The 144,179-nt window shown below is 43.1% G+C and overlaps 4 protein-coding genes and 1 long non-coding RNA gene across 5 annotated transcripts; 3 read left to right on the forward strand and 2 right to left on the reverse strand.

Moving 5' to 3' along the window:
• Positions 1-7,489: 7,489 nt before the first annotated feature.
• LOC148003005 (uncharacterized) lies at positions 7,490-62,096 on the reverse strand. Its single transcript, XR_015631882.1, has 2 exons — positions 61,695-62,096; positions 7,490-7,833 (listed from the first exon to the last, which is right to left on the reverse strand). It is a non-coding gene; the product is annotated as an uncharacterized LOC148003005 (long non-coding RNA).
• On the forward strand, positions 7,952-9,802 carry Ccl7 (C-C motif chemokine ligand 7). Its single transcript, NM_001007612.1, has 3 exons — positions 7,952-8,115; positions 8,810-8,921; positions 9,272-9,802. The coding sequence occupies exons 1-3, from the start codon at positions 8,040-8,042 to the stop codon at positions 9,375-9,377; spliced, it is 294 nt and encodes a 97-aa protein (NP_001007613.1). The 5' UTR covers positions 7,952-8,039; the 3' UTR covers positions 9,378-9,802.
• On the forward strand, positions 19,824-24,425 carry Ccl11 (C-C motif chemokine ligand 11). Its single transcript, NM_019205.2, has 3 exons — positions 19,824-19,933; positions 23,166-23,277; positions 23,670-24,425. The coding sequence occupies exons 1-3, from the start codon at positions 19,858-19,860 to the stop codon at positions 23,773-23,775; spliced, it is 294 nt and encodes a 97-aa protein (NP_062078.1). The 5' UTR covers positions 19,824-19,857; the 3' UTR covers positions 23,776-24,425.
• Positions 61,775-63,325, forward strand: Ccl12 (C-C motif chemokine ligand 12). Its single transcript, NM_001105822.1, has 3 exons — positions 61,775-61,898; positions 62,527-62,644; positions 63,028-63,325. The coding sequence occupies exons 1-3, from the start codon at positions 61,826-61,828 to the stop codon at positions 63,131-63,133; spliced, it is 297 nt and encodes a 98-aa protein (NP_001099292.1). The 5' UTR covers positions 61,775-61,825; the 3' UTR covers positions 63,134-63,325.
• A 56,306-nt stretch (positions 63,326-119,631) lies between these two features.
• On the reverse strand, positions 119,632-122,364 carry Ccl1 (C-C motif chemokine ligand 1). The gene is given in 3 exon segments (NM_001191092.1): positions 119,632-119,892; positions 121,140-121,254; positions 122,289-122,364. Coding segments are annotated over 3 exon segments (279 nt in total). The 3' UTR covers positions 119,632-119,804.
• Positions 122,365-144,179: the final 21,815 nt, after the last annotated feature.

The raw sequence follows: 144,179 nt of genomic DNA on the forward strand, positions 1-144,179 counted from the left end.
TCAATTCAGAGAGGGAAGAGAGGTGTTGCAGAGATCAACAGGGGCCAGTGTTGCCCTTCCTGATTTAGGAGCATGTCTCCTGGACATTTTCCACAGCTGCAGCTCAGAGTTGGAGCAATCCTGAGGCAGACCAGGCTCTCTGGCTGAAGCTGAGCATTTCCTTCAGAGCTCCAAGGGCCCCGTTACATCAGACAGCAAATAATTTGTAGGTAGCTGTGTGAGGAATTCACTGACTCTACATCCCAGGGCCAGTGGTCCTCAGTGCTGGTTACAGGTCAGGAAAGAAATCTTAAATCATAAAGTATGCCAAGATGCAAAGAGCAAATGAATTAGAAATGAGTTGATCTCTGCTTTGCAGCTTATAGAACAGGAGGCCTCTGATGCCAGACTGATGGGCTGCTGCAAAGGACCTGGAAGGAAGAAAGAGAAAGGAGGGGGGCAGGTACAAGTACTTAACCCTGCAGATAGTCTGCCCTCACTCGTCTGCAAGTCCCATCTGCTCATTCTTGTGAAATATTGACTAGGTTTCTTTTTCTCGAAGTGAGCATGGATTCCTCAATCCTTGCACAAGGGAGCTGAACAAAAGCCCTGGCAGCACTTAGGCGCCCAAGGAGGCCAAGTTGAATACATTCATTTTTCCCGTTGCTGCCAACACTATTCCAGAATGTCTCATCGTTTCCTATAATTCTCAGGCTTCCAGCCTCTGTTTATTGCTCAATTCGAAAGCCATTTCTATGATTTATTGCAACAGTGCCCTGCCCCAGGTACCACACTCTGTATTAGTCCCCGATTGCCACTAACAAACCACCATAAACCTAATGGCTTAAAACAACCAAATACATTAGCATACAGTTGGATTGTTAAGGCTGCAAGTCTACTCTGAGGCAATCTAGCTACAATCCCTTAAAAGAATTTGCTCCCACAATCCTTTTCCCCATCTGCCTTTCCTTCTTCTCTAAGTGGGTGGGAGTTCATCCCCCTACAAATCCCCCTGAGTATTCTCCCACCCTGGCACATTAAGTTTCTAGCTGGACCAGACAAGGCAGCCTAGCTAGGAGAACATTTCACTAGAACAAAACACAAACAAACGAAAACCAAAACTTGCCCTTTGAAATATCTAGAAACTACTTTTATATTCATTCTCATTCTCTCTCTCTCTCTCTCTCTCTCTCTCTCTCTCTCTCTCTCTCTCTCTCTCTTTCTCTGTGCATGTGTGTATGTTTGCATGTGTTTGCATGTGTGTGTGTTTCCTTCTCTCCTTCTGTGTGCATGTTCTCTGCTTCTCTAACTGCTGCTGCTGCTACTGTTGTTGTTGTTGGCTTTTTGAGATGGGGTCTCACAGTGTGGCCTTGAATCTACCACTGTAGCACAGGTTAACATTGAACTTGTGGCAATCCTCCTGCCTCAGACTCTCCAGTGCTAGGGTTGTAGGCCTACACCATAACACACAGCTATAGTCACATCTTTTCTCTAATTTGACTGTCCTGCTTTTATAGGTAGGAAACTTTGTGATTGTTCTGAACACATTTTCACAGCTAAGATGATGTCCTGTCTCAGGGTCTTCATGTCAATTTCATCCTCAAACCCTTCTGCAAAGTCAGGTAGGACACACACAGGTTCCAGGTGTTAGGTTAGTGTAGCGGCATTTGAGAGACAGAGCTGCCCTTCAGACTGCAAGCCTAGAGACCAGGCAAGGTTTATACTCAACAGCTGAGCACAGTCTGGTTTGCTGAGAAGACAGCCAAATAAAAGTGTGGATTTCACCTTTTGTCTGGTATTGTGTAGGTAAAGGCCTTATTTTGTGCCACAGGCACTTTCTAAGTGACCTTCACAAGATGGTTTATCTTGATTGTCCGTGTGTTGTGATTGAGTGATGCTTAGGACATTAGCAAAGCACACTTCTGGCTTTGCCCATGAATGTGCAGAGATGACTGGAACATGGGTCAGCAGATAGTAGAGATCTACCCTAATACAGTGGCAGCATTCGAGTAGCCAGGGGTCCAGACAGAAAGAAGTAGAAGCAAAACAAACAAACGGGGGGGGGGGTGCACACGCAAGCTCCACTCTTGTGGACCTTGACTCTACCCTCTCCACCCTCTCCAGCCTTTCAAATCAGGCTCACTCCAGTGAACCTTGGCTCCATCCTCCCCAGCCTTTCAATAAAATCTCACACCAGGGACTCTCCACAGAGCTTGCTGGCCTTGAGCCTCAAACTGAAGCGACATCATTGGCCCCTGTTTTCCTGAGTTGTCCAGCTTCATGGACTCAATAGCTACTGGATTGCTGGCTTTCCAGATGCTCAATGAGGAATTACTCAGCCAACAGTCATGGAACTCAGTATAAGCAACTATCTTTTAAAATTACACACACACACATATGTATATATACCTGTGTGGGTATATGACTAATATATATAAAATATGCATGGAAAGAACCCTAACTAATACACTGTACTAATATGCCTGAGTTGCTTATACAGTGAGAGCACATGGGCCAGCCAGATGCTTCAGTAGGTAAAGCCACTTACCACCAGGACTTACAACCTCAGTTCAATCCCTGAGACCCATATGGTAGAGAGAGAGAATCTATTCCTACAAGTTGATCTCTGACCCCCAACCACAAGCCTTGGTATAAATAAGCAAATAGAGTTTTAAATTTGTTTTATTTTCTTTTTAATCGTGTTTCCGTCTGTCTTCGTGTGAATTTATGCACAGGAGTGCAGGTGCCTGAGGTGCCCGCAGGCATGAGATCTTCCCTGGATCTGGAGTCATCGCCAGGTGTAAACTATGTGACATAGGCGCTGACAACCAAACTTCAATCCTCTGTGGTTTGTGCACTTAACCACTGAACCCTCTCTCTAGCCACTAAGTAAATGTAAATTTACTAGCCCTCTCTCTAGCCACTAAATGTAAAAAAAAAAAGATATAAATATAAAACATTCCAAAAGCTTCTGACGTGAGGTGTTGAAATGTGGGAAGCTCTCCCTCCTGCTGGTAGGTCTTCAGAGTTTCCCAGAAGGCCCTGGTGGCACACGGTAACTGGGACGTGTGCTTCTTGATCCTCTTAGTCAGGTTACTGGACTCTTGGTGCTGCAGCCTCTGGCATAGGTTTTCATGGTCTGTTTTGTTCTGATCTGAACTTGGCCAACTTCCAATTAGGGTGAAAAGGAGTAAAAATTCAAGAAAGAAATTCAGGGTCTTATGGAATCTGGTGGCACAGCTGGTGTTCCAAATCAAGCCCTGACATAGACTTTTAGAGTTTTTTAAAATTATAACCATGCAGAAAAGCCATATATATATATATATATATTTCTAAAACCACCATCACCTCTCTCTCTCTCTCTCTCTCTCTCTCTCTCTCTGTGTGTGTGTGTGTGTGTGTGTGTGTGTGTGTGTGTGTGTGTGTGTGTAGGCACATGCTAGCCACAGAGCATGTACTGAGGTCAGAGGACAACTTTTGAAATTGGCTCTCTCCTATCTTGTTGATGAAGCATCTCTCTTGCTTTTGCCACTGTAGTGTATACTCTGTGCTAGATGACCTATGATTTTCTGGGTGGTTCTGTCTCCACTTCCCCTCTCGCCATAAGAATGCCCAGATTACAAATGACTGATACCATATCTTCCATCTATCCTTAGAATCATAGATTTCAGGCTTTTCAATATATAAAACAAATACTTTTACCCACTGAGCCCTTCTTCCAGCCTCTTATGTAATGTTCCGGTACATACATACATTGTATAATATTCAAATAACAGTAAACATACAAGTGTGTGTGTGTGTGTGTGTGTGTGTGTGTGTTTGCTATGAAAAAATTACCATCTTTAAATTGAAAACCCTCAGAATTCTTTCTTCTGGCCCTTTAAATATAAATTATAAACCAATAGCATGTAAGACAACCACCAGGACTCCTTTCTCCAATCCATCTGTAACTCGGTGTCTATTGCTTGACTTTATTCAGTCTGTCCATCCCCCGGCCCCACCCAATCTTTAGTAACTACTGTTCTACACTCAACTTTCGTGAGGTCAACCTTCACAGCTCTCACATGAGGAAGATCACATGGGACTGGTTTTCCTGTGTCTGGTTTATTTTCTGATGATATCAGTTTCAGCCATGTTGTCAAAAGTGACATGGTTCCATCCTTTGGTGGCTGATATTCCACTCTCCACTGTTACCAATTCATCTGTATCTACTTCTCACCTAGAACTAGGCTTCTATTTCCTAGCTGTTGTGGACTGCGGCACAAGCATGGAGAACACATGTCTCTTGAGATACTGGTTCCGACGTTGTTGGCTGCAAGCCCAGAAGCAGGATTGCAAGATTGCCAATTCCAGTTTTTAATGTTTTGAGGAACTACCATACTGTTCCTGACAATGACTGCACTAATTTCCATTTCCATTAACAGTTTCTAGGAGCCCCTTTTTTCCACATCTTTGCCAGCATTATTTAATTTTTGACACTTTTCAGCAATAGCCCTTCCAACTGGAGGGAGGTTTCACTGAGGTTTTGCCTTGCCTTTCCCTGGTGTATTCATTTCTTTTAATGCTGTTATGAAAAAAATACTCTTATTCTAAGAGAAATAATTTCTTCTTAGTTTCATCATGGCAGGGAAATCATGAGAGCAAAAACTTGAAGTGGCTTATCATGCCCCATCCAAAACAGGAAAGCAGAGAGTGATAAAGGCAGACTGCAGATCAGCTCCCTTTCTCTACTTATACAGTCTAAGATACCAGCCAGGGAATGGTGCCACCCACAGTGGGCAAGCCTTTCCATGTCAATTAATCTAACACAGTCAAGATAATTCCCAGAGGCACAAACAGGCCCTCCTCCCAGGTAGTTCTGGATTCTGTTTAAATGACAACTGACCTCATGTTCAGTAAAATTGAGGCTTCTTTTACTTATCTATGCCTTCATTGAGGACATACTGTTTTTGATACACTGTTTATTCATTTTGTGGTGATAAAATATGATTGGCTGATTCTTGCTTTTGTAGTCTATGTTTTGGGCTCTTATCCATAAACTTTGTGCTTATTCCCACACCACAAAACATCTCCTCTATGTTTTCTTACAGTCACTTCATGACTTCAGGCCTTACATTTTATATCTTTAACCCGTTTGAGTTGATTTTTGTGTGCTGTGAAAGCTGGAGTCTACTTTTATTCCTCTGAAGGTAGATCTCTGGCGTTTGTTGAAGGCTATCTTTTCTGGAGTGCATGCCCTCCAAAATTCTACTGAAAATCATTTGACCATAAAAGCATGGGGATGGATTTTTTTAAAAAAGGTTTCAAACAATAAATCATCTCTAGAGGCTTTCAGATGGATAAAGTGATTTAAAGAAAGGAATTGGCTACAAATCTCGAGCTCTCATTTAAGCCTGAGGGTTTTAGCTTAAAAGAGTTGTGAATCAGGTATGGATGAAGCAAGGAAAACAACCAGAAAAGCACATAGGGAGATGTGGTTGTGCCTGTACCAGTAGCCTAGCCCAGCAACATCAGGGTTTCTTTAAATCTTGTTGCCAAGATAATCAGGAGCCCAAGGTCTATACCAGCTATTGATAACTACTAAAGCCAGGCATGTTCACCCAGCCTGTATATCCCACGGTTGGAAATGGACATTCCAGAAGCCCATGGATGATGGATCTCGAAGCCATGGTCAAGGGTGCCCATCCTGAGAACAAGAGCAAAGCATCTTTCCTGGCCCCTATCTAGAAGCACAAAACCACTGAGAACCATCTCTCATTGCTGGGTTTCATGGGCACATCTGTGTGGAGGCCAGAGGTCCAGATAGTGTCCTTCAGCCACTGAAACGAGATCTCTCACTGAACCCAGAACTCACTCATTGGGTCAAGCTGACTGGCAAGAGGGCCCCAGAGATCTTTCTGTCCTTTCCCCAACACTGGGATTATAGGTTTGTACCACTCTTCTCAACCTTTACGTAGGTTCAGGGGATCGAACTGAGGTCTTTGTGCTTACCTTGCAAGTGTTCTGCCAACTGAGCCCTCCCCACAGCCCCACTGCCTAGGTTTCTCCGGGTTTGCTTTCCCAGTAAGTATGTACCAAGTCATGTTCCCAGTCCCTGTTGCATACAGTGAGTCGGGAACAGACTAGTGAGTCATTTTTTTTTAGGAACAACCACCAGTTTTTCCTGGGAACTATAAAATTCACTTTTTGAAGACCTTCATTCTCTTTTAAATGTTTAAGATGGTGGCAAAACCATAAACCACAAAATTCACCATCCTTTTTTTTTATCTCTAAAAAGATGGCATTAATGTTGACATACCTGACATCATTGAACAAGAGACCTCTAGGCCATTTTCACCTTGTAAAAGCCAAACTACATATTCACTAAACAAGTTCCTATTTTGTTCTTTGTCAGCTACTTTTTACAGTGCTAAGATTGGCACCCAGAGCCTTACATATGCTAGATAAATACTCTAGTACTGGCATTGTAAGCACCAGTCCTTATTTTGATATTTTGATGTAAGTACTACAATGGGGCAAAGTAATGACGTTGCATGGTAGTTTTGATTTGAATTTTCCTTCTCATTCTTATTTATTTATATATAAGGACTTGACATTGAACTCAGTGTCTCAAACAAGGTTCCAATGGCTAACAGTGTGGAATGTCTTTTTCAATGTTTGTTATCTATCACCCTTAAGAAACACCCATTAATTTTCTTTGTCCATTTCCAATTCAGTTGTTTGGTTTCATTTTGCTACTGAGTTGTGGGAGTCCTTTATATGATCTGGATGATAATTCCCAGCCAGTTGTCAGTGACACAATATGTCTCAGGGTTGACTGAATAGTGTCTAGGTTTGCATCTTTGTCATGAAGCCTGGGCAGGTGCTCATACATAGCATGTTCTACATCCCCAGACTCTGGAGCTTTTGACATGATCTCTCACCATGGAATGTAGATTAGCCCCAAGAGCACACTCCTCCTGCCCTAGCCTCTCACATGCTGAGACCTGACATTAAAAATATGTCACTGCATTCAGCTTGACTTCCCTCTCTGTTCTTTAACTTAAAAAAGGTACTTTCATAGCCAATCAGATATTTGGAAAATTGCAAGATCCGAACTCTTCTGGACAATATTTCTGGGAACAAAAATTGGGCCCCTGCCCTTGCCTAATACTGCTACCAAGTTTCAGACATGTTTCTATACAGTCGTTTAAAAACATCTGCATGTTTCTTTACACTCGCTTGCTAAGAGGTTTTTGCCTATGCTCCTGGAGACTTCAAGGCATCATGTGAAATATATGGTATGGCCTTCACAGTGGGATGCAGAGAAAGAGGGAGAGGAAGTAAGCCGAAGAGCCACATCTGGTCCAAACTACAGCTTTTAAAGTTCCTCCAGAAACTGGACCTGGAGAGAACACTCTGGATGGTCTTCAACCTCAGCCATTATCTACCTACAACCAAGTACTGGCTAGCTGAAGCCAGTCAACCTTCCCATCGGAAACCCAAATAAAGAGTTGTCTTGTTCTAAGTCACACAGTAATTAAAAACTGTATTAGACACAGGGGTTGGAACTGTTTTGTGGTTTTTGTTTGTTTGCTAACATCTTTTCCTCTGAGATTTGAAAAGTTACCAGGACTTCCCATCTTCAGGTGTCTTTTTAAATCCAGCCGAAATTGTAGTGCCTGTTTCTGGACTTGGGGCTCCTTAGGATGTTGCTTGAAGGGGGAAATCGGAATCCCTTGACTCTGCCATCTTTGTTTCCTTCCTCATTCTACAAAAAGCTTTTCTTTCCAACAGGAGCTGAGCTGGTAGGAACAGCCAGAATTCACAGTGCAGTGCTCTATCTGGACAGGGTCATCACCTCCTTCTCCATTCCTGGTGTTAAATGGAAATAGGCCAGCGTCAAATTACACCCTCCTGTGATTCATTCCAAAGGAAGATCCCGCCCTAACTGCTGCCTATAAAAGAGAAGGCAGAGCTGCCAGAAGAGCAGAGAGGCAAGGCCAGCACCGAGTCTGCCAACTTTCACTGAAGCCAGCTTCAACTTTCACTGAAGCCAGCCTTCTCTCTCTCTCTCCACCATGCAGATCTCTGCCGCGCTTCTGTGTGTGCTGCTCACAGCTGCTGCTTTCACCGTGCACGTGTGGGCCCAACCAGGTGAGACTTGCCCTGCTGTCTTTTTCCCAGAACATGCTGTACCTTCTCTGGGACGTTTTGTGGACCTTTACAGAACAAGGCTTACCCATAGTCTCACCTTCCTGGCTTTGCCAAAGTAAGGCAATTAAAAGAACAAGCCAGTCCAAATGACAGAGCCAAAACTTGAATCTGATTCTCTTAGGGATCCCTTAGGTTTCATTTTTGGAGACAAGATAGTTCCTGCCACAGCTGCTTCTGTGGTGTTCCCCATGATCCTGGGTCATCAAATAGGGGCCTGGGATGAAGGTGTTCTCAGGTAGAAGAGAAAGGGGGAAAGAGGTCCAAGATCTAGTGGGAGTTTATCCAGCTCAATTTCCATAGTCAGTGGTTCTATAGAGGCCGTGTCACAACTAGACACCATTTCTTTTATCCAAAAAGGGGACTCATAACCAGTGTCTCCTTATTCTAAGGAACTGGGGCATTATACTAGTGTTCTCCAGTGACACCCATGGTTGTCATCAGCTCTTCTTGCCTCTATTGACTGGCATTCAAGTGAGAAAGAATTGAGGACATATTAAAGAGTAGAGACATTAATCTAGGGTGGGCAAGTCCTCCCTTCATCTTGTCTCCTTGACGGCTTCTAACCATTCCTTTAATCATCAACGAAAGACCCAGAATCAACCACAAAGAACCTTTTCTTGTTCTTTCTTTGTAGATGGGACCAATTCATCCACTTGCTGCTATGTCAAGAAACAAAAGATTCCCAAGAGGAATCTCAAGAGTTACAGAAAGATCACCAGTAGTCGGTGTCCCTGGGAAGCTGTTATGTAAGTACCCAACTCCTGCCTTCACCCCCTCAGTGATAAGTCATCCCTGAGGCAGTGAATAGAATTATATACTCAATGAGTAGAGAGTATATCTCTAACACAAACTCACATGGGAAAACTGAAGCCTGTCACTCTCTTCAGAGCCACCAGTTTAGAACTTCCCTCTCCCTCTAAGAGCCAAGGGGCCTTCTCTTTGGCCAGTGAGAACTGCATCTTACCATTAGGCCCTTCCTTTTTCTCACCTTCTTCCTCCTCCATCCCGGGGGTAATGTCATCAACTTGCAGTAATACACCAAGCAGGGACTCACAGAATAAGTTATATGCTCTCTAACTGAGCCCTTTTCCTTCAGCTTCAAGACCAAAAAGGGCATGGAAGTCTGTGCTGAAGCCCATCAGAAGTGGGTTGAGGAGGCCATAGCATACTTAGACATGAAAACTTCAACTCCAAAGCCCTGAAGACAGATGCCTGAACAGAAACCAACCCTGAAGTCAAGAAGCAAAATTCCTCACCCTTGTCCTTTCTGAGAACTGTGCTGAAATGGGTGGACTACGGTCCTAAGGGGTAGGAACGGTCTGTAGGAATGTGAAATAGTCGCTCCTAAGGAATGGTCTTTAAGTTATTAATATTTTTATTTAATTTGCCATGTACTTTGGTGTGATTTGAATGTAAAGCCCTGGAGACCTCATGTCACTTTAATGTTGTGTTACCTGCAGAATTCTTCCCCCGCCCCATTGACTTTGTTCCTGTATTATGTAGGGACATTGCAAGAATCAGTGCAAATATTTTATTTAAAAATGTTTAGGACAAAATCATAATGTTATGATACTGTGGGATGTTTAAATGTATGACTACTGAAGTTTCATATAAAATGTATTTTTGCACAAAAGTTTCTCTTTGATGCTGTCTTTTAAAGGAATAAAAGAAAGTTGGGGGGCTGGACAGGGTGGCAAGAAGCAGGGTGTGGGTGCAGAAGGAGGGGTGGGGGTCAAACATGGTAACCCTGGATCTGAATTTAGTTGTGAAAGCCAGACAGGCTGAAGCTAAGAAAAGCCAGGTCCACCGTTTTGCCTCTGACAACTGACATAAGCTTTAGTCACGTTACCAGGCACTGACTTTGGTTCCCAAAGCCACAGCTTTTCACACAATCTCTTATTGCAACAGACTCCTATCTGTCTGGTCTCCTCATAGAAACCCAAGCCCTCTAGTCCAGAATATTAAAATACATCTTTGGCTTTGGCAATGGAGAGGCCAGGCCAACGAGACCTTCCACAAAAATTCCCTTCCACATCTGGGTGCCACAGCAGTCTTCAAACAGTTCTATCTCTGTTAATCAGAAAGGGCAGGGAAGGTGAAGATTGTGGGCCCAGGACAAGATTCTAAGAGATCCCTGTACCTTCCAGCTGAGCCTCCATTAAAGCCCCAGGTAGAAACATAAGGTGTCAGAAGAGAGCAGACACCTTAGTAGCAAACAAACAGCACACCAATGACCATAATCTGATGCTCCAGCCGGATCTAATCGAGCTTTCTGACTCTCCGGGAGCCTCCAGTCAGGCCTTATCTCAAGTCGGCAACAAGCAGCCGTCCCAATCCTAAAAGAGCCACCAGGAGGCAGACTAGCATCACCCAAACCACCATCTTCCTGCAGGTTTCCTCTTACAGCCGTGAAAGTGGTGTCGGAGAGAAAGGAATATGTGTCGATGTTAAGCAGAGAATCCCTGAGTTCACAGTTCAGAGAGGAGGAGCTTCCTGTGCCCAAGGCCAAAAAAACTCCTCCTCTTCCTTTTCTTCTTTCTCTTCTAGTGTTTCTTTCTTTTTTTTTTCCTTTCTAGTCTTTTGTTTTAACCAAGTGCCCAGGTTGTCCTTAAATTCAACATGCAAAGAATGATCTTGAATTGCCATCCTCCATCCTCTACCTCCAGAGGGAGGGAACAGGTGTGTGCCCTTACACACAGTTTCTGACATGCTGGGGACCAAATCAAAGACACTGTGCATGCTTGATGATCACTCTACCCGCCTAGTGAATACACTACCAACCCCATTCCTCATCTTAAGGAATTTAAATCTTGTTTGTCTTCATCTATGTCCAGGGCCCTTTAGGGAAAATAATTAAAGAGAAATCCAAAACTATGACCAGAAACAGAGGGTAGCTGAACAGAAACATAGCTGAGTATCAATGCTCAATGGGATTCAGAGACCAGATGAGTTATACCACTAATGTATGAGTTGTAGCACTAGTAGTCTTGGGTAGTCACTATCCTGACACGTTTCTTAAAGTGAGAGGGAAAAGTAGAGCCATGGTCCCCATGCGGGCACCAGCATCATGTAGACACTAAAAATGAGCACATTTTCACATCTGGGAGCACATCCATCAAAGATGCCCAAGTATGGCCACCAAATATATTAGTCGGGAGTGGTGGGTGGCAAACATGTTCCTTTGCCTTTTAAGGAGTTATCCTACAGGTCTAGGGATTACTGATAGGAAAAAAAAATGAGGGTTCCTCGTATTATTTTCTATATTACAGGACTTCGTCTGTAATCTCTGGCCTAGACATAAAGGGTGTCATTTGCTTGGTTAACAGACAGACAGCTGTGATGATTATGTGTCCCCATTAAAAACCCAAAGGAGTGCATCATGATGATGTACCACTATAACCCAGCATTTAAGAGGCTGATGCAGAAGGACTGTTGTAAGTCCACAGCCAGTTGGGCTACACAGTGAGTTCAATCTAAGCATTGGGATACATAGCCAACCCCTGCCCCTCCCAAAGTACAATAACTAAAATGTAAAACCGCAGCAAGTAGCGTTTAGCAGGCTGCTGGCAGCAGGTGGAACGAGCTGGGGCCTCGGGTTGGAAAGACAGAGCTCCATGCTCCAAAGCACCAAAGCTGTCAGGTCTTGTCTACAGAAATCTTAGCTCCAATGGGAAACTACAAAAATGTGCATTGATACTGTGCTGGTTGCTTCTGTCTGCATCTGTCAAGTTATCACTGTAAGGAAAACAGTTTAGGAAAGAACTGGCTGTCCTTGAGCATAAGAATAAAGACCACAAATTCAAGACTTATACTGCAGGAAATACAATCTCTCTCTCTCTCTCTCTCTCTCTCTCTCTCTCTCTCTCTCTCTCTCTCTCTCTGTCTGTCTTTCTGTGTGTGTGTCTGTCTGTCTCTGTCTCTCTGTCTCTCTGTCTCTCTCTCTGTCTCTCTCTCTCTCTCTTTCACTTTCTCACTCTCTCTCCCTCTCTCTCATGGAAAAGCATCTTAGTTAGATAATGTGACAGGGAAAAAAATAGATGTAGCTTTAATATGCAAGCATAATGTCTCACTAAAAAGTGGGTGATGAGACCTTGCCTGAATGCCAAAAGGAGAAACCCCCACAGTTATTGATAAAATTGATTAAATTATCAATAAAACCATTAATGAACTCAGACCTGCTAAAGGACAGAGCCAATTCAAAATGACCATGGTCCCCGAGTCTTTAGAGCAGCCCCAGAATAGCTAGTATTCATCTATTAATGTGAATGAATGCTAACCAGTAGGGTGAGGGACCAAATGGTATAAGCCACATTCGCCCAGTCCCTAAAAATACCCCATACTTCAAGTTTCCCTCCTATCGTGGTGATTTTAAGGGTAATGGAACTCAAAGGTTAACTCTGCCTAATCTCCCTGAGCATCTACAAATGGAGATTTCTAGAATATGAATAGCTCTCTCACATTAGCATCAGCATTGCTTAGACACTTATAAACAAAGCACAGGAAAGAAGACTCCAGCAACAAAGATTCAAACAGGGAGTGTGGGGCATAGATGCTGCCATTGCCTGAGTGGAGACACATGAACTTAGAATTTCTTTAAGAAAAAGAAAAACCGGAAGGACTAGGGTTTGATAAGGAGCACGGGGGCTGGTTCTTTAGGGGCTGTGTACAAGTTATCTTCAACACTATATTCAGAAATGGACAAGGAGAAGGAAAGGCAATGAAAGACCTCACCAAGGCAACCAGAAACAAAGATCACAAACATGGAAAAGTATTCCCAGAGGGGAGAGCCAAGTCTTGAAGGGCTGTGAAATTGCTGCTGAGCCCTGCCAATGAGAGAGCTGGATACAACCATGCCTTCCTTCTAAAACCTGATGTGGCATACTGTGTATACATGACTTGTCTTTTTGGCATACAGGGTACTGGACAAGGTAGATCCAAATCTTCTTCTGAGAGAGAGAATTAGCCATTACCAAGGGACCTTGCACATTCAAGACTATCCCATGTTGCCATAGGAACTGGGCCGTCTCTCTTAGGGATGTTTTAATTGTGGTAATGGTTGATATTGTCAGCTTGACAGGGTCTAAAACCACCTAGAAGACAAACTTCTGCAGGTGTTTGTGAGGAAACTGTAGATTAGGTTAACTGAGGAGATAGGAAGGCTCACCCCAAATATTGGAGGTACTGTCACGTGGGCTGGGGTTCTGGATTGATTAAAGGAAAAATGCGAATTGAGCACCCGTATTCATCTCTCTCTACATGCTGACCACGGATGCAGTGTGATCAACTGTCTCTCATTCCTCCCGCCATGGCTTAGCCACCATGATGGTTTGGACCCTTACACTATGATCCAAAATAAACCCTTCCTCGTTATTAGGTACTTTGTCCCATCAATGAGAAAAAAAAGTGCCTACTACAGCTATGTTCTGTCTATGAGATATGAGGGAAGGACAGACTGCTAAAAACTTACTCTTCAACAGGTATTCATGTGCTCCTCTTACTTCCTTAGTCTAGAGACACACCAGGGTCACATGTGGAGCCAACGTCTATGGCATGCAGACAGAGTGTTGCAAACTGCACCCATGCCTGGTTCATGTAAACATGTCTAGAGGCTATCTAGACCAGGTGACTGCTGTGGTTTTTATCCGTCCTAAACCACTGAAGTACTTGCTATTTTGCAGAAAGTAAGTTGATTGAGCATCATCTGGCTGCAATGCAACCCAAAAAAAAGTGTTGAGATCGGGCTGGCATTGGTACTGAAGGATGACTAGTATTGCTGTGACCAATGGGTCCAGGGATATAGCTGCTGTGCACCTCAATGTCTCACCGTTGTGTAACAGGAGAGTTGACAGCCCCTTAAGGGACATGTGAAATAACAGAACAGTGGGAGCATTTCAAATAAAAACATTTGGGGATGAGTAGATGGCTAAGTGGTTAAAGTAATTCATGCAGTCGTGAGGACAGGGTTTGGATCCCAACAACAGAATAACTAGCCAGGCATCGATGCCTGTACCCACAGCTTCGTAATGTGGGGGTGCAGAGACAGGACACGAGATTAGGAAATCACAGCAGAGAAAACATGGATGTCTTGTTCAAGGAGAGACTCTGACTCAAAGAAATAGGTGAGGGGTGATAGAGGACACGTGACACCATCTTTTGATCTCTGTAGTCCCATAAATGCACAAAGCACACACACACACACACACACACACACACACACACACACACACACACACCAAAACAAACCCTGAGAACCATTGTAAAAGGGCCTCCCTTTCATAAATGGTTTTACAGGAGAAGAAGATAATTTTATTTCTCTAAGTCTCTATTTTCCTCTTTAACAGGTGATATCAACTAGAAGACCTACTACCTGGGTCACTTTGGACTTTACATGTTAGTGTCATAACAGCTTTCTACTCCCTAGAGACCGTTGAGAACAGAGGTCCTTCTTTGGTCCTGTTTTGTGCCTGGTTAAACTGAACATTTCTGCTTTGTTTTCTGATAAACACCATGCCCCCCCAAAAAAACAAAAACAAAAACCTTAAAGAAGGGAATGTTTAAATAGGCTTATACTTCAGGGTCACAATTCATCACTGAGGGAATTCAGAGCAGAAACTCAAGCAGGACCTGAAGCAGAGAGCATGGAGGAATTGTGGTTGCTGATTTTATTGTTCATTTTGCTATCTTTCTTACACAGGTCAGGACCCCTTACACAGGCAAGGGGTGGGAAAGTGGGCAGAGCTCTCCTATGTCAATCATCACTCAAGACAATTCCTCACACGTGACCATAGGCCCATCTTACAAAGACAAGTTTTCAGTTGGGAGTCCGTCTTCCCTGGTGGCTCTGGCTTCTACTAAGTTGGCAATAAAACTAACGAGCACACAAAGGCAAGCAATTACAGTAGAGGCTTCACGATATAGGAAAACAATCAAGAGAGGGGCACATAGGGTCATCTACCCCTCAAGTGCATAGCAGAACCTTTGAGTTTTCATCTCTGGTCCCAGCTCTGAATTCTCTCTCTCTTTTGTTTTCTTTTAAAGAAAGGAATAAAATAAAACATGCCTTTGTTTCTTTCAAGGCTCTCATGGGACAGACTATGATCTTGCTTCCTTTTGTTGGTTGGGGATTAAATCCATGGCCCTGTGTGTGCTAAACATGCATTCTATTGCTGAGCTGCAAACCACGCCATGACTTGGACACAGTAGACAGTCTGTAATTGAGAAAAACCAAAGCCAAGAGCCCCAATTCCAGTGACCCTTCCCTGCTCTGATCTCAGCATTCCTCAGAAAAGCACAAAAGAATCCAAGATTGTGTTTTCTCACTGAGGGACCCACTTGCCTGTGCTTCTCTGATGAACCCCCCTCCCCCATTGTTCACCAGACATGGAGTCACGTCACAGGTGAGTGGAATGTCTTTCTTGATTGCTGCTGGGAAGCAGAGAAAAGAAAGGCGGGGTGGGGGGCTGTGGGAGATGGAGCTCCACATTTTATTCTAGCACTTGCCAGGAACAGCCAGGAACTTAGATGGAACATCTGTGGAACTTGGAAGCCTCTGTGTTTATTTTCCTTATTCCCATTGAGGTTTCTGGATTACTGTCAAAATTCAGAGCTCAATAAGAAAGGGAAGTAAGCAATCCACTCTATAGCACCCACAACAGAACTATAAAAGTATTCCTGCTAAGTGCAATATCACTTAATGATGTCATCCAGGCACCTCTGATGTCAGGAACATTCTAAATATCTTACATGACCACGATTTCTGGAACTCCAGACCTCCCCAGTTTGAAACATGGGAATTTCTAAAACCATCTCTAGGGTATGCTGTCTTCCTTGGAAGTAGTGGGAAGTCTGGAAGGCAAGCAGCGGAAACCATTTGCCTAGGCACGGTCTCCTTCTAGTCCCCTCCTTGGCACACGAAATTCACTCTACTTCCTAATACTGAATGCTGAACTGCCAGGCACTGAGAACCTATAGAGATCTGGCTACTCTTTCAAGTACTGTCTCTATTAATGAGTTTAATCCCCATAGCCACCAGCTGAGGTAGGCTTGATTAACCTTCCCATCTTAGCCTGATAGAGGAAGCATAGATAAGCTACCCCAAAGTTTGAAGCTTATCAGCAGAGTCATAATCCAATTCCGGCATCCTGGATCCATTGTCCTCACGATGCTAGGTCACCTGGAACTGATTAGCAAGGAAGGAAAGATTGAGTGTTCTGTCTTCTATGTGGTCCACTTTTAGGTAGTTGCTAATTAATTGCAGATAGAGCTCATAGGCCAGCAAGAGCACTGCTTAGGACAGACATCACTAGTTGACCACAGAACTGCCCTCTTTCTAACCCCAATCCTTTTAAACACATCTTCCCATGTAACCTTTATGCATCAATCAATTTGGTGTGGGACTGTCCCCATGTGGCACCCTTGTGCTCACCTTCAACAGTCATTTGCTGCAGCTGCTGTATTTGAAGCGTTGCCTCTCCTCACAGCTGCTAGAATGTGGGAGCCAAGGGCTTTGCACAGATGAACATAGTGGTCCCTACATTCCTTGTACTTAATGCTTTGAGGCCACTTGTCTGCTGTGTGTTCTGAGAATGGGGCTAAACTAGAAAGCTGTCTTGCTCTGTGCTCCTTGAATCCTTAGGGTATAAAGACATTGGGTACCTGCTCTGTTGCTTGCAGACCAGTTCCAGGGAAATTTATTTTGATATACAGGAGTTTGGTTTGATTTGATTTAGTAAAGTGCTTGAACAGCTAAGTAAATCACTTTAAAATGCTGGAAAATCAAAGTCAAAGGTGGGAGGAAGGAGGTGGATATAACCAGAATCCACTGTGTGTATGTGTGTGTGTGTGTGTGTGTGTGTGTATGTATGTATGTATGTATATGTATATGTATATGTATATGTATATGTATATGTATATGTATGTGTATGTGTATGTGTATGTGTATGTGTATGTGTATGTGTATGTGTATATGTATATGTATATGTATATGTATATGTATATGTATATGTATATGTATATGTATATGTATATGTATATGTATGTATGAATGGATGGATGCATGAAATTTTGAAAGGAAAAAGGAAAATGCTTCACAAAATGAGCTTTCTTTTGATTTGATGACTGTGGTGGCTCGAATTAAGAATGGCACCCATAGGTCCATATATTTGAATACTTAGCCATCAGGAACACTTCTTGAGAAGGACTGGTAGAGGTAACCTCTGTTAGGGTAAGTGTAGCCTTGTTGAAGAAGGTGTGAGATGGGGATGGGCTTTGAGGTTTCAAAAGCTCAAGTCAGGCTCAGTGTCCCGCTCTTTCTGATTCCTGCAGACCCACATACAGAAGTCTCAGCTACCTCCCCAGCACTGTGTCGGACTGCGTGCCGCCATGCTTCCCAGCATAATGAGAATGGCCTAAACCTCTGAAACTGTAACCCAGTCCCAATTAAAGGCTTTCTTGTTATGAGCTGCCACGGCTGTGATATCTCTTCACAGCACAGAGCTCTAAGACCATAACCTAAATAAACATTTTTCATAAGAAGACAATATCACTAAGTTAAAAACTTATACTGGTCTAGAATGTGTTGTTGTTGTTGTTGTTGTTGTTGTTTTCTGAAAACCTCTTCTATGGTAATTTTGTCATTTTTCTCATTTATGAATCATATATGGTTCTTGAAAATCAAAATGCTTGTTAATTTTTATTTTAAATGTTCTCTTATTTCCAAACTCGTTTCTTATCCTCATTTAGTCTAGTTTAACTGAGTCACCTGTCCACTTTTTTGTTGCTAATACTGAATGCTAAATCTGAAATAGAATAAGTGTCAAGATGTTTTCTGCAGCTAATAACCTTTTTAAAAAATATTTTCAGAGGCCCTTGGACAGCAACAAAAAACTTGCCACTTTACTTATCAAAAGAGTTTCTTGGAATGACTGTATCCAACTGATTCTCCTGCTGGTGATGGCACAGCAAGTGGCAAATCAAAAAGGTGGTCATTGTTGTCCTCATTAACTGTGTACACATCTTTCTAAAATTGTATTCTTTTGCAAAGCATGTAGAGGTATAGAGGCATCTTGCTCTCTTTGCTTTCCCGATGTTTCCATTCATTTTGAGTATTAGAGGTGCTTTGCCTGAGGACACCAAGCAATCATACCAGGTTGCTATCAGCTGGTATTTTGGTTTGAAATATTTTAAATATTTGCTCAGTCTTGACTTTTTCCTTCATTTTAATCTACCATCTTCTAGATCAGTAGTTTTCAGGTAGATATCAACATCAAATTCACTTAAGATGTTTTTACTGAAATGAAGATTTGAGAGGTCATGCTTTGACCAGGGGGGTCAAAGGACAGTAGGAATTAGCTTATTTTTTTTTTCTTTCTGAATAGTTCCTTGTTGGTGGTAGTTGTTGTCTAGTCAGGGATGTTGGGATTCTTGAAATGCTGCACCCGGGGTTGAGAAGGAGCAGAACAGCAAGAGGCTTCATACAGAAGCACAAAATTGATACGGTGCAGATGCACTACAAAGATAGCAGTGTATTCTGAGTGGGATCGCTCCAGAGTTTCATGCTATCATATTTCCTGGGTTTCCTTCAGAAGGTCTAGCAAATGGAGTTAGCCAATAGGGCAGGGGAGGTGTTGGGTAGATTTCTGTTTTGATTGAAAGGGTACCTAAGCCTTTGTTTGCTACATACTGTCCTTCCCCACAATGCACCCCAATTTCATCATGCATAGGATGGCAGAGAGAGTTTTCCCTAAATGTTCATTCTAGGAACATAGCTTGCCCATCCAAGCAAGATGCACTACTCCTCCTAATTCCAGGATGCCTATTGAAATGTCTTTGAATAATTTCTAACCAGCAAAAGTGGGGTAGGGTGCAAAGGAATTGCCAGAGATTACCAGGGCAGAGAAGCCAGTCGTTTTCTTTGGACAAGGATGTATATGTAGCTTGGTACAGGTGGTGGTCCTGAATTGCTAACTACTGTGTGTGTGTGTGTATGTGTGTGTGTGTGTGTGTGTGTGAGAGAGAGAGAGAGAGAGAGAGACAGAGACAGAGACAGAGACAGAAAGAGAGAAAGAGAGAGAGATTGCTAACTACTTGGTATGTGTATGTGTGTGTGCGCATGTGTGTATGTATGTATGTATGTATGTATGTATGTATGTATGTATGTGGATGTGTAGCTCAAGACAAGTGTGATCCTAGTTTTCTACGCTTGCTGCTTCCCATGATGCTAAGTTCCTGGATGCTAAAATTGTATGACCACTGAAGTACATAAAAAGGGCAAACACAACTATCATGCCCTATTTTCTGAGGAGGGATATTGTAGGGTTCCAAATTCTTCAGAGAGCCAGGTGAACACAGACCAGCACTGGCTTCCCTGTGCCATCCCCTGGCTTTTTTGTCCTGCTGCATAATGATTAGTTACATTTCATAATCACACAATCTTTTCAGTTTTCACTCCCATCCCCTAACAGATGCCAAGTCCCACCCACGGTTTATGTTTCTTCTATCTCTGCTGACAGGCCAGGAGCTGGCCCATGTTCCACTGCTCAAGACCCCTCCTTCATGACCTTGTACAGGCAGAGTCTTCTCTGGAAGCTTCCACCCACTCTGCTCCCTATAAAGGTGTCAGGAGAGCCTGCAGAGCCCAGAGGCTGAGATCAACGTAGTAACTTCCATCTGTCCCCCCCCACCATGCAGCTCTCCACAGCACTTCTATTCCTGCTGCTCACGGCCACTTCCTTCACCTCCCAGGTGCTGGCTCACCCAGGTAAGTCCCCTCCAACCTTCCCTAGGGAAGCCAGGCATTTCTCAAGCCATATAGCGAGACTCTTCAGAGACTTGCTGTTAACCCCACCATTCAAAGATGGGATAAGAAACCCCAACCAGTGAAACAGCCAGAACTGATATTGGTCCCCATTCATATTTTTCTTTCTGTCTCTGTCTCTCTCTCTGTATGTCTCTGTCCATCTCCTTATGTCTCTCTGTGTGTGTGTGTCTCTCTCTCTCTGTCTCCCTAACCCTCTTCCTCTCCTGTCCTCCCTCCTCCTGACTATTGAGGCAGGTGCCAAGTGCATCCACACAGTCAGCTCCCCTTACAGCGTCTGGGTATGGCACAGTGAGCATGTGGATAGTGGTGAAATGGAAGGTCCTATTTTTGGTGAAGAGTTTCTACAGAACTCAAGATAGCAACAGTAGCAAAGCAGGAGATCCTGGGATATGCTCTCAAATGGGTGCATCTTTACTATGTTTCAGAACCTGCTGTAGGTGTTTGTAAACTAATGCATGCTGCAGTGACAGCTAATCCAACTTCTTGCCCATAGCAAACAATAATAATGCATGGGCTTAGTAAACTCAGGTTCCCAGATGGCTTAGGAGAGCAAAGGAAAGAGTGTCTGCTCCACAGGCAACGTGTTCAAGCTTAGAAGTATCACATGCCATCTCATCTTCTCCCTTGCTGACCAGACTGGTTAAAACCTCCAGCCAACAAAAAAGACCAAAGGTACAACCTGACTTGTGCCCAGAAAGCAGACAGTGGAGAGTGTTGGATGACTGGTTCTGAGACTATTGCATTGTTATATGCTCCTCTTAGTGGCAGCAAAAGGGTATCAGAGTGGTGGGGTCTTTTCTATTCCCTTTCTTCTGTCCAGGAGAAAACAATCTTTGATGGTCATGTTCATGGTTTTGAATGAGTGAGTTTATTAAGTACATAGCAAGCCAATGGCGGGGGGGGGGAGAGCAAGTGAGAGCAAGTGAGAGCAAGCACAAAATATAAGTTCTAGTGCTCAAAATCTTTAGTCAAAATTGATTGGGGAAGCCCCTTTAGAGAAGCCATCTGGTGTCCCCAGTGGATAGGGTCCCTCACGTGAGGCTGGAGCTCAACATATCCATCTGAAACTGGCTGGGAAGTTGGGCAGGGAACCCCCTTTGACTTTTCTTCATGGATACACTTCCCATGGCTGGACTGCTGACTTCTCTTTCCCAAGGCAAGCCCTTTTATATTGTGGGACAAATGATAATAACCTCTTTTGGTAATAGCTCACATTTTAACTATTTTTAGGGGCATAGTACTTTTACTCTTCGGTGTCTGTCCCCTCTTGCTTGTTGCAGAGTTATGGGGGGAGAGCTAGCTCACCCCCCAAATTAGAGCTCTTGAAGAACTCTGTGAGACAGATGTTTTGGTCTGAAGTTGAGTATGGGAGCCAGCCTCTAAGTGAGCCCAAACAACACAACCATTTGGTAATATAATGTACATTGTTTCTACCCTTAAATTTTCTGCATGTTGACATATGTCATTGCTTAGAGTCCAGTCTCTGGAGATTCTGTGGCCTCTCCCATCAAGGGGATTGGTGACTTAGAGGAATTCCAATATCCAAGTCCTGGCTTAATTTAGAGGCCAAAGGCTAAAATACTGACTCTAGTTTCCAGCCCCTTTGTCTTTGTTTTCGAGCTGTGGTTGCTGGACACCCTGGAGGGCAGCCTTATCATTCCTATAATGTTAACTTTTGTGTATCATTTAGGTAATGCTTAGATAAAGAAAATTTTAAGGAAATCCTGGTTTTGCTAAAATATAGTTTTCCCAAGTATAACAAAGTTTATAGCAAAGTTAGCAAATCACAAACATCTACTTGATTAGACATACATTTTTTGGCTTTTGAATCAATTTTTGTAAATGTTGCCATGAGCAGAGCAATATCTGTAGAAATTTTAATAACCTTCAGTTATCAAACATACATGAATCTTTCAATTCCATCCTTCAAACACCTTGCACCCTACATATTATTAAACTATTGAGTTTTGGGAGGTAGACTTGATTTTTGTTTGTTTGTTTGTTTGTTTCTGTTTCTCAGACAAACTTTCTTAGCACTTGAATTTTACTTTTCTCCTTTCGGTCTTACAGTCTTGAGAAAGTTCTTGCACTATTTCAAGAGCCTGCAGGGAAATCAATGACTTTGATCAATGAACACTCTGTAAACAAGAAAAGGCCAAAGGAAAAGTTCACAAAGAGAAAAAAATCTTTACATGTTTATCCTGTAATTGTAGTTTTTGGGTATAGGAGATGGCTTTTCCCTTGTTCTAGTGGTGGGCAACTGGGATCCAGGTATCTGTGAGTGTGTCCTTACTTGGTCCATCACTGGTCTGTCCTTGTGTGTGTGTGTGTGTGTGCACACATACACACTTTACTTTGTATAGTTTTGAATGAGTGAGTGTATTTTTTAAATACATAGCAAGCCAATGTAATAACAAAAATAAAAGAATAACAGAGAGAGAGAGAGAGAGAGAGAGAGAGAGAGAGAGAGAGAGAGAGAGAGAATGCCACCAGATCCAGGGCTCAAAACACCCAGTGAAAATTGACTGGGGGATCCCTGTTGAAGTTGTTGATTGAATTTCCTAGTCCAAGGAGTCCTGGACAGAGTAACATGTCATTCTGGGAGAGCAAATTAATAAGAGACAAGTAATATCATCACATTGAGAGCTTAAAACCAGCAGAAACTGGCTGAGGCAGCCCTTGAGGCAGTCAGCCACAAAGTATTTCTCCATTGTTAAAGCTTCTCCATGTCCTGTCAGTAAGTTTTCCGTCTAGCTGTTCTCTGGGTCACAGTAGTGTTCTTTATGGTCTGTTCTCCTGTTTTCTCCTCTCTATGTCATAGAGTCATATATCATCCCCTTACCAGACAAATCTTGGGGGAAACTTGACATAAACATTCTTAAGTCTGAAAAGGGTAAACCTGCTTCCAGAGCCAGCTTCTCAGAGCTAACAATATATCACAGATCACCAGTATAATATACAATACCCCTGTCAGAGATGATGGATCCTCACTGTGCAGAGGACCATGGGGAGGGGCACACACCACCTCAAAGGATTTTACCTCCACCTTTGATGCGCCCCCTTGATGTACCCCTACCTTCTCCTGGCTTCCTTCCTACAGCGTCTTGATTGAAAATACTCTCTGACCCAGATGAATCTTTCTTCCTGTCCATTTCCTTCCCCCAACATTTAGGTTCCATCCCAACTTCCTGCTGCTTTACCATGACCAGTAAGAAGATCCCCAACACACTACTGAAGAGCTACAAAAGAATCACCAACAACAGATGCACGCTGAAAGCCATAGTGTGAGTAAACACCACACACACACACACACACACACACACACACACACACCCTTCAGGCCCCCAAACTAATTTCCCAGGCACACAGTCAAGAACTATGTCCCCAGTTAAAGAATTGGTTTGAGAATTGTAACCCAATCCATGAGTAAAACATGTTTATTCCCAGATCTCTCATGAGAGCTGGTTCCTAGCCATATTAGTTCTTTTAGGTCAAGAGAAAAAATCTCTCTACTGGACCATCAAGAGCAGGAAATAAGCCTGGAGTCCCATCCTTCCTTTCACCATCATTTTATACCACAATGACTTCTGCACTCCACAGTAAATTATCCTGGGGGTTGAGGAAGAAAAGGGAGAGTTTCTAGGGTATCCTTATGACTGCTTTTTCTCTTCTACAGCTTCAAGACCAAGCTTGGCAAAGAGATCTGTGCTGACCCCAAGAAAAAGTGGGTCCAGGATGCCACAAAGCACCTGGACCAAAAACTCCAAACTCCAAAACCATAAACAACCTCCTCTTTTGACACTAACCCAGAGCCTAAGAAATGCTTGATTCCTTCTCTTTTCTAAGATATGCTATGGGAGAATATCGGCACCCATCCCCCAAGGACTTGGCTTCATGTAGTTACAGATGGGACTGGAAGTCATGATGTTTGATGAGATAAGCCAGACTCAAAAGGTTGTGTGATTTCTTGCATATGCAACATCTTAAAAGGAGAGAGCATGGAAGGAGATGTAGGATTATTGAGGAATAGAAAGGAATGAGTTAGGGGTAACTGAGGATGATAGGAGGACTAAATACTATCAAAGCACCTTATACACATATGAAAATGTCATAACATGACCCATTGTTTTTCAAAATTAATATACACTGATTAAAATGCTAATATTTAAGGACATGTTACATTTAAGAAATTGGAATTTTAAAGCATATTTTAATGGATCTTGGTTCTTTTTGTTGTTTTGCTGTTTGCTTGTTTGAAATAGGGTCTCACTGTATCACCCTGATTGACCTGCAACTTACTATGTAGACCAGGCTGACCTCAAACTCACAGAGATTTACCTATTTCTGCCTTTAACGTGCCATCATGCCAAGCCAGAATGGTTTTAGTATTAGTATGTACTAATTATGTATAATAAAAAATTTTACTACCACATTTTCTTAGCCTTTTCATTTTTATGATCTAAAGCTTTGAGGTGATTCCGGTCTGTCTGTCAGTCTTGATTAAGTCCTCTTGTAACCTTCTCCCCACTTACAGTGTAAAGGTCACCATGTGGAAGTGTTTTATATTTCCAGGAGGATATTGTTATAGTGAGTATAAGCTGTATGGTATTAGGCAAAAGTGAATTCGTGTGAGTGTTTAGAAAATTCATGCATTTTTAATTACCACTGCAGGTGTGTGTGTGTGAGTGTGTGTGTGTGTGTGTGTGTGTGTGTGTGTGTGTGTATGTTCTCCTGTTCAAATGGGGTGGGGTAAAGATGAAAGTTGGGAAGAACTGTTCATGAGGTAGGGCTGCATTCCTTACAAAATGACTCTTTGGTTTGGCTAGTGTTTATTAAAATCCAGATATTCTAGTCTGTTCCTAGGATTCTTGCTCTCAGCAAGGTCCCAACATGCACGCACACACACACACACACACACACACACACACACACACACCTGAGCCAGTCACTCTGTAAAAGAACTCCACTACACCTATGCTCAATTCTAGGATTCCCACTCCTATGAGCAAGGTTCCAACCCCACAGTCCTCAGTCTTCTGCTGGAGCCCTCCACTGCGTTCTAATGCTATTCTTTTTCCAAGTCTCCCCTGTGACCTTTTGCAACCTCTGGGATAGTTTCCCCTTTTGACTACTGCTTTGTCTTGCAAGACAGAGCACAAAGACACTGCAGACGCTGGAAAGCACAGGAAGCCAGGTAACCCTGGACAACAGGTTTAGATTAAAGGCTTCAAGGGTATATCACCTGACAAAAGCCATCTTAAGGAGGAAAGGATCTATTTTGGAAGATGCAATCCACTGTGGTGGGAAGGGTGGCAAGAGCGCATTTATCTGTAGTAACAGAAGCATGAGGCAGCTGGTCTCAATGGCTCTGCAGTCAGGATGCAAGACTGACACGGAGTGGCCTTACACTCACGTCCTGTTTGTGCATGCTGGCCCAGGATAGTATTACCATCTTCCTTCTTCATTTTAACCTTTCTGGAAACCCCTTCACAGACAAGACCAGAGGCATCCTTTCTAGGTGATTACTGATTTTCTCTATTATTAAAAGATGAGCTATCCCAAGATTAAGGTATGTGTAGATGGGTAGGCAGTGGGGACTCAAGGAGGGATCTAAGTCCAGGCAGATAAGAGCTATTACTTCAACCAGTGCCTAGAAGTGAGGATGAATGATGTCTGTCAAGTTAACTGGGCACCTCTCCTAGGTGTACATGTCTGACATGGTGGGAAAACCTGGTAGGAGCATGGAGGCAAGGTTTTCAAGGGAAGGAGTTCAAATGGTAATAAATGAATTTTCAGAACAAATGGAAGCTATGGCTAATTTCCCCTAGAAAATGCATATGAGTTATTAAGCCATCACCCTGGTCATAACATCATTAACATCCATTGTTTCCAGGTAGGGAGAAGAGAAAGTTCATGGCCAGAGAAACTTCAGAAAAACAAGTGACTATGGGCAGGATTGTTGAGAGAAAAGGGAGAAGCAGTTAACAGTATGTTAAATTAGGTAGACAAAAAGCTCTGTGGGGGGGATCTCTGGTTGATAAATAGGGAAAGAGTAAGCACAAGAGTAGTTCAGTGACAGATGAAATCCTGTATGTTGAGAAACTGCTGTCAGAAACTTCCCAAGCTGCAATTAAAGCCACTCTCTAACAGCAGCCTAAAGAGAACAGCATTAGACTTCAACTTTACACACTTGTGAGAACCCATCTGTAAGGAGACAGGGTTGTTGTTCCTGTATGAACCACTCAAATCTACATTCTCCTTCAGTATCTTAAAATAGACCAGCCTCTTTGTATTCCTAACTACAGAGACCAGTGTTGTCCCCAAGAGTTGAAAAGTTCATGTCTGCTTGCTTGTATAACTATATCATCTGAAGCTGCCAGCCCTGGGGCCTGAAACTGCCTGGATTAGGTTCTGTACACTAGGGTCACACTAAGCTCTCCTAGGACCATTGTCACCACTGGAACAAGATGTTAAAAAGAGGGCAACATAAGGCACTCAGAAGAATGTTGCTAAGACCAGTCTCTTCTATATCTCGATCTCTACTCATAGAGGCAAGAAAGGCTGGCAGAGGACTCTATACACCGAGTAACTGGAATCCCACACTGACCTTACTGAACCTTCTTACACTGAACCTTTCTGGAAGTTTCTCTATCAGACAGCATTTGCGACATAATGGATCCTATTCAGGAATGTCATGGCTCTGACTTCAAGTAGAAGTCATTTATATCCTCTATAACCTAGCAGACTAGCTCTGATCACCAACCAGGATGACACACATGCCCAGGAGGTACATACTAGCCATGAAGTGGCCATACATCATCCTACTGAGAACAATATACCAACAGACCATCCAGTGTCAGTCAAATACCATGTAGACATCAGAAAAGAGTAGCAAAGGAGAGAGATCCCCTCTTGGTGTGACGAACTGAATAGAATTTACCTACATCCCCTATGCCAAGCTTTCTCTCCTATCTTTTGAATTATCTTGAATCCAGTTTACCTTCAGCAGATGATAGCCAAACTTTCCCTTGGAATACAAAGTTTGGTGTTCAAAGCGCCATGCATGTTGAAGCCTTTTACAGCTACATAGACTCTAACAAAGACCTGGAAACTCACTGGTCTCTCTGGAACAGGAACTCCTAAATGATAATATTTAGGTAGAGTGCTGGGATGTGAGGAAAATAGAGAACTTTTGTCATGATATTATCATCACAGCCAGCTAATCCTACAGAGAGTACCAGAATGAAGGCTTTAGGGGAAGGTTCTATGGTGGAAGAGACGTAGCTCGGAATTCTTGGAAGCTCATAGTCTGAAGGAGAGCTTCAGTTCTGGGGAAGGGAAATTTCTGGGCAGAACACCAGAGTCCTTTAGGGCCTCTCCTTAATTCTGGACTCCATTAGGGCCCTCCCTTTTTTCTGTTGAAATTCATGTGCTCACATGAGATCTAGAAATTTCAAGAAGTCTTTCGAGCATCTTTCCCTCCAGAAAACTTGCAAGAGAAAGCTTGATAGGGTAAACTTTAACCTCCTTCCAAATGCCATGGAAGCTCTTGAGACTGTAAATGGTGGCTTGTGTTCCTTGAATCCCCACTCTACCATTCCCTGATCTCAGCTCAGCGGGACCAGGCAGCTAGACTGCACTATTGACTAAGATTTCTGGTCACCTTGTTCTTCTGAAGCCCAGCGTGTGTCAGCTGCTCTTATCTACCTGCCAGCCTTGGGTGAAGAAACATCAAGAAATAGATAAAAAGGCCACCCAGATGCCAAAAATGTTCAATGAGGAGGAGCAGTGGCTCCATCTCCCATTGATGACTAGGGCCCACCCTTTGCCCAGGTGGGGATACCTTCTACCTTCTTCTCCTTGCCTTTGGGTCTGTTGACCTGCAAGTGACAAGTGAGAGCACACCCATAGCTTGATAGTTCTATCTAGCTATATCTAGATTGCTATATCTCTAGAATATATGAATATATCCTTCTCCTATAACTCAAGATATTTCAACCATACCACATCGACAGTAACAGAAACTACAAATACCAGTAGTGAGTCATAAGAAAAGATGAAAAGTGAGGTCACTATTATTTCTATCTTTGATTCTTGGATTGTGGATTTTACTTACCAGGGATACAACATCACTGTCATGGCTTTGAAGGTGTGCATTATTCTCAAAGATGGATTCCATCTTTAAAGGCATTCTCTCCAAGCCAGCAGCTCAACTATACTTCAGCAGGCCATCCACTACATTCTCTTGCTGGGAACCTCTAGGGAAACAGAGGTGCTCAATAGGATTCATGGCTCCCAGGGGTACAGCCCAGTGATTCGCCTCATTGCTGCAGTGTGCCTGGAATTCTACAATGATGGGAAGAACACTGTGTTGAGGACAGGCCCTCTATGCCATCTCAGGAAATGGCACCGACTGAGGTATGGGAGTCAAAAAATATCAAGCTCCCACCTGGAAAGTGTTTGCTCCAGTTTAAATGAATCATTGCCATTTTGAGGGTAGGACCTGTAGACATTAATCAGATGCATACTTTCTGCAATCGCTGGTTATGTTCCTGGATGGATGGTCCCATAGTAGAACTCAGCATTAGCCTCTGTTACTAGCCTGCTGGACTGTCAGCTACATCAATCTTGGTGGCCAGGAGCCCTGGCCATGGGGCCCATGCATTATATAAACCCATTCCTATGACTAATTTAATCATGTTCTCACTTTCCCAGCACTGTGTTAACAAATACCAGAGGTTGGTCAGTGTCAGTGACCTGCCCATTCTGTTTCTCTGTGGTCAGCATTTCTTCCTGGGCCATGTGCTGTCTCATCGATACATCCACTATGCCTTGTACTCCAGTTGAGGTTTTGCTTCTCTTTTATCATATCCCTTACAAACTATCCAGACCAGTAAGTGTTATCTATTAGTTCATGTATAGTCACATGCCATACGTGAATTGCAGACAACACACAGGCTAGGAAGGCCCAGAGGATCCTGCACAGTGAGACACACCTAGAGCTGCATCATAGTTCCTTGAAATGAATACTCTTCCAGTGCAGATGCTGTGAACATTGTTGAAATGATGATAGAGGAAGCTTTGGGAATACACATAAATTTAGTTGATAATCTGGTGCAGGCTTTATAAGGGTTTCATTTTGAAATACTTTTAAAGAAATTCTGCTGTATAACAGAACATTGAGCAGCATCACCCCACTGCAGATAAATCCTCCATGAAAGAAAAAGTCAACACAGGCAATTCTATTGCTGGCTCGGACAGGCTAAAGAGATGGCTCAGTGGTAGACTACTAGCCACTCTTCCAGAGGACTCAGGTTCAGTTTCTAGAACCCACATGATGTTTCACAACTGCCTGTAACTCCTATCCCAAAGGATATGATAGCCTCATCTGGTCTCTGATAGCACTGTTTGTATTTTTTGTGCAGACACACATATAGGCAAAATGCCCATATGCATCAAATAAAATAAATAAATCTTTTAAAAAGTACTTGTCCAAGTCATTCCAATATTCAGTGACCAGTCTAATTACTCAGCCACCACTGATATCCAGCCAAGACCCTCCACCAGCAAGAAAAGGTTATGACTCATTGAAGGCCAAATAATCAAAAGCATTTGTTAAGCAATAAGATATTAATAACCAAAGTATGTGCACTGATTCCCACCATAATTCCAGTGCACATTTAATAGACTACAGCAGCCTCTAAAGCTAACTTTTATATGCATTGAGGAATAACAACGAAATTCATATGGCTCTCTTCTCTGGGATATCATTTTATTGCAAGGGTTTGGAAATGGATCCTCAGTGTCTCAGGCATGCACATTATATCATATTTCACAATGACAATAAATCACCATTTGCTAGATCATGCGTTTATTTACTGTAGAGTATGCTACTTCCAGTAACACTTCTTTTAAAAAAAATGAATTGTAAGGCAGTACGCTATGCTCCACCATTAGCAACCTCAGGCATCTCGGATTTACCCTACTGCTACTGCTGACTCAGCTTCATACCGTCCTGTTATCTGTGGCCTGTTAGCCTATCAGATGGTCTCAGTTAATGGCCCCCTCAAATGACCGACCTGAAAATGAAATTAAAAGTGATTAAGGATTACAAAGGTAGAAAACCAGAGGCTGTTATCACTCTCCAAACACATCCTATTTTATCATGGTGGCCCTCTTGAAGAACCAAAGCAAAGCAAAGGAGGATGTTAAAGTGTCTGCTTCATTAAAGGCCATGACACTAAGGTAAGTTTAAGAATGGCCTACGTCAGAGAAAATTCTGCTGACCTGGATTGGAGGTACACAGAAGCATGCCCCACACGCAAAGGAGGATGTTAAAGTGCTTCATTAAAGGCCATAAGACTAAGGTACGTTTAAGAACAGCCTGCGTCAGAGAAAATTCTGCTGACCTGGATTGGAGGCACACAGAAGCATGCCCCACAATGTTCCATTGGGGATCTTGGCTAAAGCATGACAGCTTCCAATGTTGACAGAAAAGGCTAGGCCTGAGTATGATGTTGGATTTTTTTGCTAGCTCTAGGTGAATCTCACATAGTTTAGTATTGGTATTCCTGATGATATACAGAAATAAGTAGTAAACCTCTGAATGCTTCTAGGAAGACAACTGAAGAGAGCCAGCCATGAGGAAAATGGTTCGTCACAGGAACTCTCATAGAACTGTATCCACACCACACAACCTGGGTGTGCATGGGCAGTGCAAATAGGTTCATTTTGAGTACCTTATAGGGTCCACACAGTGATCAAATCTAATGACACACATCTCAGAACACCCTCTCTGTCCTTAAGCGTCCTTCAGCAATTATTCTAACCTCAGACCTCCTCTCTTTCTATACAAGTGAGTGAGCAGAAAATCTCCCCAAATGATATCCACATGGGGGATGGGGTGCCCTGCTACTTCTGTCTTCTGTGGCCACGCTTAGATGGGCAGAGTGACCAATACCCATGTTTGCCTTGTGTCTAAGACCCAAGCTCAACCTTGCCTTTCTCTCACTTTTCATAAATGACTGGCCAGGCAGCCATGGGGAGAACAGAGGAAGTGTCCTGGCTGAGTGGCTGGTGTGGATATCTGAGCCACCCATTCATCTGGCTTACTGTGTGTTCTTTGTGTTCATCCCAGTAGACCAACAGCTTCCTCCTCCAGGGGACTGCTGGTGCACCAAGGCCTCCCTGCATCATGATTTAGTGGATTTCCTAAACCCAGTTCATGACGGGCAGTGCTGGCTACAAAGTCATTCTGTTTCCCACAGTCAATGACAATTCGTAAAGAGACACACAGTAGAGACCCATAGGCCACTGGTGTCACAAAGCTAGGGGATGTCTCCCCTGATCCTGGTGGAACTCTAGGCAGAGCAACAGGGCATCCAAGACAAGAAGTAGCTCAGACCTGAGGCAAGGCTGGCTAGTCATAGCATTGTTCTGTAGTTCACATTTTCTCTTTAGTTCTCCCCACCACGAATGGGGTATAAGTTTAGGAACTATATTTCTAGCTTCTATGTATCTGTGTATTAAATGGCTAGGAATATGTGTGCAAACGTGTGTGTGTGTGTGTGTGTGCGCGCATACCTACACTTCCCAATACATGTGTACATATGCCATGGCTATGTGAAGAGGTCAGAGGACAACAAACAGAAATCATTTCTCCCCTGACACCATGTAGGATGCAAGGACCAATCTTAGGCTATCAGGCTTGCACACAAGTATCCCTGTCCCCTGAGCTGTCTCACCAACCCAAGCATCAATTCTAAAGCACCTTCCCCCAAAGACTCCCCTCTAGTGTACCTCAGCAGAGTTTTGTTTCATCTCCTGGGCTTTCTGCAGCTTTGACACCCCACACTTAATCATACCAGAAAAGAAGGGATAAAGATGTCTGCTACCAAAGGACTTCATGAATAATGAACAAGATAGTCTGTATGTTTAGGTATATGAGCATGTGTTCAGCAGGGACAAAGGGCACAGCCACAGGCCTTGTCTCCTGTGAGAAAAGCACACAGCTTCCCTAAGCCTTGGTACTAAGAGCTTTAGAATGACCACAAGAGAAGCAGTATTTACACCAGAGATTTATCCAGAGGATTAAACTAGTTTACCCATAAACTCTAAAGTTCTGGCGTGAAAACATTTAACAAGAGTAGCTATCAATATTTATTAAATATCTGTTGTATACAAAGTGGGTTTGTGGGAATATTTATTCTATAGGGTGCTAAGCATATTTGGCCAACTCTACTAGCAAATTCCAATGAGGTAGGTAGCTGAACTGAATCCCAGGCTGTATTAGGGAATGTAGACAAGCTCAGAGGATAGATATAGGACAACTGTGTGAGACATGCGGACTACTGATGCCTTAAGCATATTGCTTCTATCCTAATCTTTCCTCTCTGAGGAAGGACAATATGGAACAGCGTTAGGCCTGAGGTCCTAGTCAATTCTTCCTCTAATTGTATGGGGCTGGGAGGGGAGAGTCTGAGACACTTACAGAGCAAAACTAGGAGTCAGCTCTCCAATGCTGTGCCTGTCATCACCTGTAACCAGGTAGAAAGCCAGGGAACCTCGTCATCAGGTGACTTGGTTCCAGCTCCCATCAAGGTTATTTCAGGCCACATGCTTTCTTCCCATTCTCCAGTGATGGAAAAGTTAACTTCATTCACATTAAACAGCCACTTCACAAAGTCAACACAGAAGAGAAATACACAAAGAAGCCAGGCAGTCACCCACTCCCCACTTGAGGGCAACAGAGTTGGACAGAATAGCTGCCAGAGGCAAGACTAAAGTGTTGGCCTGACACTACTGACTATGGGTGGCAGTGAGCTGCAGTGTGGGTGAAAAGTCTGGAATGACGAAAGCAATCCAACTTTCTGACATCACTGACCTCAGCCAGTCACCCAGACTGCCTTGCTCTGGGCCACATTGGCCACACTTCTCAGATCCAGAGTGTTCTAACCTTTGGCAAGAGACCTTGGGCCTCTTCGCTCTATCTGGCATTCCTTCTCTATCTTTTCTGGAACACAGGCATTCCTTGGAAAATCAAGCCCACCACCATGCCTAGTTTAAAAGCATGAATCACGCTTTGGGAGAAAATTTGAGAATTTCTCTCCCAGCATTCCAGGTTTTCCTCTCACATTTCTAACCCCAGTGACTATTCAATTTACTGAGAACTGTGCTAGTCACTGGTAAAACACTTCAGGGCTGAGGAAGATGGCTCAGTCAATAAAATTCCCTTTTAAGCATAAGAACTTGAATTCAGATTCCAAGCATTCCCGTGAAAGGCTGGCCAGAGCCATGTGCACCTGAGATTCCAGCACTGTATGGGCAGAGATGGGAGGATCCTTGGGGCTGGTCTGGTTGAATCAACAAGCTGCAAGTTCCAGGAAAGACCTTATCTGAAATAAAAATATGGTAGAGAAGAAATAGGGAAAAGATACCTAAACTCACACCTCCAACCTTCACAAACATGAGTACACATGGGTGCACATTCACACACACACACACACACACACACACACACACACACACACACACACACAATGATAAGCACTTTTCATGGGGCAGCTCACTTAACCTTTTTGGCAATACTACCCACTGGTTCTAGAAGTAGAAGTTGAGTTATAGTTTCACCCATTCCCATACCCCATGGCTGGTAAGCATAAGGCATCTACCCAGTAGACACATGTGAGCATCCTGCCTGGTCTTAGAACAGCAAATGCTCTAAGGTAAGTGCAGGTCACAGTCCTTACAGTATTGATCCAACATCCTTGAATGGTACCATGTGCCCTGTGGTTGGGGCCCCTGTGACCTTTATGAAAAGTATTACAATTTGTCATTGGTGGTTCTCTGTGGGACCACAGGATGACTGTGAAAGTCCCCCCCAAATATAAAAGGAAACGAGGTGGCCTGCAACACATACCACCAAAATGCTGTTGTGTAATTGAAATCTGAGCAGCGCTGGGTGACAAATGACAGAGGAATAACAAGCCACAAACCCTTCTCTGGAATTTGGAGTGGTAGAGGGAAAAGACACCTGAAGTAGTTGATGGCGAGGGCCAGGAGAGCAGACAGTAGAGGGACACATGGAGCACAGACCAAGCTGGACAGAAAGCTATTCCATGGTAGACAATGCTCATCTCTGTGCTGTATGGTGTAGAATTTACCACACTATGATTGTCCACGGGAGGGAGCCAGTCTTCATTAGAAGCCATATTTGAGCTCTTCACCCATTGTCTATGTAGCAACTGATACCTTGCTATATGCATGTGCATACAGCAAGGCATGGCAGTGGGGATGCCTTACTTTCCCATGTATTATATAATGCACTGCTCCATGGACCTGGGAATTAGCACCAGGCAACTCCAGATCCTGCATCATTCAGTCTACTTCTCTTGTCCACACTTTGGGATCCCTGCCGCCATTCGCTTTAGGAAGACTCTGACAACTTAAAACAGGCTTGAAAAAACAGCACTCTACAATCCCCCAATGCCTCCAGCTTTGATATCTTTTGATATCCAAACCCGAGAACTTTCTCCCGGTGAGACCCTAAAGTCCTCCACTTAGCCAATGTCTTCATTTAACAATGATTAGATACTAGAAGACTGGTGGGGCCAATGCTCTCTGAGAACCACAGTGTCCTTCTCTCCTCTCCTTTCCACAGAAGATATTTCAAGGGAGAGGAAGTAGAGCCAGCAGGATGATCCAAGTCAGAGCACTTCCTGTTCTTGGACTGAACCTGGTAGCTCTTCCTTTCCCTCCCTCACCCTGTGAGCCTCAGCAGTGATTGGGTGGAGGAGTCTGGGCAGCACCAGCCACTACTTCCCTTTTTCACTCCCTGGAAATTTCCCCAAGACTCAGTGCCTACTCTGCAGATTGGAGATTTCATTTCATCATACCCTAGTCCATGACCTGCTAAGGGGTTCCGTCCATCTCCTGGACTTCCATGTAATATCAAGGAACAGAATACAAGTCTATAAAAACCAGGTAAAGCACTCAGAGTAGAAAGGCCAAGAGAAAACTGGACTCCTCTGACGTGAAGCTATCCAGGACATGATGCTCACAGCATAGGAGGAAGCAGAAGCAATATTAAGTACCTCTGGGACCATCAGACTACTAATAGATTGTGCGTGAGAGAGGAAGGGGTGGGGAACCCCGGATATCATTCTTCAATTACTGTCTCCCTTGATTTTTGATGCAGGGTCCCATCTTGTGTGCTATGTTTGTGTGAAAGCCAGAGAACAAGCTCAGACATTGCTCCTTAGGCTCTCTCCACCTGGCTTTTTGGCAAAGAATTTCTTCCTGGTGTAGAACTTACCAAGTAGGTTAAGTAGCTGGCAGAAGCCACCATAATCTGCCAGTCTCCACCTTCCCAGCTCTATGATGGCAAGCATGTGCCAACACACCTAACTTTCATGTGGGTTCGTGGCTCCAACTCAAATTATCATGCTTTGAAGGCAAGCACTCCACTGACTAAACCATCATGCTAGTCCACAGCCCCGCCTTTTGTAAGTGAGAACTGTTTCAAGGGGGATGAGGAATGGCCTCACTGTCTGTGGCATGAGTCAGAACTACAAGTTGGAATACCAGAGTCAGAGCCTGGCTGCTTCCTTGATATCAGCTCTGAGCACAGACCTACTCTGTATCCTGTGACTCTGGGATAATCTAGAATTGTTTTTGTGGATTTTCCCCATTTGTTTGTTTGTTTTTTCATTCGTTCGTTCATTCATTCATTTACTTTACATCCCAATCAGAGCCCCAACACTCCTCCCAGTCCCTATTCACAGGACCCCTCCCCCAAGCCCTCCCCTTCACATTGAAGAAAGGGGAGGTCCCACCCTGGGTATCAACCTACTCTGGTACCTCAAGTCATTGCAGCACTAGGCACATCCTCTCTCACTGAGACCAGACAAAGCAGAGCAGTTAGGTGAACAGGATCCACAGACAGGCGACAGAGTCAGGCTAAGCCCCCATTCCAGTTGTTGGGGGACACAATATCTGGATGATGAAGCATATGATAGCTATGTAGCAGTTGAAGACTGAGCAGCACATTTGCTACGAACGTATGGGGCAGGGGAAAGGCTGGGTCCAGTCCTTGCATGCTCTTTGGTTGGTGGTTCAGTCGCTGGGATCCCCCAAGGGGCTAAGTGGATTAATTAGGTAGCAGTTATATTTTCTTTTGTAGTCACATGAAACTAGCATGTAAAGCTGAGGGTGGGAGTAGAGACGGCCCACCATCTTAGTGCATGTCTTTTTGACATGGTCAGTCAATATGCAGGCTCACAAGTGACAAGGCTGCTCTGACATGGTGGTTCTAATGCCCAGTATCAACTTCCAGGAAGCCAAGACTACAGTTGCTGGCCAGCTCTAGCCTGTAGCTACTCCTTTCTTCTCCTACTCACCCAACTCTCCTCCACCACTGGGGGAAGGGCCTCCCCCAATCCATTGCAATTCATTCTAGAACATTCTCCCCCATACCCTGCTTTGTCATCCCCAACTAATCTATTCTTAGTTTGGAGAATGACTCATTATCTGTGGAAAGGGTGTACAGGGAAAGAGTCAGCAGTGGCCATAGCAGTCATGTTTCCCTTTCCAGTGAACAGGATGGAGTAAGATAAAAGAGGATCTAATTAGAGCAGACAAGGAAAGGGCAGACAAGAGATAGAAATCCTAACTGGCTAGCCTTGGATGTTATTCTATGTGAAAAAAAAAAGCAGAAATTTCAAGACGCCAAACATGGAACTATATTTATTTGGGAAGACCTTAAGGTGCCAAAATGTGCAACCTAGGTTCACTCCAAAGGTGACAAAGTATCTATCACTAAAGATGTTTGAAGTAGCCAGAAAGAGAGGAAGCCTAATAAGTGGTATGCTTCTGGTCTCTATAGTAACCTAGGGAGGAAAAGTAGAGGAGAACCAGCAGCTCGTAGTAATAACAAACTATGCTGTGACTTGTAGAAGATACATAGTCCTAAGGACAGACTAGGGGAGCTGGGGCCCCAAGTCCTACAACCAGCTCCCCAAATATCACACAATGCTAATTACTCTCTAACCACCCTACGAAGCCCCAGTGTAGAGGTACATAGTATGTGCTCAGAGGTAGGGCTTCCTTTCCTGAAAGTCTCTCCAAACGTCCTGTGCAGTACACAAACTTGGCCAACTTTCCTTTTCCAAATTGGGACTCACTGTGGAAATCAACCTTCTTCCTGCAGTGGAGACCAACTGAGACTGCACGTCTGAACAAGGATGGCTTCTGCAGGAAGCACTGTCTGGAGCATGAAGCACCAGAAGTGTGCTGACCAGGGAAAGAGAATGAACTGATTCGTACCAGAGGAGGCACGAATCCCCTGTGAAAAGAAATATGTCAAGTTTGCCCTCTTGGCCTCAGTTTTTCACTCTATCCAATGGGGGATAGTCAGGCATCCCAGGCAAGAGAGGAAGGGATCTGGTATACAAGTTTACAGATTCCTACAGCTCTAGGAGTCTTGCTACTGAGCAGCCTGATTCCATGTACATAGCCTCATGTGTACACAGAGTAGGGAAGAATTAGAAAAACCATTTTGAATGTGTACTAAAGTGTACTCATGGCAGGGCTAACAGTCTTTTCACAGCATAGGCACTGCCTAAAATAGTTACTCAAAGTCCTAGGGACAGTATCAACTAAGCAGGCTCGCTCATCCTCTCACCAGATCCCGTGGCTCTGGGAGTCTCTTTTGCCACCAAGATTTCACCTTCAAGCACCAATCAGGGCTAATGCTCTGGTCCACTCGAGGAACACACGCAGCTGTGGGGAAAAGATGGTAGAGAGGTCCCCTCAGAGTCTGTCAATAGGAGAAGCCTGTGATCTTGACAGATGGCAGGGAATACGGACAGGCAGTGTGGTGGTATAGCTTCAGAAAGATGTTCCTCATACATCTTTTGTGATGTTCCACCTCTTTACGCTGTAGTGGCACTTACCCATCATTCCCCACGGAGGCGTTACACACCACTGAGTGTGGCGGTCTCTTCAGGCTGTGACTCTGCACTGAACTGCCAGGGGAACCTGTGCCTACCTTGTTCACATTTGCGCTAGATTGCTGGTTTCTAGTTTAGATGCTGGCAAAAAAATCACTGAAACTGCTCTTGAAAACATGGGTATCTGGGTGTTGTCAAGCAGTTTCCTTACAATTAAAAACATTACCTTCGGGAGGGAGACAGGAAGAACATGAGACTTAGGAGGTAAATAAACATGTCTGGGAGAGTTGAAACTTGCAAGCGTCTCAAAGGCCCCTCTTTGCTGTTGAGCAAGAGTGAACAACAGCTGGGGAAGGGACTCTGACCAGCCCAGCTCTGAAGAGATTTCTCACATGTCCATCTGCCTGAGAATTGGGAAGAGATCTCTCATGAGTCTCTAGGGTGGACATTTGGGTGGCATGGCTGCTTTTGAGGGGTGCTTGCCCATGTAAATAACCCCTCACCCAGAGTTCTGTTATTAGTCCTAATAAAACTCTTTGTTTTTATAAGTTGGACTTCAGAGCAGTTGACACATTGGTCTGTTTTGTGTTCCCTTTCTGGGGTTGAGTAGACATGTATATTATGTCTCCACCAGACAGTCTCTGAGACAACACCAGACCTTGTCCCAGGGTTCTGGGTCAGAGTGTTGGATTATAGGAAAATGTGCATCAGATTTTCAAATGATTTCCTCAGGAATATTAAAAGTTCCGGAACCCTGATACTCTCTGAGCTTCTTCTATGTTCCCATCACTGGGTTCCATCCCACTGTCTTAAACTTGCACTTGCCCCTGACCCCATTGTCTCAGACTGAACTACAACAGAAGACCAATTTTATTTCCAGAAGTTTGGCTCTCTTCCAATGCACAATCATCTCCAGTCATTACTAATTTGTTCGTACCATGGTAATCATTCTGTTCATCAGCTTCTAAATTACCAGAAAGTTGTCTGACCCACTTTGGATAACTATGAAGTAAGAAACCACCAAAAGAGCAAAAGACAGAAAACCCCCAGCCTAGAGAACATGGACAGCAGCTGGCCAGAACAATCTCAGAACTTGGAAAGTCACAGACTTGCTGACTGTGATTCCTGAACTCCCCACAGAAACTAGTCTTTTGGTATCTTTTTTTCCTCAATCTTCTAGAGCCTAGAGCACCTCTGTTTCATGTGAGTGTGTTGAGATTTTACTAACCTATGTTTCCAGGAGACTTTTTCTTATTTATTTTAAAGACCTTAGAACTTTATTCCCTTGTCTAAAGCACAAAAAGTATTGAAAGTCCATCTATCTGATGGTCCACATGCTAAGCCTCCTCCTGGCATCCTCTTTATAGCACATTCCCCTCAGTTTCCATATCCAGAAGAGCTAACTGGTTAAATATTCAACTATGTGATAGCATCTGCCTGTTGTTAGCTCATGTAATTCACATGCATTTTGGGAAACTGAAGCCCAGAGAACTGTGATAATCATCTGAATTTGGGCATCTAATCTGACTCCAGAATGCATTGTGTTAACTCTGTCCTGCCCATTCCATTGCTAAGCTTTCAAATGTTCTTCCCTGTCCTTCTCTCTTTCACTTTTCTTGGACTCAAATTTCGCAGACTTAGAGTAAACCCATTGCAAAAATGATCATCAATCATGAAAGAATAGAAGAAAGGAGAAAATTTATGGTCATCATGTCAGGAGTTCCATTCATCCATAATGTTATGCCTGGTGAGGTATTAATAAAGAATTACATGCCTATTTCTCATGTTCTATGTGTTATGCAGCACTTTCCTCTGTTGTTAAAACTTCCTATCTTGAAGGGAAGTCCATCAAGACATAGCTATTAAAAGGGAGGAGAAACAAAAAGATATTCTAAAAGGAAATGAAACATTCCATCCTGTAGCTCTTAAGCTCAAGAAATAAACAACTCAAAGGCTCAGTGAGTTCCTGAAACCGACCAGATTCACTAGGTTCCTCTCTTCCCTAGCATATATAAGTTGTAAGGATGGATGAGAAACACCCTGAGCTTAGTTGTTTGAAGAGGCCCAAACAAGCCAATTGGCCTATAAGCAGCAGAGGTCAGCCAAGCTGCCAAGAACTCTGAGGCTAAATGAACTATCTGTATTGTGCATTGCTTTCAAGGTTTCTAGGTTTCATGAGCTGTTGCCCATGCTGGGGTGGACATTGGTGATGCATCTGCCTTTAAGTCATATTTGTTCCTGTAAGTAAACCCCCATATATATTCTTATAAACAACCTCACTGGTTCACCAAGTTGAACTTTGGTGATATCTTTATATTGTTTGTCACCGGTTCCCTATCTGTGACAAGAAGACATTTGTTCATATCTCCCTAATAGTGTCATACCCCACAGCCAAACAGTGCTTGGAGCTTGGGGACCCTTATGGAAGAATAGAAGGAAGGATTGTAGCCCTAAGGAGATAGAAACCCACAGGAAGACCAACAGAATCAATTAACCTGGACCCTTGGGGCTCTCAGAGTCTGAACTACCAACCAAACAACATACACAGACTGGACCTAGACCTCCCTGCACATAGGTAGCAGATATGCAGCTTGTTCTTCACGTGAGTCCCAAACAACTAGAGCAGGGTCTGTCCCAAAAGCTGCTTCCTATAGGTGTGATATGTTCTTCTAACTGAGCTGCCTTGTCTGGCCTCACTGGGAGAGGAAGTATAGAGCTTCACAGAGACTTGAAGTACCAGGATTGGGGGATACTCAGGGATCTCTCCACTCAGAGGAGAAGGGGAGAGGAATGGGAGAAGGATGTGGGAGAGGGTGACAGGGAAGGGACAGTAAGTCAGATGTAAAGTGAATGAATAAAAAAATAAATTAAATTTAAAAAAATAATGTTGCACAACACCACAGGCAGGCCTGGATTATAGACGAAAGATAGCCGAATAAACTGGGGGAAGAAGCCAGTAAGCAGTACTCCTCTATGACAGTGGATCTCAACCTCCCTAATGCTACAACCCTTTAATAAAGTTCCTCATGTCGTGATGACTCTCAACCATAAAGTTATTTTTGTTGCTACTTCATAACTGCAATTTTGCTACTGCTATAAGTCATAATATAAATATCTGTGTTCTCTGATGGTCTCAGGGGACCCCTGTGAAAGGGTCATTTGACCCTCAGCAGGATTGTGGTCTACAAGTTGAAAAGTGCTGCTCTATGCTATCCTTTGGTTCCTGCCTCCAGCTTCCTGCCTTGAGTTCCTACTTGGACTTTCCTTGATCATGGACTGTAGCCTGAAAGACAATAAATCCTTTGCTACCCAAATTGGTCATTGTTAGTGTTTTCTCACAGCAACAGTAAATCAAACTAGGATAAAATATCAACCTTTTGGGTCGATGTGGTTCCTTTGAGATCTCCTTGTCAGAATTGAGCATATGCCTTCTTGTACTATACAGGAAGCAGGTGTCTAACAGGCTTTACCTAGACCAGACAGCTAGTTAGCCATTGAGCCAAGACAATGCCTGGGTGCTTGACAGAGGTCCCTTCATCTCAAGTCTCTTCCCTTGCTCTTACTATTTCCATGTCCCTCTTCCAGATGAGTGCAAGCAGCCTGGGCTGGCTATGTCTGTATGGAAACTTGATTCCTGACCTGAAACCTCAAAGGATGACTGAGGGTTCTGTGATGCAATTAGCATGGGAAGGTCCCAAGTGATTTATTTTTAGAGTCTAAGTTCCTTCTTGCCAGAGGAAATCCGGAGGTTAAGGATATGCTTCAAGTTTTCTCACTTCTACATTGTTATAAAGTGACAGGATGTTCGCAAAACAACATAAATAAGAGATAAAAGCCCCAAAGTCTTCATAAATAAATAAGAAAAATGTCAGAGCTCCTAAGATAGAGTGACAATTCATGAGATAAAAACATAAAAACATGCATATATGAAGAGTTGGCTCAGCAGTTAAGAGCATTTGCTCCTCTTAATAAGGGCTCAAGATCCTGTCCCAGTACCTATATCAGGCAGCACAAAACGAACTGTAACTCCAGGTTGAGAGGCCCTTCTGGCCTCTGTGGTACCTGTGCGCGTGCACACACACACACACACACACACACACACACACACAGAGAGAGAGAGAGAGAGAGAGAGAGAGAGAGAGAGAAAGAGAGAGAGAAACAGAGAGATAGAGACAGAGAAACAGAGAGAGAATAGAGTTATTTTTCAAATTAAATAGTAGCAAAATGCTCTATTATATTTCCTAGTATATAATATACTGTATACATATTTGGAGATAATATACATGTGTGTGCATGTCTGTATGCATGTATATATATTATCACTAAAAAAATCTTTAAAACTCGTCATTGAAAGAATTTTAATGATTCGAGTCAGGTCTTGTGGTTCAGTCCCATAATCCTAGCTATTCAGGAGAAAGAGGTAGAAAAATCACAGTTCAAGTGTGTGTGTGTGTGAGTGAGTGTGTGTGTAGGTTATGGAAAAACATAGAGAGGGAAGGAAGAGATCTTAAGTGAAATGTGCAACTGGTAACCAGTCAGAGGAAGGGAAAGGAGATGGAGGATGGCAGTAAACACAGAAAACAAACAAAAACAAGCATTTATGTTTGCTTTTTCTTTGGACACACACACACACACACACAGATGTCATGATGCTCCCCATTACCTTGCATGTTAACCCCCCCAAAAAAAATTAACATCAAGAAAAGAGGGTTCAACTCAGAGGTAGCAAGTTTGTTCAGCATGTTCCATGCCTTAGGTTCAATAACTAGTACTGGAAAAGACAGAAGGATTTTGTGTTTCCATGCATGCATGCATACATGAACATACAAACAAGTATGACATACATTCCAAGTAAGCTGGAGAGGACAGAAGAAAGCACACACATAGGCATCATTCAGACTCCATCTCCTCCCACCCTTTTCTAGCTTGACAGCTTCATACATTTATATAATGAGTTGTAGCCATTTTGACTTCCCATTCTTCCACCCATCCCCATCCCTTTACCACTGGCTCTTCTTAATGTGTCCCCTGCTACGTTCCTGTCTTCCTTTTGAGTGGTACCCTGAGCCTCATTAGAGTTAATTGTCTGAGTTTAGGTGGGAGGTGACTGGGTGGCTGTACCACTGAAGATATATCTGTGGCTATACCACTGGAGATTTAAGTGTATCCTTCCCCCAGCAAGCCAACAGTGAGTTGTCAATAGTCCCTCTAAAAGGGGAGGGGCTTCATGGCCCAACCCTCATCCTTGATGCAGTATTGACAGGCTTAGTTGTGTGCAGAAATAGTGCAAGTAACCATAACTGTAATGTGTTCATGAGTGTGATAAGCTCATGTCATATCCACATGTCACTGGACTGCACATCATCCTATCGTTGGCTCTTGAATTCTTTCTTCCCCTCTTTTGTGATTTTTACCATAAACAGGCATTATGCTGTCTGAGTTGGATCTGACAACTGTCACCAGATTTCCTTCTTCATGTTTAAACACAGTGTTCCTATTTGCCCAGCCTGGGGGTGTTTCCAAAGACACTACACTCATGGGACAAAAACCAAGAGTACAGAATATACCAAGATGAGTTCTTCATGCTAAATGTAGATATATTTGATAGTTGGGATGTTTCTGTGCATCCCTTGTGTTTCCTATATGAGTGTGCAATCATTTGAAAATTAAGTTAAGTCTTTCCAGGATCTTAAAGGATCCTCAGGAGGGCCTTAGTAGTATTTCAGAAGCTGTTCCTTAGAAATTTGACAAATCTTCAGACAAATGATGGGAGTAGAGTGCCCTTCATTAGGGAAATAAATAGAAACTTATTGACTGTGGAGGTCAGAGGGAGCACAGGGCTTTTATGGACCACAGACTCCAGAGCTCAGCAAGGAAACAGCTCCAGCCTTCAGTTATGTGAGGCTGCAGAGACCTAAGAGATTGGGAGGGGCTAAGAAGTCATTTAAAAGCCTCAAAGATAAAATGGAGTTACTTGGCCTCTGTGGAAACCAGGAACACTCTCTCAATGATGGTCATTTGTGCGGAGGTCTCTGTTGTGGATCCTGAAGTTACACATGGAAGGGGTAGCCACCAAACTGCACTTGCCATTGTTACACACTAGCATTTGCACGTGTTTACATGCACATGCTTATATCATGTATTTGCCATTTCATGGAATATGAAACACACTCCCACTTATTATACTGACCTGAAGATGCTATGATTAACCTAATGTGATTATTTTCTTACCTTTAAAAATAAAGAATAAAAATGAATGTTGATATCAATATAATACAATGCTTGCTTCAGAATAATGTATTACTTCTTTTGTCCCTGTAACAAAATATCTGAAGGAGGCAACTTCAGAAGTGGATTTATTTTGGCTTATGGTTCCAGTGGGTATAGTCCATAGTGGCAGGAAAGGGGAGGCAGAGCAGCTCTTGGCCATGAGAGTGTGTGACAAGCTCCTGCCCCATCAGCTGAAACAGGATTCAGGAAACTCTAACCGGAATCAGGCACAGGTATAATCCTCAAGACCTTCCCCCAAGTCACCCACTGTTATGCCCAAATAGTCCATGTTCCAAAGGTTCCACAAACTCCCTAAACAATGCCACCAGTTGGGGAGTTGGTGTTCAAACAATTAAGCCTATGAAGACTGCTTCACATTCAAACCATAAAAAATTCACACTATTAAATCAAATAGTCTACTGTATTTGGTCTCACTTAAAAAAATACAGTGACAAATACATAATAAGAGTAACTTTATAGGGGTTGGGGATTTAGCTCAATGGTAGAGCGCTTGCCTAGCAAACACAAGGCCCTGGGTTCGGTCCCCAGCTCCGAAAAAAAAAGAAAAGAAAAAAGAAAAAAAGAAAGAACATGTATGAAAAAAAGAGTAACTTTATATATGATGTGAAACTTGAGTAGCCAAAAAATCTTTCATAATATCTGACAGATACTAGGATGGTTGCCTAATAAATTCGGTTTGTTGGTTTGTGCTTTATCTTTCCTTAGATAGGGTCTCCTGCTGACCTGGAGCTTTCTGTGTGGCTGAGGATAACCATGAACTTCTATAGTCCTGAATCCACCTCACAAGTGTTGGGCTTACACTCAGCCCACCAAGTCTGGTTGATGTAGAAATGGGCATGGAATTTAGAGACTCATGCATGCTAGGCAATCACTGAGTTATATTTACAACCTGCATAAGTTTGTGATTTTCATAAATAATTAAATAAAATATCACTCTAAGTACCAATTAACACCTGTGCCCACTGAGAGTCTTATCGTCATTTCCACTTTACTAAGCTAATGTGGATAACTTGATATGATAATCATTAGCATAATAGCCTGGCATTTAGATAAAAGTCAATTGCAAGATTATGGGATTGTTATAGGTTCCTTTCCTATCTTGACAAAAATAACAAAAATATGTTTTATTTAGAATGCTGCAGAGGGCACTAAATGTTATGAAGCTATTTAGATGCACTACTCTGCCTCACATTAAAATTTAACAAAACTAAATGAACAGGCCTTTAAGTGGGAAATATTAGAAAGTGTTCAGCCTGAGAATATCACAGGGAATATTCCTGAATACTTCTGAACAAGGCTCAACAGCCACTGAGCTGACATGCTGACAATGAACTATAGGTCTGATGAGGGACAATTCCTAACAGTGCCAGTTCTTAACAGTGCCATGTGACAGGACTAGGCTTTCATGCCAAAGACAGACAAGAGCTCATGGATTAAATAAATCCAGTCAACAAAAGGAAAGCCAAATTGATATACACCACTCTGGGCAGGGGTCATCAAGAACTGGGACAAATATTTCTACGTCTTTCACATGCCATGGTGTCTGGAGACATCTACTGATAAGGATCCTCAATCAGAGGCAGCCAGGGAATGCTGTACCATGTCACTCACACTACATCTTTCTCCCACTACAGGCAGAACCTGACTGGGACAACCAGAGATCTAGATGCTTTGACAAATGACACTCCCGACTCTGCCTGGTACATTAAATCTTTATTCTCTTCCTTAAATTCCCTGTGATAGCTATCCTTGGTTGTCCACTTGGATACATCTATAATCAACTAAAACCCAATTGCCTGGGCATATCTGTGAGGGATTTTTCTTTCTTAATTAAATCATTTGAGCCACTTCTAGTCTAGATTTTAAAGGTGGGACTATGTATCTTTAAACTGGGCCACACCTGCTGGCAACGTGTATAAAGGATATGGAAGAAGGAAGTCAGCTCTCTATATACCTGTTAACTCTCCTTCTCACTAGCAAGTCTATTCTCTCACTGGTACTACAGGCTACTTCTTCCAGACTCTGATGTACTCTGAAGACCAGATAGATGGCCATTGCTGAACTAGCTGCACTACAGCCTATAAGCCATTCTAATAAATCACATATTCTATAGAATATATAGAGAGAATATATATCATATATAAAGAATATTGTAGGGGTTGGGGATTTAGCTCAGTGGTAGAGTGCTTGCCTAGCAAGCGCAAGGTCCTGGGTCCGGTCCCCAGCTCCGAAAAAAAGAAAAGGGAAAAAAAATAAAGAATACTGTATATTCTATGTATATATACATATGTGTGTATACATATCCATGCACATACCGTGTGTAAAGATCCAAAAGCAACTAGACACTTATTGACACCCAGATAACCTCCTTGCTGTCATAATAAGAGAGTTTATGCACCTCTCATACTCAGACCTTATCCCAAATATCCTTCAGGGTTGCATCATGCTGCTTTAACAGAATAACGAATGGGACATTACCATACAACTTGTGCAGTATGTAGTCTCAGAGACTCCTGGGCACCCTCAATGTAGGGTTCTTCCTGGTTCTTGTCCTTTAATTGGAAGCCTGTGGCAACCGTTGTTCCTCTATGCTCACTTCATAGTTTGGTCCAGCTAGGCAAGCCATGTCAAGTCATCAGAGGCTTCCTTCTTCTGAGGGGACAAAAGACGACCTAGGTGTTTCCCAGGCTCAGTAGAATCTGTTCGTGTCTTCTTTGTTCAGATTCGTAAGCAAGCTTCCTTGAAATCATTTCTCTTCTACTGAGGCCCAGGATTGCTTGTTCTTGTCACGTGAACTGATAGCTGTAAATTATTCCACAAGAATGAAGAATCCAGGGAAAAAATTAGGAGGCCCAGTACCCACTTGGGCATAACAATACATCCTTAAACCTGGGGTTCAGAGTTTTTACTCAATTGTCACAGTGATTTTAAACAAATTGTTTTCTACCCTTGGCTTCCATCTATTGGTAAACGAAATTTTGAACTAGCTCAATGACTCCAAAATTGGTCTTGATTAAAAGTTACCCAGTCACACAGAGCACTGCAAAACCAGAAAATTCCAGACACAATCTCTAGAAATTGTTCTATATTTGGTATAGCTAATCAATCCCACCACAGTAGCAATACTTGCCCAGGGCATCCTCATGTTACAGGCAGGTCTGGGCATTAGTGCACTGAATGGTTGGTCTTTGAGCTTCATAGGAACTGAATTATCATTTTCTGTCTGTTTCTTCCTTGTTAATTGGTATCACATGGTGACACTTGCTTTGACGTGGTCACACATTTGTCACAGTGCAGCTATACAGTCTAACACAAACCATTTCATCCGTCTAATTCTTTCTCTCATTTGTAAGGGTGAAGAGCTGAATAAGGACAAATGCCTCTTTCAACTTGTTCTATAACACTGTGACCGTTGAGAATGGAGAGTAGGGAAGGAGCTGAACCTCGAAGCAGAAAGTTTGAGTTCCAGGAGACACAAGTCAGAATCTGACTCAGTTTCTAATTATGCCCATAACTTTTTTCCAGATAATTGTTCCTGATCTCAATTCAAGGTTGGAAAGCCACCAGAGAATTAACCCAGGGCCCTGCAAAGAACAGCTCCTCGACTCACATGGCTTAGGTTTCATTTCAACTTCTTGTACTGAAATTCCTTGAATTCTGTTTAAAAATAAAACGAGAGAGGGAAGTTGCATAACCTAAGGGGCTCAAGGACTGACAGATACAAACTCCCCATGGAACTAGAACCTTGGTGCCCATAGTGTCCATCCACATTAGGATACAACTATATCTTACAAGTCTCCCAACTGTCCTGCCTGGGTCAAGGTAGCATCCCAAGATCTCACTTGTTCACTTCTAGGAGGCAGTCTATCATTATCCAACTACAGTTGACTCTCTTATACAAGCTTGGGCTCTCTCTTTCAATACTTTATGTATAGTTACCTTACGATGGTTACAGTTAGTGTTCTGATTACTCATCATTACCTATTCTTCAAAGCAAGTTTTAACATCAGATAACTTAATAGTTACCGTGGGTCCCGTTCTTATGCAAGAAGATTAAAAGAATTAAATATAAAGAAGCTACATGCCTTCTCTGATATAGATAATATAACTATCCTTATAGGAAAAAATAAAGATATTCTAAAGGGATACTCTGAAGAGTCCTGCCCTTGGTCTATCAGACGGTTGAAACATTAGATTGCTAGAAAGAGGAAATTCTCCAGGTATCTCATGCAGGCAAAGGAAAAGGCCGAGATCCTGGGCCCAGCCAGAAGGGGTGCTTGTCTCCTGAAAAAAAAAATGGTTTGTGTCAGGTTACCTGCAGATAAGACTGGACTTACACTAGAATGACCGGTAGGTTCACACATTGATCTGGATTGTTCTTGCTATGCATAGCTCTGGCCTTCTATTTATACCTAAAGTTCATATTAAAACCCCAAAGGTGGGCTTGGCTAGACATCTTTCCAGTGATTGAGTTGCCTAGTGAATAAATCTCCTTCTTCCGCTTGTCACTATTAATTGTGTTAACTGGACTACTGAGGATGTGTGCCTGTGTTGGCTTGATTTGCTTGGCCCATGAAGTGGAAGTATTAGGAGGAGTGTCACTATGGGTGTGGGCTTTGAGAACCTCCTCGAAGCCACCTGGGAGACAGTCTTCTCCTGTTTGTTTTTGGAACAAGATGTAGAGCTCTCAGCTCCTCCACAACTATGCCTGCCTGGATGCTGCCATGCTTCCAACTTTACAAAAATGCACTAAACCTCTGCACCTGAAGCTATGCCCAAATAAATGTTTTCCTTTCTAAGAGTTGCCTTGGTCATGGTGTTTCTTCCTAGCAATGGAAATTCTAAAACAACGCATGAGCCTGGTTTATTAGAGGGCTGCCAAGACCCAGGCTCTGACCTTAATCTCAGTAAAAATTTTAACCCGATTTCCTAGTAACTGAATCTAGACTATGAACTCTTTGATATTCTGTTTCTCTCACAGCTGATAAAAATCACTGCTCTGCATATGCCAAGGGGCTTGGAAACTATTCAGTCCAGGAGTGGCAACTACTAGGCAGAACCACTGTCTGCTGCTGTGCCCAAACGGACCTAAATGTGTCTGTCAATCACAGCATCCTACTCATTAACTCAAGTTAAGACTTAATCGTTGTTTGTCTCTTCATTTTTCTACAGCACTTTCTGGACATCCTCTACCAGACTATAAGGCTGACACATACTTCAGGACTCTCTGTCATCACTAAACTTGCCAGAATGTTATCCTTTACATCAAAGTTAGGAAGACTACCTCAGGCATACTGGGAAAGTTATTGGCTAAATTATGATTAATCTCAGGTTGCTTAAGAATGAATCCTTTTTCATTTCACCAGCCCTTTTTCTTTCCCTGTAGCTATGATTCCCATACCTATTAATACTGCCTGCTTATGGCAGCTTGGAAGAGACTAGTGAAACTCTGATGGCATTATGTAAGACAGCGACTTGATTTCTAAGTGAAAAGCATGCACCAATCTTATCTGTAAGCCAACACACCTCCACAGAATCCGACCCACAGGACACACTAGGCATCTCCGCAGAGTAGAAGGCAGTCTGCTGTAACATCCCTAATTCCTCTCTGGATAGAAGAATTACTGGTTATGTTCCTATGGAAAGGCTGCAGGGATGGCTTAGCAGTTAAGGGCAAGTGCACAGTGATATAGGATATATATAGCATCACATAGGACTTGCATTCAGTTCCCAATGCACACTCTAGCTCCAGAAGATACAACGTCCTCTTCTTGTCTCCTTGAGCACCTGCACACATTTTCTCACACACACACACACACACACACACACACACACACACACACACACACACAGATATAATTTAAATACATAAATTTGCATCTTAAATGAGCAATTAAATCTATGGAAATTATCTGTACTTTCTTTTTATCAGAGGATAACTGACATATGGAGAGGTCCGGGTATTTTAAAGGCCCTACCCTATGCATTTCACATGCAAAAGCAACTAATTTCAGCGCCACTCAGACCCCAACTTAGTGACAAACAGTCCTTCTGATAAAGCTGAAACAACTTCATTGTTACTATCTCTACTTAGTTGGAGAGCTAGAACATTCGTACATCAAACTGAAGACTGTTCCAGGCTCCTTTCTATCAGTCCCTACAACAGAAACCGCCATTGTGACCTCTATTACCATAGGTTAACTCTACCTTTTAACTAATGGCTTTTCACAGCTACCCAACATTTTTTAAGACTAATTGACTCATATTTTAGTGTCAGGGCAAGCTTTCCAACAATGTAATTATCTGAATAAGAGGTCTTTACAATATCCACACATTTGATTTATTAATCCCTTAGCTGTGGAATTACATGGAGACATGAATGATAATGTTGTATCAGCTTTGTCATGCATACTATTTATAACGGTAAAAAGAAAATCGCAAAGTTCCTGTCTGTGGAAAAATGAAAAAATTAATTGTACCGTGCTGACGTATATAGACCTTTATGGAGCATTTAATGTTCAAGATTATTGGAGCATACCTAACAGTTTGTCAGAAGTCTCAGTGTGCTAACTGAGAATATGAGATCTCAGATCAGAAATTACACAAAACGCCAGAGCTGTGGCAGGAAAATGTGGTAAAACGAACTTCATTGCTGTTGAAAAGTTCTTCTTGGTGAAAAATATTATTAAAAGGAAACTCTACATCCTGGAAGGAGGCATTTGTGATGCTCAGTCTAATAAAGTAAATCCAAGGTATTCTTGTGCCAATCAGCAAAAACAAAAAAAAAAAAAATGACCGAGTACATGTTAAAAATGGCAAGTGATTTGATAGATACTCTACTAAGGAGCAAAGGAAAGCAACATATGATATGATTTCCTGTGACTTCCAACTTCTCTACTTGGAAAGAAGTTGGAAGGACCACTCTTGTCTAATAAGAAAATAAAAACTATTGAATCAACTGAAGACTGGCAATTCTTAGATATGCCAGAATTCTTCAAGGCAACCAGAACAGGGATGGACACAAAACCATCCTGGAGCAGGAGTCAAACAGCCAAACGAACTGTTAGGAGGTTAGCTTCAGCTGGCCAACTGTTGTGTCTTAAAAAAAGGAACTGTATGGGAGCTAATTCCCCACCGGATGAGGAAGTAAGTCCTAACCCTCACATAAACTTTATTTCTAGAGCTTTTACCAAGTTTACAGGATGAAATCACACAAATATTCTCTCATGGTTCTAGCAGAGACAGAGAAAATGTCCATTTCAAAATATATTCAGAAGAAATACTGCCATTCTGAAAAAAAACAGTTCTAGAAGTTTCTATGCACTCTGCTCAGGACCAATAGTAATCATTAGTTTGGCTCAAATATAAATCCTGCAAGTTGCAGTAATGACTGGCCTGAGAAGCTATCCCCACACCTGTACATTAGTGGTATAAATATTATAGAGGTAACCAACCTCTTTCAGATTGAATTTAAAATTTCTCCAAAAGACAGAAGCTATGCCTGGCAAAGGGACAAAAACCTAAGACTAAGTAAATCACAGACTGTAGGAGAGAATTTGCTTCTAAGTAAATTAAATTGTGAATTAAATTCTACGTGAATTAGAATTAAATCAACTTCTAAAGACTGATCCTTATATCCATAGATACACATACCTCTGAATTCTTACTGGGAAACTTCTTTTTGCAGCAGATGATCTGTCGCAGGATATTTGATCATACCGTAAACCCCAAGATTGTATAATTTACTGATAATATCTGGTTCTAATTGCAATGTGGCTCAGCCCTTTGCACACACCTTTAATCCCTGTGGTTGGAATATAGATATTCTTTTAGCACATACATTTAACCCCAAACAATGAAGATATAGTCCGTTTATAGAAAGAAACATCCATATTTGACAGTGCTGTCTAATTGAATTTCAGAAAAAGTGATGAATCAGAGAAAGAGGTGACTGAGTAGGATATGCCCAACTCTCACAAGGAGAGGAAAGGGAAGCTACTTAAAAGCAGTGCAGAAAGAGAGAGGAGGAGGAGGAAGTTTTACCAAGAGAGTTTTACAGTTAGATTGTAAAGACAGAACAAGCCAAAAATTAGAAGGAGCCAGAAGATTAGGATAGGTTGCCAGAATTAATTTGAAGTCAAGCAGAGCAATTCAGAGACTGAGACAGAAACCAGATTGAATCAGTCAGCTTGGAGAGGACTTTGACAGAGAACAGCTGAGTTGAATCAGCCAGCCAGAGTCCAGAAAGAACTAGGAAGTGGGGAGCTTATTCAGCGGCAAGTCTCAGAGGCTGAAAGCATTATAGGTCTAGATTAGATTGTACGGAGGCTAACCAGTACTATGCCTAGGTTATCAGATGGAGGTAATAAGTGACAATTACATCAGGCAAATAAAAGTCACATTTACAATGTTGATTAACATAAAAACCTACTGTGGTGGTTTGAATATGCCTTGCGCAGAAAGCACACTATTTGGAGATGTGGGCTTCTTGGAGGAAGTGTGTTACTGTGGGAGTGGGCTTTAAGGTGCTTTCCCAGCTGCCTGGAAGCTAGTCTTCTCCTGTTTGCGTTTAGAATAAGATGTAAAACTCTCCTCTCTTCCCACATCATGCCTGCATGGATGCTGCCACGCTCCTGCCTTGATGATAATGGACTGAACCTCTGAACCTATAGTCCAGCTCCAATTAAATGCTGCCCTTTATAAAAGTTGTCTTAGTCATGGTATCTGTTCACGGCAGTGAAATCCTAACTAAGACACCCACAAATGGACAACATGCAGAGAATAAGACTGTGGAATGCCGAACCCTGAATGTGACGTCGATATCACATCTCTAATTCACAAGGCTCAGGGATCATTTCAGAAGAGGAGCTAGGGGTTGGGGATTTAGCTCAGCGGTAGAGCGCCTGCCTAGCAAGTGCAAGGCCCTGGGTTCGGTCCCCAGCTCCGAAAAATAGAAAAGAAAAAAAAAAAAGAAGAGGAGGAGCTAGCAAAATGGTAAGAGCCAAAGCCAGTGAACTACCACAGAGATACAAGAGGAAGTTTGCACATATAAACTAACACTGGCAGTGACAGCATGCACGAGACCAAGTCAGTCTGAAAGTCCTACCCCTAGCTGAGGCTCTACTGGCAACTGATGGCTGCTGGGAAGATGAAGCAGAAACATTTGAAATCATCACACTGAGAACTTACAGTAACTATGAGTAACATGGGAAGAGCTTAAGTTGCAAAAGGTTAAAAACTGTCCTCAGAGATAAACAGTAATAATAATAATAATAATAATAACAATAATAATAATAAAGCTTCAAGGACCAAAACACCCTAATGCAAAGTAACAACGTCATCCTTAGACTCACCAGCAGAATGGACAGAGCCAGGGAAAGAACAAGCAAGCATAGGAATGGGCCGGTAGAAGTCTCCAGCACTGAGATGCAAAGAGGAACTGAAATGGGATATTCCAGAACTCTGAAAGACAAATGTGGTAAGTGTGTGCACATAGTGGGGATATCAAAGAAGATGCAGGAGAAGAAAAGCATGTGAAGCACTAGCAGCTGAGAGTTTCCCACAATTAATGGCAGGTGTCAACCATATGACAGGTGAAGCTTGAGCGCACCCTCCTTAGTCACTCACAGATCGGGGAGGACAGTCACCAGGGCTAGATGACCTGAACAACATCACTGATCATCTGCATTTAATGTGATTCCGACTGACGTTTAGAGAATGTTTTCTTCAATAAAAACTGAAAACAAAACACACATTATTTTTAACAAGTGTGCAAATTTATTTACAAGAGGACTGGTGTTTGGTAAATGCAAAAGAATAGTAACTACATAACAAATGCTTCCCAGCTGTGAGAGAATTAAATTAAAAGTTGACCTAAGAAAGATTGAAACTCTCCAAATACTTGGAGATTGAACTTAATAGCTCTAAATAACACATCAATTCAGCAAAGGATCTCAAGAGAAAGTTGAAAATATCTTGTACAAAGCAGAAAACACAAAGTAGCAAATATTTGTTAGATGAAGCAAAAGCAGTAACCACGAGGAAACGTGTAATGTTGAGTGGGAATAGAAAATAGGAACAGTCTAAAGTGAGCAGCTTAAGCTTCCACCTGACAAAGGCAGAAGAAGGTGAATGACTACAAAGGCCCTGAGGCAGAGGAAAAGAAAGAAAAACAAGAGTAGAGAATAGGGAAACAAGAGGAAAATCAATAAAACCAAAGCCCAATGTTTAAAAAAATACCCAAAACAGATCAACAAATCTGCAACAACAGAACCACAAGAAACCAAAGGTACAAGTTACAACTCTCAGAAACACAGGATGGCCCATCACTAACACGCCTCTGGACACTGTGGATAATAAAGACATTAGCTGGGGTTGGGGATTTAGCTCAGTGGTAGAGCGCTTGCCTAGGAAGCGCAAGGCCCTGGGTTCAATCCCCAGCTCCAAAAAAAAGAACCAAAAAAAAAAAAAAAAATAAAGACATTAGCTGGGAGGAACTCTTCACTCAAATCCTAGAGCTTAAAGAAAAGTCAAGTTTCTTGAAATACCTACTACCAAAGCTCACACAAGGATAAAAGGAGATAACCAAATATCCCTATCATGTATAGAGTTGGCTAAACATAATTCTCAAAGCCATAACGAACCAAGACCTCCAAGATGGGCACACTAGAGGACTCTACTCGGAATTTAACAAATAATTGTTCAACAGCTTGTTCAAAAGTATAACAGCAGGAAGAACACTTGCATATTCATCATCTGAGGTTAGGAAAACAGCTGTCCTGAGCCTACAAGGCAGGAGGCGTTAATGCTGCTGCCACCTGGCTTTTCTTCCCAACCTAACATAAGTCAATGACAGGTCACAACAGAAGGAAAGCACAGGCCAGTAGAAAATAACACAGGACACACAGCATCACAAACATAGACTGACTCAGCAAAAGTTTAGAAGACCGAAGCCAACACCATGTATAACAGTTATATGCCACAACATAGAGTAATTTACTCCATGTAGGAAAGGCTGTGGAGACAGTTGGCTGGACATGTGCCTGCTGTCTAAGCATGAGTGACAGAATTGGGGTCTCTGGCACTCACATAAAGAAGCAGGGGCATGGTGGCATGGGTCTGCAGTGCAGAATTTCAGGAGTGAAGACAGGTGACTCTTGCCCAGGTTCCTCCTAGCTGGCTAAATCAGATTCAGTGAAGAAATTTATCTTAAAACATAACATGGAAAAGTGACTGAGGGTATCACCAGTTCAATACTTCACAATATTTGCATAAGTGAGTATACTTACACAGGCATGTGATATCATTCATGAATGTCTCTCATTCTCTCTCATTCTTTCTCTTTATCATTCATGAATCTCTCTCTCTCTCTCACACACACACACACACACACACACACACACACACACACGCAACACACACACACTATTTATCTTTAATTTTTTAAAAATCATGATGGTAATCTATCACATCAATACCCACTCAGTGTACTGAAATAACAAATGCTTCTCAACACACTTGGAGCAGAGGGAAGCTTCTCACCCCAATAAATGTCTACCTAGACCTACTACTAACTCCACACTCACTGCTGATAGGATTCTAGTAGATTGGGACTAGCAGACCAAGAATGCTCCCTCTCATCCCTGCAGTACCACATCGGTAGAAGTCCTGGTTGACTCCTTATCCCAGACAAGAAAACAAAAGGTGCATAGGTAAAAAGAAGTTAAGTTGCATTTAAGAGAAACATGATTGTCCTTTACAGAAAATCACAAAGAATCAGCAACAACACTCTTACAGTTAATATGGTCATAGAAAGATTGCAGAATATGAGGTTATGATATGAGATTCAAGAGCCTTCCAATATGTCATTGATGAACAGGAAGTTAACAATACTTTATTATTTATAGTACCACTAAATATCATGTATGTAGAACTTAACCATAGGAGAAATGTATGGTATACAGGAAAAAAGCCACAAACCTCTGTGAGAGAGAAAGAACTAAGCCAATGGAGAGATCTCTGTGTTCAGCTGGGAGAGTCAATCAACACTGTCAGCCTCCATGTTCCTCTCCAGTTGACCTCTTCATTCAACACAATTTCAATCAAAATCACATCAGGTTCTTTGATGGACATTGACAGAGTACTTCTAAAGTTTATCCAGAGAGGCAAAGCACCCAGATGGGTTCATATAACACTGAAGGAAAAAGCCAGAGGCCTTACGTTACCTGACTTCCAGACTTACACAGGACTACAGTCACCAATACGCCATGGGATTGATGATATAATAGAAAATAAATCAATGGTACAGAAATAAATCCACACAAATTGCCTTTGGAAAGCAGCAGAGGCAATTCAATGGAGAATTCTCAGCAAATGGATTTGTAACAACTGGGTGAACACACAAAAAGAAAATGGATCCAAACACAGATGTCAAGCTTTTCACAGAAATTAATGTGACGCGAATCACAGACATAAGTGTATCTACCACTTAAAATTCAGACTATACAGCACTGTGCACACCATAGGTTTTAAAAGACAGAGAACATATGAAACTGAGAGGAGACAGTGGTGGTCGAGCTAGGAGGGTGGCTAATGGAGGTAGGAAATGGAATGTGGGCATGATCAAATGGAATTCAGGTATGACAACCTCAGTCAATAAAAATGACTTCTAGGAGATAAAATGGGAAAAATAGCTGACTGTGTTTTTGGTATTAACTTGAAAGACACAACATCAAAAGTACACACTACAAGCAAACAACTGATAAATTAGATTTCATGAAAACAAACAAACAAACATAAAAACCCTTCCACTCTGTGAAAGATACTGCTGAGCAAATGGTAAGTCACAGATTGGAAGGAATTTTCTGCAAAAACATTTATCTAAAAGAGGATCATACGAAAACTATGTGGAGAGTTCTTAAAAGTCGCCTACAAGTTTCACACATATAGAAAGGTTAGAATTTTACAATAAAACTCAGGAAGAAAGATGGAGCAGAGATTGAGGGAACAGCCAACCAATGACTGGCACAAGTTGAAACCCACTCCATGGGAGAGAGCCAACCCCGGATACTATTAGTGATACCCTGCTCTGCTTGCAGACAGGAGACTAGATAACTGTCTCCTGAGAGGCTTCATCCAGCAATGCGTGGAAGCAGATGCAAAGACCCACAGCCTAACAACAGGAGGAGTTGGGAAGAGTCTTGTAGAAGAATGGGTAATAGGATTGAGTGAGACAGAGGGGTCAAGGACACCACAAGAAAGCCTACAGAGTAAACTAACCACAGGCCTGTGGGAGTTCACAGAGACTGAACCATCAGCCAAAAAGGATGCAGGGCCGGGACCTAGACCCCCTAGATAATTAGTAGCACATGTGTCACTGTAAAATTATATTAAACAGTTTTCTTTTACCCCCTCTAGATCCGGCACCTTGCCAGAAACACACATCCCAACTCCTTGGTGGCCCAGTGTCTCTAGCTGCCATACACTCTCTTATACTTAAATCTGCACATGAATAAACACACGACATGATAACCTCTGATAAGATATAATTGCCCACCTAAACATACAAAGCCCTGTACACATCCGTCCCTTAAGAACATTCATAACAACCTGTAAAGGTGCAGCATGGAATCTTAACATCAGCCTCCATGTTCTCTCGGTGGCTTCTCCTCCAGTCTCCTGTCTCCTTTTGTTACAGTCTCCTCTTCCCTCAAGCTTTTCTCCTGCCCATCCTTCCTTCTCGTCCAATAACAGGCCTCTTTCTATCTTGTACCTGCCTCACCTGTATGACATCATCCTACACACATGTGCAGCTTGGTTTTCATGTGAGTCTCCTAACAATCGAAGTAGGGGCTGTCTCTGACTCTGTTACCTGCCACTGAATGCCCTTCCTGTAGCTGGACTGATTCATCGGGCCTCAGTGGGAGAGGATAGGTTTAGTCCTGCCAGGGCTACACATCCTAGGGTGGGGTAGTACCCAAGGGGAGACTCCCCTTCCCTGAGGAGAATAGGAGGGTGGAAATCGTGAGGGTGGAACTGGGAGGAGAGGAAGGATGATATTAGGATATAAAGTTAATTAATGAATTAAAGTTAATTAATTAATTAATAATTAATGAAAAGACGAAACCAATCATATGCACACTGTAAAGGCAACACACATCTCCTACAGTTCTTTACTACAGCAATGAGTTGTTGAAAAGGGAATTTTGAAAGCAATTGCATTCATAATAGTCTCAAAAGAGGGAGAAATAAGAATGAAGGAAGATGTTGGGACTATACAACGAAGTTAGCAAACACAGCTTAAAATAAAATGAAGATGTGAAGTAAGGAAAATATACTTCAGGTTCATGGGTCAGAGGACAGTTTTGTTAAGATGTAAATACGTCCTACAGTCATCTACAGACTCAAATCCCAGTAACTCATTCAGCAGAAATAGATGTCCACATCCTAAAATACAATCAAAATATCAGTGAACCCTAAATAGTGCCTATAATCTTGAATTCAAGTTTGGCTACTAACTCTCAGTAACTAAAACTGAGTGTGGTGTTGACACAACAGGGGACACAGTTCAATGAAGCAGGACAGAGGTCCCAGAAATAAATTCCAGCCAAATGGTCCAATGGTTTTTTAAGAAGAATGGCAAGAGTAATCTGTTGTTTTCCCTCCAGGAAATAGTTCTGGGAAGATTGAATATCTCATGCAGAAGAATAAACTTGGACCCTTTCCCAGCACCGTATTAATACTTAACTCCAAATGTATCAAAGATGTAAATTAAGATCCAAATCAACAAAACACTTAGAAGTCAACACAGGACAAAGCTTCCCAATGCCGACAACAACGAATTTCTGACTATGGCTCTCAAGTCATGGGTGACAAAAAGCCCACAAGTTAAACGTTGTGGTAACTAAAGTGTTTCCAGCATCAAAGGACAGCGTCAGCAAAATGAAAACGCCATCTGAGAAAAAGGAAGAAGTATTGCATGTTGTAATGAATTTGTATCTAGAGAATAACTGCAACTCAACAGAAATTAATGACTTGAGTCCAACATGGACAGAGCATTTCTCCAAAGGAAGTATACAAACAGCTGAAAAGTCCAGAGGAATAAGTTCATCACCAGTAAACAGTACAGAAATGAAAACAAATATCGTGATGGCTGACTACTTCCCATCTACTAAGATGTCTACTAGAGGAGACTGTAGCAAGTGTCTCAAGGATGTGGAGGGAGTGGAGTCTTGGGGGTGGCTGCTCAGACTGTCAAATAGAACAGCTCTGTGGGAAAGTAGGGTAGTTAGCTCCTCAAAATAAACAAATACGTAATTACAGTAGAATCCAGCCATTATACCACTTCTGGTTATTTACTCAAAGACATTGAAAGCAGGTGTTGGTGAGACTCTTGCCCACCCATGCAGTTGAAATATTACTTATGACAGAAGCATAAAAAGTAGCTGGGTGTTCATGGATAAGCATGCTGTGTGGTCTACCTAGTGTGGAACCTTACAAGGCCTGCAAGAAAAGGAACAATTATGATATGGGCAAAACATAGAAGCTCCTTGAAGGTATTGTGCTAAATAAAATAATGCAGTTGAAGAAAATTTGACACATTGTCCGTCAGTTTACGTGAGGTGAGGGAGCTGAAATCACAGAAGGGAAAAATAATGGTGGTTGCTGTTGGGGGATGAGCCATGAGGAAGATCAGGGAGCAGGTGAGGATAGGGCTGCTTTATCGAACGTAGAATTTGGTTGACAAAATAGAGTCACGAAGACTGATTGCAAGCCCATGTGAACTGCACACTTCATGGTTAAGAATATAATTTCATGGGGGGTTGGGGATTTAGCTCAGTGGTAGAGCGCTTGCCTAGCAAGCGCAAGGCCCAGGTTTCGGTCCCCAGCTCCGAAAAAAAGAAAAAAAAAAGAATATAATTTCATGGTATACATATTTTGCCTTAAGAAAGCATAAATTAATCTTCAAAAAGTAGTGAGTAAGCTACTAATGTACAAATGCTGTCATAGAGGAACCCAACATGTAATGTTGCTTAGAAAAGTGAGCCAGCCTAGAAGTGCTGTAATATTTGCTTCCAGTGGTGAGGGAACGTGAGTGGTGAGAGACAGATGAGGCCAGCAATTTACATCCTGGCCTCCCTTCCCATCTTCCAGTGACCTCTCCTCCATGGTGTGTAGTGAAAGGCCTTGGAAGCCATTAGCAAACAGACCCGAACTTCCAGACTCTTCATGAAAGCATGGGCTTCTCTAAATGATTTCACTTGGGAAGAATCACCCACTGCAGAATCAACTCCACTGCAGGTTTCCCTCCATTGCAGGAGTTTCCCATATGCAGGACACGCCCACTCCAGGATCTCTTCACTATAAGACCGTCCCTTCCCAGTGCAGAGTTCACCTACTGAATGATATTACCCATTACTGGATCCTCCCCTGCAGGATTCCCACAACCGAAGGACCACATCCCCACCCACTGCTAGATTTTTTTACTCACTACGGGATCCTCTTCACTGTGGAATCAACTCCACTGTGGAATCCTTCCACTACGTGATCTCCCTTAATGCAGGATCCCACCCGCTTAAAGTCACATCAACTACAGAATCAGCATGTGCCAGCCAGTTCTCTAAGACTCTAGGACTTTGAGACTTTGAGACAATGAGTTAAATATAATGATGCAATTCTATAAACCCAGCTATCTGGAAAATCAAGACAGTAGGGTCACAAGTTCGAGGCCAGCCTGTTCTACAAAATTAGTTCAAGGCTGGTTGGGCAACTAAGTAAACCCTATCTCAAAAGAGAAATGGAATAAATGATGAAAGAGAGAGACAGAGACAGAGGGACAGAGAGAGCAGAAAGAAGTACCGGGCATTCAGCTGTAGCATGAATGTACACTAATGTTAATGTACACTACATGTTAATGCTTAGCATGTGGTAGTGTACATGCCTATCCTGTGGTAGCATATATGCCTAACATGTACAAAGCTGGACCTGTTACATTTGTGGTAACAGAAGGAAGAGAAAAATGAGGAAAAGAAGAAGTCTGGGAAAGTCTGAATGACCTTGCCATTTCTTCAGGGGCCTAACTAAGTTCTGAGGAGCCCATCCAATTTAGGATAGCCGTAGCCTAGTGTAATAGAGGCCTGAGGCAAACTTAGCATTCATTATCTCCAACTTCCTGACACCCTCCAAGAGGCAGGCCCTGGCCTCTCTTTACTCCACTGTGATTTCTAGTTTCGTTTCCTTTCCTTTCTTTCTTCAGTAAAGATGAGTTTTCCATTTCAAAGAAAGGAGAACCCCTATCCAATGAGGTCACTCCCCCCATGTTGCTGGCCTCAGCTGAATACCTTTCCCTCCCTGTTTTACAGTCTAAACTGGCAGTAGACAGAAACCATACAGCTTCCCTTTGGCTGTGAGGAAATCACCCCTGGGGTCCCAATGCCTACTCAGCACAATTCTGAGGCTCTTACTTCATCCTTCTGTAGGATCCTACCAGGCTCCTTGCTTCTTATAAAAGTCAGATGGAGCTTCCAGAGGAGCAGAGACGGTGACACTGGCTCCTGAGTCCTCCAGCTCTCATTCCAAAGCCTTTGGCCTCAACATGAAGATCTCCACCCTTCTTTGCCTTCTGCTCATAGCTGCCGCCATCAGCCCACAGGTGTTGGCTGGACCAGGTAAGGCTTCCTCTCTCAGCACACTCCAGAGCTGCTGCATAATCTGCAGTTTTGAAGATGGAGAGATTCAGGTTATAAGAGAAATTAAAAAGAGTCATTGAGCCAGTGACATAGTGAGCCAGAGCCAAGTGCTCAGAGCACTGAAGCCAGGCCCTGTGATGTCTCATGACACCAGCTCTGGGACAAGATGCTGAATGCAGCCACTACAGATATCGCCCTCTCCTTCTTTGGAGAGGTGACTCAGTGTGGCTCTGTGGTGAGAATGACATCTCAGCAATAGAGGAGTGACAGATATGATGGCTTAAAGAAGAATTTGTGGGTCATGGTTCAGAGTGCTTCAAGAGAAGCAGCCACATGTGGATACTGGGGAGGCTTCTTAAACTCTAAGCCCACAGCAACAAAGTGATGGACAGCCAATTCTTAGAACTTCTTTGCCTGTGTCAGAAATTGATGGGAATTTTTTCCATACATAGTTAACAGCAAGGACATATTCTGTAATATTCGGTGACTGGGTTCTAGATATAGAAGTTGGGATCTGTAACTCTTAGATACAGTCCAGCATTCTTCCTTCCCTTGTGAGAATACCCTGCAAGGTCTCCTAACTGTCCCTTTGCAAAATTATTTTCAGATTCAGTGTTCACCCCAGTCACCTGCTGTTATAATGTCGCTAAGCAGAAGATCCACATTCGGAGGCTAAAGAGCTACAGGAAAATCACAAGCAGCCAGTGTCCCCGGGAAGCTGTGATGTAAGTTGGCCGTGCCCAGCACTCCAGACAAATTTCCTATTTGAAGAGCAAGTGACAGGAGTCTGGACTCATGGTCTTAAGTCAAACAGATATAGCATCTTACTGGTCTGGTCCCCTCCTCACCTAGGAAAACTGATCCCCTTAGAGAACCCATACATCCATCAATTTAGAGAAATTGCACCCAATTCATTTAGCCAGGAGACTGGAGAGATTTAGCTAGGAGAGCAAGAACAGAGCTTCTTCCTGAGTCCTCCTTTCACCTTTCCCAATCTTCTCTCCTGCCTCCTCATCTGTGGAGGAGTAGAAGAGGCCTAGGACCAATAGGTCATGCTCTGAATAGAACCCTCAGAGCTCCTTGTCTAATGATGTCCTCTCCTCCACAGCTTCAGAACTGTACTGGATAAGGAGCTCTGTGCTGACCCCAAGGAGAAGTGGGTTAAGGACTCCATGAACCACTTGGATCAGAAGTCTCGAACTCAGCATCCTTGAACCTTCACGTCTAGGCTGAAAGTTCCAGAAAAATTACATTTATTTCCTCTGACCTTCCCCATGGACAGTGCGATAGTTATTTATTATGATATCTAAAGAGAGATGCTTTTAATAATTTAAAACACAAACTTACTGAAGTAATATTTAATGATATCTAAGTTATATTTGGGCCAATTAAACTGACTTTAATTTACAAACTGTGTATTTATTTTTATAAAAACTCTGTTAAATTCCTGGCAAAATGTCACTATTCTTGCTCGCACTTGCCCATGGGTTAGTGAGATCCATCCATGGCACATTAGCATGATACCAGCTTTGTATTCTTAGAGAATGAGTGCTTCTTCTAGTGGAGTGTGCACTTCCTACTGCTGTCTTCAGTGTTATTATATGGATATAGTATTTTCAAAGAAAAGTACGCATGTATTCTTAAGTATATTACTCTAATTTTGGATCACGTTAAGCTGGAAGGGGGAAACCATCAGCAATGGGTAACAGTGTGAAGGACCGTCCTGCCAGAATGTCTTTTGGTGGGGGGTGGGACCTGCTGAGGTTCAGGGAGAATGGGCCAGGACATGACAAGCCCTGTTCTCCCTCAAGATCCAGCCCTTCCATTAACTGACTGAAGTCATGAGCTTCTCCAAGTCCATTTCTTTTCTCATTACATCTAACTTTACATGGATTCCCTTTAATGGCTTCTCACAATGGTCTTGAGACTTTTCTAGCTTCAGGGCTTTCCCATGAAATGTATTCTGGAGCAAGCCCAGAGTAATAAGATCTTAGGGGTAAAACCAGACCAACAAGGAACACTGGACATCTTTGTGCCACATTTATTTGGGATTTTTCTGTGGATAGCTCTCTAACACGTCTTCTGTGGAAGGGCTGTGGACATGATAGGCTACGGATACACAGTGCTCTTCTGAAATGTCCAAGAGGGAAGGTACTGAGTCAGAGAAAAGAATCCAGCCAACTGCATGTCCCAAATCTGGAGGAACTGGGGGTAAGCATTAGAAATAAAAGGTTGCAGCCTTGCTGTAGGGACTCCTTAACTTCAGGACAGGAAAGTGTTAAGAACACAGTAAGTGTACTCAAACTGTAAGGGCAGAAACACACTGAGAGGTAGTAACAGAAAGAGTTGCCAGGTCTAAGCATAGGATACTATGAGGAAGAGGGAGCCAAGGAGCAGCCACTGCAGTGGTACAGCAAGATCGTGACAATCTAAGCTGAATGCTCACAAGGGTGAAGTCATAAATAAAAAGATAGGCAGAGTAACGCGGTGTGGAATGCTGTAGAGGGGAAACAAATGACCCTGGATGTGAACTCACCCTTAGAGGCTCACATAGCAATTTAAGGGGCTGGCATTCTTCAATGCAGAATTAATTTACTTGTGTTATGGTCTGAATGCCTTGTTCTTTCAAGACTCGTGTTGGAATCTAGTCATGTCCCTTTGTGCTGTATGCACAAGGAAAGTAAGGTGACTTGCTTTACAAGTTTAGAGAGAAGGCTCAGACAATCCAGCATGGCCACTGATGAGGCAACCTGGCTGTATCATAGCCCAGCAGAAAAACAGAAAGGGTGCTGTGTACCAAAGGCAGAGGGCACACAGAATAACCATGTGTATTCAACACTGTACCTTCAAACCACTCCCAGCATTGATCCATTCACAAGGGTGAAGCTCCCAACACCAAAGTTTCCATAAAGTCAACCCCCCCCCAGTACATAAAGGTCCCTCCACCATCTCATCATCATCAACCATGCTAGGGACCAAGCTCCTAGCATGTATTCATTGAAGGACACTCACATACAAACCGTATAATGCATTATGATGGGATTAAGAGGCAGCACCTTCAGTAGGTGACTGAGTCAGGAGGTGTCTGCTTTCATAAGTGATATTAATGTTAATAGTAAGGCTTGAGTTTTTCCTCTAGCTGTGACAGAACACAGAAGGTGTACAGATCAAGCCCTGGCCAGACACCAAGTCTACTAGTACATTGATCTTCACCATACACAAATCCAGAATTTGAGCAATTAATCTCTCTTCTTTTAAGTTACTATGCCTAAGGTATTATGTTTTGTAATAGGAATAGATGGGTATAATTGCTATGTTAATGGTGTTAAATGTCCCTCCCAAGCTCATGTGCTGGAACATTTGGTCTCCAGCCAGTGGCATATTTGAGAGACGGTATAACCTTTAAGAAAGGAAGAAAAACATTTGGAGGTGAGTGACATGGAGCGGGTTCTTAAAGGTTATAGTCCACCTTGGTTCCTGTCTGCTACTGAAATATGGTCAATCACAAGCTCATGAGAACACAGGCCAAACTGTTCACATCACAATACCATCCAAATGCTATGACAGACTGTACTCTCTGGAACTGAGAGCCAAACTAAATACATCCTCCCTTAAATTGTTTCTGTCAGGTATCATAGGGAGATTTCAGAATGGGCAGGGGAGACGAATCCGTGAGTAAAGTACTTGGGCCATCGAGAGGATCTGAGCTCGGATCCCCCAGCTCCTACATAAAAAAAAAAAATGGTAGTATCAATCTTCAACTCCAGATACAAGAAGAGTAACTAACTGAGGTAATCTTTGTCACCCAATCAGTCCCAAGGCCAATTTGTAAGAGCTCATGAGCATCCACTCATGAAGGTAAGAACTTCTCTTTCTGGCAGTCTCTTTCTTCTACTTATGTATTCGTCTGTACTATATGTGTTGTATATGTCTGTGTGCAACATAAACCTAAGTCAGCTAAAAGAATGAGAGAAAAATGAGAGTAGAGTATAAGTAAATAATAGAAAAAACTAACGAGACTAAAGTGGATCTTTGAAAATAAAAATAAAAGCAAAAACGTTCATCTGGAACAAGCATGTGCAAAGGGTAAAGGCACAAATTACTATCAGAAGTGCAAGAAGAGCGTCTTTACTATTGCCTTAAATAAGACAAGACCATGAAGAATGTAAGATTATCAAGAACTCTTGGTCCAAAACCTGAAAGTATAGGAAAAGTTATTCAACTTCTTGAAATAAGCACTCTGCCAAAACTCACATAGGGACATAATAATCAAGACGTATCTTTCTCTATCACATAACTTGGATAAAGAATAGTCCTCCAACCCCGAAGGTACAACAATCTCCCAAATTATACCAATGAATTCGACTGAACACTGAAGCTACAAATGACACCCATGCTCAACAACTTGTTCTAAAACACAAAAGCAGAGTGAACACTGGTGAATGCACTTCAAGATATGCATAGACAGAGAGAGACATGCTGTGCTGTGCTGAGATTACAAGTAAGAAGAGCCAATATTATCTGTTTGTTCTTTGCAACCTAGCAGAAGCCAGATAACATATCAAGCAAAAGCATGATCCATATATATATATATATATAAATATATATATATATATAAATATATATATACACATATATATATACATACACACACACACACACACACACACACACAGTGGCCCTTCCTGGACACCTAGTCCAGCTGAAAAGGGTCATCTCCAGCCTCAGTGAAAGACAACCTGTCACAAAAAGGAGAAGCGATTGAGGGAGACATGCCAATGTCAGCCTCTAACCACAGACAAACCTAGAGCATATTCACACATGCTCTAGCAAGCATCAGTGTAACACACACACACACACACACACACACACACACACGTGTGCGCAGAGAGATGGGGGTGGGAAGGGAGGGAGAGGCTTAAAACTATTCAAAAAATGATGACTGTAAACTATCACATCAATCAGCTAAAGGATAAAAGGTCACATGTTGCTATCAATAGACCCTGAACAGCATTGAACAAAAGTGCACACCTGGGGCTGGGGATTTAGCTCAGTGGTAGAGCGCTTACCTAGGAAGCGCAAGGCCCTGGGTTCGGTCCCCAGCTCCGAAAAAAAAGAACCAAAAAAAAAAAAGTGCACACCCATCAGGGTTCTAAAGCCAAAATTGCTTGTCAACACACTTGGAACAGGAGGAAGCTTGTTCAGTCTAATGAACATCTATGATGATCTGTAGTAAATTCCACACTCACCGCTGCTGAAGTAGATGTTCTCATAAGGTTGAGACTAGCAGAGCACTAACCTTTGCAGTGTCCTATCAGTGGGAGTCCTGGCTGATTCATTAGACAGAAAGAAAAACAGAAGGGTACATAAATAGAGGAAGGAAGTTAAGCTGCCTTTAAGAAAAACATGTTTGACTTCTGCAGAAAATCATAGGGAATCAATGACAGGTATAAAAATAGACTCTTACAATTTATGATTGTAGAAGGATTTCAGAATGGACAAAGCAAATGGAATAGGTGGGTAAAGTTTCTTGGTGCTCAAACATGAGGACTAAAACTTGAATCCCAAAACACTCAGATTGAAAAACAAACAAACGAACAAACAAATAGCAACAAACCAGGCGTGATGGGGCTTCCATCTGCAATACTACTGCAGAGATTGGAGGCAACAGGTACATCGTGGAGTCTTGCTGACTACCCAGCCTATAAAAAAATCAGGATCCAGGTTCATAGAGAGACCCATACACCTCAGGTACACACAGGTGTGCATACACACACTCTTGCACACAAAGGTCATAAAGCGCAAAGATTCAATAGCCTTCCTGTATATCAGTAATGAACAGCTCAAACTGAAATTAATGACACGATATCCCTTATATTGGCCCCCCAAAAATACATAATAATCAGTCTAAGGAAAAATGCAAACATTCTTATGAGAACAACTACAAACCTCTGTAAGGAAAAAGAACTGAGCCAATGGAGGAGATCTTTGTGTTCGTAGGAGACAAACGTAATCAACACTGTCAGCTCCCAAGCTCTCCCCCAGCAGAGCTCTTCATTCAGCAAAATTCTAATCAAAATCCCAACCAAGCTCTTTGATGGATATTGACAAGATAGCTCCAAACTTTTTTCAGAGAGGTGAGTTAACACCACACTGGAAAATAAAATCAGAGAACTCATGTTATCTGACTTAGAGACTTACCACCTGGTTATACTCACCAAGGTGTATGGGGCTGATGATATAAGAAAATACATCAATGGAAAAGAAATAGATCTGCACAGGTTGCCTTGGAAAAGCATCATGGATGATTCTAAGAAGAGAGGACAGTATTTTCAGCAAATGGTGCTGTAACAAATATGAAAATTGTAAAAAACAAACAAACAAAAAATGAGCTTAGGTAGAGACCTATTTTTTCACCAAAAACAAAACAAAACAAAACAAAAAACAAAAAGCTATTAGGGGCTGGAGAGATGGCTCAGTGGTTAAGAGCACTGACTGCTATTCCAGAAGTCCTGAGTTCAAATCCCAGCAACCACATGGTGGCTCACAACCATCTGTAATGGGATCTGATGCCCTCTTCTGGTGTGTCTGAAGACAGCTACAGTGTATTTATATAATAAATAAATCTTTTTTTAAAGCTATTAGACGCATGCTATATATGTGTATATCTACTGCTTAGAATTCAAAGCTACACAACCTCTAGAAGGTAAAGTAGAAGAAGACATAAGGTGATGTCTTGGCGACTTTGTTGGGACAAAATACCCTGAGATAGATGGTGCATATGCATGAAGCATTGACAAGCACATCTTAACGGAGAGAGGGTTTATTTTGTTCTAGCATTTCAGAGCATATAGAGTTCATCATGGTGAAGCAAGCATGGCTGGAGGATCATGGGTTTTGGCCTGCACACTGGCCTTGACAGCACTGAAGCAGAGCATAAAAAAGAACTGGGCCTGGCTACAAAACCCCAGTATGCTGCCAGCCATGTACTCCTGCCACCAAGACTCAGTCTCCTAGAGTTTCTACAACATTTCCAAAGCAAGGACATAAGCAAAGTTTGACCCAGATGACCAAGAAAAGACATGCCATTAGTGTTCTCCCTTGCTGTCTGTCCCTGTGATAAACACTGACCAAATGAAACTTGGAGGAAATGGTTTATTTGGCTTAGAGGTTACAGTCCATCATTGAGAGAAGTCAAACCAGGAACTCAAGGCAGGAACTGAGGCATAGACCACAGAGGACCACATTTTACTTGTTTGCTAAGCCTGGTTGGCTCAGTTTACTGCCCAGGCCTGCCTGCCTAGGGATGACACCAACCACAGTGGATGGATCCTTCTGCATCAATTAGCAATCAAGAAAGTGCCTCGAAGACATGCCTACATGCTAAGTTGGTGGAAGCAGTGCCTTGTGTAAGGTTCCCTCTTGCCAAGTGTGTCAAATTGACAACAGACGCTAATTACAATAGTGCACCCCTTTAAGACTTTCATCACTTTTTCCTTCTTGTTTGTCCCCAATATTTCACATGAAAGCCATCACATAACACCCAGTATAACTAACTGTACAAGTTTTATAATCTTTTTAAAAAATTCCAACCATATATCTTTAAAAGTTAAAAGTCTATTTACTGCAGGTTAATTTAAAACTGAAACTCAGCTATCTTTTTCCTTGCTCCAAGAAGGAAGAATCTTTACACAGCTACCATCAAATCAACGTAAACCAAAATCCAACAGTATAAATAGTTCAGTGTCTGCCAGCAGGGGTTCACGCATGATCTTCTGAGCTCCAGAGGAGCTGCACCTCTCCAAGTCAGCCATCTGCAGTATACACAGAACGTCTGGGAGGCTCAGCCTGGCTCCATCCCACACCTTCTGCTATCCTTAGTGGAGGCGCCATGATCTTGGAATCTCTAAGAATTGGGGTTCTACACTGAATCTGAGGCTGCACCTTTCCCAGTTGTTTCTCTACTGTCTTCCTCAAAGCCAACCAACCTGACACATGGTACTAAGCCTCAGCTCCTCTCCACACCCCCTTCATGCCTATGGATTCCAGGATGCTCCAACCCTGCCACATGGTGCCAAGCCTCAGCTGCTTTCCGTCCTGCCCCAACTTTAACCCCTTGTATAAATGTTGATGAATTCTGTCTGGTCTTGGACATTCCTTGATATAGTTCTTGGTCCAATGGTTTAGTATAAATTGGCTATTAAAATTCTATTTGTTTGGATGTCCTTTTATATTTCAACACATTCTGTTTATAGGGTTTTTTTTATCCAGACCATTGAGTTTGGTCATTTGTTAGCACTCAATTTTCCTCAGTGCCACACTTCTGTCAATACAAAAACAGAACCCACAATGTTCACCTCAAAGGGAAGAAGAAATTATTCTGGAGCTAAATGTGAGTGATTATGGCCCCAAAATACAAATTTATATTACCTCAAAGTCCATTGTCCAAGGTGGTGACAGTTTGGTGAAATTTTTACAAGCAGAAGGCCAAGAAACTCACAAATAAATATACTTTTTGAATACGTTAAATAAATACAGCAAAGTAGAAAAATGTCTGCCATGGGCTTCAGATGCTGTCTGATGCTACTCATAACTTTTGGTTGGTAGAAATTAGAGTTCTGATAAGCTAGCACATTCCAAAAGGTTTGAATCTGTCAGTCATGGGATATTAGGTCTCACCCAGATATGGGCAAGCAATGATTATTTAGGATGCTAAAGATAGTTCAAGGTAAATTGGAATTAGGCTCTAGACTTGCAGTGTTCCAACCTCTCTACAACCATTAGGCCTAACCAGTTAACCAGTTTTACAGAAAGTTTAGTTGACGGCGCATAACCAAAGCCAAGAAAAGAGACAATGCTTAAAAGCTACCAGTTAGCATTCTAGGTGGTCTTATGATTAATTGCATTAACACAAACTTGAAGGTAGTGACAACTTTTTAAAATCCAAGCAAAGAATCCTCTCTCTCTCTCCCTCCCTCCACCCTCTGTCTTCCTCCCCACTTTCTCCCCCGCCTCCTAAGTGTCCTGGGCAATAGAGCAAATTATCATGGTTGGGCTCTTTTTTTTTTTTTTTTGCTTTGTTTTTGTTTATGGGGCAAAGCCAATCTGTCCCTAGAATCTCTAAATAAACTGGAATCATAAAACCTGTAGTCAATTTGCAAGATCACTGCTTTTGGAATGCTACGAGGACACGTGTGCACTCATATGTACGTATGGCACAGGTTCCACTTATGGAGAGCACCCCAAAGCCAACCAGAGAATGTTTCGTTGCTGTTCCTATAACATTCATGCCTCTATTGTTCCAATGGACACATCATGCCGGGACATCACTGTTCACAGCTCACTGTTCACAACTGGCATCCACATGTGAAAGAGAGCACGATGTTAATTTAGGTCTGGGTTAACTGGATTGCTTCTAACTCAATCTATTTGCCTATTAATTTCACAATTTTGTTTTTTCTTAACAGTTGAGTAATAGTCCATTATGCAAAATGCCACATTTTCATTGGATTGTTTTCAACTTCTGAATATTGCAAATAGAGCATCACGGAACAAAGATATGCAAGCATCTTCATAGTGGGACACAGAGTCCTTTGGGTGGATGCTGAAAAGTGCATCATGTGATAGATAAATTTCTACAATTTGGAAAAGCCTCCACACTGATTACCATAGTGGTTGCACCAGTTCAATTTTCCATTGGGACTTACTAGATTTTCCCCTTTCCTCATATGCACTTGTTGTTATTGTTTTTGTTTGTTTGTTTGTTTGTCATACACATTCTTATTTGAGTAAGAAAAATCTCCAAGTAGTTTTCCTAGTTTTGATTTGAATTTCCATGATAGCTTAACTAAAATGCCATCTTAATGTTTAATTTTTGTAGTTCTTTTTATATTCTGGATAATACCCCTCTCTCAGATGTATAGCTGGCCAATAGTATCCTGTTCTGTAGGCTGCTGCTTCAATTGAATGGCTATGTTCTTTGTTGTACAGACACTAAAATGGTTTCGTGTAGTCCCATTTGTTAATTGATGGTCTTAATGTCTGTGCTATCTGGTTTGTTAGGAAAGTCTTTTCCTGTGCCTATGAGTTAAACGTTATCTCTTACTTTCTCCTCTATCAGTGTCTTATGTGAAGCCGTTGATCCTTTTGGAGTTATACATAAGTTGAGAGATAAGAATCTAGCTTGAATCTTCTACTTGTAGCTATCCAGTTTAAGCAGCACCATTTGTTGAAGATTCTGTTGTTTCTCCCATGTGCATCTATAGTCTCTTAGCAAAAATATCTGCAGTAGGCAGCTCTATGTGTGTGGACTTATATCTGGGTCCTCATTTTTATACATCAATCAGTGTGTCTGGTTTTGTGCTATAACTATTAACCTTATAAACTCCTATATTCATGTACTACAAAAGGTGATAAGCATTTTGGTTCAATCAAACTTTTTACCTCAAACTTGTACCAATTTCTGCTGGACTTGTGAACTGCAAAACTGCTGATTCGTGTTCTTCTTCATCTACAGTGACAATTGAGTATTCCAAGTGCCTAAGCTCAAGATTCCAACGACAGTCCCGATTCCCTGTTTCTATGTTTCTTAAATCATTTTTTATTTATATTTTTGATAAGTGTTATGCATTTGAAATTCTCTCTAATATTTTATAAATGACAAACATCATGATAAACCATGTCTTCAGGGAAGGCTTAAATGAAGGCACCGTGCCCTTAGTCCATCATTCTTCCTTACATCTGTTTGCCTTCTCACATTTCAAGCCTTTCCTGAAACAAGTCTTTATTATGGGAAAAGATTCTGTAGACACAGGAAAAATAAACAGTTGGATTAAGGAGTATGGTGACTCAGGGCATGCTAAGGAGTTTGGCCTTGCTAGCTGTTTTTAGGTCATGGTGTATTCTTGAATGTTACAACTTTAGGTATAATGTACTACTATGTCTGACATTTAAATATTGTCTCTGACAGAGGTCAAAATTCAGAAAATCATGAAATATTAGACATTAGCTCATGGTGGCTTAATATAGCAGATATAATTCAGAGATTTAATCCTGAGTGGTTTTACTAACTATATCCCTCATTTGAAGACTTTCTTCCTGCCTACTATTCTGGAAACTTTGCCTATACTAATGAGGAATGAGACCGGGCATGACAGTGTTTGGCATCCATACACATTGAACAGGATGCTTGGCCAACAGGGTTATTGTGAATTGAAGTTCTCAGACAAAAGTCATACATATATTAAGGATTCTGCAAGGAAACAGCTCTGTGGTGTAGAAGCTATGCTCCTGTAGGATGCCTCCCACTGCAGGATCCCTATCACTGCAGGATCCCTACCACTGCAGGATCCCTCCCACTGCAGGATCCCTATCATTCACTGCAGGATCCCTCCCACTGCAGGATCTCTCCCACTGCAGAATCCCTACCACTGTAGGATCCCTACCACTGCAGGATCCCTATCACTCACTGCAGGATCCCTCCCACTGCAGAATCCCTATTGCTGCAGGATCCCTAGCACTGCAGAATCAGCACATGCTGCCCAGTTCTCCAGGACGTTCAGGCTGAACCAGACATAGTAGAGCAGCTCTGTAATTACAGCATTTGTCAGACCGATAGGGGAGACTTACAGAACAAGGACAGCCTGGGAACAAAGTAAGTTCTGGGAGAGCCAGATCTACTTAGTCCTCATCTCAAGAACACACAAAAAAACTAGCTAAAACAGAAGGGCTGAGGTACAGCTGCTGTTTAGTGGTAGAATACTTACCTGGCTATCATGTGCAAGGTTCTGGCTAACATGTAAAGTTTCTAGTAATAAAAGAGAAAGGAAGAGGAGACCGGAGAGGAGGAGACGTGAGTCTACCATTTTTTCAGGGTACTTTGGAGTCCATCTAGGTTCTGAAAAAAAAAAACACCTACCTATCTTAGGGTTGCAATAGCCAAGTGTAAAAGAGGCCAGGGGCAAAGACTTGGGCCTATCTTCAGCCTTCTGACCCCCTTTCAAAAGGAAGCTTCTGGCTTTTACTCCATGAAAACCTTAGTTTCTATTCTTTCTTCTATACAGATGTTTTCCATCCCAACATTTTAGAATCCCTGATCCAATAGGATCACTTCCTCCATGTTGCTGCTCTCATGCTTACCCTTCGGTTTCTATCTCACAGCTTAAGTTAGTTAAAGATGGTAGAGACTGAGTTTCTTTCGAGCTGCCAGGAAATCACCTCATGGTCTGATGGCTACTCAGCATAACAGATATCTTACTTTCATCTCCCTTTAGGCATGACCCTGTCTGCCAGACTCCCTGCTCCCTACATAAGGCAGATTGGAGCCTCCTATTTCTCCATGGCCTACTTTCACTTCTGTAGCCATGTATACATCCCCTACCCTGTGGTTTTGTCCTATAAAAAATGGCTTGAGAAAATACCTCAGGCTGACCTCATGAACCCCATCTTACAAACAGACAGCTACTGATTGAGCTCTGATGTGTACACAAATAAAACTTGTTTTGATTTGGCTATAATGTTGGTAGGTGGTCTTCCTCCTTGGGTATGTGGGATCAACAAAAGTTTTGTGTACTGTACCAAATTTTATAAATAGATTTAAGTATTGGTAATTTAGCAGAAGGATGACAAGTCAAACAGTAATAGTTCTGTATAATAAAATTCTTTGTGGAAAATGTCAGGGCGGGGAGGCAGAAAGGGGGAGTGTGGATGGGGAGGGGAAACACCCTTACAAAAGAAGGAGAGGGGCATGAGATAGGGGGCTTATGGATGGGAAACCAGGAAAGGGAATAACATTTGAAATGTAAATAAAAATATCCAATAAAAAAAGAGAGTATTTTGATAAGCTCACCAAGACTGGTTCCCTGAACTGGGTAAATTAGACCCTTTCTAGAACAAGACAAATCTGCCAGGGCAGTGGGTTTTTTGGTTGGTTAGTTGGTTGGTTGGTTGGTTGGTTGGTTGGTTGGTTGGTTGGTTGGTTGGTTGGTTAGTTGGTTGGTTGGTTGGTTGGTTGGTTGGTTGGTTAGTTGATTGGTTGGTTGGTTGGTTGGTTAGTTAGTTGCTTGGTTGGTTGGTTGGTTGGTTGGTTAGTTAGTTGGTTAGTTGGTTGGTTGGTTGGTTGGTGTATTTTGTACAGCAAGAACAGATGCTTTCCTTGCTCTCTGTGACTTTAAGTTTTCTCTTTCTACCATGATAGTTCCTGGAAGGGAACTCAAGTCTTCAGACTCCACAGCAAAAGCCTTCACCTGCTGAGCCACCCTACCAGATTTCATACATGTTTTTGAATGCCTTGCTGTTGGTCAGATTTCATTGGGACAGAGAACTCAGCAGTAGGGAATTTCTGTGGATGGGGCCACTCTGCAGGAATGTCTTATAGTTTGATTCCAATGTGATGTGGGAGTCTGTGGCCCAAACTCCTTTCTTTCATCAAACCTATCTTTGTACAAAGTCTCTCCCATGACCTCTTACAACAGTTCACTGACTTTTTTTCTCTAACCTCAGTTTTTTCTGAGACTGAATTCTCAAGCCCAGGTTAGCATCTTATGATGAGTGAAACCAGACTTCTGAGGAAAGTTATGTCTACATCCACTTGGAGATTTTTCTGAGAATAACTCTGACACATCTATCCTGAGAGTAATGAGTGGTAATGAAAAGCAAAAATACAGGACTTTTCTGAGCTTCCAAGAAAGAAAATTGGTTGGGGGGGTAGGGTATGGAGCTCCAGGCAGCTAAACACTGAAAAGTCAGGGGAATTGGGATTGAAAATTAGGAATAAAAGGTTATACCATGGCTTTAGGGGTCCTTGAACTTGGAGTGGTAAATACTCAAGTCCTAAGGCACTAGTAAATGTTCTGAAGTAGCAGAGGACAATAACACACTTGGAGAAGCAGTAAGAAGAGTTGCCAAGTCTGGACTCAGGATTATAGTGGTGCATGGAGCTCACTAGGGCCTAAGCAGTGAGCCAGCACAATTGAGTTTCAATAACAGCCAAGGCAGAGCAATGGCATGTGAAATACTGTAGTAGGTAACAACGAATTCTGTGTGTGGACTCAGCCTTCTACAGTGGCATAAAGGAATATTCAAAGGGTTTTGAGACTCAGAATTACTTTATTTTCGTTATGATCTCAAAGTCTGTACTCCTCCCAGTTTCATGATGGAATCCAGCTCTACCATCTTGGGACATTTGTGCCGACTGTGCAGCTAGCACTTTATCCACTGAGCAACTTCCCAGGCCTCATGGCAGACTCTTAGAGTCAAGCTTACCCTGTGCTTCATGAGCTTAGCTGGCTCAAAGACAGAAGACAGAAGCCCTCATTTAAAAGCAGAACTGTATTGGAATTTTGATGGGAATTTTACTGAATCTGTAGATAGCTTTGGGTAGGATGGCCACTTTTACTATGTCAATCCTACCAATCCATGAACATAGGCTATTTTTTCCAAATTCTTCTTGTGTCATACAGTTTTACCATGCAAGTCTTTCACTTCCTTGTTGAGAGTTACCCACAAGATATCTTCTATTTTTGAGGATATTATGAAAGGTGTTTCCCATATTTCTTTCTCAGTCCATTTAGGAGGGTTACTGAGTTTTTGTGAGTTAATTTCACATCCAGCAACTTTGCTGGTAGAAATTTAAGATTACTTATGTATACTATCATATCATCAGCAAAAAAAAAAGTTATTTTGACTTATTCCCTTCCATGTGTATCTCTTTGATTTCCTTCACTTCTTTTAGTACTCTAGCTAAGACTTCAACTACATCATTGAATAGGTATGAGAAGAGTGGACAACCATATCTTGTTCCTGATTTTAGTAGAATTGCTTTGACAATTTTCAGTTTCACATGAAAACACACACACACACACAGAGAGAGAGATAGATAGATAGAGAGAGAGAGAGAGAGAGATCTGAAACAATACTGAATACTTAAAAGAACTGTTGAAATTGTCACCATCATCAAGTTGTACTGCAGAGATTTTGTGAAACAAGAACAGACACATTGATCAATAGAATCAAACTGAAGACCAAGACATAATCCACAACCCTGTGGATGCCTGATATTTTTAGCCCAGAAATATATGTTAACGGTAAAACCTGATGGCTTCATGTAGAAGAATCCAAATAGATCCACTCATACTCAGCACCCCCATTCCTAACCCAGAACCTATCTCCAACCGATAAATGCTTGCAAATGAAAATTTAGTTTTCTCCAAGGAAATTTCACTAGGGAAACAAACTACTCTTAAGGGTAGACCATATGCCCAGCAGTTGATGGCAGACAGAAAACAAATTCAATGACATCGTTAGAGGTTCCTTGTCTCATAACGTCATGTCAGGACTTTTCTTCTTCTTCCTTTTTTAAAAATCTTTTTCGTTGTTATTTTTATGTATATTTTCTCTTTTTTTTTCTCTACAGGTATTTTGCGTATATAGCATGACTTGCATTTTGTGTTTTGATGGGATTCCTGAGTGTGTGAATGAGTGATTCTCTGTATGTATAACTGTTTCTCTTGGGCTTGCCTTTTCTTGGGCTCTTTTCCTTCTGTTTATTTTGTCCTATTCCAATGAACCCATTTGTTTTATAGTGAGAGACAGAAAGGAGATAGGTTTGGAGGGGAGGGGAGGAGAGGAGAGGAGGAACTGGGATTAGAGTAAAAGAGAAATCACAATCAGAATAGTGTGTGTGTGTTTGTGTGTGTGTGTGTGTGTGTGTGTGTGTGTGTGTGTGTGCGTGTGTTTGATGAAATGAAAATAAGATAAATAAGGGGGACTTACTCTTTGTCCAGTCATCTCCCTTGGGTTCTTTCTTCATGCCCATGTGAAGAGATAACAGAATTCCAGCCCATATGGAAACACGGACAACAGAGAAAGGCTCTGATGCATAAACTGAGCTAATTCACTTAAGGCAAAACACTTTCCCCTCAATGTATTCAGAAGTAGAAATAGTACTCCCATAGTGGAGAGGTGTCTAGCTAATGACCTCACACATATCTCTACCCTTCTTTATCTCTTAGTAGCCATATCTGCTGACCAGGTTGGAAAAGGTATGTAAAGTCCCTGGCAGTAAAACCATTAAACTATCCAGGATCACAGCTTATTGGAAACACCCCTAAGTTACTTATCACCTAATTAGAGAGGCGTTTTCACTGAAATTCATATCCAAAGCTCTAGAGCAACAAAGCAAACAAATCATCGGGGCACCAAAGTAAAACTGCACCAAATAACTTCAACCAAATTTAACCTCTCTCTTCTACATCCTCAAGATCAAACTGGACTCAGAGATGTGAATCCAGTATTCATAAAATATTGGGTCACAATTCCCAAATGTCCAAGGCATGAAGACTCAGCCTGACCTGACACCAGGCTACAAGGAAAGGACACAATCCAAAATTTCAACAGCTGCATTCTGTAATTTGTTATTTTGCATCTAATAAAACTGACCTTTTGCGCAAATAAATAACTATAACAGAATGTGTTTTGTCTTCTTATTTAGGTGATTGGTATGTTGTGTGCCTGGGCTTCAAAAAAATGGTTTTTAACCCTGCATCTTTATATTAATGAGTTCATATCTGTGTGTTCTCATGCACTCCCATACACACTGGAGACAGAAGACACAGAACCATGGAGGCCACTAATCTAGAACCTCTTCTTAAGCATGTTTTGATTTCACCTTGGATCTGAGCCTGCAGTATGTTGTAAGCTATGACTCATTTTATTCTTTCAACATCTGTTCACGATGCCTCTTTCTTCTCATATTTTCTTCCACGGGCTCATCCTGGGTGACTTGCTGGGTGATGAGCATCCAGTACTATACACTTGCCTGAGCTCAGAAAGCAACAGGGAAGGTCTCTAGGTAGCAACCTTCCAAAGGATGCCATTGAGACAGACATTTAAAAGCGTGTGACTTCTTCTACCAGTGGCTGATTCTGGAATTAATTTTTTAAACTTCTATGAGCTCCAAAACCATGGCTCCCAAGGCTGACAAGATACCAAGTAACTTTTGAGTCCCCATCCCACTCTGATCCCTTCACAGTCTGATCACTAAAGTACCTTCCTAAGAGAGCTGTCTGCACACAGGTCCCAACTAAGTTTTGTCTTTTTGATTCTTTTTTTTTTTTTTTGTACCCAGTCAACATTTTCCCTTCCCCTTGATCAGCACTTGGATCTCAGTCAGCGATTAACTGGAGCCAGGGCCACACACTCATTTGGGTTCTTTTATCAGTGCTAGATCTGTGACCAAGGTCAAGGCCTCAACAGCAAGCTCTTCAGAGTCAGGGCAGCTCACAAATCAGGGCTGAGAATGAAACTACATTAGCCTCTTGACTATGGAAAAGATGCCAGGAAATAAGCCACTTACGGTTGGAGAAGGACGCAGACACGTATAAGAAGTTGGGAGGCTAAAATATATCTTCTTATGGCATTGATTCTGTACTCAAACTATGGGTATACACTCATGGTTTTAAGGATAGATTACAGACAGGCAGGTAGACAAGGACACATAACTAGAGATCTATATAAATACACATGAATACATGAGAACATTAGCATACACATATACTGGTCATGTTCATTGGGAACACTTAAAAACAATGCTACATGTGTGGCAATGTGCACAGCAAGTGCCAATTTATAAAGACCACTCTCTATTAAAGAAGCAGAGAGTCCCTGGGGATGAATGTCTGCAACATTTTGTCCTGTTAAAGAGAAATGAAGTCGTCAAAGACTGCAGGAGATATATGAAAACATGAAAGAACCAAAGAGAAGAGGCTCATACCAGCCATTCTGAGACAATACAATCACCAAAATGCGTTATTTTAGCCCAGTGAGTAAAATCAGAGAAGGAGAGGCCCTAACTTGCATGATATTAGCCAATATAGAGAGATAAGGAATGGCAGTTATTAGAGTCACCTCTTGGTATGAATATTTATTCAGCCAAGAATCATCAACAAATGGTCAAACCAGTGGGTGAATATTCAATTGAGTATTAACATGAAAAACATCTTTCCATGATATAACAGAATAACTAAAGAAATAAGAGATCTGATTGATGTACATTGCTAATAAGAGAAGAGAGCTACAGATATGTTAACTGTGTAACACAAGTTGACACAGCCAGTGGTGAGCACACGTACCTCCTGGTGGAGCCCATCAAGGACACGACCTGACTTCAGTCATTCTGCAGCCAGCCAGACCTGGGGAACCAAATCTCACCAAAATAAATGTCCGGCAACTCCAACTGAGGAAGAGTCTACCGAGTAACCAGACTACAAAGGAGACTAGGAAGACATGGCATGGTTCCTGGGTCCATCAGAGATGTTACTGAGACGATGAGATGATGCTTAAATTTTTGAATGGGCTCTTTTTGATCAGATCGTAATGCTGGATCCACAGCCATGTTCTGATTATGACCTTTGTACAATTGTTCTACAGAGATTTGTATTTGTTTCAGGAAATATGCACTTAGGTATGAAGATTTAATTAAGATTTAATTAAGATGTCTACAAGCGGATCTCAAGTGGTTTTGTTTAAAAAAAAAACCTTATACATCACTGGCAGGGGTGGGGGTTGGGTGGTCAGACATCTGATATTGCAACACTTGCTCTTCAACTTGCTTACTGAGTCATTGCCTTTGTGTGACACTCGTCTCATTTTGTTTTCAATCAGTGCTCCACTCATGACTACTGAAGTCGAGCATCTCTTCAGATGTTTAGTCAGCATTCGATGCTATAAAATCATAGTCTTCACCTTGCATCTCCCTCTTAGTAGATTCTCTGGATATTTTGAGTTAGAAGTATTTTCTAGCCAGGGCTCTATTCTAAGATTCATGAGTGAGAAGTTATCGTGACCTGTGACTCACCTTTCCACTTCCTTCAAAATTACTGAAAGGGTTTCAGGATTTCAATACAACCTAGTTTTCCATTGTGTTCTGTTATTGATAGTAACTTTGTTTTCTGTTAAAACTTTTGTCTCGTGCAAGAGCATGATGAATCTTCACATATTCTTATAGAAGCTTCTATTTTTCTGTTGACATCTTGGGCTATGATCTATCCGCAATTGACTTTTAGAGGCAGTGAAAAATAAGAATTCTAATTCCATTTTTTTTTCTCACAGACTATCTCATGATCTAGTACCAGCCATTTATAGGCCTTTTTTTCCCAACTAATCTGGAATGTATGCTTTGTTATGAACCTAATACACATGAGGTGAACAAAAGTTCTACAGTATTGTCTTTAAAGGTTTTATCAATTATTTGGGGCTTTTTAATGTCTTCTTGTAAAGTCTGGAACAAAGCTAACAGTTTCAATGAGATATATTTCTCTGGATTTGCATGTGAGTATGCCAACTTTTATAATATAACATTTCCCATTCATGTGCTTGGCCTCTTCCTCCACAGTTTAGAGAGCTGCCAAGGCCAGGTTAAGTGTGGCAGTGACACAATTCCTTCAAGGAGATCCTGAGAGGTTATTGAGTAATGCTGTAAAGGTGAATCCTGGCTTGTAGCAGGTATTGGTGCTGCCAGCTGTAACCTGGTGGCATCTGACATGGAGAGCTTCCTACCAGCAATGGAACCCGCCCAACCCCAGGCAGCAGCAAACCCCTCCCAGGATCCACTACCAAGAACTGAGAGGGACAGCTCGCCCATGATTTAATAACTAGAAGAAGCCTTCGCCATTCATTCAAGAATCTGGAGGCTTTGAGTGGGAGCATGCATGACATAGGAAAGTAGTGGTATGTGGTAGATATCTCATTGCCCTGAGACACTTTCAGAATCAGAGAAGCCAGGTCTGTACAGCTCAGCACTGCTGTAAGATGACTGCCCTGTGGACAAGAGTCGGGGCTTCTGACCTCACTTTCTCCCTTCATTGACAAACGAAGAAAGGCCTTACTGGCCCCAGGAAAGTCAGAGAGCCAGAATGACTCCCAGGAGGATTGGTGAGTGGCCATCGGGTGACTGGCCTTCTTTCCACTTGAGAGAAACAGTGACAAGACACATCACATGTGGCCAATAGGACACCCCTGGGGAAGGTCTGCCAAGTTTTAAAATGTTTTGCCAATTCTAGTGTGTTGGTTAATTTGTTAGCTCGACACAAACTAGGGGTGTCTGAGAAAGAGGGATCTTAATTGAGGAATTGGCACCATCAAATTGGCCTGTGGGCAAGCAAGTCTCTAGGCCATTTTACGATTAATTGTCGAAATGAGAGGGCCCAGACGGCTGGGGATGGTGCCATCCCTAGGCAGGAGGTCATGGGTTCTGTTGAAAAAGAAAAAGAAAAGGCTGAGCAAACGCTGGAGACCAAACCATGAAGCAGTGTTCTTCCTTGGCCTCTGCCTCAGTTCCTGCCTCCAGGTTTCTGCCTTGAATTCCTGCCCTGGCTTCCCTCAGTGATGAACTGAGAAAGTATAATGGGAAATAAGCCCTTTCCGCCCCATGTTAGCTTTGGTCAATGTTTTATCACAGCAGGAGAGAAGCTAACTGAGATAACCAGACATGGCAGACGTGTCAGGTTTGTCAACAAAAGATGGAGTACAACCAGGACGAAAAGGGTCTCCCTGTTGTTTTTAAACTCATAAAAATGAGTTAGAAGTGGATTTTTATAATGGTGTTGTTAGACCACCTCCTAAGAGAGACACCCCTCCCTGTGCAATGTTCTGGAGCACCAAGACCAGAATGCAGATTCTATAGAGTTGGCAATGTTAAGTGTTTCTTTAATATGTCTAGATTTTCTAGATGTTCTGAGATGGATAGCTTACACAGTATACAAGAAGAAATAGTAAAAGAAACCATATACGTGTGTGTGTGTGTGTGTGTGTGTGTGTGTGTGTCCCTTTTTGTGAAAATGTCTATGAAATGACATTTTTCAGGGAGGGAATAGCCAAATCTCTCCTGGCTTGTACATATTTTGCCTGTGCTCTGGCTCTCAGGAGAAGGCATGGCGGAGCACTAAGCACTCATGAACCCCTGCCCAATTTTTCTTACTTCACTGCATATATAGGGTTTATAAAGGACACAGAAATCCCTATTGTAAGCAACTGGTCGCTTTGCATACTAAAGAGGCTACACAGCAAAAACAGTAAATTAATATATTTTATACACATGGCATTAACATTCTAAGGAAAGACTGATTTCTGAGCACTTTGAACATTTCAGCCCACTGTGGTGGTAAAGAACAGAAGGATTCCAGCTCAGGGTGCACATATTTTATTTTTCATTTATTACTATTGTTACACGTGTGCATTTTACTGCCAACTGCCATGTACACGCTGTGTCAACTGAGTCCTTGCTGGATGCAGAGGCAGTAAAATGTCACTTTGGTAGCAATTCTTTTTTGCTAGAGTCCATATGAAATAGTCTTTGGAAATGGCGTTACGAAACAACACCCAGGAGCTGAGTGGTCCTCTGCTGCTCACTCAGCGGGTGGGAGGAGGTGAGGGACAGCATGGCAAAAAGCAAAGTGCTGCTGGGCTTATTCTTGGATCCTCGGATGCTGGCTCCCTGGATGTTTAGCACATTTTATTTTACCATGCATGTAAGTGAATATGGCAGACAAATAGGTCCACGCCTCGTTAAAGCAGTTGCCAGCAGATAAGAAAGCCAATAGCGAAGCTAGCACATTTTATACTCTTCATGTTGAAATTCATAGGAATGCTTGTTTTCTACAAATGGTATTTGATGCAACATTGTTTCATCATTTCTGAGCATACCATAGCCCTGTGCTTGTCCACTGGCTTGAAGACAGAGAGAAAGCAGGACCTGGGGGAGGGAGTGGTCACATTTGGCAGACACCTGTCATTACAACTGTTGCTACATATGTGGTTTAATTCACCACCACTTTGTGCGTAGTGGAAAGGTTCTTCCAAACATTTAAACATGATTAATGTGTCTGAAAGTGGAAGCAGCAGAATGATCCCTTGTGTAAACAGATTTTAAGCTTGGGAAATACAGTGTATGGAATTGGATTTGTTAGACTGCCTCTGAGAGCAGAGATGACTGTCTGTGCTTCCTAGTGGGCTGAGGGAGATAGGGGCAGAGAGTCTGTAAAGGATTTTGCTATTATGTGTCAGGAAGATTTAGTCATCTGGATGTAATGTACATATTCTAGACAAAAGAGTCATCATTTTTACTATATGTAGACTCCAGCTATTAAAGAGGAAGCTGGTTGTGTGACAAAGGTCAAGTTAGGAAGTTAGCATCTTTTGTGTGCTTTGTGTTCAAATTCATAGGAAGACCCTCTTCTAAAATGGGAATTTTGGAAAGGAAATCGTAACATCGTAAGCTAATTAAGTGCACATATCACACATGGACAGAGATGACGAAGAAATAGAGAACTGACTGTTGACAGACCAGAGCATTTTCACTGGAAGGCACAGATGTGCCTATTGGGGTGTGTGTGTGTGTGTGTGTGTGTGTGTGTGTGTGTGTGTGTGTGTGTATGTAGGGAATCCAACAGTATGTATCCAGTAGACAAACCTGAGCCTTAATTTGAAACATCTCATCTCTACAGATGTTTAGAGGTACACAAAGTACATTAAGGGGGAGAGGGAGAGAGCACGTTTTGTAGATACCATACTGTCTGTCAGGAAGCATGATGAAATCCTCTGTCTGAGAAGCACCCATCATATTGGTGCTAGTTCCAGGAGGAGCAGGGAGAGGTACACATGGCTTCAAACCAGCATGCCTTAGTAAAGCAGTACTGACCATTGTTCCTCACAGCTGCATCTTGTATATGTTACTAATATGTGTATGCTAATGAGTGGGCAAGATCAGATGCACAGCATCAAGTCATTCTAGGTTCTGAAAGGGTTACTGGTATAGGATAAAAGTTAATTAATAATTAAGACACTGGGTATCCTATGTATAATGTTCACAGAGGAAGCACTGCTTAAATGATGTAAAAAGTGGAATGGCTCACGGCCCCTCAGAACATCACAGTTACATAAGCTTGACCCTGATGTTGACAAGGATAGGAAGGGTTCCAGATGAAATGTGAATATCTAGAGGACATTTGTCCATTCTAGCCTTTGTCCAACCTGTGCAATGTTTTAAATGGTGCTATTTGCATGCCAGGAAACTCAAGTTCTCGCTGGAAGCATCTATGTGGTGACAGACTTTTGGAAACTGTGACATTGTGCTGTCATTTACAGATTCCATTTCTGAGAACTGCACAACCAAGTTTTGTAAAGTCAAAAACAAAAAGTGTAATGATTTAATTAAGTCAGTTAAAGACATTTTGTTGGAAGCCAGGCCATGGTGGTGACTGCTCACACCTTTAATCGCAGTACTGAGGAGAGAAAGGCAAGCAGATCTCTGTGAGTTTGAAGCCAGCCTGGTCTAAAGAGTCAGTTTGAGAGCAATCATAGCTACAAAGAGAAACCCTGGGTCTCGAAAACCCAAAGTAAATAAATAAATACACGCACACATGCACGCATACACACATACATACATAAAAATACATATGTAAATAAATACATAAAAGGTGTTTGGTTGGGCTACATTCGTGGCTATTCTTGACTACACATGGTCCTCAGCTGCACATGTCTTATAGTCCTTCCAGGCGTTTAAAAAAACAACCCACAAATGGAGTCTGGAGGTACTCAGAGGTTAAGAGTTCTTGCTATCCTGGCAGAGAACCCAAGTTTAGCTCTCAGCGCCGTCATCTAGTAGCTCACAATAGCCTGTGACTCCAGCTTCAGGGAATCCAATAACGTCTGCATAGCCCACACTCAAGTACACAGAAAAATACATGGATGCGAAATTAAAGATGAAGCCATTTTAAAGTACATCAATGTGTTTTTTTTTAAATCAAGAACTAACATAACATCCTCTAAGGATTTCTTCTCTGTCATCTGAGAGAAATGGCCGCATCTGAGGGGTTTTAAACTGGACATCTTAGAAGCAGTGCTGAGTGTTCTGAGTGGTGGATGCTGACGCCAGTGTGTGGTCCTGTGCTTGTGAGGTTGGTTCGGGCTGTCTGGTCATTGCTCTGTATTTATACCTCAGTTAGTGTTGCTCGGCGTTAAGGGATGATGATCCCTAATGCCCACAGGTGTTAGAAGCCACAAGATCATCTCTCTATGATTGCCCTGCTGGTTTCCAGGAAAAACTGTCCTTTTCCCCCAACTCATAAAACTAGCATGGTCCTGAGTGAGCTGAAGACACCTGTGTGGTCAGAGAAGTGAAGAAAGGCTCTTCACTGGCATCTCCATGTCTAGAAGACTGTTTCTAATTTTAACCATAGGTGTCTAGGAGGATTTTTTTGTGGTAGGCATTCATGATTATCACACAAAAGTTTGTTATTCCCTGGCTGATAAGTTTTGTAGGTATCCCAAGGTAAAAAGTTCAGCTAGTGAACCAGCCAACTTGTAAATATGTTAGAACTGACAGGAGAGAGATCTACCGAGCATAGAGTGATTACTGTACTGCTAGGCAAGGAGTGTCAGAATGTGTTCATTAAGCTGACAATGGAGGGAAGAAGGAAGCTCACAGGGAGAGCTGCAGGGGTGTGTTCAGGTTGCCAGGCTGATGGGCACCACTGACACATGTGCATTTTCTAATTGCAACATAGTAATTTACTGCAACAAGAACATACTTTTCTGCTGATGTTTTAGTGGAATTGTTCTAATCCTGACTCTTAGAAACAATGTCTAGTGTGGTCTGGTGCCTCGTGGTTCGTGTTAAATTGAGAAATGTACAATTTTTTAAATTTTTTTATTTATTTTTACACTCCAGATTTTATTCTCCTTCCAGTGTACCCTCCAACTGTTCCATATCCCATACCTCCTCCCGACCCTGTCTCCAGGAGGATGTCCCCACCCCACCAGACCTCTAAACTTCCTGGAGCCTCCAGTTTCTTGAGGGTTAGGTGCATCTTCTCTGACTGAATCCTGACCCGGAAGTCCTCTGCTGTATATGTGTTGGGGGCCTCAACTCAGCTGGTGTATGCTGCCTGGTTGGTTAGCCAGTGTCTGAGAGATCTCCAGGGTCCAGGTTAATTGAGACTGATGGTCCTCCTAGAGGGTTGCCCTCCGCCTCAGCTTCCTCCAGCTTTTCCCTAATTCAGTAAAGGGGTCAGCAGCTTCTGTTCATTGGTTGGGTGCACACATCTGCATCAGACTCTTTCAGCTGTTGGGTCTTTTGAATGCAGTCATGATAGGTCCCTTTTTGTGAGTGCCCCATAGCCTCAGTAATGGAGTCAGGTCTCCTGCGGCCTCCCCTTGAGTTGGATCCCACTTTGGTCCTGTTGCTGGACCTTCTTTTCCTCAGGCTTTTCTCCATTTCCATCCCTGCAACAAACAGTTTTAATTGAGACTCTGTCAAGATTTCCACCTAGAGACCTGTTGCCGTTTTTCTCATCTGTGAGTTTTTTGGTCACCAAGGAAAGCAGGGCTGCAATTTTTTCCTACTAGGTAGACTCCACGGTATATTCTTATTTTCAAAGTACTTGTATAGCTTGGGACATCTTGATGAGTATTCACAATGTGTGGGAAAGCATGACATGCAGCACACTCCCTCCATCTCTCCCCATGACTGCCCACAGACAGGAGTAGGAAATGCCTCGGACATGCCGGGCCAACTACTAACACCTGAATGACTTTATCCAGTCCTTGCTTTTGTTTCCTGTAACCCACATGTTAAAAAAATAAAAGTTCTTTGACAGTCTGCTGCACTCATAGGTTGATGCCTTGCTCAGCCACCATCAGAGAAGCTTCCTCCTGCTATAGACGGAGCAAGTACAGAGACCCACAACTGGACCATGCGCACAGAGTGAGAGGACTTAGGACTGAATCCTAAACGGAACGTCCTCATCGAACTCTTCTCAGGGCTCGGGAAGCCCCGTAGAAGAGAAGCCAGAACGATTGTAAGAGCCAGTGTGGATAGAGGAGAGTAAAAAAGACCAATCTTTCTAGACACCATAGAACGGACACACATAAGAACTCGCAAAGACTGTGGCAGCATACACAACACCTGCATAGATCTAAGCCAGATGGGGTCCCTACACTGAGAAGAAGAGTAGACACACGTTCTCATCCTTAACCCAGAAGCTGTCTCCGAAGGATAGCCACCTACAAAGGAAAAATTACTTTTCTCGAACAGAGTCCCACTGGTATGCAAACCACCCTTAAGAGCAGATCATGGCCAACACAAAACAAACTCAATGGTATTTTTAGAGGATTTTTAGGGGGGTTGTGGTGCTTTATGTGGACATTTTTCCACAGGTCTTTTACTTATGTATTATGGTTTCCAATTTTGTGCCTTTATGCTATTCTGTGAGTGTGTACCTGTGTTTTTTTTTTTAATTTTTTCTTTCATTGAAAATAGATTCAATGAGTTGTGTGAGGTTGTCCTTGACAATGGGGACCCACTATCAGTTTTCATAGAGCAATCCTTTATCCTAACACCAGTCTATGTTGTTTGGAGATTTGCACCTTGGCCAACAATTCAGTTGAATGCATCCCAGTCCCACTAAAAGCCATGGCTGGCTACAAGAGATGTCCAGTTGAAACTCCATATCCCTCATTATAAGAAGTTCTCATTAGGATCTCCTTCATATATTCCAGGATGTTTCCAGTGTACTAGGTTTCCACTTCCCCATCTGCCCCACCAATTCCATCCATCTCTCCCTACATTTTTCCCGCCATTATATTCACCCCCCACACCTGATCTCTCCAGCTCATGTCACCACCTGCCCAAGTCCACCCATAAAATCTATTCTGTCTCCCCTACCCAGGGAGATCCATGTGCCCTCTCCCACCTCCTTAACCACTCTTCTTTACCTATCATACATTTCTATGAATTGTAGCTTAGTTATAATTTGCTTACCATTTATAAATGAATACATACCACATTTGTCTTTCTGGATCTGGGTTACCTCAGTCAGGATAACTTTTCCTGTTTCTTCCATTTGCCAGTGAACTTGTGATATCATTTTTTTAGCAGTTGAGCAATTCTTTACTGTGTGAATATATTACATTTTCTTTGTCCAATCTTCTACTGAGGGACACCTAGGCTATCTCCAATTTCTGGCTATTGAATAGAGGATCAATGTACATGTTTGAGCAAGTATCTCTCTGGAAAAATGAAGTGTCCTTTGGATATATACCCAAGAGAGGTATAGTTGCATCTTGAGATAGATCAATTCCCAACTCTCTAAGGAACTGCCATATTGATTTCCTTGGTGGCTCTATAAGACACAATGATTATGATGAAGGAAAATAATACTGCTCAGAGAGAGCAAAATGCAGTCTACAAAACATGCCAGAACTAATGGCTGAATTCTGACAGTCATGGAAAGTTAGCTAATGTACAACTACTAGCTGAATTACCCATCTATCAGGAACAACCTACTGGAAAAATTTTAATTACCACATAAATCTTAGGGAAAATAAAGAAAACCCTTAATAAGTGGAGAGATAAAGATAGCATCGTAAAGTAGAAAACTCAATAATGAGTTTAAGGTGTTAATTTAGTATTGCTCATCAGACCAAGTGTGATACTAGACCCAAGCACTGAAGCAGGAAGATTAGGCTTTCAGATCAGCCTCTGCGATACAGTAAGTTCAAGGCCAATCTGGGCTATATAAAAATGTCTCAAGGCATTAAAGCAAATAAAAAGTAAATGGATACAAAGTATTTTCCAACTGCAATTATAATTGCTTGACCCAGGACCTGCTCTCTTTCTGACCCAGTTTATTTAGACTGACGCAATAAATTCTTTCTTTGTTTGCATGTTTTTTTTACAAGAAAAGGTTCAGTTCAAGCACACGTTTTTCATAGTCGTTTTATGTGGAAGTTTATGTGGATCTGAAAAAGATCTAGAAAAGCTAAAACAAAGTAACGAAGTTTAAAAATGTATACTGACAGATTTCAAGACTTAGAGTTCAGAAATGTATCTAGAAATATCTATTTATCTCTAACTATATAGAGATTTATCTACATTTGTATGTTTATAATATATATCTACATTATCTGTGGTTCCTCAGAAAAGCAGAGTCAATAGAAGGGATATTATACATAGAAACATAGATATACACATAGGAGATGTAAAAATAAATAACTAAGTATATGATAGATCATACATACATATATACATACATACATACATACATACATACATACATACATACATACACAGCAAGACAAACACACAGAAAAACAGATTAGAAGGTATTGGCTTACCTGACAGTGAAAGCTGACACACTCCAGGAGGAATCAAAAAGCTGAAACCTCACAGAGCCAATGGTATATTTCTGAAGGTCTGAAGCCTTTAGAGTTTATATCCATAAAAACTGCACAGTTCTAAAACAAGGCTAATAATCTAAAGATCTAGAAAGAGCCAGTGTTTCAAGTCCTTGAAAACTTGATTGGATTGCAAAAGACCTAAGAGATGAATAAGACATACTTATGGGTTTGTCTATGACGGCATTCCTAAAAACAATCAAATCTTTAGTGCATACGCATATGCACACACATATGTGTGCACACACACTTGATCAACGTATACTATTTTCTTAGTGGAAGGATTGACAGATGCTGGCAATATTTGGGAGCCTGAAAAACACCTAGATTGTACAAAGTTAACAGAAGCTGTTCTTGATACTCAAAGGCTAGAAAGTTCAGGAAACAGTGTAACAAAAGAAAGTTTTGTCTGGCTGAATCTGATGAGGGTAAATCCAAGAGAAAAAGAGACACTGCTAACAAGCCAAGAGGCTGTGCCAAAGACCCTGATCCTAAAGAAGCGATGAGTGTCATAGACAGAAATGAGAATCAAACTTCTCATGAAATGGGTGGGTTCACAACAGGCTGGGTGCTGGCACAGAAGTAGGTATAAAAATGGTGCTGTTGTTTATAATGAGAGATCAACTTTGCATTCTTGTCCAGAACATGAAGTGCAAAAAAAAAATTCTTCTCTCTCTCTCTCTCTCTCTCTCTCTCTCTCTCTCTCTCTCCTCTCTCTCTCTCTCTCTCTCTTTCTCTCTCTCTTCTTCTTCTTCTTCTTTTCTTCTTCTCCTCCTCCTCCTCCTCCTCCTCCTCCTTCTCCTCCTCTTCCTTTCTATCTGTCTTTCTGAGGGGTGTTCGTTGGATGGTTCTTAAATAATAACGTAGTTAAAGCCACTAACTTACTGAAAGTTGAGTTCGTTGTGTTGGTCTCAAATATATTGATAGTTGCTGGAATCTGGATGGTTTAGGTTTGGGTTTTGTATTAATAATGCTGGTTCTTTAAGAGTGAACAATAAAAGCTTCCTGTAGTTGCCTCCTTTAGCAGAATAGAGCATTTGCTCTTGTGGTGTATTTACTCTGCATTGGGAAATACTCTTTTCTAAACATTGGAGGAATTGCCCAACCAGAATTTGTTTTTTGGACTTCATTGCAGAAGGACAATTCTAAGCTTTTTGTTTGTGTATTATGATGGCTATTCTTGACTTGGCTGTCAACCTTGACTACGTTTGATCAACTTAAAACTCAGATTTCTGGTCATACCTATGTGACATTTCTTCCATCGGTTTATTTGAGGTGAGAAGACTCACCCTAAACCTGGATCGCACCTGCTGGAGGCAGTGCCTACTGAGGAGGGGAAAAGCTTTGATTTTTGCCTGTTTGCCCTCACTCTCTCTGAATCAGCCTATTGTTGTGGCTGGTATTAAATCCAGCTTCATTAGGGATCAGCACCTATCCAGGAATCCTCCAGGATGCTAGAACAAGTTAGGACTGTCAAGACACCTAACCTCATGGACTGAACAACTATTAAATTATCATCCTTTCTGTCATCAGATAGCCATCGTTAGACTACCTAGACAGCAACCTGTGAGCCAGTGTGTATGTGTGTTTCATTAATATGTGGAGAAATAAATATATCCATATATATTCAATCAGTTGTGTTCTTTTGGAGAACCCTAATATGTGTGTGTGTTCATAAAATACGTATCTTTTTAAAAAAAATTCACCTTGGCAAAACATGGGTGAGAAGCCAAGTTCATGACACCCCACGGCTGTGAGAAACATTAAAATTAAAAAAAAAAAAAACAACCTCAGAATGAGCTGATTTTTTTTCCTGAAGCTGTAACCTTTTAAATTAAATAGATGATTCTGTAGTTCATTGTATGACTGAATTTGGATAATTTCAAAGCAGCCACATCAGAATTGAGATCTATAGTATCAAATAAAGTCAACAACCAATTTGCAAAATTCCTAAAAGGCAAAATTTCATCGCTTCCACCAAAGTCAAGCATGGTGAATCAATGAGTTTTATTGGGGTTACTTATAATAGTATGAGTGAGGAGTCACTTACAGGAACAGAAATGGCTCAAAGCTGTGTTACCACAAGTCCACATTAGCAAGGGTGACAGATCACAAGAGCTGAGAACAACCTACAGGCAGTTCAACAGATGGGAGGGTATCTTTTCCCAGTGGCTCAGTTGGTCTGAGCCTCTTTTGGACAACTCGCCTGGTATTTGTTTCTTCTGAGCAGTTTGGCTATTTTCTGCTTCTTCAAGATTCCTTGACTAGTCTCTGTTTCTTCTAAGCTGCTGAGTTTATCTGAGAGTGATTCTCAGCAGTCTTTTCTGTTTATATACTCTTGGTGAAAGAAAGACCTAGTGAATCTGTAGGTTTCAGGAACTTCCTGGAACTATTTTGTTTATCTTCTGTCTTGAAGAGATTCCCTGAAGCATGGAATGTGCTACTTCCCTTTAGAACGGTGTTTCTCAATCTGTGGAGAGTGACCCCTACAGGGGTCACATAATCAGGTATCCCACATATTAGATATTAACATTGTGATTCATAAACAGTAGCAAAGCACAATTATGAGGTAGTAATTAGGTGATTTTAGGGTTGGAGGTCACCACAACATGTATTAATGAGTTGCAGTATTAGGAAGATTAGAGCCACTGCTTTAGAACACCTTTTTGTTTCTCCTCCCTGTAAACTTCCTGTCCTTTAATCTCCCACTGTTTTGTTTCTCTTTATGTCATATGTCTTAAGAAACTTTCTTCCAAGGAATTGTGGTTTCAGAATGTTATCTATTTATTTATGGTTTATTTTATTTTGAAAATGGTAAGCGGTGGTTAATAAATAGTTTCATATCTCCTTTTTAAAAAATCAGGGCTGGAGGAGGGATGATTCAGTGTTTAAGAATACCTACTGCTCTTGTAGAGTACTGAGTTAGATTCCTGGCATCTACACTGGGCAGTTCACAAGTCCAAATTCCTCTTCAGGACTGTGTGAATACCTGCTTTCACACACACACACACACACACACACACACACACACAAAATTATGAAGTAGTAATTAGGTAATTTTAGGGTTGTGTGTGTTGTGTGTGTGTGTATGTGTGTGTATGAAATATATATATGTATGTATATATAATTTAAAGTATTTAAACTTTATTCTTCTTCATATATTACATTCTGGCCATTGTTCCCTACTTTCTTCTCCTCCCAGTCTTTTTTCCCCCACCTCACTTTTCCCCAGATCTTCTCCTTCTCTGTTTCCCTTCAGAAAAGAGCAGGCCTCCAAAGGATGGCAACCAAATGTGCCGTACAAGTTACAAAAAGACTAGGCACATACCCTCCTATGAAGGCTGGACAAGGCAACCCAGCAAGAAGAAAAGGGTCCCAAAAGCAGGCAAAAGAGTCAGAGACACTCCTGCTCGCACAGTTAGATGTCCCACAAGAACATTAAACTATACAACCAAACATATATACAGAATAGCTAAGTGAGACCCATATAGGCTCCCTGATTGTCACTTTAGTCTCTGTGAGCCCTTATGAGACCTGGTTAATTGATTCTGTAGCCATATTCTTACGGTGTCCTTGACGTCTCTGGCTTCTACAGTCCTTCCCCCACCTCCAGCCCCATCTTCCTTGGAATTCCCTGAGCTTCCCCTAATGTTTGGCTATGGGTCTCTGCATCTGCTCTACCAGTAACCAAATGAAGTCTCTCTGGTGATGATTACGCTAGGCTCTGGTCAAGACAAGTAAAAGCATAAAAATAAACAGTGGAAATGTACCATATTACAGATAAATAAATCACTTTAATCCAGAATTCATAAATTGTTCTTCTCAAATTAGTAATAAAAAAGTAAAAAATAATAATAATAATTAAATATGGACCTAAACTGTGCACGGTCATTTCCCAAAACAAACTATCCAAATCAACTATAAATGTATGTATCAAAAAGGGACTTGACTACACATATAAACAGAGGACTGATCTAAGTACAAGATGAAAGCCTGTTCTAATCCCACAGCTCCTGATGTAGGAAATGCTGGTAAGAGAAAACATTGCTAGAGCTCTTATTTATTGTTGGCAGAAAGTTTGTAAATAATGGCTTGGTAACACCTGATAAAATGAGCCACGCTAATCCACCAATTCAGAAAGTCCTCTTCATGGGATGTATAAGTGAATCCACATGTGTCTAAAAGAGTTGAGCAAGAACGTTCCCAGCAGCTCCTTACAACATCTCAAATGAGAGGTTCCCAAATGGCTGGAATGGGGAAGATCAGTGGACTCTGTCGTCTTAGTAAGAGGAAATATTACTATGCAAAAAAAGAAAAAAAACAGAAAAAAATGGCTATCATGTTTGTAAGAAAGACGTAACCATAAACTCCGGACACGAAAGAATGTATGACTGTATACAATACAAGAATGTTTATATGAGGGGTTGGGGATTTAGCTCAGCGGAAGAGCACTTGCCTAGCGAGCGCAAGGCCCTGGGTTCGGTCCCGGGCTCCGAAAAAAAGAAAAAAGAAAAAAAAAAAGAATGTTTATATGAGCTGCAAAATGAGGCAATCAATCAATGAGGCTTAAATCTTAGTAGTTCTGGTCCCTAAAACATCCAGCAGTGATGGCGACCATCCAGGGATAAGGCCAACTCGATATGAATGATAGTTGCTTGTTGCAAACATAGATTAAAAATTGAGCAGGGCTGGAACGATGGCTTGGTGGATAAGTGGGCATGGCGGCCCCTTGATCACATCTGCAACTAACTAAGGCCTAAGCAGGCAGGGACGCCTGGAAGGAATTTTCCTTGACTGGGTCATTTGAGGACACCCTGTGTCTGTGCCACCAAGTCCTGCATTCTATATAAAGGACATGAAAGAAGGAAGCCGTTGCTTTTCGCCTGCTGGCCCCTCACTCTTGCTGACACCTTCATTCCTTCACTGGTATCAGTGCCCACTGCTTTTGGATCCGGATTCAATATGGTATTGAAGACCAGCAGAAGGAAGGGCTGCTGAATGTTTGGACTTTGCATTCTTAGACAACCATTGTTGGGCTTCCAGAATTATGGCCTGTAAGCCACTCTAATAAATCACACACACATGCACACACACACACACACACACACACACACACACACACACAGGTGTTCTGGCTTTTGCTACAGGTGCTGGGATCTGAGCTAGGCTCTCACACTTAGAGAAAATCTATTGTATTAATCAGTATATATATACACATATATATGTATATGTGTGTGTGTGTGTATGCTGTGTGTCAGAGAGAGAGAGAGAGAGAGAGAGAGAGAGAGAGAGAGACTCAAGCACTGTAGGAGGCAGAGACATGAGGATCTCTTAGGCTTGCTGTCCTAGTTCTAGATTTGGTGAAAATATCTTAAAGGATGATAGCGCAGGCACCCAGTGCCCTCCTCTGATCTCCATGCACACACAGAGGCATACATACCTGAACACCTATGTGCTCATAAATAACATATACAGTACACATGCCCATATATACATACAAAAATAAATAATTAACATTCTTGTAATATCTGTAAACATTATACATATAGCATACATAAATATGTTAAAACAAATCATAAAGGTGTTTTAGTTGTCTGAACTATTTGTAATGCAAGCCCATACCATGACTGTGACGTAAAATAAGATGTTTCACATCCATTGCAGCATCACTAACATTCCAGTAAAGTGAACCATATGTCAATATCACAGCATGGTCTAGGTAACTTTCATATTCAACACTGTTGAGACATTAAGTGATTGAGGCTTTGTAGATGCCTTTTGGAAACATTTTGATCAGAACTACCAAATGTATAGAAGCTTGAAAGGAAAGCTTTCTTTTCTCTACTCATGCTCACTTCCAACATGTACCAAGTACAAGTTTGTTCCTGTCAGCATTTTCCCCTTGCCCCTGGGAAGGGACATCTACAAGCAGACACTCTGGGAGTTCTCCCCCAAACAAAGGAAAGCAGATGCGAATGCCCGCATGGGCATCAAAAGAAGTTAGAAATCGCAAATGCCTGTATGGGCAACAAAAGGTGCCAAGCCTCCACAAGGAAGACAACAGTGCACCTCTGTTTGCCTGAGACAACTAGGTTCTGTGACAACCCTCTTACTTGACCATGGCTTCTTAAACTCCTGACATCATATGTAAGTGCTCAAATTTTTACTATATGATGGTCCAAGCAATGCTGAGAAAGATGTCCTTATTTCTTAGAGTAAATGTAAAGTTTGGTCCCTTATAAGATTCAAATAGCCTGGGTTTTCATGAATGAAATATGAGTTAATCCAGATGACAAGGTAGTCATGTTTGTGCCATGTGGAAAGAGTCGAAGGAGACATTCTAGACAAAGGCAGTTAGGACTGGCCTCAGTATAAAGGAAGGAGGACAAGTGGCCTTTCCATGTTTCCACAGGTGACAAAAGACATCTCTCCTCCATAAGACCAATGGCATTGTCAAACCCACAGCCTTGACTTTCTCTGCAGAGACCCAGTATTGGGTGTTGAGAATTCCAGTTAACTCTTCCTCCTTCTGCTTTCCATGAGCTAAGGATCCCCTGCAGCATCAGACCCATAGACTGTGAAATACAAGCTGGCGTAACCCTGGACGTTCTTACAACTTGAAAGAGGAGATGAGATGGGCTGTAAGATTGTAATGATAGGGCCCTCCATTCTGCTTCACACAGCTGTTTTCATTTCACCTCGTCAGATAGATAGATAGATAGATAGATAGATAGATAGATAGATAGATAGATAGATAGATGATATAAATATCAGATATAGATATAGATCAGATATAGATATAGGCATATGTATTTTTGCCCACAGTATTTGAATGCCAATGATGCTGTAACATATGTGAAACATCCTATTTTACTTCACAGTCATAGTATGGGCTTGCTGGATCAGCATTATGAATAGTTCAGGCAATTAAAACACCTTTATGATTTGTTATAACATATATACATGTTATATATACTATATATGTATATAGCAAATTTAACATATTTACATATGATATAACTTTTACAGATCTTATCGTATCAAGATATATTTACAGATTTCACATATATCAAGATTTCCAGTGAGTTATTTATTTCTGAAAGACGGACCTAGCAGGCAAATGAATCTCATAAAACCACAGCTTTGTATAAATTATTCTGATCTCCCAAGAAGTGATTGAAGACATGAAAACTGCCCAGTTTAGAAAAGGTGGAGCAGTAGAGACACCCATTGTTTTCCTGTGGCTTTATAGGACTAAAGCAACGCACCAAATGTATGTCTGCAGGAAGACGATTGTGTTATAGGCAGGGACAGAAGTTAAGTAGGAAATAGCAAACAAAGGCCAGATAAAGTCCAGAAATACTGAACTGTATATCGGTAAACAAACAAAACTCTAACAACAGGTTCTGGGCAAACATTAGAAAAGGTGATTATCCTAGTTAGCTTTGGTTGTCGACCCGACATCATCTAGAGTCATCTTAGAGAGGACTGTCCTCATTATTAATTGACTCCCAGAGGGCTTAGCCCATTATGGGCAGCACCATGCCTAAGTAGGTTGTCCTGGTCTGTATAAGGTATGACCACTCTGGAAATTAGTCTGGAGGTTCCTCAGAAAACTGGACATTTGGGGTTGGGGATTTAGCTCAGTGGTAGAGCGCTTGCCTAGGAAGCGCAAGGCCCTGGGTTCGGTCCCCAGCTCTGAAAAAAAGAACCAAAAAAAAAAAGAAAAGAAAAGAAAAGAAAAAGAACACTGGACATTCCACTACCTGAGGACCCAGCTATACCTCTCCTGGGCATATACCCAAAAGATGCTCCAACATACAACAAAGACACATGCTCGACTATGTTCATAGCAGCCTTATTTATAATATCCAGACACTGGAAAGAACCCAGATACCCTTCAACAGAGGAATGGATTCAGAAAATGTGGTACATCTACACAATGGAGTACTACTCAGCTATCAAAAACAATGGCTTCATGGAATTCATAGGCAAATGGATTGAACTAGAAAATATCCTGAGTGAGGTAACCCAATCACAAAAAACACACATGGTATGATAAATGGATATTAGCCCAAAAGCTCAAATTACCCAAGATGCAATCCACAGACCACAGGAAGCTCAAGAAGAAGGATGACCAAAATGTGGATGCTTCACTTCTTCTTAAAAGGGGGAACAAAAATAACCATAGGAGGGCATATGGAAGCAAAGTTGAGGGCAGAGACTGAAGGAACGGCCATTCAGAGCCTGCCCCACATGTGGCCCATATACATACAGCCACCAAAACTAGATAAGAGGGATGAAGCTAAGAAGTGCATGCTGACAGAAACCAGATATAGATCTCTCCTGAGAGACATAGCCAGAGCATGTCAAATACAGAGGCAAATGCTAGCAGCAAACCACTGAACTGAGAATACGACCCCCATGTGAGGAATTAGAGAAAGGATTGAAAGAGCTGAAGGGGCTTGCAACCCCATAAGAACAACTATGCCAACCAACCAGAGCTCCCAGGGACTAAACCACTACCCAAAGACTATACATGGACTGAACCATGGTTCCAACTGCATATGTAGCAGAGGATGGCTTTGTTGAGCACCAGTGGAAGGAGAAGCCCTTGGTCCTGCCAAGGTTGGACCCCCAGTTCAGGGGAATGTCAGGGGAGGAGTGGTAAGGGGGGGTGAATGGGGCGAACACCCTTATGGGGGAGAGGGAGGGGGAGGGAATAGGGTGCTTATGGACAGGAAACCAGGAAAGGGAATAACATTTGAAATGTAAATAAAGAAATATATCTAACAAGAAAGAAAGAAAGAAAGAAAGAAAGAAAGAAAGAAAGAAAGAAAGAAAGAAAGAAAGAAGGAAGGAAGGAAGGAAAGAAAACAAGCAAACCGTGAGTCTATGATCAAACCAGCAAGCTGTGCTTCTCCATGTCTTCTTCTTCTATCCTGACTTCCTTCAATGATGGGTTGGTAACTCTAAGACGACATAATCCCTTTCCTCCCTCCACTATTGATCAGAGTGTTTTACACAACAACAGTGAGCGGGGGTTGAAGATAAAACAGAAAAGGAGAGACATAGCGAGCTCCACAGGTTCACAACATGGCACCCCACAGAAACACAACTTAAAGTGAAATACTTGTGACCCAGTAACAAGCAGACACTGGAGAGAAGGCCCCTGGATTTCCTGGTGCTGTGGTGGGGAGGGGATAATCTTAACCAGGGGACTTATAGACAAAGCTTTCAGCCATGGAGAGATGAAGACCGTTCAATTTTAAATCTTTGGATCACAAGACTAAATGAACAACTAGCCTCGAAACTAGCTGTGATTTGGATGCAGGTAAGTGAGCACAGGTCTCTGTGATAGAAAGTGTAGGTTGCATTGCAATGACGCAAAGAAAGTGTGCATTTGGGAACAGTGGCCTGAACTCTGGATAGAAAAACAACACCTAGAGTTTGAATACACGCTGGATATTTAGACACAGAACAGTGCGTCCAGGACACATGAATGTCTCGGTGCCTGTTCCTCATCCAGCCAGTGCAGCACGCCTTGATTTGACTGCTTTTTATTCTTATACAGTGCCCTGGAGATGCTTCATGGACCATTGCTTAGGTATCGCCATACCCATGTTCAAAACCAGTAGCTCTGGTACATGGGAGCACCTAATCAGGCCATCTCCAAGAGGGACAGTGACACATGAACACGATGAGGCAGGAAAGGAAGAGCTCAGCTGTAGCAGAATTTTCCCCTAATTAATTGATTGGATAATAAAGACAAGAAGTCAATCACTGGACGAGGAGGAGGCGGGTCTTCAGGTCCGAGAGAGGAAGAGGGAACATAGAAGGAGGGCACTTCATTTTGGACGGTGAGGCAAGAGTGAAAGCAAGATGGATGTCGACCCGGTACTGTTAGATCTGGTGGCACAATCCATCAATCTGCCAATGGAAGATTTCTAACGTAGAATACTTGATGGTTTAGGATGATAGATTCCACGCCCAGCAGTTGTGGTATCTGTTGATTCTAAACTAAGATTGTCTGGTGTTTTCCATTTCACAGCGACGCAACTAAGCTCCAAGGAAAAGGCAACCACAGCGGAGCATGGGTTGGCGAGAGTGCGCCCCCAGCTAGCTGTGGAATTTTGGGAGTGCAGAGCAATTTCCACAGGGACTTAAAGCAAGTTCAGAGCTCTAGAGAGGCAGAGCCAGCAGTTGGTGGTAGAGGCGTTGTCGGGAGGAACATAATGTCTTCAACCCGGACTATGTACCGGGCTGGAAATAGACCGAGACCACTGGCCATTGCCAAGCCAGCAACAGATTGGTCTGATTTTGAGTCGCTGCCCAAAAGGAATCGCCCTTCTCCTGCATTCTGTCTTCCTCTCTAGGACCCAGAAGGCCAGCCTCCTCGCCCAGCATTTGGCTTCTTGTCTTTATTATCCAATCAATTAACTAGGGGAAGATTCATGTCTGAGAGCTGGAAACTGTAGGAAGGGTTAGGAAATGAAATGCCTCTTCATCCTTTGTTGCCTTGGAGAGGAAGAAATAATGACTGTTCCCTCTTTCCATTCTTCTATTCTAGGTTTGTTCTGTTCCATCTCCTGTACCACCATCTGACATGCATTTCTTCTCTTCACTCTTACTTCACAGTCCTTTTATCTTGCTCCCATGCCCTCTTCTCTCTGCCACTTATTACTAATTTTTTACAAATTCTCCAGTTCCTTATTCATACCGGAAGACTATGACAACTTTCTTTGCTCTCTCTATCGATAGTGTGGCTATTTCCTGTGGGATTTTTTAAATGCATTTCAATATCTGTTTTGTTTTGTTTTGTTTTTTAAGTGTTTTTACTGTTTTCTCTTGGTGGTAGTGAAGATGAAAACATCAAGAGAAAGCTGCATGCTAGGAAGGCCTGCATGTAACACTGGAAGCACTTCTGTCTTAGTTAGGGTTTTATTGCTATGAAGAGATAACATGCACAAGACAACTCTTCCAAAGGAAAACATTTAATTGGGGCTGGCTTACACTTTCAGAGGTTCAGTCCATTATCATCATGGCAGAATGCATGGCAGTGTGCAGGCAGACCTGGTGCTAGAGGAAACAGGAGTTCTGCATCTTGATCTGACTACATCTAAGAGAAGATTGTCTCTTCCAGGCAACTGGAAGAAGGGTCTCAAAGCCCACTCCCACAGTGACACACTTCCTCCAACAATGCCACACCTACTCCAACAAGGCTACACCTCCTAATAGTGCCATTCCCTGGACCAAGCATATTCAAACCACCACATTCCAGTCCCTGGCCCCCATAGGCTTGTTCAAACACATGAGTCTATGGAGGCCATACCTGGCCATAGCACAATGAAAAATAAATTTAGTCCAACTTCAAAAGTCTCCACAGTCTATAGCAGTCTCAACAATGATAGATAGAAGTCCAAAGTTCGAAGTCTCTTCTGAGATCCATCCAATCAGTTAACTGTAATCCCCTATAAAATCAAAATCAAAATGCAGATTACATACCCCCGACATCATAGGTTATACGTTACCATTCCAAAAGGCCATAGTGAAGAAATAAACTGGACCAAAGCAAGACCAAAAACCAGCTGGGCAAATGCCAAACTTTGTATTTCTATATCTCATGTCAAAGGGCTCTTCAGATCTCCAGCTCAGTTCCTGGTTTATTAACTACAGCACAATTATTCCTCTTTCGATGGTTCCACTCCCTGATAGAAGCTTCCTCAGCAGTTATACCACGGCTCTGGCACCTAGAAATATTGGCCCCCCCCCAAGACAAATTTAGTGTTACTGCTTCTTGTTCCAATGTCTGAGATCTACATGCAATCTTCTGGGCTCCTCCCAAGGGCTTGGGTCACATCTCCAGCTCTGTACTCTGTAGCACTCCAGGGTCTGGTTGAAGCCATTTCATTGCTGCTGCTGTTCTTGGTGGTCATCCCATTGTAGTGGCATCTCCATTATGCTTAGGTCTCCTGCTACAACTAGGCTTCATCATAGCTGCCCATAGGATCCCTTCGTGGTGTCAAGCCTCAGCTTCTTTGCATGACCCCTTCAGCCCTGGGCCCTCAACTGCAACTGAGGCTGCACCTTTACTAATGGCCCTTCCTGGCCTCTCACACTGCCAGGTCTTTGCTGCTCTCATGGTCTTCAAAACCAGTAGCACCCAGGTGATTCTTACACATTACCAAGTCCAGCTGCAGCATGAGAAACAACCTTGACCGTCTCTGGAACACAGCTTCTTTGTGCTCTCAGAAAGCGCTTTCCTAAAGATTCGTCTCTGTGATGCTGGACTCTTCTTTTTTTTTTTTATTTCTATATTTTTTTATTAACTTGAGTATTTCTTATATACATTTCAAGTGTTATTCCCTTTCCCGGTATCCGGGCAAACATCCCTCTCCCCCCTCCCCTTCCTTATGGGTGTTCCCCTCCCAACCCTCCCCCCATTGCCGCCCTCCCCCCACCAGTCTAGTTCACTGGGGGTTCAGTCTTAGCAGGACCCAGGGCTTCCCCTTCCACTGGTGCTCTTACTAGGATATGCATTGCTACCTATGAGGTCAGAGTCCAGGGTCAGTCCATGTATAGTCTTTGGGTAGGGGCTTAGTCCCTGGAAGCTCTGGTTGCTTGGCGTTGTTGTACATATGGGGTCTCGAGCCCCTTCAAGCTCTTCCAGTTCTTTCTCTGATTCCTTCAACGGGGGTCCTATTCTCAGTTCAGTGGTTTGCTGCTGACATTCGCCTCTGTATTTGCTGTATTCTGGCTGTGTCTCTTAGGAGCGATCTACATCCGGCTCCTGTCGGTCTGCACTCCTTTGCTTGATCCATCTTGTCTAATTGGGTGGCTATATATGTATGGGCCACATGTGGGGCAGACTCTGAATGGGTGTTCCTTCAGTCTCTGTTTTAATCTTTGCCTCTCTCTTCCCTGCCAAGGGTATTCTTGTTCCCCTTTTAAAGAAGGAGTGAAGCATTCACATTTTGATCATCCGTCTTGAGTTTCATTTGCTCTAGGCATCTAGGGTAATTCAAGCATTTGGGCTAATAGCCACTTATCAATGAATGCATACCATGTATGTCTTTCTGTGATTGGGTTAGCTCACTCAGGATGATGTTTTCCAGTTCCAACCATTTGCCTACGAATTTCATAAAGTCGTTGTTTTTGATAGCTGAGTAATATTCCATTGTGTAGATGTACCACATTTTCTGTATCCATTCCTCTGTTGAAGGGCATCTGGGTTCTTTCCAGCTTCTGGCTATTATAAATAAGGCTGCAATGAACATAGTGGAGCACGTGTCTTTTTTATATGTTGGGGCATCTTTTGGGTATATGCCCAAGAGAGGTATAGCTGGATCCTCAGGCAGTTCAATGTCCAATTTTCTGAGGATTCTCCAGACTGATTTCCAGAATGGTTGTACCAGTTTGCAATCCCACCAACAATGGAGGAGTGTTCCTCTTCCTCCACATCCTCGCCAGCATCTGTTGTCCCCTGAGTTTTTGATCTTAGCCATTCTCACTGGTGTGAGGTGAAATCTCAGGGTTGTTTTGATTTGCATTTCCCTTATGACTAAAGATGTTGAACATTTCTTTAGGTGTTTCTCAGCCATTCGGCATTCCTCAGCTGTGAATTCTTTGTTTAGCTCTGAACCCCATTTTTTAATAGGGTTATTTGTTTCCCTGCGGTCTAACTTCTTGAGTTCTTTGTATATTTTGGATATAAGGCCTCTATCTGTTGTAGGATTGGTAAAGATCTTTTCCCAATCTGTTGGTTGCCGTTTTGTCCTAACCACCGTGTCTTTGCCTTACAGAAGCTTTGTAGTTTTATGAGATCCCATTTGTCGATTCTTGATCTTAGAGCGTAAGCCATTGGTGTTTTGTTTAGGAAATTTTTTCCAGTGCCCATGTGTTCCAGATGCTTCCCTAGTTTTTCTTCTATTAGTTTGAGTGTGTCTGGTTTGATGTGGAGGTCCTTGATCCACTTGGACTTAAGCTTTGTACAGGGTGATAAGCATGGATCGATCTGCATTCTTCTACATGTTGACCTCCAGTTGAACCAGCACCATTTGCTGAAAATGCTATCTTTTTTCCATTTGATGGTTTTGGCTCCTTTGTCAAAAATCAAGTGACCATAGGTGTGTGGGTTCATTTCTGGGTCTTCAATTCTATTCCATTGGTCTATCTGTCTGTCTCTGTACCAATACCAAGCAGTTTTTATCACTATTGCTCTGTAATACTGCTTGAGTTCAGGGATAGTGATTCCCCCTGAAGTCCTTTTATTGTTGAGGATAGCTTTAGCTATCCTGGGTTTTTTGTTATTCCAGATGAATTTGCAAATTGTTCTGTCTAACTCTTTGAAGAATTGGATTGGTATTTTGATGGGGATTGCATTGAATCTGTAGATTGCTTTTGGTAAAATGGCCATTTTTACTATATTAATCCTGCCAATCCATGAGCATGGGAGATCTTTCCATCTTCTGAGGTCTTCTTCAATTTCCTTCTTCAGTGTCTTGTAGTTCTTATTGTACAGATCTTTTACTTGCTTGGTTAAAGTCACACCGAGGTACTTTATATTATTTGGGTCTATTATGAAGGGTGTCGTTTCCCTAATTTCTTTCTCGGCTTGTTTCTCTTTTGTGTAGAGGAAGGCTACTGATTTATTTGAGTTAATTTTATACCCAGCCACTTTGCTGAAGTTGTTTATCAGCTTTAGTAGTTCTCTGGTGGAACTTTTGGGATCACTTAAATACACTATCATATCATCTGCAAACAGTGATATTTTGACTTCTTCTTTTCCGATCTGTATCCCCTTGACCTCCTTTTGTTGTCTGATTGCTCTGGCTAGAACTTCAAGAACTATATTGAATAAGTAGGGAGAGAGTGGGCAGCCTTGTCTAGTCCCTGATTTTAGTGGGATTGCTTCGAGTTTCTCTCCATTTAGTTTAATGTTAGCAACTGGTTTGCTGTATATGGCTTTTACTATGTTCAGGTATGGGCCTTGAATTCCTATTCTCTCCAGGACTTTTATCATGAAGGGGTGTTGAACTTTGTCAAATGCTTTCTCAGCGTCTAATGAAATGATCATGTGGTTTTGTTCTTTCAGTTTGTTTATATAATGGATCACGTTGATGGTTTTTCGTATATTAAACCATCCCTGCATGCCTGGGATGAAGCCTACTTGATCATGGTGGATGATTGTTTTGATGTGCTCTTGGATTCGGTTTGCCAGAATTTTGTTGAGTATTTTTGCATCGATATTCATAAGGGAAATTGGTCTGAAGTTCTCTTTCTTTGTTGTGTCTTTGTGTGGTTTAGGTATAAGAGTAATTGTGGCTTCGTAGAAGGTATTCGGTAGTGATCCATCTGTTTCAATTTTGTGGAATAGTTTGGATAATATTGGTATGAAGTCTTCTATGAAGGTTTGGTAGAATTCTGCACTAAACCCGTCTGGACCTGGGCTCTTTTTGGTTGGGAGACCTTTAATGACTGCTTCTATTTCCTTAGGAGTTATGGGGTTGTTTAACTGGTTTATCTGTTCCTGATTTAACTTCGGTACCTGGTATCTGTCTAGGAAATTATCCATTTCCTGAAGATTTTCAAGTTTTGTTGAATATAGGTTTTTATAGTAAGATCTGATGATTTTTTGAATTTCCTCTAAATCTGTTGTTATGTCTCCCTTTTCATTTCTGATTTTGTTAATTTGGACGCACTCTCTGTGTCCTCTCGTTAGTCTGGCTAAGGGTTTATCTATCTTGTTGATTTTCTCAAAGAACCAACTTTTGGTTCTGTTGATTCTTTCTATGGTCCTTTTTGTTTCTACTTGGTTGATTTCCGCTCTGAGTTTGATTATTTCCTGCCTTCTACTCCTCCTGGGTGTATGTGCTTCTTTTTGTTCTAGAGCTTTTAGGTGTGCTGTCAAGCTGCTGACATATGCTCTTTCATGTTTCTTTCTGCAGGCACTCAGCGCTATGAGTTTTCCTCTTAGCACAGCTTTCATTGTGTCCCATAAGTTTGGGTATGTTGTACCTTCATTTTCATTAAATTCTAAAAAGTTTTTAATTTCTTTCTTTATTTCTTCCTTGACCAGGTTATCATTGAGTAGAGCATTGTTCAATTTCCAAGTATATGTGGGCATTCTTCCTTGATTGTTATTGAAGACCAGTTTTAGGCCATGGTGGTCCGATAGCACGCATGGGATTATTTCTATCTTTCTGTACCTGTTGAGGCCCATTTTTTGACCAATTATATGGTCAATTTTGGAGAAAGTACCATGAGGAGCTGAGAAGAAGGTATATCCTTTTGCTTTAGGATAGAATGTTCTATAAATATCCGTTAAGTCCATTTGGCTCATGACTTCTCTTAGTCTGTCTACATCTCTGTTCAATTTCTGTTTCCATGATCTGTCCATTGATGAGAGTGGGGTGTTGAAATCTCCCACTATTATTGTGTGAGGTGCAATGTGTGTTTTGAGCTTTGGTAAGGTTTCTTTTATGTATGTAGGTGCCCTTGTATTTGGGGCATAGATATTTAGGATTGAGAGTTCATCTTGGTGGATTTTTCCTTTGATGAATATGAAGTGTCCTTCCTTATCTTTTTTGATGACTTTTAATTGAAAATTGATTTTATTTGATATTAGAATGGCTACTCCAGCTTGCTTCTTCTGACCATTTGCTTGGAAAATTGTTTTCCAGCCTTTCACTCTGAGGTAATGTCTGTCTTTGTCTCTGAGGTGTGTTTCCTGTAGGCAGCAGAATGCAGGGTCCTCGTTGCGTATCCAGTTTGTTAATCTATGTCTTTTTATTGGGGAGTTGAGGCTATTGATATTGAGAGATATTAAGGAATAGTGATTATTGCTTCCCGTTATATTCATATTTGGATGTGAGGTTATGTTTGTGTGCCTTCATTCTCTTTGTTTTGTTGCCAAGACGATTAGTTTCTTGCTTCTTCTAGGTTATAGCTTGCCTCCTTATGTTGGGCTTTACCATTTATTATCCTTTGTAGTGCTGGATTTGTAGAAAGATATTGTGTAAATTTGGTTTTGTCATGGAATATCTTGGTTTCTCCATCTATGTTAATTGAGAGTTTTGCAGGATACAGTAACCTGGGCTGGCATTTGTGTTCTCTTAGGGTCTGTATGACATCAGTCCAGGATCTTCTGGCCTTCATAGTTTCTGGCGAGAAGTCTGGTGTGATTCTGATAGGTCTGCCTTTATATGTTACTTGACCTTTTTCCCTTACTGCTTTTAATATTCTTTCTTTATTTTGTGTGTTTGGTGTTTTGACTATTATGTGACAGGAGGTGTTTCTTTTCTGGTCCAATCTATTTGGAGTTCTGTAGGCTTCTTGTATGCCTATGGGTATCTCTTTTTTTAGGTTAGGGAAGTTTTCTTCTATGATTTTGTTGAAGATATTTACTGGTCCTTTGAGCTGGGAGTCTTCACTCTCTTCTATACCTATTATCCTTAGGTTTGATCTTCTCATTGAGTCCTGGATTTCCTGTATGTTTTGGACCAGTAGCTTTTTCCGCTTTACATTATCTTTGACAGTTGAGTCAATGATTTCTATGGAATCTTCTGCTCCTGATATTCTCTCTTCCATCTCTTGTATTCTGTTGGTGAAGCTTGTATCTACAGCTCCTTGTCTCTTCTTTTGGTTTTCTATATCCAGGGTTGTTTCCATGTGTTCTTTCTTGATTGCTTCTATTTCCATTTTTAATTCCTTCAACTGTTTGATTGTGTTTTCCTGGAATTCTTTCAGGGATTTTTGCGATTCCTCTCTGTAGGCTTCTACTTGTTTATTAATGTTTTCCTGTGTTTCCCTAAGGGAGTTCTTCACATCTTTCTTGAAGTCCTCCAGCATCATGATCAAATATGATTTTGAAACTAGATCTTGCTTTTCTGGTGTGTTTGGATATTCCATGTTTGTTTTGGTGGGAGAATTGGGCTCCGATGATGCCAAGTAGTCTTGGTTTCTGTTGCTTGGGTTCCTGCGCTTGCCTCTCGCCATCAGATTATCTCTAGTGTTACTTTGTTCTGCTATTTCTGACAGTGGCTAGACTGTCCTATAAGCCTGTGTGTCAGGAGTGCTGTAGACCTGTTTTCCTGTTTTCTTTCAGCCAGGTATGGGAACAGAGTGTTCTGCTTTCGGGCGTGTAGTTTTTCCTCTCTACAGGTCTTCAGCTGTTCCTGTGGGCCTGTGTCTTGAGTTCACCAGGCAGCTTTCTTGCAGCAGAAAAGTTGGTCTTACCTGTGGTCCCGAGGCTCAAGTTCGCTCGTGGGGTGCTGCCCACGGGCTCTCTGCAGCGGCAGCAACCAGGAAGACCTGTGCCGCCCCTTCCGGGAGCTTCAGTGCACCAGGGTTCCAGATGGTCTTTGGCTTTTTCCTCTGGCGTCCGAGATGTGTGTGCAGAGAGCAGTCTCTTCTGGTTTCCCAGGCTTGTCTGCCTCTCTGAAGGTTTAGCTCTCCCTCCCACGGGATTTGGGTGCAGAGAACTGTTTATCCGGTCTGTTTCCTTCAGGGTCCGGCGGTGTCTCTGGCAGGGGTCCTGCCGCTCCTGGGCCCTCCCCCACGGGAGCCCAGAGGCCTTATACAGTTTCCTCTTGGGCCAGGGATGTGGGCAGGGGTGAGCAGTGTTGGTGGTCTCTTCCGCTCTGCAGCCTCAGGAGTGCCCACCTGACCAGGCGGTTGGGTCTCTCTCTCACCGCTGGACTCTTCTTAATCACTGTTAATTTCCTTAGCTTTAACCAGCATCAGTTGTCCCAGTAGCCATTTCTACTCATGACTGTAAAAGCCAGAGCCACATGGCTAAAGCTGCTGAGTTCTGCTGCTTTCTGGGGCTCCCCTCTTGTTTATCAGCTTTCTTTTTTTTCCGGAGCTGAGGACCGAACCCAGGGCCTTGCACTTGCTAGGCAAGCGCTCTACCACTGACCTAAATCCCCAACCCCAGTTTATCAGCTTTCTGTTTTCCACCTCCTTCAAGACTATCCGGGAGCTTGCTCTGTAGACTGACCTTGAACTTAGAAATCTGCATAGTTTTGTCTCCAGAATAATGGGATTAAAGACTTTTCAAGGCCATTATGCCCCAAGATCTGGATAAAGCCTGTGTCTTACAGCCTCACAATCTGGATCACAGGCGTGCCCCCATTTCTGGATTGTAGTTTATTTCAGATTAAAAGTCCAAACAAAAATAATAACCAGGTAATAATAACATCTAACATGATATATAACTATCCCTTGTTTAACCACAAATGCATAAACAATAAGTTTAGCTGGGTGGGATCTTGCCTCACAGTCACCACTCCCTTAATTCTATTTAGTCCTTTTAAAACAGAATTTAATGCCATTTCACTTCCTGAAGGCCTTTTGTTACATGAACCATGCATTTTTTTTTATTTTTCCTTTCTAATCTTGCTACATTTGATGAATACTTGCTTCATGAGAGTAAACCAGAGGACAAAGCCTATGCTGGGCTGTTTTGAGACTTTCTTTTTCAATGCAGTTCATTGAAATCTCTTTACCTTAGCCTCAGGTGGACTCTAAAGACAAGGGAAAAAAAGCAGCCACATTCTTCATGAAAATATTACAAAAAGTCTCTAAGCCATATACTAAAATTCTTCTTCTTTGAAACTTCCTGAGCCAGGTCCCCACAGCCCGAATCACCCTCAGAACTACTAGGATGTACCAGTAAGTCCCTACTTAAAGCATTCCACCACTTTCTAAATCCAAAGTCCCAAGATCCACATTTCTCCAAACAAAAACATGGTAAGGTCTATCACCACAATGCTCCAGTCCCTGGTACCAACTTCTGTCTCAGTTTACTGCTGTGAACAGCCACCATGGCCAAGGCAAGTCTTATAAAGGACAACGTTTAATTGGAGCTGGCTCACAGGTTCAGAGCCCAGTGCTGCTTTGTCTATCTGAGAGGATCTATACTTCTGTAGAAATTTTAAGTTCCTCATTTTTGTTTCCCTAAAAAATGTCACTGGGACTTTTATTGGAATTAGATTGAAAGCATATGTGTTTTTGGTAGGACAGCTAGTTTCACAGAATTGGTTCTTCCAGCCCATTAGCATGAGCACGGTATGTCTTTTCATCTTCTAATTTCTTCCTTCATTTCTTTCCTCACCGTTTTAAAGTTTTCCTTGTGGATCTCTTTCACTTCCTCGGTTAAGTTTATTGCAGTGCAGGTGAGTTTATTGCAATGCAGGGTGTTTTTGGTGTTTTGTTTTATTTGTTTGTTGGTTGGTTTTTGTGAATGAGCTTGTTCTCCTAATTTCGTTGTTAATATATTTGTCATTGATATATAGAAAGACTACTGCTTTCTTGTGCTCTAATTTTGTGTGCTGCCACTTTTCTGAAAGCATGTTTCCTGTCTACTGATTTATTTAATGGAATCTTTAGGGTCTCTTGTGGGCAGAATCATGTCATCTGCAAATGGGATGATTTGGCTTCTTTTCTTTTGTATCCCTTTGGTTTCTTCTCCTGCCTTGTTGCTCTGGCTGTAATAAAGCATTATATTAAACATGGGTAGAAAAAGTGGACATCCTTAGCTGTTCCCAAACTTAGTGAAAGTGCTTCAAGTTTATCTTTAGGTTATGCTTCAAGTATTATGTCTCCCAGATGTTTGCTGTACGTAACCTTTATAATGATGAGATGTGTTCTCTCAAACACTTCATCTATTAAGATGATTATAAGACTAAATGAATGATGCATTTTGTCTAAGGTCTTTTCTTCATCTATTAAAATTATTATAGAATTATGGTCTTTGAGACCATTCATGTCGTGAATTTTATCTGCTGATTTACATATTTTGAACTATCCCTTTACCTCTGGAATGAAGCCTGTTTGATCATGATGGGCAATATTTTAATATGTTCTTGTATTGGTTTTGCCAGTGTTTTATTAACAATTTTTGCATTTATCCTCACCAAGAGATATTAGTCAATGGTTTTATCTGTTAAATTTTGTCTACCATCTACTCATGTCTACCATGAGTCTGGATGTATTTCTTCTTTTCTGTGTTATGGTATAATTTGAGCAGCAGTGGGGTTTTGTTCTTTAACTGATGGGAAGAACTCTGTAGGGACTGTCATTACCAGGGCTTTTATTAAGCAATAATATTTATTAGTGATTTGGTCTCATTGTTTGTAATAAGTTATTCAAGTTGTTGATGGAATCATGGCTTTACTTTGCAGAAGTTCATCCATTTCTTTTTTATTTTTTTTTCAATTTGGTGTGATATAGGTTCTTAGTGGTTCTTTGGCTGAGCAATTCAGAGGTCTTTGGACAGAAATTACTACAATATTTGTGTTAAATGGACATGATTTCAAGTTGCCTTCTGAATGGCTATGTACATACCTATATATCAGTGCTGCTCTCAACCTTAACCTGTTTGCAATGGATGATGGGTCCTGGAGAGACTCATAACTGGGCAATGTGCTAAGGATGAATGATTATTGAGTCAGTCATAAATGAGACTGCAAAACAACGTAATGTCAGGATGATGGGGAGGAGTACCACAAAAGAGTGTCTTTCTGGACATGACATGGTCTAGAACTCATGATCCATGAATTCCTAGCAGCATTGACTACCTACATGAAACCTGCACAAGATTGGGCTGATCAATAGTCCACCCTGAATGGGGGAGGGGACATAAGGCCCATCTTTTCCAGAGGAACTATAGTTAAAAGTTGCTAGGGGAAGGTTGAGTCAAATCCCATAGTGGTGCATCATCTCACAGATGAAAGTGGGAATAAAAGGACGGATTTGGTGAGAGAGGGAATGGGGTCAGAGAAGACAATGGGAGGGATTGATCAAAGAACTACATGTTTCATATATGTCAAGTTGAAAAAGAATAAAAAATTTACAATATCAATAACCCCAAAGAGGATTAAAATGAAGATATGAATGAAGAAATAGCATTAACTCAAGACTTGTATGAGGAATTCAGAAAGTCTAGGGGAAAAAAACAAGTAAAAATCTCAGGAATGAAAAAATTCAACACATCAGTTTTTTTTTAATTCTTTAGAAAATGTCATTAATAGACTAAACCAAGCTACCCCCACTTCAAAAAAGGGGGCTCTTAGAAACTGAAAACAAGGTCGAGTATTTCTATATTGAGATAGTAATAAAGAAAACAGTACCTAATTGGGATACCAATGGGGTAAAATGGATAAAGGTACATTATGTATACCTACAGACCCACCATAATGAAACTACTAACATTGATCAGTTAATAGGTTAATGAAGAGTTCGCCTGGGTTACTGAGGGCAGATGCCAGAATTCATGGATGTTCAGGTTCTTCTACAGCAACACACAGGCTCACAGAATGCTGTAGGTGTAAGAAAGTCGTGTATAAGAGATGATAAGAAGACCGGAGAACAGATAGGCGCATAACAGCTTTCTCTCTAGTGAACTAGTGTGGATTTTCAGGTCTCTGTAAAACTCTATCCACTCAACCCCATCACCTAATAATCCCACAAGGAAAGCCTCAGTCTTTCTTTCTCCAGCCTGTGTCATCCTAGGGTTTGGTGCCAATATCCCTGGGAAATACTTCGAGGCAGATTTATAGTGTTCATGAGTCGCCAGATTCAGAAAACATATTTCATTGGACCTATCTATGTAGGAGAAATCACATTCTGATGATCTGAAATGCAGATTTACTTGAGTGCTCTGCATCCCAGCTGGCAAATCTAGTCTGTCTGTTCCTCCCTAGGCTTCTTGCATTTGAACAATAGGTATGCATGCCTTCTCCAGGGATTTCAGGTTTCTGCCCACTAAGATTCCACATGAAGCTGGGCAGCCCCTTAGTAAGCATCATATCTATTCATTTCTCAGGATTCCATCAAATCACTGATTGCCATCCCAACCAATGGCATCTTGAGGGCATGATACCTACTTCTCTGAGACTATTTAATGAGCATTACTATTTAACTTCCGTTCCAACCCCTGCCCAGGTTCCTTGGAGACCTGAAATCCATCCTGACTCACCAAGTGAGCTTTTTAAGACAGCTGTAATGTATGGTCTTCAAGACCATCTTCCCAAGCCAGCAGAGGCACCAGAATGTGTTAGAAATGCACATTATTGACACTGTATGAAGTATTGTCTGCATATTATCTTAGTGACTCTTCTAACATCACAGCAAGGTAGTGGCTAGTGATTGGTTTCCTCTTAGAGATTCAGAGAGGTGATTTTCCCAAAATGCACAGCCAATAAATGGTGATTGTAGAACTTAAACCAATGCACAACTGTCTATAGGTATTAAGCTATACTAAATCCTGAAGCAGAGGGAAGGACCAACATATAACTTAGAGCTGAAAGGATGTGATTTGTTCTTCTAACATTTAACTTCCAAGTAGTTTGGGGCAGACGTATAGAAAGATACTATTCAGGGTGCTAAAACTGAGGAGAATTATAAGTAGACTCCATTCAGTCAAATTTAGGGGTTGGTGTATTATCCAAGTCACCTGAGAATTGTTAATGGTCACATAGCATGGGTTCAAATCCCATCCCTGATACTAATTTACATCCTTATTTGCATTTCTGCTGCCATGAACAAAATACCATGACCAAAATAATAAAGAAAGAACTTTTTGTGGCTTATGATATATCATGTATGGTGAAAAGATTTATTATGGCCTTTCATCATGGTGAGAAAGACTTGGCATGATAGTAAGAGCAATACATTGGATAGTCACATTTTCATCTCCAAGCAAGAAACAGAAAGCATGAACAAGAAGTGCTACAAGGCTAACTCTTATAGCCCACCCTGAATGTGCATCCTCCAACAAGGCTCCGCCTCCTAGCAGTTCCATAACTTCTCCAAACAGTACCATCAAGTGGGTACCAAGTGTTTAAATATATAATCTTATGGACAACAATTCTCACAAACCATCATATTCCACCCTTGGTCCTTGTAGTCCTAGCATATGAGTACTCAGGTGAGGTCATGAGACGTTGATGATGTTGTGAAAGGAGGGAAGTATCCTCCAGTGCTCTTTAAGGATCAGAGCTAGGAGGGTGAAAGGTCCTATTATCTCGGTCTATCAGAACTCTGGGGGGGGGAGGGACTGGTTAAAACCCAGCACATTGTGCTCTCCTGGAGATCATTCAGGTCATCATGATACTGGCAGGTGCCACAACTGCAGCTCTTTCTGCTGGTTCAAGCATATGAGCAACCCAGTCCCATGAGAAAAGAACATCACTTGGGACCACTTCCAGGACACCAATTCCAAGTCTGTCAGGGTTCCAACTGGAAGTATTTGAGGAACATAAAGACTAAGATGTAGAGGAGTACAGAAGAAGCACAAGGGAGTTTTGTAGTTAAAGTCCTTGAATGACCTTCACCCTTCTATGGATAGAGCCACAGCAAGCAAAGCTGAAGCGATTGGCTGAGGTACACATGCAGTCAGAAGAGGAGAAGCTCTGCGGCAGCTCTCCTTCCTTCAAAGTCCCAAGAGTCTCTCCAGAGCCTCCGCCCAGCTTAAAGCTAATGGCCAGCTCTGTCCTTGACAGAGCCCTCACGTGTGACTGCTGAGACAAGCTTGTGATTTCTTTCCTCACGTGGCTCTTGGCAACTTTTTCTGTCAAAGTATGTCAGATTCAGTTGGACAGCACACACAGCTGTGATTCTCTGGAAGAGCTTGCGCAAGCTGGGGATGGTCCGCTCCCTCAAGGCTGAAGGGAATTAGCTGTTAAAACCCTCTGAGCCTCAGAGATGTGTTATGGGAAGATTTTCAATTATTTCTTCCATTTGTTTAGTAGCTTTAGAATTACATCTTTTTCCATTCCTTTTTGCAATCTGATTACATTTTTAAAAAGAAACTCACCCATTTCTCTAAGTTAAACTTATTGACACACACTTCTTATTTTCTTTTGGGTGTCTGCAGGCCCTGGGATGACGCATTTCTTTTTCATTCTGACTGGCTGTTGTTATCTGTGCTTTTTCTCCAGCCTCGAGGGAGTTTTAGTTTAGCACTTGCCTTGCTAACCATCCTACTTTGGGTTTAACTTCCCTTTCTGGTAGATACTGGTTTTATGTTCCCCTCTCCTCTCCTCTCCTCTCCTCTCCTCTCCTCTCCTCTCCTCTCCTCTCCTCTCCTCTCCTCTCCTCTCCCCTCCCCTCCCCTCCCCTCCCCTCCCCTCCCTCCCTCCCTCCCTCCCTCTCTCTCTCTCTCTCTCTCTCTCTCTCTCTCCTCCCCCCCTCCCTCCCTCCCTCCCTCCCTCCCTCCATTCCTCCTTCACCGGAATATTCCTAAATGGAAGGTTCAACAAGGAGGGAAACAAGTGTGTGCAGGGACAGACATGCTCAGCAGAAGACATTTTCCAAGCTGCCCCACACCACACACACAACCCCACCACTACCGCTGCTGCCGCTGCTGCTGCTGCTGCCGCCGCCGCCACCGCCGCCGCTGCTGCTGGTGCTGCTGCTGTTGCTACAACACCTGCCCCAGCTTCACATTTTCCTCAATCCCTGCTCCATTCTCCTCCAAGGCAGTTCCAGAAACAGGAACAGAATGTATTCTTGACCCTCTTCACATCAGAACCTTGAGTATTGATTGTCCCCAAACTAGGGGATATGTCTGCCTGGACCAGGGTGGCAGAAATGCATAGATCACAATGTGGCATGTGATAAGTGGTTTGGAAAGCCCCTGGCATCAGAACCTGATCAGATCTGCTCAAGCACTGGACTTTCACACAAAACTCTGCTTGGCAAAAGCCTCCGATGGCTACATGGGAATGATTATGTCAACGCTGACTGGCTTAGCCTTCTGCCCTCACTGCCTCCTTCCCTTGGGGCTTTGGGTGCGCTATTGAACCTCTCTATACCTCCGTTTCATCATCCATTAAAGAGGCATGATGATGACAACATGTGCCCCCTCAGAACCAAATACATAACAAGGGCAAAGCCTTCTTTAATGTTTTTCTTTCTCAGATTGGAGAAAGCAGGCACAAATCAGTCCTTAACTTGCTGGCTTACCTACAGTGAGCTCATGAGATACTGCCCTGTTCTCCCTCCCCTCTGGCTGCTCATGCCAAGAAAAAGAGGCATCAGTGGCCTATGCTGCACAACCCATGGCTGCCCTCTTGCATTTCCTGGTCTCACTGAACTTGAGGGTCTCTACCTTATGATTTGGTCATGACTACACCTGAGAGAAAATCTTCAGAGAGTTCCCTGTATACACTTCTCATAGATGAGTAGGAAAACATGGGTCGAGAGAATAAGATTAACCTTGACAGAATGGTTTGGGTCCTCTATAGCTCTTCTGTGCTGGCTACTCGCTATAGCCTCCATTGGCGTCCCAGAACTGCCTCAGCCTGAGGAAGCCAGCCCATCTTTCCCCTCCATGACTTCTCTTGCCTTTTGTCCCTCTCCTTTTTCAGGAATTCCTAAGCCAATGGCCCCACTTCCAAGCATCCTAGAATAACAAGACTCCCCAGAGCCTTGAACATCTCATTCCACAATTAGAAAGCTGAAGTTGGATTGGAGACAGAAGGAACTTTCTTGGCCAGCCACAGGCCCATAGCAAGACTGATACCGAAGCTGCCAGCTGCAAACCCAGGGCCTCTTCTTTGATGCTCTGCAGATCTAGGGCCATACAGGCCCTGTTCACTGGCCATGCATTGGTCTCTGCCAGTGCTAAGGATGTGTCCCTATCACTCAGCCAAAAGAAAAGTCTGTGATCTCAAATCACATGCCACCAGACCTCATCATACCTGGGGCCTAAGGCAGGGGTTCCAGACTCATGGATTTTTCAGATGTTTATGTACTGCTTTGCCTTACCCTGTGGATGCCTACTACTAATGCCACATCTAGAAGTTCTTCATGCCCCCAAAGCCTTTTCTTGGTGATCCTGGTTCTGTGGCTAGATCCTAAACATGAACAATTCCTGCTTTGTGTCAGCAGGAAGATACCTCTGAGCTAGCTATCAGCTCAGCCACACCACCTCTCCCTAGGAGATTGTCACACAGATAGAAAGTCACCTGAGTAGAAAACCACATGTGTAGAAAAGCTTTACTCACTGCTATTCCTGATTGACAAACTGACTACATCTGGAATGAACTACAATCCAGAAATGGAGGGCACACCTGTGATCCAGATCTTGAGACTGGAAGACATGGGATTCTGAGCTGGATCTTGACATGGGATGACACAAACTTTTGACCCAGATCTTGGGGTATAGTGACCATGAAAAGCTTAGACCCAGGCAAGGCAGTACAAACCTTTAATCACAGGAGACTGAGGCAAGCAGATCTGTGAGTTCAAAGCCAGCCCAGGACAGAGCAAGTTCCAAATTCAAGCTCGGTGATGTGCACCTTTAATCTGGACCATACCTTCTGCTGGAGGCCTACATAAGGACAATGGAAGAAGGAAGACGCCCTCCTTTGCCTGCTTGTACTTAGTTACCAGCACATCTGTTGGAAGCTACTTCTTCAGGATTCCAGGTTATACAGAAGACCAGCTGAAACTACTAGCCTTGTGGAACTGATTCTTGGACTTCCTACTCACAGTGGCCCATTGTTTGGTTAGTCAGACTGCAGACTGTAAGTCATTACAATGAATTCTCTTAATATATAGAGACATTCCATAAGTTCTGTGACTCTAGAGAACCGTGACTAATACACTGCCCCTGTGATGGCCCGGAGCCTGAGGCTTGAGAGAGACTATCAAAGCCTCTACATTCTTGTAGTACAAAAGTGCCCAGGAGAGGCCTGGCAAACTTTCCACACGTGCCCTGCCCTCTAGTGGCTGCAGTCTCTATATATCCTGGGATTAATTTTATCAGCCACCAGGTACATTTCTGCTGAGTCACCCAGAAAAGCAACAGCTGCCTCTAGAGGTCCCTCTTTTCCACGCACCACTCGTCTGGCACGGGTGAGCCAGGCAGAGGTAGAGTGAGTGACTGTCCAGAGATGTTCTCTGGAGGATGCCTTCTAACTGCAGCTCTCCACCGGCAGCAGCATCCAGCGCTTGTTAGACACTGCGCTCTGTGCCTGTCTCAGGCAGAGGTCCCAGACACTGTGCCACACCAGGACCAGAGCCTCACCCTCCAGGACCTCCTCTCTTCTGCTCAGACTTAGAGCCTGCAAGAGGTAGCAATCTTGCTCTCCTCCCAGCTTTTCCACCTATACTCGGGAACAACTTGACTGTTTTGGATACAAAACACATCATGCCTTCAGTGATACTGCATTTGAATTCTCAGTGGCTCGGGTTGTATTTTGAATACTGATTTTCTATTTTTATTGTGTCTTTGTGATGCTGGACTTTCAGTATTGTAGTTTGTGCATGCTGAACCAATGTTCAACCATCAAATTGCACCCTCAGCCCCACTGATTTTTATTCATTCATTCATTCATTCGTTCGTTCATTCTATATTTTCATTCCATGCACATTGGTGTTTTGCCTGCATATGTCTGTGTGATAGTGTTGGATCCTCTGGAACTAGAGAAATTACAGACAGTTGTGAGCTGCCATGTGACTGCTGGGAACCGAGTCCTCTAAAAGAGTATGTGGTGCTCTCAACCACTACACCATCTCTCCAACCCCCCTGGTTTTTTTTTTTTTTCAAGCAATGTCTACAGAAAGTTGGTTCTTGACCATGTGAACCCCAGTCCCTGTCCTTTGTAACCTGAATAGGTTTCTATCCAGCTTGCAGGGTTGAACTGCGCTCCTGCAGGAAAGGTGGAAGGACAGTTCCAGGGACTGGCCTACATTATGAGTGTGAGATTTGGTAGTGCACCAATAGGAAGATGGGCACAATAGGAGGACCCCTGGCATTTTGCAGAAATTGCATTTTCTTCAGGGACAACTCTTAGCAATTAGAGGATGCTCTAAGGTCAGGAGGGTTGTGGAGCATGGAGGAGGAAAAATGATGTTCAGAGAGTCTATGTGGCTGCCTTGGGCTCTTGTGAGTGCCCAGACCAGTGCCTCTAAAGTCTTTTTCTGGCTTACAGTCCTTACTTCACACCAGGCTTCTGCCGTCTGCTACTCCTTTCCCTTCAGAGCCTCCCACTTATGCTGGAAGTGGGGTCAGCTACACACCTCTAAGCCTCTCCATGCCTTCCCCTGGCCTGGCTCTTTGGCCCTGCCATTCTCTGTGTCCTTCTCCAAACTTGATCACTTCATTTATAAAACAAGGTTGGCAACATCTTACAGGCAAATGAACGCAACCCCCCCCCATCACCACCATCACTGGCTAAAACATAGGCTATCTTTACCCCTCCCAAGTCCTTTGAGCAAGGCAGGCAGGAAGAAGGACTCACATCTCAATGTGAACCCTCCTCTGGGACAGTTGGTTTTCCTACTATGGCTCTCTCCTCTACCAAAGCTGGAGGAATAGGCCATAGCACAGCCTGGATCAAAACTTATCCTATATAGTGGTTCCCCCAGCACCAGCTCAACTTTCCGGCCCCTGTGTTCCCACCCCAGTGCCAATCAAATCTGAATCCTAAAAATCTTCATGGAGTCCAAGAAACACAGGCAGCGGGAGTTGAAGATTCCATAGTTTAAACAGATAAAATACCATAATATAGCTTATCACATGACTGAGATCTGTGAGCCTGCATCAGTAGGCAGAGGGATGGCTGTGGTTGAGGGGAGGAGGCCTGAGTGAAACTGCAGGCTCTGGTGCTGGGATGGGAAGGTAGCTTATCTTCACCCCAATTAGCAGGGCTTCACCTTCTTCAGGTAATCTTGAACCCACATGGTGTTAGTTAAGGCGCAGCTTTCTCTACCTTTTATCAGCCTGAATCTGTGAATAGAGGGCATGGACAAGGACCTTGGTCACTCACTGGAATTTGAAACACTCATCTCTGCCTCTATGAGATCAGGGGCCCCTGATTCCTGACTCTGTAGATGAAGGAATTTTATAAGATCTGAAGCTGTCGTGCCTGTGTTACATTGGAAGCTTATTAATGGGGACCACTGAAACCTCCCCTAGAGACTAAGATTCCCCTGTGGTGCTAGAGCACAGGAGATAGCTGGTTGACAGTCTGATGTGCAGCTAGGACGAAACCTCCCCATCCTAGAACAACTCCTTGCTCCAGGTTTGAATGTCTTTGTGTCTGCCTAGGGCCTACTCTGTGTGTGTGTGTGTGTGTGTGTGTGTGTGTGTGTGTGTGTGTGTGTGTGTTTGTGTGGTCTGTGTGTGTGTGTGTTTGTGTTTGTGTGGTCTCTGTGTGGTGTGTGTGTGTGTTTGTGTGGTCTGTGTGTTTGTGTGGTGTGTGTGTGTGTTTGTGTGGTGTGTGTGTTTGTGTGGTCTCTGTGGTGTGTGTGTGTGTGTGTTTGTGTGGTGTGTGTGTTTGTGTGGTCTCTGTGTGTGTGTGTTTGTGTGGTGTGTGTGTTTGTGTGGTCTCTGTGTGTGTGTGTGTGTTTCTGTAGTCTCTGTGTGTTTTGTGTGTGTGTGTGTGTGCGTGTGTGCGTGTGTGTGTGTGTGTGTGTGTGTGTGTGTGTGTGTGTGTGTGTGATATTCATGGTATAAAGACGTGTGGTGGCCAGGGGTCAGTGGTTATGAAATCTTCCTCAATTGATTGTCTATCTTACATTTCTAGACAAGGTCTCCCACAGAACTTTGTCAGAGCCAGCAAGCACACAGGCTCTGCCTGCCTCTGCCTCATCTAGCACTAGGGTACAAACTCACACCATCCTGCTTGGCTTTCTCTGTGCTTGCTAGGAATATGAACTCAGATCACCATGCTTGAGCAGCTAAACACTACCCACTGACCAACATTCCAGCCTTGCCTCTTGTGCTTTTGTTCAACATTTCTTTCTGGCTCTATAACTTGAGATCTAATCGTAGGCACTTTGGAGTTCAAGCAAATAAATCAGGCCCCCCCTCCTGGGAAGCCCCGCTCCCCCTGGTGTTGCTCTACACCTTAGAGTGCCTGTTTGAGTTTAGACTCTTTATTCTTGTGGAACAGCGCCATCTAGTGTCTACTATTCTCATTGCTATCAGTAGTATCCCTCCCCTGGTTTGAGGCTTTCCAAGTGTTCACTCACATTACAGCTGGGTAGTAAGGACAGCTGGGGCCGATCTCTTTGTAACACTTGATAAACCTCAGGGCAATCTTGTTCTCCAAGGTGTTCAAGCAGCATCTAGAGGAGACCACGTGCACTAGAAGAAAAGCACAAAATGACCGTTCGTTAGCAACTGTATACCTCAGCCTCTCACCCACAGAGGGATTGAAAATTAAAACCCACAAAGCCCTTCCTAGGACAAACTCAGGCATAGAGACCACATCCAGAGGGCTATGGTGCAACTCTGTCTCAGCAGCCACACATTTCTGACGTGGAGAGAACAAACCACAAGCCTGCCTGAGCTCAGACATACCCCAGTCCACACAGAGAGACTCTTCATACCACATATACAAACCCCCTCAGTCCCACTCTCCCAGCACAAATACATGGCTCTGCCTGCACTAGTACTTAAGCTCAGGGCTCTGGCCTCATATCCAAGGGAACCTGTTATCCCTTCACATGCAGGACATTGCGGTCCATGTTTCACAGACATGGGGCCAGGTGTGGAGACACGGGCTCAGAAGGAAAAGGTGGTGTTCCCAAAAAGCGGTTGGTCCACTCACCCACACGATCTTCCATATACCCAGCCTTGATCCCCATCTCTTCGGAACCCAGGAACCCCCACTCTGCTGGTTTGTACATTTCCCTCACACATCCCACCTTCGACATCCCAGGTTCTAACCCTGGATCCTTCCTGCCTCGCTACTCACAGAAACCTGAAGGTCCATTGACCTCAGGTTGGTATTCTGCAAACAATCTAGAACCTGGATACCATTTTATCCTTGCAGAAAACATCTTTGAGGGGTATAATAGTTTTCTGGCTATTCGCTCCTGTGGCCCTTCCATTAACCCCTGCCGGTCATCTGTCACACTGTGGAAATCTGACCTAGTCCCTCCTCTGGATTTCAGGGGTCCCAGCTTGTTTTAAACAACCCCATACATAGTCCCTTCCAGCTGTCCATAGGATGAGGATCTTCCACACACTGAAGCCGGCTCAGCTCTCATGCCCTCTGTTCATCTCCAGAGAGGAGCAGAAATGGAGCCAGTGAGGTCTGTGTGAGGCCCTGTTCCCAGCCCACCTGCCTGTACATCTCCTCCCCCTGGAACTAAGAACGGGATCCCATTACTCACTGCTCTTGCTGTCCACATTCTGTAGCCACATGGCAGCCACCAGCAGGCACACCAGTACCATGTTGAGGAGTTTCATGGTGATAAGTTTCTGTCTCAAGCCTCTCTGGAGCAACCACCGAATGTCTGGTGAAGCCAAGAGCTCTCTCCTGCTTCATCCTGTACTGAGCTTTTATCAGAAGGTCCAGGGTGCTTTCCCAGACGATGGGGAAAAGGTGGGTGTTCCAGGGAGAAGGAAATCATACCCAGTGGCCACATGGAAAACTCCTTTTGTCACCTCTCCTGGGGGGGGGGGGGTGTTTGAGGTATGTTTGGGTGCCTAGTGGCTTTGGGAACTTCCCTAAGTGCAAAAGCAGATACCGATCTTTACGTTCTTGACAAAATACGTGGGAGCTGTCCTGGCTGAGTGGAAAGTCAAAAAAGGTGAGAGAGAGAGGAAGTGGCCTGTGCACAGCTTGTCTAACCCATATCATCTCATTCAAAGCAGCTACTGGCCTCAGAGAAGGACAAAGCAGAACAGCACAACCTGCATCAAATCGAGCCTGGGTCTCGGTTCCAGCTCTGCCCATCAGCGACTGCACAAAAGCACATCTAAGCTGCACATCCCTACAAAATGGAACTAGTACAGATCTCAAATCTGGGTGGTAAGAGTGAAATGCAGAGCTGGGGAGATGGCTCGGTCAGCAAAGTACTAGCTACACAAGTGTGAGGAATGGAGTTTGATCTCTAGAACCCACATAAAAAGTGGGGGTAGTGGAATGGTCTTATAATTCCAGAGCTGGAGAGGCTGACAGGTTGATCCTTGGGGCTGGCTGAGCCTAAATGGAGAGCTCCAAGACCAGTGAGAGAACTTATCTCAAAAACCTACCTAGGTTGGCTAGACTAATCTATGTTAGCCTGTGTAACTGAAAAATCTTGTTCGTTGCTAATTGAGTGGAGTACAACCAACTAGATAGTTACAGCTCTTCCCAAATACTCAAGTATCAGCCTTCCATTTTGCTCTCCTATCTCCACTATTTCATCCCTACTGTAGCATCGACCTGTACCACCTTCCTAGTCAGCTCCCTCCGTGCCCAGGCTGCTCATTTCAAACACCCTTCCTCCAATAAAAGTCATTTGCCAGCCCCTCCAGGCAGACCTCAGCCTCCATTGAAAGCCCTGTGTCCGAATGGCAATAAGAAGTCCTTGTTTTCCTCCATCTCTCCATTGGGGCTCCCTCCGTGCCACCATGGCGTGTCTGAGTTGAATGAGCCTTTCAAGACCTTTAGCAATGATGGCACTTGGCACTCCTGAGGGAGCTTTGTCGAAACTGGGAACGTCTTGGCTCCATTTCAGAAGCAGAATCAAAACTCAAGTGCCTGTACTTGTGAGAAGAAAACTCCAGGTGATTGTCAATGCACCAAGAGATAACATCTTCACCATGCAGAGGAGGGGGGGTGACTTTCACAAAGAGTGAAATCTTGGGCTTGATGGTATATTGAGAATTGGGAAAGTAGCAAGCAGAAATTATTGATGGTGGATTGACAAACAAAAATGCCCCCAGGATAAGCACTGTTATCCTTCACACAAACAAACCTTCTTTCTGTTGCTTGTACTTAGGAGCCCTTGTCACTCATCTTTCATTTTCTAGGGACCACTGAGTGAGGATGGGGACCAGGTGGCTGGCAACCAGGGTGGAGTCATCCTGAGATGCTGTCCAGAAGCATTCGGCCCAGCCCTGCCTTCCACCTTCTACTGAGTTATATATCAGGTGATCTCTCCACAGCAGGTCATCGACAGCTCCTTGGCATGTGTTGAGCATGGTAGAACCACAGAGATGGCTTGGTCCATGTCTAGAGTGAAATTCTCTGTTCATTCCTTCAGGGAGAGGACAGTGACTAGAGCCAGACACAGCCACAACAGATCTCAGTGCTACTACTTCACCTTGGGCAGGTAACACAGGCTTCCTGAGCTGTGTTTCCTCTTGGATCTAGGACAACTCTACTACTGTTGAAATAAACTTCCTAAACCTTAGTCTAATTGTGGGTTGTTGGGAGGGCTTCCTGCAATGGGAGAGGACAGGACACGGAAGGGGAGGGGAGAGGAGGGGAGGGGAGGGGAGGGGTGGGGAGGGGAGGGGTGGGGAGGGGAGGGGAGGGGAGGGGAGGGGAAGGGAGAGGAGAGGAGAGGAGAGGAGAGGAGAGGAGAGGAGAGGAGAGGAGAGGAGAGGAGAGGAGAGGAGAGGAGAGGAAAGGAAAGGAAAGGAAAGGAAAGGAAAGGAAAGGAAAGGAAAGAAAAGGAAAGGAAAGACTCTCCTGGGGGACCAAGTGAATCTCCAGGACACTCCCAGATTATGTGGTGGTAGATCTTGGAGGTGTGGTTTAAGTACAGGAAGTGCTCCAGGAGAGACAGTGTCATGGGGACTTGGGGGGGGGGACTGCAAATTTCACTGTCTTTACCCCTAAAACTGGGTCTCCTTTGCTCCAGATCTAGGACTGCTCTGAGAAGTTCATGGTTGATGCCAAAAAATGTCACTGTCTCCCAAACAGGGCTCCACTACCCAGTCTCTTTTCCTACTAGCCTGATCTACAGACACCCAGATGTCCTTCGTAATGTGTCCTTTAATGATATGGTCACAGTGTCCTTCTGGGTCCTTCATAACTGCCCTAGACACAGTTGCCTGAGCCTATTCACAGTAAAGGTGCCCAGCACCCACAAACCACAGAATCCCAAGCCCTGACTTCTTTACTTCCTGTTCCTGTGGGTTTTGTCTTTTTTTTTTTTTTAGCTGCTTTGCTCTTTTGTTCTTTTACAGACCTTTCCTGTCTACTGCTTAGTTACAGCACAAAGGACACGGAAGTGTCTCTCACGACAATAGCCAGGCAGAGATTGTCACAATAGTGACTATCACTGGTCCTTTCATATGCTTTGAGCCTGAAAACCAAGCCCAGGATGAAGTACAAATGTGTTGGCTCCACTTACAAAGTGTGAAGTGATGGCCCTGCTCACTGAGGTTCTTCTCCTGAGGCATCAGGTCTCCTCCTCCTCCTCCTCCTCCTCCTCCTCCTCCTCCTCCTCTTCCTCCTCCTCCTCCTCAGAACTTTCCCCTGGCTTCACACGACCAACTCACCACAGGCCGTGCCACCCCAAGCTCCTGGAGAGAACCAAAAAGAGAAGGTTTTGACTCCCTGAGGCTCCATGTCCTACCCTATCCAGGAGCTCTAGCAAGCAGAATTCTTTCTATCCCAATCAGACCTCTCTTTGCCATCCACGTGTGGGATGCAGTGTCTACTGAAGGTAAGAAGAAAGAATTTTGTACCCACTGAGGCCTCAACCCTTAGTAGGCAGGCAGGAGTTACACAGGTGGCCAGCTGTGGAATCAAAATAAGGAGCCGGGTTCCAAAACGGCATCTGTTTATACAACATTCCGCTGCTGGGGATCTTGCAATTTCTGTGTGGGCGACATATCACGTGTGGGGCCCCTGTGACAGCCATGGTTTAGTAGGGGTGCTCCTCTATTCTCTGGAAGCGTCTTCCAAAGACCTGCTGTTTAACAGTTCCTGCCCCATTACTGAGGGATCATATCACAGCTCTGCCCTCCAGGGCCAGATTTAGGGGAACAAGCACCCACAAAACAACAGCTGGGCACAGGCTGTCATCAGTGTGTAGTCTAGAGGCTGAGGGCTCCTTAGGTAGAAGTGTGGTATTTCACTCAGGCCTGGAAGGATGCAAGTGGGATGTGCCCAGAGGGGAGGAGAAAGGAGATGCTGCCATGGTAGGCAGTGGTTTTGAGCAGGTTCTGGGCCAACCTGTAGGCTGCCAGTCCCGGTTCCTTTGTTAAGCTCTGAGCTCTTCTCTAAATGGATACATGAATACTCCCTGCTTATAGGCTTGGTACGGGATTGAAGGCCTGTGCTCAGAACAATGCCTGGCAAAGTTCTCAAGGGAGATGGGAGCAGTGAGGTCAAGGCACAAGTGTGGAGGCGGGCTCTAAAAACGAATAGGGAAAGGCCCAAGTCAGGTTACCCAAGATTATGTTGACAAGGCTCATTTGTCCCTGCTGACTGTCACCCATGGTTTACTCAGGACAAGGCATGCCTTGGGTAGACTTAAAGGCCCAGGCTGAAGGTGGAGAACGGGAGAGAAGGTGGTTGCGAAGGGAGATGCTCAAAGCATTCCACAGGGAATGAAGGAGGACTGGTCTCTAGGAAGAAAAAGAAGTGAGAATCAAGTCACTTCTCATGAACCTCGATTTCCTCCTAAGAAATAGGGGGAAGGAGAGGAAGGTTAGCTTACATAGCCACTCTTACCCCGGAAGTTTAACTCAGGAGAAGACCATTGGAGAGGCTTTCAATCCCAAAAGACAGGGATTGAAACCTGTTGGCTGCCTGAGTATTCCGGATCCAGGGCCGCTAGGGTGGCACTTATATCCTCCCCAGCTTGGCATCCGATTGCTCTCTCAGTCTCCCAGCAAGGAAGACCCCTGTCCCCAGGTCCTCACTAAGCCAGCCATATTGGGACCAGAGCTTTTAACAGCCATACTGGGAGTCTCTAGGCATGCCCCTTCCCTTTCTGAGAATGATAAAGGACAAAGACCCTTGACAGGGTTGCTCCTGGGTACTGGATGCATAGATCTCTCTACTCCCTGGGAAGAAGACCTCAGCCCCAAACTCAGCAATACCCAGAACATCAGGAACCCCAGGGTGCCATGGGAGCTGGATACTAGGGTGGACTCCACCACAGCAAGCATTCCCTTGCAAAGTCCCTGTGGACTCAGGGGTCTCTGGGGCTTCACCTACTCTGGATATAGACTGAGTTCCAGGAGCACCCCAGTCCTCTTTTCTTCTGGATCCCATTCTCATAGGCCAGGATGAGTCCTAAGAAGAGTTGAGCAACTTAGCCATGGTGCGGGTAAGGAGATTAAAGCAGGGACGCAAGGACTCAGTGACAGAGCTCTAACAGTAGCTCAGCCTCTCAACCCCTCAGGAGTTATGACTTTGTGTTGGTGTCTTCAGAGACTGGCTACTGACAGAGAGAAAGGGGGTGGGTGGGATGGGTCCCTCTGGGTGCTAATGTACCATAGAATGCCCACAGCCATCTGGAGGCTAGAACATAGGGTCCACCTTTTCAGAGAATGGGGAGAACATGATAAGCATGTCCAAGCCTCAGAACAGGACTGTGGGGACAGGAAATGGCAGCAGTAAACCAGGGTGCCCACTCAAACCAGCAAGGCCACTTTTAGTTGAGGGGACAGGCCCATGAGCTTTGAGAAAGTCCCTTCCCTCCCTGGGATAGCAGAGAGGGCAGACTGGGACAGGACATAACCCATAGCTCATTCCCCAATATGTCCTATGCCCAGTGTTCCAAGGGGTCCTAAGAAAGACTCCCACATGTCAGGGTCTCTCAGCTCTGGCTTATTCCTTGAGAAATGCTATCACCAGGGTTGGGCAACTGAGCTCTGGAGTGAACTCAGCTGGCACAAGAACGTCACTGAAATCTCAGTCTTCAGGATCACTGGCCAGGTCAGAGCCCCACACTCAGTCCCTTGGGCTCCACTCTCCATCCTGATGGGGCACAGGGAGTTCTGGACATGGACTCCCCCACTGAATTTTAATGTTTTGTTTTGACATGGTGCTAGGAATCAACCCCAGGGCCTTTGCACATGTTAGGCAAGTACTCTACCACTGAACTTCACCCCAATCCCCAGCCCCTATCACTGCATTTTAATCCAGATTGCTAATCCCTAACACCTGCTGTTCTGCTTACCTGCCTAGACCTCTGTGTTGTCCTGAGCATGCTGTGTTAACAGGGCCTCTGCCCAGCAAATGATGCGAGAGTTCTTCCAAAGGCCTCTAGCACAGGCCCTGGCTGTAGGCTGGAACTCCTGTCCGATCTAATCTTGTGCTGCTCACCTTGCCTGCAGCACCTCCATATCTGTTCTCAAAAATCAATCTGGAGTCTGCAGGACCTTGTGTCTCAGCTTCGGTAGACAAGTCACACTTCCCAAGTAGCAGGCAAGAATCAAAGGCCAAGTTCACATGGGAGCACCACAGCTCAGGGCTTTTGCCCTTTAGACACAGCCATGATTTGTGTCTGTAACCTGTGCATCCTACCAACCCTGTGCCCCCAACTGGGATGAGTGTTTCAGAATCCAGTGCCAAATGACAATGACCGAAACGTTCCAAGGCAGTGACATTGAAGACATGCAGCTTATGCATCGTGAAGCTTTTCTGCCCTGTATTTGCCTCCCATTGGGTGGCATCCATTTCCTTGGAGTAATGAAAGTTACTTCCTAGAATGCATACATTCTATGTCCCTCTTCCTGTCTTGGGAGATGGTGTTCCAAAACCCACCATCGTGATCTTATCCTTTCAAAGCCCTTGACATCGAGACATTTACTAACTGAAATGGGGGTGGGGAGCGATGCATTTCACTTCCCACACATGGCATTTGAATCATACCCTCCGAGCTCCTTCCCACCAGCAGAGTAAAAGGCCAGAGCTTCTGCCAGGTGGGCAAGCTTAAGAGGACAGAGAAGGAAATGTGGAGAAAAGCTGCTGTGGGCAGCACAGTGTCCATCCTGCTGGCCTTGGCTCTATCCTACCCACTTCTTTCATCTGAAGTTCATCTCCGCCCAAAATGTCACCTCCCACCTATATCTGACATCATGATCTAGGATGCTGAAAACCCAGCCTGGCAGAGGCTAGGCACCAACAGAAGGGGTTTTTACCCACACCCTGCCACCTCTTCTGAGACACCATTGGTGGATGGTCCTTTGTCTTTCAGGTGTGTTAAGTAGGAAGATGGTTCCCAGTGTCTCTTACCCTCTTACTCATCCACTTGTGCCCATGGATGTACGAGCACCCAAGAAAAAAGGAGACATGGGTAGCCTGGCTCCTGTCTCAGCTCTGTCGTGCTTGACTTGGACTATAGCAAAGCCCTCATCTGTAAGGGATGGATTCCAACTGGAAGACAGAAGAGTAAGCCCCTCAGCAGGAACCATGGCTGGACAGACTGAGTGTTCGGCTTCTGCTCCCACTGCTCTTCCCTGGCCTCCCTTCCCAGCCAATCCACTGAAATAGTTTCACCTCCCTGCCCCTCCCACTCTCTTCAGTCCCCTCCCACTATCTTTTGTCCCCTCCCACTCCCTCTCAGAATCCACTTTCTTCCACTCCCTTCCTCTCCCTTCCACACCCATTCCGCCCACACTCTCATCTCTTTCAATGTACCACATGCTGACTTAGGCTCTTTTGTGACACCAAAATGAAGTGACCACTGATCCCCCTGACTTCCTTGTTGGTAAATCCAGGGACCTCTGGTTATTGTGTTGCCCACTCACTCATCACCCTTGGCCCTCTTGCTCACCTCCTTCCAGGAATACTCCCTGGCCATGAGATGGCCCTTACTCTTGATGTCCTTCGAGCACCTGTGATTTCAGTGTTCAATAGCTAACACAGTGCTTCCTGAGGGTCGTGCATTTCTCAAATGTCAACCTACCCAAACTTCCTAACAGCCTCAGAAATGTATCATTCTCAGGCCCCATTTTACAGACAAAGAAAGCGAGGCACAGAAAAACTATCCACAGTTACTGAGGTAGACACCGAGGAGGTGGACACCAATGCAAGCTCTGTGTCAGTGCTAGGTCTGAGGTGTTCTGTCCTCCTTTCAGCCAACTTGCTTCTGCATGCTACCCCGAGAACAAACCTGGATCCTAATTAGGCCACATCCCATCCCACCTGTGACCTCCTGTACACACCCTAGATGAATTCACCACCCTATTGCCAGACATGCCTTGATCTTATCATAGACTCCTGCCTATGGAAATCTCCCAAATAGGGAAGTCTTTTCCCTGATTCAGCCTGTCAAGCTGCCAGTCTTCCAACGACCTCTTGCCAAAATTACCTCTTCCCTGGGCCCATCTCTACCCACCTTCCCTCACTCCTCTCTGAAAGCCTCTTCAGATATGCATCGAGCCTTAGAGTATAATTTAACCACTTCCTTGCCTGGCTAGTCTCTGAGCACCTTGCCTCATAGAGCTCTGTCCAGAGCTGCTCACTGTGTTAAGGATCCGGAGCCTGCAGCTTTAGCTACTGTACTTTAGGTTGAAACAAACTGAGATACATAAGCTCAGAACCTTCTCACTCACATGAACATCACCTCGCCCATGCACACATTGATTAAGGACATACATGTATATGCTGGACCATCACACACACACACACACACACACACACACACACACACACAGCATCTTCCAGCCATTCTCCACATCTACACAGTCTCCTAGTGTGAAAATCCTGCCTGTTCTATGTCACTGCCAGTTTCGGAAGGATGCCTTTAGTACCCTTCCACAATATTTGGTTCGTTTCATGGGGCTCAGGAGTTACAACCTCAGAGTCATAATAGAGAAGGCTGACCAAGCAAGAAGGAAAGGCTCAGACTCATTTACATGTCCCAGATGATTTGTGGCTTCCTCGATCCCTTTTGTACTGGTTTGTAACGTTAAGCCTCTGAGCAATACACGAAACCATTATTGTGAATGGGCTTTACAAATGAGGAAACCCAGGTCCACAAACATTAAAGCCTGACCCAAAGTCATGAGCAAAGAAGCACACCCAAGCTTAGCTGGGTAGCTGGGAGATGAAGCTCTTCCCCAACAGCCAGGGAAGCCCATCAGATTGGACATGACTTCGTAACTATGTAAACTCCTATTCCCCACCACAGCCCTGAAACTACAGAAGACTACTTGTCCCAGGATGGAACAGATCTATGCCAGGTAGGCATAGGGTAGGTCAAGACTGAATCATAAGATGAGGTTTAACCTGGGCTCACCTCTGCCAGCGTCTCACCTGTAAGTGAACAGGTGCTTGCATCCTGGGCATTCTCACTCAGGCACATCAACAAAAATAATTTAAGACAGTTATTAAATAAATGTGTTTCTCTTACTTTAGTCATATGTAATTCCTGGTAACAGTATTATCGGTTGAAAGTACTTAGAAGATATGCCTTAATGGAGAGTTTATCGGGCTTTGTAATTAGCAGAGCAATTGTGAGCACTTTAAAGTACTTGGAGGCAGATTAAACCCACTAAAGAGAATCAGCCACTCAAAAACACAAAACACTATCCATTTACACGCTGGCAATTGCTGTGCTGATTAGAAATGCAGATACTCTCGAGGTTCCTATAAATCTCACTCCTGAGGCAGAATCTGACATCTCACCCAGCAAGAACCCCTCATTAATTAAGGCAGCAAGATAGTTACTGGATACTCACTATGTGCTGGGGACCCAGACGCAATGGACGCTTGTCCTCAGAGCTTACACCTGTGCGAAGCCCTAATTTCCAAGCAAGCTAATATAGAAATGAGATTATTTCCAATTGGCTGAGTCAATGAGAGAAGCAGAGCAAAAAGATATGTCTAGAGGGGGAGATTAAAGAGCTTACATCTGAGCTGAATGACGGGAAGCCAGGAAAATGGAGGAGCCGAATAGTCTAGGCAACAAGAATAGCAAGCATAAAGGCCTAATGTGTCTTGGCTTATGCCGTGCCCCGAGTAAGATTCTTAGGCAAAGAGGTCCACAAAAGTGTTCATTTGAGAGCTGTAGGAGAAGGAATGAGAGAATCCATGGGCGCGCCTCGACAGGGATGTTACGTGGGCAGCCCCACCGTGGGCACCAACCTGAGTCATCCCGGCCCAGGAAAGAGGGGCTGGAGGATTTCACTCCAGCTCGTTCCCATTTTGAGGGATTCTCTGGCACTCCTGGCTGGTCCTGCTCAGAGGGCCGAGCAGTCTTCAGTAGCTCAAAGCAATGGGATGTACATGAAATGGGGGGCATGGCTGAATGGCACGAGCTGGCACTGACAGCATCTGTTATCCACAGGGATCTGCCTGGAATGTTCCAAAAGAGAAGTCGATGCAGAAAGACTCTGAAGCCTGTGGGGGGAGATAGCGATGAGGAATGAAGTCTGAGAAGGCAGTGGGGACCAGCTCTCATGAAGTCGGCTATAAGAGCCGGGGGTGGGGTGACTTGTATTTCATTCTGTGTATTACAAGTCCAGTCAGGATGCAGACTGAATTCACTTTCTTTCTTTCTTTCTTTCCTTTTTTTTAAAAAAATAAGATTACTCCTTCAACTGTGCAGAAGGCAGAATTTTAGGATAAAAGGATTATTTTGGAGAGCAAGAGAGAATGGAAAACCAGACACACACAAGCACGAGTCTAGATGAGAAGCCAGTGGCGTCATCTGGCAAAGGGATAATGCTTGTGTGGGTGTATTGCAATACCTGGGCAGGAGTGGTGGAGGAAGTAGATTTGGGGATGAGCTAATGGAAAGATAGTATGTCCCAGAATGATAAGTGTGAGATGATCCTTGATCTCTGGAATGGGCTGTACGACTCACCTGATGGGCAACTGTCACTCTCTAGATTTGGACTCCACTCACTCCTGTAGAAAACTAGAACAGAATGAGCTGAGATCTAAGGACCCCTTTCTCACCTACATTTGACATCAGAGCTAAGCGTTCTCTGTACATGCTCTTGCTTCTACTGGGAGGCTGTCCGGTCAAAGCAATCCCTCCTCAACAGTAGTTCAGTCTCTTGGCCCTGAAGGTGTCCTTTTCTGTGTACATCCACCCCTGTTCATTGCCACAAGGCTCCCGAGTATTTCTACCCTGCCTATCTGCACCATTGGCTGATTCCTGTCTGTCAAGCTCAAGGCATGGTGAAGTGCCAATTTTACTGGGTCAAATGGGGCAGCATCTTCAGGAACTGAAAGTTCCTCTCTGGGAAGTTAGTTTTGAAGCATCTGGAGCCAAGGCTTCACCCCACCTGGAGAAAAGCCAACTCTCTCTAGATGCAATCCCAAGTCACTACATGCCACCGGCAACTTCCCATGAAGACAGGCTCCACGTGAAGACCTTTTTGTATCTTTTGTAGTTTATTGTCGTATGTTTGATTTGATTTGATTTGATGCTAATGAAAATATCACATATATTAGGCTGGTCTGAAACTTTCTATGTGGCCAAAAATGACCTTGAACTTTGACCTTCAAATGCTACTTCTCCAGTGATGAGAGCTGGAATTACAAATGGGTACAAGCCTGTACAGTTTACAGAGTGTTGAATATCAAAGTCGGGACTTCAAGCATGCTAGATAAACACTGTACCAACTCAGCTTGGAGGAGGATCTATCCATGAAACTGCCATTGCAGCCCAGGCCTAGAACCTGCAGCAAGGACCTGACCCCATCCACAGCCTGCAGCACAGATGCAATTGGCCTGCAGACTTGATGGCAAAAAGGAAATGCTTATCGTTATAATCTACTGGTATTTTGCATTGCCCGTTACTATAGTAAAACCATACTATGTAAAAATGAACTTCTAGACATAGGTATTGCTATAACCAAGGTATAAGATGCCTTGCTTTGGCTTTGGGACCAAGCACCACACAGCAGATGAGGTTTAGAAACTGGAGCCAAGACTTTGCCCCATCTGATGAAAAGCCCACACTCTCTAGATGCAATTCCAAGTCACTGAATGGCATCAGGCTTTATGACAGGTCTCCTTTCATGAGCAACGGTGTCTGACAGGTTCCATGGGAGGCCCTTTTTGTATCTTTTGTGGGTTGCTATTGTAGTATTTTGTAAAAATGACAGTGCATTTAACACGCCCCCCCCAAGAGCCCCTTAGTCTCATCAGAGGTCTTAGTAAACGGAACGATTTAGTCTTGGCCACTAGAATGGCTGAGCATTAATGGCCATGACTTTGACTCTGTGCGCTAAAGATACATATTTTCTGTTGAGGATATTTTACAACCTGAAGGTGAGAAGATCACATTTCTAAACCCCGGGTGACCCAGCCTTTCTCGGTTTTCGGTTGTCTCTCAGTTCTGCTTGCAGAAGTGCTGGTTCTTGGTGCCTCCTTTGTCAAGGCTAGCCCCAACCAGCTCACCCTCACAACAACTCTGTCGAAAGCTTCTTCTCTCAAATCCACAAATTCAACCACTTTATTTCATTTTAATGTGTTGCCTTCTTACTTCTAAATGATAGTTTTATCAAATCTTTCACAATTGCACTGTCACTTTTTACAGGCCCTCCTAAAAAAAAAAAAAAAAAAAAAAAAAAATCACCGGCTGTCTGGTCCTCGGCCCCAAAGCCAAAACTAGGCATCCCACACTTCGGTTGCAGCAATACCTACTTCTGGGCATTCATTTCTCCATGATGTGATTTCACTACAGTAACAGACAATCTAAAATGCCAGTAGTTTATAACGATAAGCATCTCCGTTTTGTGGTCAAGTCTGCCAGCCAATTGCATTTGTGCTCCAGGCGGTGAAAGGAGTCAGGTCCTTGGTGCACATCAGTCAAGTTCCTGGGCCCAGACGCAATGACAGTTTCTGTTTAGGATGTACCCTCCCAGCAGATCGGTGAGAAAGCCGATGGGCAGAAACTCGGAATACTCATAAAGCTTCTACGGGGACATGGCACACACAGTCCCTGGTAGCATTCCAATGGCTGCACCCAAAGTCAGAGGCTTAGAAAAGGAAAAGTCTGAGTCACTTCAGACAAGAACTTGGCCTCCCACGGTAGAAAGGGCTCTTGCTATGCTCGAACACTAATCCTGTTAGGATACATGTGGTGAGCACACTCTCATCTATGATTTGATTCAGGTTAGCCTTGAAGAGAGGAAACGCAATCGCCACACTCAAATCCGTCTTTTCTTTTAACTCAGAACTCCTGTGCCTCATTTAAAGCTTCAAGCATGCGGTCTGGTTACGCCGCTCGCTCAGGTGGTCGAGTGCCTGCCAATCATGCAGGAAACTCCAGGTTAGGTCAGCAGCATCGCATGAACCAGCTGTGCATGCACTCATGGACGCACCCATGCTGAGACCCAAAAAGAAAAAAAGAGGACTTTGGATGTTGTACTATGTCACTCTACTCCTAATTACAGAAGCAGGGTCTTTGAGAAGGAAACCAGGCAGACAGCAAGCAAACTGGGTGATCCACCCACCTATAGCACTAGGGTTACGAACACTTGTGTGGCCGCACTCAGCTTTTTACAGGGATGCTGGGATTCCCAAACTCAGGTCCTCATGCATGTACGGTAACTGTCTTTAACCACTGGGCAATCTTCCCAGATTCTGATACATTCATAGGAGTGTGTGTGTGTGTGTGTGTGTGTGTGTGTGTGTGTGTGTGTGTGTTTTAGTATAAGGACCCAATTTGACCTTTATATAAATCACCGCCACTTTTCTGGGCTTTGGATGGTCCCCTGTTCCCTGAACTTATCTGAAGGACAACTCGTAGGCCATAGCTGTAGCATGGCTCTGCTGCTGGACTCTCGCACTGCATCCCTGCATTTCATTGGCTAGCTCATCTGCTCTGCGGCCACATCTCAGGATGAGCTAGCATCTGATGACTTAGAAAAAGTAAAAGCGGGGTTGGGGATTTAGCTCAGTGGTAGAGCGCTTGCCTAGGAAGCGCAAGGCCCTGGGTTCAATCCCCAGCTCCGAAAAAAAGCCAAAAAAAAAAAAGTAAAAGCAAAAAAATAAAAAACCTTTAGCTTTTCTCATCAAAAAATGTTCTAGCTGTTTTCACTCTTTTTAGAAGTCAAAACGAGCCACCACAAAGTCTTCCATAAAAATCTGCAAACTGTGCCCTAAACAGATACAGGCTTGGTGGGTTATTGAGACCATCCCATGAAGAGAGGTAGTCTCCCTCATGCCCTACTGCAGATGAGGAAGCCAAGGGAGGCTGCCAGGGCTTCAAGTGTGACTTCAGAGCCCTTGAGGTTCCCACAACACACTGCCTATGTTTCCAAGGGCTCAGCCAGAGGATGCTGAGTCACTCTGGCCCTTGGGGCCTCACAAGAAAATGGAGGAGGCTGTGAAAGACCTCATCAAACACTGGGGTTTCCTCTCACTCCTCTGCATGCTTCTTGTTCCCCAGCTGGGCCGTGCACCCCGGGCCTGGGAGGGATGGGCTGCCCCGGTGTGTCTGCAGAGTGCTTCCTGGCACATGTCTGTCACCTTTCTGAGAGTTCCTGGTGACAGCAGGAGTCACACAGGTTATGACTAAGTTAGCTCTTTCCCACTGACTGACCCTTCCTCTGAATTCCAGAGACAGTTCACCTTCTAAGGAGGTGGTCACCTAAAAACCCCTGCATACGTGTGCAACTGAATACAGGTGACTACAGACTCTACAGCAACTGGACTGTTCCTTGCCCAGCCATTGCCTCCTTTCCTCCTTAAGACATCTTCTTATCACTCCTCTCCTGGACAATGATGGGGACATGGATAAATGACCTGTCACCCCAGGCTGATGCTCTGTGCTCTGGTTATGGAGAACTGAGGGCACTGTATTTGCAGAGTTGCTAGGAGCAATGAGATCACATTGGTGGGCCAGTAGATGCCAATGCGATGCCAGCAGCCACAGCATCTCCTGGGAACCAGGCAGAAATGCAAGCGGTTGGCCTTGGGACCAACTGAGTCATGAACCTGGGATCAGGAACCCATCATCTCTTTATAAACTCTTCCTACAGCACCAGTCTACTAGTTTTTTCCTAAACATTGAGATCACTTGTATAGTCCTATATACTGAGTTCTTAATGAACAGTAACTATTTGGGGGCCAAAGATCACAGCAGTGATTCATTGGGACACAAGTCCAGAAGCTTAGCTCCTAGGAGAAGATCTTGTTTCTGGAAACTTGTCATCCTCAGTACAGATAATGGAGAAACAGAAAGTATCTGCAGGTATTCTACACTGACATTTAGATGAGTGACTGCATGAGGCTCTGGCCTGCCACACAGGGGCTGCTGTGTACTTTGTCATTAAGATTTGCAGACAGGGGCTAGAAGACAGCTCAGCTGTTAAACTGCCTGCCATGCAGGCATAAGGACCTAGGCTCAAATCATCAGCACCCATATAAACAGTCAGGCATTGTGGCATGTGTCTAACCCAGCACAGGGGATGCTAGAGAGTCTGGGATCCATTAGCCAGCCTAACTGAAGCAATCAGCAACAGTTTCAGTGCCACACCCTGTCTCAAAACGTAAGGCTGGGAGCAATCAAGGAAAGACACTTGAAGTCCATCTCTGACCTCCGCAATATCTCTCCTTTCTCTCTCTCTCTCTCTCTCTCTCTCTCTCTCTCTCTCACACACACACACACACACACACAGAGAGAGAGAGAGAGAGAGAGAGAGAGAGAGAGAGTGAGAGAGTTTTGTTGGCTAAGTATGAGAAGCTCACAATGTCAAGGGTACACATTACAGTAGATATCAATGCAACTCTTCCCACACCGGTGGTTGTCGCTCCGGGACTCATAGGTAGGGCAGACTGTAGTGTAGTGAGCAAACTGGCTTGGTTTTGACTTACCTTTGATACTGCATATTGCCTTTGGAGTTGAAATTTTTTTCATGATAACATGAAGAAAAATGCAAATGGCAAATCAACAATTTTGACAGCACTTCAGAGAACCGGTTCTCACCTGCCACTGCCTCGTTCTCTGTAGGAGCATCTCTCCTCTGCCCCCATCATCCTGAACTGATTCCTGTGCTCTTTTTATCCACTGCTGTATTGTAAATGTTTTCTGTGATGCTCCTTAATTTCCATAATTGCCATGGTGATGACTGAAAAGATATTTCATCAAACGGGGCTGACAAAATCTAATTATAGATACTTAGTTGGTTGTTTAGATGCTGGGTATTAGATATTTATGTGTCTAATTATAGATATTTAGCTGGTTATTTCCAAATAACACTGTTATGACTACTTTTCCCAAGCCTCATTTTCTACGTGTGGTGATTTTCTTTAAATTAACTTTCCAGAAGGAAAATAATGTTAAAAGAGGGTATGAACCCACCCCTGATTGCTGGGACACACAAAACTGGACCAGCTCTGTTCACATCCTGACTTACACAGCCGAGTCCCCAGCACTTGCCACTGCCATTCTCCTCGTCCTGTGGTAACTTAATGAACATGTCACTGCATTCCATTATTGGCTTAAGTGTCCTTTCTGGAACTCTCAGATCCACTTCATCCAGAGATAGAGCTGACCAAAATGCACTGCGAAGAAAAGCCGTTTTCAGTTAGAGCTACAGTATGCATCTTGATTGTCACCCAAAGTGGTGTGTGTTGGAGACTTGGTTCAAAGAGGCATACAGGAAGGAGGTAGAGCTTTGGAAAGGTGGGGCTCAGCGAGAGATCTTTAGCTCATTATGGGCCATGTTCTTAAAGGAGGCCCAAAACCCAGGCCTGTCTCTGCTCTGTCTCTGTCTTAGTCTATATCTCCTTCTCCTCCTCCTGCTCCTCATCCTCATCCTCATCCTCCTCCTGCTCCTCATCCTCATCCTCCTCCTCCTCCTGCTCCTCCTCCTCCTCATCCTTCTCCTCCTCCTGCTCCTGCTCCTCCTCCTGCTCCTCATCCTTCTCCTCCTCCTGCTCCTCCTGCTCCTCCTGCTCCTCCTGCTCCTCCTGCTCCTCCTCCTCATCATCCTCATCCTTGTCCTCCTCCTCCTCCTCATCCTTGTCCTCCTCATCCTCATCCTCTTCCTCCCCCTTTCTGTGTACCCATGGTGTCTCACCCAAAATAATCAAGCCAAGCAAGTACGGTCTGGAACCTCCAAAGTGTAGGTTCCACTGCACTTTGTGAAGTGTGGCTTCGCCTCTTGTCACAGCAGGATGCCATCTTGAAATTGCCCTTGTAGCCATGGTAACTAGAGTAGAAATACAGTGGTATCCAGATCTACAGTAGTGGTAATAGAGCTATTACTACTCCTTAATAAATGGAGGAATGAAGAGCCGGGAGACTCACACCTGAAACCCCAGTCATTGCCCTACCCTTCACAACTCCAACTGCAGATCGTCTTCGGAGATGCTAGTGTCCTAAGGAAAGGAGAAGGTGAGTTAAAAAGGAGACACTGCAGTGTAGTTTCCATGAGGCCACCATCCTTGATGGGGTGGAGCTTTATGACAATGCAGTGGTTGGGAAATCAGTCACATTTCTATAAGGAACTCCTCGTCCATGCTCTATAAGGAAGCCCAATAAACTCACTAGTCCTACCAAGCTGAACTTTGGTGAAATCGTACCTCGGTCTGTCACTGGGGTGATTAGAGGTTAACACATACCCCCAGGAAAAGTTAATGCAACAGATCCCCCAAATCAGGTTTTTCTCTTTATAAATCGTCTCAAGTAATTATATAGTTACAGAAAGCTCACACACTAATATAAACATGCATGCCCATGTGTGCATGTATGTACCATGACATGTATCTGGATGCACACACACTGATCGTAGGACAGTCTCAATGCTGAGGTACAGGCTTCCAAGTGTATTCCTCAAATCTCACACACACACACACACACACACACACACACATACACACACACACACACACAGGCACACACAGGCACACACACACATGCATGCATGCACTGCAGAGTATGCTTACCTGAGGCTGTTACTGAGCATGTATTAGTAGGGGTATATCTGTGTGTGTATGCATAGATACATCTGGGGTGCTCTTGTAAAATAAATGGAACTGCCCAAATTGAACATTGACTATCTGCTACTTGCTAAAATAACAAACTATGTCATAATCAGATTTTAAAAGCACCGAGTAAGAAGCAATTAAACTAACAAAGGAGGTTTGGTGCTTCAGTGAGGCAAGCAGTGATGGGAAAAACACAGAGGCAAATGTAAAAAGACTTGGGCATCTGCTGTTACAAAATTGCTTTCTTTGGCTTGCATTGTTTGAAGTCCCAGCCATGTAATCATACCCTCCTTGGCTGCCTACCGTAGGCTGAGGTTAATTTTTATTTCTGACTTTAAGTCTTTATGTGAAATGACCCAAGTTAAGTTTTGCTTGTGTTCACAATTCAAGCAGAAAGATTTACTTAAGACCTAAGGACTTTGTCTGCTTGGAGAGTCTTTGTGGCTAGTCCTGGTTATCTGGTTCATAATTCTTATCTTTCATTCCCCTTCCAGTCAGCTGAGATGGTTAGCAAACAGTGCGACTATACTTGGTCACTGACGGGACTTTCTAGAACAAGCTCACAAGTACTTGAGTGGCCCAGCCTCTCCGGTACTGGTGTCAATCACCTTATAGGTGAGAGGCTATTTCTGGGAAATTGTTAGACTCTTAGAACCCTTGAGAACACAAACATCAGAGGGACAATAGCATTTGGTCACAAGAATGCTAGTCAAAGATGAAAACACCCAGAGCAGAGATTCCCTGGAGCCATCTTTAAGCAATTACGTAAAGAGAAGAGGCAGAGCCCATCTGATAAAGGATTTGCATGTGTTCTTTAATATCCTTTAAACTTGAGGCAACAATATATAATTAACTTACACAGTGATGTGTTTATTGATTAAAGCACAAGTTTTTGCAAAAGCATCCGGCACTTCTGTTTTAAGGGTGCCACTGCGGCCAACTGTTGTTGCCTGAAGGAAATTCAAGGCATCATTCTCAGAAAACAAAAGAAAAATACACTCAAGATGTGGAGCAAAGAGCAATGTTGGCCCTTGAGTCTCAGGATGCATTCAAAACAGCTCAAATGGAAGGTGGCGGCGGGTGAGGATCTCTGGCTATGGGCGACACATATCCCAGCAGGCATGAAGGCTGTCCATGCACGATCCATTGTGTCTAATTTTTTTGATGCTTAAAGTCATCCAGTTTCAGTGTTAGGGACTTAGGGAAAGGGTAGTTTATAGAATTTTCGGGAAACTTGAGAAAAATAAAATTTAGTCAAATTATATGTAAAAGGCAGTGCTGTTCTACTGTTCTGTGTTAGTACAGTCTTTTAGAGTCTAACCTATTTGTTCAAATATAATCATGGTCATAACTTTTAGGGCTTCTCCCCCTCCCCGTGTGCGTGTGAGTGGGGGTGGGGTGGGGAGGGGTGGGGGGTGTGAGGAGTGCTTTCAGAGGCCAGAAGAAGGGGTCAGATTCCCTGGACCAAGTTTCAGGCAGCCGTGAGCCACCTGACTCGGATGCTAGGAACTCCAGTATTTTGAAAGAACAGCAAGTGTTCTTAACAATACTGAGCCAGCTCTCCGGCCCCTTGTGGCTACATTTCTTAAAAAAAAAAAAAATAGAGTTTCATTAAGTTCAGCCTGATTAGTGGTGGCAATTTCACAAGACTAGAAATTCTTTGTGTGTTTTAAACTATGGTAGCCAGAGCTTTGGTAGGACAAAAAGGACTTTATCGGCTACATTAGATAAAATTAACTTTTAAAAGCTATTCCAGCAGTGACTTCCAGTGTTGTGTCCTGTGGGACACGGAGAAGATCACTACAGAGGTCAGCACTGTAATAAAAGTAGGAGAGAAAGGTTTCCCGGTTCTCAAGTGATCACATGGGGAGAAAAGATGCTGTTTTTTGGGTTGTTTTTTTTTTTTCTTTACAAACAACAAATCAAGTATTGTGTCTGGAGAGACGGCTCGGTGTCTAAGAGCTCTTGCTTCTCTTCGAGTGCTAGATTTGGGTTCCAGCACGCACATTGGTTGACTTAAGCTTATCAACTCTAACTCCAGCTCCAGGAGATCTGATACCCTCTTTTAGCCTCCTCAGGCACCTGCACACTGGTGGAAAATACCCACACAGAGAAACAACACACACACACACACACACACACACACACACACACACACACACGATAAAAAAAATCTAGGAAATAAAACACAGAAGAACCAGCAACTTTTTCTTTTTTAAGGATCTGAAGAATCATACATTCTCATCGGTAAATGAGGATCCATGCAACCTTAAAGCCTGGTTTTGCTTCCCATTTGGTTTGATAGTTCTATAAACTCACCAGTTTTCAATTCGAATTTCAAAAATTCTTAATTTCCATCATGCTCTAAGAATGGTCAGAAAGCAGTATTTGTTGGACTCTTTCTCATGAATCTCTTTCAGGTTTGCATCCGGTAAGGCAAGTTGATTATTAGAGTGATAAACATTTCACATATTAATTAGAATTGTGAATGATAACATTATTCTACGATGTTTCAGTTTTCTAGAAAGTTTGTGTATCAAGGAACACACATCTGGGGTTGGAGAGATGGCTCAGTGGTTAAGAGCACTGACTTCGCTTCCAGAGGTCCTGAGTTCAAATCCCAGCAACCACATGGTTGCTCACAACCATCTGTAATGGGATCTGATGCTCTCTTCTGGTGTATCTGAAGACAGCTACAGTGTACTCACATTCATAAAATAAATAAATATTTTTTAAAAAAGAAACACACATCAAATATTAATATAATTTAAAGAAGACTGGACACCACACATCCTCTGACACTGCTTACCACATAGTTTAGACCACAGAAGAAACCCTCTTGGCTTAAACATTTTTCTTTTAATAAAGAGAGAAAATAAATACTTTCAAGATATTGCAAGGACTTTTCTGGAAACTCTCAAAGTTAATTTGAGGTTTTTGGTTGCTTTTTTTTTTTAAAGACTTAATTTAGACATTGATTTTAGAGAGTTGTCAAAAATGTCAAAAGATTTTAAACACTTGATTAGATATGATCACGGGTTCCTGGAAAACAGCACCAAAATGCTTAGAGATTTCTAAGGCAAGTAGGAGCAGTTGTGTAGTCTCAAGAAGAAGAAAAAAAATCTTAGCTGTTTTAATAAAAACTGACATTTCTTAAAATAATCAGATCCAATAAAAGTCAACAAGATGCCATGAGACTGTCTTGACAAAATACAACATCTTTTGGTTTTGAGGTCAATTGCTAAGGGAGGAATTAAAGACAAACCTTCATCGTCAACAGCAGAACTATACCCCAAGAAAACATGGTCCTTTAAACAATAAGAACACCAAACTCTTAACTTATCAACAGCCAGATTATTGCACTCATCAAAGAAACCTCAAAATTTACAGATAACATCTATCTAATCTACATTGGCCACACATGAAATGTATGTTAATTCCTTCTAGCAACTTAACAAAGCTTTTCCATCTGTGCCTCTTTGATTAGCGTCTTCTTGCACAGCTCCACAAACACAGGGAATGCATTAACAAATCCCCAATAACAAGGAAATATTCCAAAGGGATGGAACTGTTTTACCTGAAAAAAAATGGACTGGGGGGAAGAGGCACTAGCTCTCCCTTCAGGAAAGTGTAAAACCCTGACGAGTATAAAAGTACAGTGTTTTTCCTCCTGCTCTAACTTGCTCTGCTTGGCCTCGTACTAACTTTGGCGAAATATTCTAATTTCTTGGCTCATTCTCATTCTCTGCCTCACCCTGTCCTCACCTGTGTCTAGTCTGCTCTCTCTCTCTCTCTCTCTCTCTCTCTCTCTCTCTCTCTCTCTCTCTCTCTCTGCAACTTGTCTCTGTACAATTGCTAAAAGTGCCAACTCTTCCTTTCTTTCTCTGCTTTGCTCTCTCTTAAGTAGCCTCTCTTTTCTCTCTGTTTCCATGAGAGTTGGGCATATCCTATTCTCCCAGGTCTTTCTCTGATTCGTGACTTTGTCTGCCTCTCAATTAGACATTACCTTCAAACATGGATGCTTCCGTCTACAAACTAACTTTACCTTCATTGTTTAGGATTAAAGGTGTGTGCTAAGGACTGAGCCACACTATAAGACAATCTTGGGGTTCACGCTGTGATCAAATACCCTGCAACAGATGACTATGTATCAGGAGAGTGGTCCCAGGTACACCTCATTCTCCAAGTTCCCCCTCCCCAAGTTCATTCCAGCCCTCCAACACGCCTAAAATGGGAATCAGAAGGAAGGGTGCTTCCAAAAGTGAAATAACACAGGGGTCGTATTAGCTACTTTTGCTTCCCTGAGGCCAACTAATGGACAGAGAAATAACTTAAGGGGGAAAGATTAATTCTAGCCAATGGTTTCAGAGGGTTGCAATCCCATGGTGGCAGGGAAGGCATAGTGGGTCAGCTCAGCACAATGGGA

Source organism: Rattus norvegicus, chromosome 10, assembly GCF_021556685.1.
Source record: "Rattus norvegicus strain SHRSP/BbbUtx chromosome 10, alternate assembly SHRSP_T2T, whole genome shotgun sequence".
In the NCBI taxonomy this organism is placed as follows: domain Eukaryota; kingdom Metazoa; phylum Chordata; class Mammalia; order Rodentia; family Muridae; genus Rattus; species Rattus norvegicus.

What these genes read in the sequence shown, in the direction of transcription:
- Ccl11 (NM_019205.2), top strand. Translation starts at nt 19,858, where the DNA reads ATGCAGCTCTCCACAGCACTTCTATTCCTGCTGCTCACGGCCACTTCC. An exon ending in CCAGGTGCTGGCTCACCCAG is followed by an intron (nt 19,934 to 23,165) that starts GTAAGTCCCCTC and finishes CCCAACATTTAG; the next exon opens with GTTCCATCCCAACTTCCTGC. An exon ending in TGCACGCTGAAAGCCATAGT is followed by an intron (nt 23,278 to 23,669) that starts GTGAGTAAACAC and finishes TCTCTTCTACAG; the next exon opens with CTTCAAGACCAAGCTTGGCA.
- Ccl12 (NM_001105822.1), top strand. Translation starts at nt 61,826, where the DNA reads ATGAAGATCTCCACCCTTCTTTGCCTTCTGCTCATAGCTGCCGCCATC. An exon ending in ACAGGTGTTGGCTGGACCAG is followed by an intron (nt 61,899 to 62,526) that starts GTAAGGCTTCCT and finishes AATTATTTTCAG; the next exon opens with ATTCAGTGTTCACCCCAGTC. An exon ending in TGTCCCCGGGAAGCTGTGAT is followed by an intron (nt 62,645 to 63,027) that starts GTAAGTTGGCCG and finishes TCTCCTCCACAG; the next exon opens with CTTCAGAACTGTACTGGATA.
- Ccl7 (NM_001007612.1), top strand. Translation starts at nt 8,040, where the DNA reads ATGCAGATCTCTGCCGCGCTTCTGTGTGTGCTGCTCACAGCTGCTGCT. An exon ending in GCACGTGTGGGCCCAACCAG is followed by an intron (nt 8,116 to 8,809) that starts GTGAGACTTGCC and finishes CTTTCTTTGTAG; the next exon opens with ATGGGACCAATTCATCCACT. An exon ending in TGTCCCTGGGAAGCTGTTAT is followed by an intron (nt 8,922 to 9,271) that starts GTAAGTACCCAA and finishes CTTTTCCTTCAG; the next exon opens with CTTCAAGACCAAAAAGGGCA.